This window comes from Sminthopsis crassicaudata, chromosome 4, assembly GCF_048593235.1.
Source record: "Sminthopsis crassicaudata isolate SCR6 chromosome 4, ASM4859323v1, whole genome shotgun sequence".
Taxonomy (NCBI): Eukaryota; Metazoa; Chordata; class Mammalia; order Dasyuromorphia; family Dasyuridae; genus Sminthopsis; species Sminthopsis crassicaudata.
Window position 1 is genome coordinate 267,702,642 of NC_133620.1, and position 144,179 is coordinate 267,846,820.

The following is a 144,179-nucleotide window of genomic DNA, read 5'->3' on the forward strand; positions in this document are numbered from 1 at the left end:
TATGGCATCTTATAACCAAAAAAACTTGTCTAGTAGGCACACCAGATATCTAACAGGTAGCAGAAATCTGGAGCCAAGGAATTGAGTCAAGGAAGAATTCAGCTGAGCAGTGTTGTAAGGGCCCTTTAAATGGGTGGACACGGTGCATCGGGAAATTGAGGCCCAGAAGTAATTTCTGTGGATATTAGGACTGCCTTGTAGGTGGGATCCTGTCCATTTTGAGATAGCATTGTAATGGGTGACTCTCTCGCTGATTGGCTGTGTGTGTGACCTCACAGGCCCTTTATAAGCCCACTGCAGGCAGCAGTCGTTCTCTTTAACCTGGCGCTCTTCACCCTGGCTCCCTAGCCTGGGTGGCCAAGGCGAGATGGGTAGTCAAAAGAGGTAAGGGTTTTGGTAGTGAACATGTGGGTCTTCTGACCAGGTGTTCACTCAGGAACCAACAAGTCAGGGCATTATGTGAGTAGGTACAATAAAGGCTTTTAAGATTACACGTGGCTGTTCTTGAGTGCGCTACCGGTTATTAAACTATAGATTCAAGAGATTGTGGCCAGAGACCTTTGAAGGCCTCAGAGGAGGCGAGCTGGGTAGAGTTGACACTGAAAAGGTCAGTGGTCAAAGGTATTCTGTTGGGTCTAGGACAGACTAGTAATTGTAACTGCCAGGAGAGCACGTTACACAGTGTGACCTATAAAAGGTATAGTGAGTTTTTCTATCAAAGTGGAGCTTCAGAAAACAACAGGACCAAGGATCTGATATGTCCAGTAAATATGTCCAGTAAAGTCAGGAAAGACACAGCTGCACACATACAAATTACAGATATGAGTTGCCTTGTGTATTTCCCATTTTTATTTATAGAAAGTTTCCCTTAATTTTTAAAAATTAAATATCTAAAGGAGTATTTAGTGTTAAGAGATTATAAGGGCCTCAACTAGGGTTGAGACTGTATGAGTGAACAAAAGGTTGCACAATGGAAGTATGTTGGTAAAATGGAGGCATATTTTGGATATGGATTAGCAGTGTTGAGTGAGCATGAGGATTATATTGACATTGGAATCCTGAGTTGATTAGAAAGATGGTGTTACCCTAATAAGGAATTTTATAAAAGAAGAGTTTTTTGGGAGGGAAGATAATAAATTTTAATTTACTTATTACTCTCTGACAGTCTGTCTATTAAAATTACTATGTAACAGACTGCATTCTTCATGAAACTTCATGAATTGATGGTGGTACTCTTGATATCCTGAGATTTCAAAACACAAACTAACAAGTAAATGTGAATGTGGTTTTTGCCCAAATACCAGCAAGTATAAATTGAAGGTTTAGAGATCATTCCATGTAGCATTCTGTCTATGCACTAGAAATACTAACTATTGATTCGCAATGAGTTCCTCCTCAGGAAAACAAGAAATAAGCAGAAAAATGTGGATATTACCCAAACACCAGTGAATGTGAAGTAAACTCTTTAATATCAACACTAGTAACATTCTATTCATACTCTAGATATATTGCCAATGATTATAATGCCCAACATTTTCACTGAATGTATTGTTAATGATTCATGCAAAAGTTAGTACCATCTTAAGCAGCTTTCTTTGAGAATGTCAGCTTTCATCAAAATAAATGCTACTTGGAGAAAACAGAGAGAAGTATTTTATCACATGACTACTTAGAAAATGTACCTGATGTCTGGTTGAATATGCTTGTACATGCCAAATGAAATGTCATGTTTATCATGATATTGCTACTCTTATTCTCCTCTATTTCATACATACTTACCCACACAGATAAATGTACATATATACATTGACACATATATGCATGAACATATGTATATAGTACATATATAAATTTATAAATATAGATTTATATAGCATTATGATATAGTAAGAGAACACAGCATATATATTAGTTTTATATATATATATAGTTAATTTTATAAACACATAATATGTTTATATTGTATAAATATGCATATGTATAATTTTATTGATATATATATATATATATATATATATATATACACACCAGCACAAAAAGTGTGTTTATATACTGTATGTATACATGTTCATCTATCTGTTTAATATATGTGTATGTATATAGACATATATACTCTAGTATAAAAATTGGGGGTATTTTACTGATTCATTATAGTTAAGCAGAATTAAGAGTTAGCATTTGATTCTTTACTCACCAAAGATTTCTGTAGAGGACAGACTAGAGAAGATACAGACTTGAGGACTAGGGAACAATTAGACTTTTCCACTTGCTTAGGCAAAATGAGACAAAGATGAAACTAGGGTGGTTATGATATAGAGATAATGTTGTTTTCTCATTTCAGTTGTGCCCAGCTCTTTGTGACCTTATCTGGGATTTTCTTGATAAAGACACTGGAATAGTTTACCATTTCTTTCTCTAGCTCATTTTACAGATAAGGAACTGAGGCAAATAGGATTAAATGACTTGTTCAAGATCAAATAGCTAATAAGTATCTGAAGCTAGATTTGAACTCAGGAGGATATCTTTCAGACATTGGGGTCAGCAATCTAGCCAGTGTACCACTTGTCCTAAAAAGCTATTGGCTGCCTTAGAGATAATGGTATTAATAAAAATAAAAGATGTTGGTAAGATGGAATTGATAAGACTTTCCATCTTATCCAATGATGGAGAATAAAGAAATATAGGTAACTTCAAAGTAGGGTTTTCCTCTCTCCTTAATCATAAGCTAATGATTACGTATGTATATATATATATATATATATATATATATATATATATATATATGTGTGTGTGTGTGTATATATGGATATGTGTGTATATACATATATGTATATACATACATATATATATGTGTATATATATATATATACATATATATATGTATATCTTACTTTACCTAATAAATCTAGAATCTAATAGATTTCAGTTTTATTAATGTCTTCTGATTTTCCTAAGTTGCTTTCTGATTTCTTGATTTGACTTGGTTTTTTGTGTCATTTTAAATTAAAGTATTAAGAATTATACTAGTGTTTGATAAACCCAAAGATCCAAGGTATTAGCATAAGAACACACTATTTAAAAAATGTTGCAAAAGTTAGAAAACAGTCTGACAGAAACTAGGCATCCATCAACATCTCATTATATGCCAAGATAAACTCAAAATGGGTGCAAGATTTAGCCATAAAAGTGATTATCAAAAGCAAATTATAGAGCATGGAAAAATAACTGTAAGGTAAGGGAAGAATATATACCTAAACAAGAGATAGAGATTTTCTTGTAGGTGAAATAAATAAGTTTGATGACATTAAATTTAAAAGGGTTTTGTACAAACAAAACTAATGTAGCCAAAACTAGAAGGATACTGGGGAAAACATTTTTATGATGAATTTTTCTGATAAAGGTTTCAAATCTCAAATATATAGGAAACTGAACTAAATAATATGTTAAAAAAAAACTATTTGTATCAATTTTACTTGCTATTAAAAATTGAAAATTTATGTGATTCCCATCAATTGTGGAATGGCTAAAATAGTTGTGTACTTGACATTTCATAGGTTTTGGTATTCTGCCTCTTGATAATAATTTGGGTGGTATAACATATTGATATTTTTATTAAAATTTTGATGGCATTATCAGGACCAATATTTGTCTTCATCCTATTTTTGGTAGTTCTTTGATAGATACTTCAATTTGTTTTTGAAATTTGAATTATGTTATGTTGAATTATGTTGATTTATTAGTATTTTATATTTTGGGGGCATTCTTTTTGTAATTCAATTTTATCAACACATACATGTCTAATAAATCATGCTCATTCTTTACCTTTCTCTCTTTTTGTGATTTCAACTTGCTTATTTGTTATTTTATTGATTTGATTTTATACATTCTACTTTTTTATAAATTTATTAATATCTTCATAAAACTAACTTGTATTTGTTTGTTTGCTATTTCCATAAATTTTTCCCACCCAGAGGAAGATTACTTATTTTCAACATTGTCCCTTATATTCATTTTTCCAAATTATCCCCCTCCCTCTACTACCTCCCCTTGATGACAAGCAATCCCATACATTTTACATGTGTTACAATATAAACTAGATATAATATATATGTGTAAATACCATTTTCTTATTGCACATTAAGTATTAGATTCCAAAGGTATAAGTAACCTGGGTAGATAGACAGTAGTGCTAACAGTTTACATTCACTTCCCAGTGTTCCTTCTCTGGTGTAATTGTTTCTGTCCATCATTGATCAACTAGAAGTGAGTTGGATCTTCTTTATGTTGAAGATATCCACCTCCATCAGAATACATCTTCATACAACACTAAAGTGTACAGCGATACTCTGGTTCTATTTATTTCACACAGCATCAATTGATGTAAGTCTCTCCAAGCCTCTCTGTATTCCTCCTGCTGGTCATTTCTTACAGAGCAATAATATTCCATAACATTCATATACCATAATTTACCCAACCATTCTCCTATTGATTGACATCCATTCATCTTCCAGTTTCTAGCCACTATGAAAAGAGCTGCCACAAACATTTGGACACATACAGGTCCCTTTCCCCTCCTCAGTATTTCTTTGAGATATAAGCCCAATAGAAGCAATGCTGGATCAAAGGGTATGCACAGTTTGATAACTTTTGGGGCATAGTTCCAAATTGCTCTCCGGAATGGCTGGATTCTTTCGCAACTCCACCAACAATGTATCAGTGTCCCAGTTTTCCCACATCCCCTCCAACATTCATCATTATTTGTTCCTGTCATCTTAGCCAATCTGACAGGTGTGTAGTGGTATCTCAGAGTTGTCTTAATTTGCATTTTTCTGATCAGTAGTGATTTGGAACACTTTCATATGAGTGGATATAATTTCAATATCATCATCTGAGAATTGTCTGATCATATCCTTTGACCATTTATCAATTGGAGAATGGTTTGATTTCTTATAAATTAGGGTCAGTTCTCTATATATTTTGGAAATGAGACCTTTATCGGAACCTTTAACTGTAAAGATATTTTCCCAATTTGTTACTTCCCTTCTAATCTTGTTTGCATTAGTATTGTTTGTACAGAAACTTTTTAGTTTGATGTAATCAAAATCTTCTATTTTGTGATCAATGATGATCTCTAGTTCTCCTCTGGTCATAAATTCCTTCCTCCTCCACAGGTCTGAGAGGTTGACTATTCTCTGTTCCTCTAACCTATTTATGATCTCATTCTTTATGCCTAAATCATGGACCCATTTTGATCTTATCTTGGTATATGGTGTTAAGTGTGGATCCATCTCTAATTTCTTTTCTATTTGTTCCATCCTGAATTTTAAGGTGTTATTTTCTTCATTCACAGTTTTTAGTTCTTTTTGTATATGCCCAATTTCATTTTTAAATGAATTATTTTGTTCTATTGAATTTTTTTCCATTTCCCTAATTTTTTTTAGAGAATTATTTTCTTTTTCCAATACAGAAATCCTATTTTCTTGAGACATTTTTATCTTTTCCAATTCAGAAATCCTACTTTCCTGTGATTTTTTTAACCTTTTCTAATTCACAAATTTTGTTTCCCTGAATCTCCTGTGAATTCTTTATTTTTTTGAACTCCAATTTCATAGCTTCTATTTCCTTTCCCCATTTTTCTTCAAACTTCAAACTTAATTTTTTAATAGTCTCTTCTAGGAGAGAGTTATGTGATGGGGGGCAGATATCGTTCCCCTTTAGGCTGTTATCTGCTGACTCTCTGCTGTTAACTTCCGCGTGGTTGGATACCCGCTCTTTCTCTGTGTAGAAAGAATCAATGGTTTTTCTTGGCTTTTTACTCATGGTTAAAAATCTTTTGGGGTCTGTGCTTGGGGTAGGAAATTATTTATTTCTTTACCACCAGACCGGATGGATGCAGCAGCCCCTGCGCCTGAGCTAAGAGAGAGCTCTGGGAGAGAGTTCCCCATCCCCTCCCTGGAAGTGCCTCAGAGGTGATTAGCACAGCTGTGCTTTTAGGGCGCTGTGTGTCCTGGCAACTTCCCTGAGGTTTAAGAATGAACAGTAAAGGCGACACAAAGCCCAGCCAATGCGTTCTGTGGAGCGTGGATGTCAGCAGCTGATGTGAAAAGCCCCTGCACTCAAACTGGAAGTGTCTGCCCAGAAACCTCAGTCCCTATTTCAAAGGTTCTGCTTCCCTGGGACTTCCGCACCTGAATTCCACAGCCTCCAAACGAGCAAGGCACTATGTGTTGCCTTGGTCCATGTCCGCCTGCTTTTCAATCTCTTAACTACCCCTAGGTGAAAGCCCGGACAGCCTAAGTCGGCCACATCCACAGTGCCGAGATCTGTTGAGTCACTTCCAGATTGGGGTGGTTCTAGTATCTGGCTTTATATTTTAAAGTGGCTTGATTTCTCTTCTGAACAGCTGTTTTATAAGCAGAGAAGAGCTAATAGCCTGTGCCAGATTCTTCTATCTCAGTAGCTTCTCTGATCCCAGAGCCTTCCCCAGTGCGATCCACGCAGTGTGCTACCACCCAACCGTCTGTGCTGGCCTCTTATTTTTCCTCCCCTGGGAACTGACCTTTTCTGTTGATACTCCAGTTACTCTTCAGCTGGTAAGTCGTGCTTCCAGTCCTTGTGGTTTCTATCAGTCCAGCGTTATTTTTGAAGCTGATTTAACTAATTGGTAATGAGGGAAGAAGGGAGCTGACAAAATCATATGTATCTTCTCTGCCATCTTGGCTCCGTCCCCCTCCATATCTAATTTCTACCATACTAATTTCCAATTTTCCCAACAGTTTTTTCCAAATAATGAATTTTTATCCCTAATGTTGGTATCTTTGGGTTTGTCAAAGACTAGATTGCTATAGATGCACCCTTTTTTGTCCTTTGTATCTAATCTGTTCCACTGATCGACTGCACTATTTCTTAGCCAATACCAAATGGTTTTGGTGACTGCTGCTATATAATATAGCTTTAGATCAGGTACACCTAGACCACCTTCATCTGACTTTTTTTTCATTAGTTCCCTTGCAATTCTCAACCTTTTATTCTTCCATATGAATTTTGTTGTTATTTTTTCTAGGTCATTAAAATAGTTTCTTGGGAGTCTGATTGGTATAGCACTGAATAAATAGATTAATTTGGGGAGTATTGTCATCTTTATTATATTCGCCCAGCCTATCCAAGAGCACTGAATGTCTTTCCCATTATTTAAATCTGACTTTATTTTTGTGGCAAGTATTTTGTAATTTTTCTCATATAATTCCTGACTATTCTTTTGTAGGTGGATTCCCAAATACTTTATACTCTCAACATTTGTTTGGAATGGAATTTCTCTTTGTATCTCTTGCTGTTGCATTTTGTTGGTGGTATATAAAAATGCTGAGGAATTATGTGGATTTATTTTGTATCCTGCAACTTTGCTAAATTTCTGAATTATTTCTGATAGTTTTTTAGCAGAGTTTTTAGGATTCTCTAAGTATACCATCATGTCATCTGCAAAGAGTGATAGTTTGATTTCCTCATTTCCTACTCTAATTCCTTGAATCTCTTTCTCGGCTCTTATTGCCGAGGCTAGCGTTTCTAGTACTATATTGAATAGTAATGGTGATAGTGGGCAACCTTGTTTCACTCCTGATCTTACTGGGAAAGGTTCCAGTTTATTTCTATTGCATATTATGTTAAGCTCATTTTTCTATCATTTCCTTACTTTAATTTTATTTGATGAAATGATTTTGTTCTTTAGCCAAAAAGTTCTTTATAATTAGACTATTTATTCTCAAATTATCTTAACATATATTTTTATTTTTTTCTTCATTATGTTATGGCTCTTTATTGAATCCAATTCTATTACATTATATTGAGTGAATAATATTGGGTATTAAATTAAATTGGGTAAATAAAAATATCTATTTTTTCTACATTTTTGGAAGTGTGTGTGTGTGTTTGTTTGTGTGTGTGTTTTCTTAAGATGTCATCTGAAAAGTTATTCTTTATTTACTAATACATTATTCACCAGTGATCTGTTATTTTTGTGTCTTTGTTGTTTTAATATTTTAGAGTTTCTAATAACTTATTCTGCTTAAAATTTATTAGACCTAAATTTTTTTTGTTTGTTTTTTTAGTCTCTTTCACACACACACACACACACACACAGACACACACACACACACACAGACACACACACACACACACACACACACACACACACACACACACACACACTATTATAGAAGATATTTCTCTCCGAAATTCATTTAGCTTTTCATTTCAATATTTATATGGTATCATATAGGTGTATATATATATTAAGTGCTGATATCAACTCATTTATGAATGGTACTTTTAAACATAATACAGTTTTCCCTTTTTTCTCTTTCTATTAGGTATATATTTAGCCTTCTCTTAATCATATTTATTATCCTTTGTTTTTAATTCAGTTGAGGTTTAATAGAAAATACTGTAGTCCCTCATTTAAACTCTGGGAATATTTTATTTCAAATATGTTCTTTTTTAGTATTGTTTTGTTGGGGATACTATTTTTAATTCATTCTGCTTTTTCATTTTCTTCTTGTAGGATTGCACTTAGTTTTGCTGAAAAAAATTATCTATTATTGTTGTCTTTATTTTTTGTATTTTGGAATACCTTATTCTGAATTCTTATGGTATTTATAGTGGAAGTTGATGAATTTTTCTTTGAAATTAAATGTCATTTTTATTTCTCTGACCTGGAAGTTCTGGATTTTGGCTATCATGTTCTCTCAATTTTCTTTTGGGGATTTCTTTCAAGAGGTGACAACTATATTCTTATTTTCATTTTGTCTTTTGTTTCTAAGAGTTCAGGAAAGTTACAGTTTATAATTTATTATAATATATAATCCAAAATTTGAGGGTAAATAAATATATATATATATATATGTGTATGTCCCTATATCACTTGTTTGATCTTTTGATTTTGCTTTAGTACGTCTAGTTATCTTGAGACACTTTTTCAGTTTGACTCATTTTAATTTTCAGGAAATTTTGTTTTTAAGTAAAGCTGGTCATGATAAATTCTAAAATGTTACTTTTTCTGATTTTTTTTTTACTTCTTAGCTTTATCAATTATCTTTTGTTTCATTTCTTCTAGCTGATTCTATTGTCCCTAAGGTTAAGCTATTTTAATGGTTTTTAGGGCTGTTATCCTCCTTGGATATGGCATTAAACATCTCTCAAATTAAAGCATTGCCTCAAAATATCCAGAATTTTCCTTCTTTTTTTTTTTTTTTTCATTTCAATTACCTCAATATATGTGTTTGGGGTTGGCAATCTGTGTTTGGAACAACCTTTGAAAAACTGAATGTAATAGGTTGGGTCTATTTTGTTTAGAGTTTGATGCTCAAAATTATCTTCTTGAAGGGACTCTAGAATTTTTTTAATTCTGTTCTCTAAGAAATCTTTCTTACCATAACTTTTCTGAGATCCACCTGTGCCCCTCCCCCAACTTTATTCATTTCCTTCCTAAGGATTTTTTTTTTTCTTTTTGTGCAGATATAGGAGTTACTCTTGATTTTGGTATTCTTCCAAAGTTCTTATTGATTTTTCAATGTGGTATTTGCCTAGAAGATTTCTCTTTCCTGTGTGCTCTAGTCACTAATGCCAGAAGAAATACTAAAGTAATTCTTCTGGAGCTCCTCAGATATTTCCTGGACATCCTCAGGAGCTGCTCCTGACAGAATTTGAGAATGCCTAGGTTGTTATTTGCCTAGGAACTTTATTGTTCCACTGAGCTCAAGGTAATATTGCCAAGTAGATCCAGTTCAGGTCATTTGGAGTTGCCTTATAATCTACTTCTCATAAATACCACTTTATCTTTCTCATAATCTCTGTAGATTGCTGGGGGTTATTCTGTGGATTACAGTGTTAGGTATTGGAGTCTGCAGGTGATTTTTCTTATTCTCTTTTACTGATTCATTTCCAATGGGTCCATTTGCCTCAGCCCCTATAATCTTTCCTGACAATTTACATTTAGGAAAAAGTCTATGTAACTCCCCAAAAGACACAAATGTAATAAATAGTAAATAACCTCAGTTTTGAACTGAATTCCAGGAAATAGACCCAAAAAAGGTCTATACTCATTTGTTTGCATCTTTTTAGGAAGATGTGTACATATACATACATATTAGAGATGGTATGGTCACCACCAGAGGTGAAAGAACTCCTAATGACAAAATCATGTATATGCTAAAATATGACTATAGATTGTTATAAAGAAGATAATTTAAAATTATTTTGTATTGATAAAGGAATTAATTTTAAAAAGAAAACTAAAACTTGAGCTAAGCAGAAACATTAAATCTTTTTAAAAATACTTCACAAATACACTTACAGCTGTATTTTTGTAAAACTTTTTAAAAATAATTTTATTTTCCCCAGTAATATTTAAAAATAATTAACCTTCATGTTTTCCTTTTGAGTTTCAAATTTTATCTTTCCTTTCCTTCTTTACAGGCTCCTTAAGTCAGCAAGCAATTTGATATAGGCTATATATGTACAAACCTGTAAAATATATTTCTATGTTAGTTATTTTGTGGGAAAAAAACTGAAGAAAAAAAGAAAGTAAAAAATATATTGTGCTTTAGTCTGTATTAAGACTCCATTAGTTCTTTCTCTGGAAGTGGATAGCATTTTCATCATGAGTCTTCTGCGATTATCTTGAATAATTGTATTGCTAAAAATAGCTAAAGTTATTTACAATTCTTCATCACACATTACTGCTATTATGTACAATGTTCTCTTCGTCCTTCTTATGTCACTCTGTATCATCCTGTTTGTTATTTCTTATAGCACAATAATATTATTTTATAATTATATGACACAATTTGTTCATCCATAACACATCCAAAGGCTATCCCTTCAATTTCCAATTCTTGAACACCACAAAAAAGAACTGCAAATGTTTATGCAAGAAGTTATTTTTCTTTTTTTAAATATTTTTGAAGATTCAGAGTAATAGTGGTACTGCTAGATCAAAAAGTATTCACAGTTTTATAGCTCTCCAAACATAGTTTCAAATTGATCATCAAAATGGTTGGATCAGCTCAGAATTCCAACAGTGCCTTAATATTTCAGATTTCTCACATCCCCCCCGACATTTAGAATTTCCCTTTTCTGTCATATTAACCAGTTTCACAGGGGTGCAATGGTACCTCAAGATTGTTTTAATCTCCATTTCTCTAATCACTAGTAATTGAGCATATTTCATATTCATATGACTATTGATATCTTTGATTTCATTGGAAAACTGCCTGTTCATTGCCTTTGACTATCAATTAAGAATGACTCATATTCTTATAAATTTGAGAGTTTTTTTCATGGAAACTTACTGCAATTTTCGCCAGTTTTATGATTTCTTAATAATGTTTGATGCATGAGTTTTGTTAGTATAAAAGTTTTGTGATTTAATGTAATTAAAATTATTCATTTTACATCTTATAATACCCTGTATTTCTTGCTTGGTCATAATTTCTTTCCTTCTCCATAGATCTGACAGGTAAACTATTCCATGCTCCCCTAATTTGCATATAGTATCATCTGTTATGTCCAAATCCTTTAACCATTTTGGCTTTATCTTGAAATACAGTGTGGCATGTTTCTGCCATACCATTTTCTGGTTTTCCCAATAGTTTTTGTCAAATAGTGAGTTTTGATCCCAATAACTTGTATCTTTGGGGGAAAAATTTCAATTGGATTCCAAGTTATCAAATTATAAAGAAAAATTTTAAAAAATATAAATGATTAATTGACCTGTAGGACATTTTTGAAGTCAAAAACCTTTTGAACACTATTTGTAGTAAAGAACATGAAATAATTCTGATTTACATAAAGTAATAGCTTAAATTTATAGCAAGGGAGGAGAGAAAGACAGAGAGAGACAGACAGACAGAGGGAGAAAAGAGACAGAGACAGAAGAAGAAAAATACCCTACCAAACACAAGTCAGCCAATCTTCAAAGAGAATCATAGATTTACTAAGCTATCTACTGGAATTCCCAGAGAAGATATGAACCTAGGCAAGTTTTGTTCCTATTGCTATCTTATTATACTATAAATGAAATGAGGACTCTAGAGAAAGATTTGAAAGATATGAGAGCTCAAGAGCTAAGAACTATGGTAGAAATAAACAGCTGAGTGCCAGAGATGCAAAATTTTACGCAAATAATAACTACTATTCCACAATTCCATCATTTGCAATATTAGGTAATCTTTATATCATACTTATAATGGTAAGCATACTATTTTATGTTACTAGAAATAAATCACTAATAAAAGTTAACTCAGGAGTAAATAACAAGTCTTTGTAGACCTCACCAGGGTCATATTTTGGACCAGTTAATTATAACCTTGTTCCTATGGCCATTAAGCCAATACTTAACATATATTACTACACTATAATTCAGTCCATATCTTTCCATCTTTTCCAAATTGATATCATTACTATGCAAAATGTCTTTCTGGAGGTTATTTGTACCCAGTTTGATTTACCTAGCAAGCTCATAAGCTAGTCAATAAAAGAAATGAGATCAATCTAGTTTAACTAGTTCCTGTTGAACCCAAACTGCCTCAGAGTGATCATCTTTTCCATAACATATAGTAACATTTTTCTAGAAATGAATGTTAAGGTCTTTGCTTGTAATTTAAAATAGCTATATTTTTAAATATCAGAAAAGTTACCCAACTATAGCCTCATAACTTCTGATCTCTTAACTATCAATTTCTTTTAAAAAAAATAGTTCAAGAAATAGATCCAAAAATGTGTTCAAGTTACCTGGAATGTATTTCCTATGGCTAGTCACCCTAAATTCACCAAAGTTTAATATTCTCTTAATAGCTCTTCAATTATTTTAAACTTCAATTTTATATTGATCATTTTTTATCATAGCCCTTAATTATTAGAATCATCACCTTGATTTTTAAAAAAGAATTGGAAAGAAAATAAATGTTGAGATAATTTAAGAATCTGGTACAATGTACATTTTAGAAATAAAAAAAGCTGAAACTTTGTGAGGCTACATTTGGAATGAGATCTCATTCCTAGTAAATGAAACAAGAATAGAAACCACTTGACTATAAATCAGTTATTCTTTACACTCAACTTTGAAATTATTACTTCTCTCAGAACTCTGAGAACAGTTATAAAACAGAAGTGAAAGGGAAGAGGGTAAGGCAGAAAATATAATTTACATTCTTAAGCCTTCCTGGATTTAATAACAGTGAGTTTTAATCATTTTAATGTAGAAAACAATTCCTGAGGTAATTAGAAACCTGTTCCATACTTTCAGTCATTCCTTCTTTCCAAGTCCAACATAGCCAAAAATTAAGTATTAGTCTTTACAACATTATGTCAATCAACTTGATATCAGGAAAAAAGGCATTATAGAAATAAAGTAGTTGTGATTTACGATATTTTCATTGCAGTTCCTGTCCATGAAAATAGGATTAAATACCTTACTCAAGTCAAAATTGAAGCAATGAAAGAAAACATCATGTTCCTTCCTGATTTAACCACATTGTTTTTCCCTTTTGCACAATACCACCTACTCTAGTCCATTATTGCCTAAATGAGAAAATACATTGTTACATCAATGAAACTCAACTTTATTTTTCTTTTCTTGGTTTTAAAGTTGTTTTGCCTTTGCACAATGAATTTAGAATTAATGTAACCAAAAACTCAAAGCTTAAACAAACTTTCCTGCCTTCAGACTAGCTATATTAAAGTTTAGGACTGGACCTGTTATTGTGTTTTTTTTTTACAGAAGCAATATGGTTTACAGAAATGTTTCTTAGATATATTGGTAGGGATAAAGTTTACATGTAAGGAAATGATAAAGGATATCATGATAAATTAAATCAGGAAATATTGATGATATAAATTTTAAAATTTTGCATAAATAAACCTAAATATAGTTAAAATTAGAGGGTAAAAGATTAAAAAATGTATCAATCTTCTCTGATTAATCTCTTCTATAAAAAGTATATAAAGAATGGAACCAGAATAATTTCTCAATAAACAAGTGGTAAAGATTTCAATAGGAAGTCTTTTTTCCCTCTTTTTTTTTCAATTTTATTTTATTTTCATTTCTGAAGTCTCTCCCTCCCTCTCACCTCCCTTTCCTCTATTTATATGTACAGTCATGTGAATAAAATTTCTTGAATTAGTCACCTAAAAGAAAAAGACAGAAATATAAAAACAAGAGAGGGACAAAGACATAAAAAGAAGCAAAAAACAAATCCTGAATCTGTATTCTATTTGAAAATAGAGATCATGTTTCATTATGAGTTTTCTGGAATCATGGTTGATCTTTGTGTTGATCAGGGATCATAAATCTTACAGAGTAAATTATATCAAATCATTGTTATTATATAATTTTTCTTGTTCTCTCTTTGCCTTATTTCATATGACTCTTTTTAATAATAGTTTTTAATCATCAAAATATATGCAAATAGTTTTTAACATTCACCCTCGCAAAACCTTGTTCCAAATTTTTCTCCCTCCCTTCTCCCCACTCCTCCCTTAGTAAGCAATCATATATATGTTAAAAATGTACAATTCTTCTATATATATTTCCATATTTATCATGCTGCACAAGAAAAATCACATCAAAAAGGGAAAAAATTAGAAAGAAAAGAAAAAACAAGCAAACAACAACAACAAATTAAAACACTATGTTTTGATGCACAATCAGTCCTGACAGCACTCTTTCTGGTTGCAGATGGCTTTCTCCATCACAAGTCTATTGGAATTGGCCTGAATCACCTCACTATTTAAAAGAGCCATATCCATCAGAACTGATCGTTTTATAATCTTGTTATGGCTGTGTATAATGTTCTTCTGGTTCTACTCACTTCACTTAGCATCATTCCAAGTTTCTCCAGCCCTTTCTGAAATCATCCTGCTGATCATTTCTTATGCAACAATATTATTCTATAACTTTCATATACCATTGTAGAGGGCCAGAATTCTGAAGAGGTATACTTGAATCAAGCACAGCATGGTTCTTGTGGTTAAGCACCTACTCAGTATGAGATAATGGTCTCTATGGTGTTGTAATGGTTGCATGTGCTCAGTGTGCTATAGTGATGTAATCATTTTAGGGGGTATTTAAGGGAGTCTCAGACACAGAAAACTTGTTCAGCCACAGCTCTCAGCCAAAGACACAGAGAAGATTTCAGGCTCCAGACTCCAGATTCTAGATTCCATATTTGACCAGCCATGTGGTAGTTCTCCTGCCTCTTTCACTTCTCTACCTAAAGACCAAGGACTTGGGCTGATCCCAAAGTTCTCCAGAGAGCTAGCCCAAACACTATATACCATAACTTATTCAGCCATTTTCCAACCAATAGGCATCCACTCAGTTTTTAATTACTTGATACTACAAAAAAAAAAAACTGCTATAAATATTTTTGAACATATGAGTCCTTTTCCCTTTTTTTTTATCTCTTTGGGATGCAGACCCAGTAGAGATATTGCTGGACCAAAAGGTATGAACATTTTGATAGCCTATTGGTCATAGTTCCAATTGCTCTCCAGAATGGTTGGATCAATTCACAACTGTTCAAACCATGTACTATTTAAATTATTATTATCAATATTACTGTATAATATATAATAAAGTACTTTACAATTATTATCTCATTTTGTTCTTTTAATTACCCTAGGAGGGAGATACTATCATCACTTCATTTTGCAGATAAGGAAACTGAGAGTCAGCAAGATTAAGTGATTTTCCCAGAATCATACAAATATTATATATCTGAAGCTGGATTTGAACACAGATTTTTTTGAGTGTTTTTATTCCTGGCCCAGCAGCCAGCATTCCATCCACTGTACCACTTTTTGCCAATATTGCCAAATTGGAATACTACGAGTAGGTCCTAATGGGTGATGTGAAAGGCACCAGGAGTAAAAGCTAAGATAGGAAAAACAAATACAAATAAAAATAAACAAACAAGCAAAAAAATAAATAAATTGCGAAAGAAAACTCTATCCTATGGTTAGAGAAAAAGTGAAACAAAAATCACAAAAAAGATTCTAAGCAAATAAACAAAGTAGCACACTGCATCTTTGGCAAGCCTTTTTCCCTTTCTTTTCACATATGGTGACTAGATATCAAAAGCCCATTTAAAATCTAGCAAAATGCCTGGAACATAGTGCTGCATAAAAAATGTTTATTGACTTTGACAGCCTATAATTCTTTGTGAAGTCAAGGCTTGAAAAAAAATTTTATTGTGATTTTTTTTTTCATAGTTTGATTAATAGGTTACATCCCACAACATGCCCTCCTCCCATACATAAATCTAGCTTTATATAAAACTTGAGTAAAAATTGTAATTGGTGAATTTTTCATCAATTACCAAGCTTGATAATAGAAGTACATATAAATTAGAGATAGTTTAGAGATAAATTAGAGAAATTAGGCAAATATATACATACATAGTTAAATGCATTGATAGAAGCCTTTTCAATGATATCTCATTTAAGGAATTTGGTATTTATTTCCTGGCCACAAATATATGGACCAAGATGTTGTTAATTGTATTCAGTCTTCATATAATCATAGCTTGTTAATCTCAAAGTTCATTTAGGCCAACCTGTATCTGAAGAATATTCCCATCCATACTGTATCTATTTAGTAGAAATTTTGTCTTCCTTGAAAATATCTAATGATGAAAAGTTCAATACTTCCCAAGATAACCAATGTACCTTCTGCATAGCTTTTAAAAAATTAGTACAGGGGATTCTGGGAAGATGACAGAATAGATCAGAAATTTCCAAATTTCCCCACAAACAAGACTATACTGCACCTCAGGGTGAACATAAAACAGTTTAAAATAAGAGTTTGGGCTAAACAGTGGTCGTCCTTAGACAATTGGAGAAGATCTGAAGAAAGCTACCAGGATGAAGGTTTGGTCCATGTGAAGTATAAACATATCCAGGTTAGTTCTGTTTAAACAAGTGACTTGAGCCCAGAGATTAATTGGGTTTGGAGGTAGCATTGGCTCCAGATACAGAAATTTAAACTTTCCAGACATTATGGGAAGTTGAGCATCTGTGTTGGGGAAGATTGGGGGAACCTCAGCTAATAAGGAATTTAAGCCCATCTGTGCTGCAGAGACACAACCTTGTACAATATGGAACTTGCATATCCTTTTGAATGCAGAAGCATGAATGCTGCTGACTGCCATCATTTACAAGAGGTAGAATTTTGGGTTCTCGGTTCTGAGGCGGAGTTGGATGAGGTCCTCCCCCAAGGATTAGAGATGATTACACTAACAAGGTATTTTTTTTTAATGAGCAAGTGAAGGAGAAAAAGCTAGGAAGTTGCTGTGGGAATAAGGAAGATTGAAGTTAATCTTCAGAGAATGATACTGAGTTAAAAATTTTAAAAAAGCATCTCTGAGCATTATGAAACTATACCCAAAGGGCTATCAAATTGTACACACTCTTTGATCCAGCAGTGTCTCTACTGGACCTGTTTCCCAAAGAGATCATAAAATGGAAAAAGGATCTACATGCACAAAATTGTTCATAGTAGCCTTTTTTATAGTGCAAGAAATTGGAAATGAGGTGAATGTCCATAAGCTAGAGAATGGCTGAATAAGTTATGGTATATGGATGTTATGGAATATTTTTGTTCTATAAATTGAACATGTCTAATATTTTCTTTTTTGAGCCAATTCTGATGAGAGTAAGATTTATACTATGTTTACCTCCCTCCCTTCTTTCCCTCAGATATAATAGGTTTCCTTTGCCTCTTCGTGATACGTAGTACCTCCACTTTTCCCTATTTCTGGTACAATTTCCTTTCCACCTCTACTTCTTTTTTACATTATAACAGTAAAACCAAATTATACATGTATTCTTTATGTATACTCATAACATAAATATGGTTCCCAAGATTTCTTTTTTATTTTTTTATGTTTCTCTTGAGTCCTATATTTGAAGGTCAAACTTTTTGTTTAGTTCTGGTTTTCCATCAAAAGTAGATGGAATTCCCCTACTTCATCAAATGTCCATCTTCTTCCTTGGAAGAAAATGCTCATTTTGGCTGGGTAAGTTATTCTTGATTGTATAGCAAATTCCTTAGCCTTTTGGAATATCAGATTCTAGGCTCTTCAATACTTTAATGTGGACACTGCTAGATCCTGAATAACCCTTATTGTGGCTCCTCTGTATTTGATTTTTTTTTCTAGCTGCTTGTAGTATTTTTTCCTTGGTCTCATAGTTCTGGAATTTAGGCACAATATTTCTTGGAGTTTTGATTTGGTGATCTTTTTCAGTAGGTGATTGATGAATTCTTTCAATGTCTATTTTACCTTATCTTTCTATAATATTTGGGAATTTCTCTTTGATAATTTCCTGAAAAATAGTGTCTAGGCTCTTTTTTTTTTTTTTCAATCATGATTTTCAGGAAGTCCAAAAATCCTCAGATTATCTCTTCTAGATATATTTTCCAGGCCTGTTGTTTTCCCAAGTAGTATTTAACATTTTTTCTATTTTTTTTTTCATTTTTTTTGGTTTTGCTTGACATTCCTGGTGTCTCCTCAAGTCTTTCATTTTCATTTGTTCAGTTCTGATTTTTAATAAATTATTTTCTTCATTTACTTTTTTATTTCTTTTTTGTAATTGTCCAATTGAGTTTTTAAATGAGTTGTTTTGTTCTTTGAAATTTTTTTCCCATTTCACCAATTTTATTTTTTAGACAGCTATTTTATTTTTCCAGTTCACTAATTCTGTTTTTCAGGGAGTTGGATTTCTTAATCCACTTCTATCTTCAGGACATCCAGACAATCTTGTAAAGCCTCCCTTTTCTTTTCTGATTTTTCTTCTATCTCTCTTTTATGAGTCTTTTTAATTTCTTCTATGAAAGCCTCGTGTGGTGGGGACCAGATCATATCCCCATTTGGGGTTTCATCTAGAAACAATCTGTTTTTTAGTGTCCTCAGGGTTTGAAATCTCTTTCAGTATAGAAGCTATCTATAGTTAGAGTCTGCTTTGTCTTTTTACTCATTTTGACTAAAAAAACCACAAAACAAAAAACAAAAAACCCAACTGCAGTCTGCTTTTGCGTCAGTATGGTGTTACCAAGCTTCCTCTACAGACAGCAGGAAGTAGCAGTGAAAACAGTAGTGGGACAGCAATAGTTGTGCTGGGATCAGTGTCTGTACTGGGATCAGTGGTTGTGCACTTAGATCGTGCTGAGACCCTCCAGGTGCTGGTGGGTGTGGCCAGGTCCAGAGAGACTCTAGCGTTTTGGGGTTATAGTCTTTTCCCCCTTTAATTTATAGTTCTCTGTTGATCTACTGTGTTGCTGCTGGAGCAAAGACAATGGTAAAATTCTCCCTGCAAATTTTCCACTGGCTGAGACCACATTCTGCCCATTCCAGTCTGCTCAGCATGAGCTCCCTTCTGTGCTCTCACTGCCAACTTGCCTGATGCTGCACCTAGTCTAACCATCCCCACTTGTGAGCATAAACAGACATTTTCTGGCAAATTTTGAGATTATTTTCTATTGGTGATGTGTTGTATTCCCAATATTCATGGGGTTTGACAATCAAGCATTAATTCTAAGGCCATTTCATAAAAAAAGTAATCTGAGGGTAAGGGAGAGCTTAGATAGCCTTGTGTGTCCTCTCTGCCATCTTGTCTCTACCTCTGGAATATTATTGTTCTATAAGAAATGATCAGCAGATGATTTCAGAAAATCCTGAAGAGGCTTATATAAACTGTTGCTAAATGAAGTGAATAGAACCAAGAAAACATTGTACACAACAACAAGAAAATTATATGATGATCAACTCTGATTGACCTGGCTTTTTTTCAGCAATGAAATGATTCAGGCCAACAACAATGGAATTGTGATGGAAAGAGTCATCTGTCCAGAAAGAGGACTATGGAACTGAATATGGATAACAACATAATATTTTTACCATTTTTGTTTCCTTTTGCTTGTGTTTTTTTTTTTCATTTTTTATTTCGATCTGATTTATCTTGTGCAGCATGATCAATGTGGAAATATGTATGGAAGAATTACACAATTTTAACATATATTGCATTACTTGCTCTCTAGAGGAAGGGGAGAGGAGAAGAAAGAGAAAAAAATGGAATACAAGGTTTAGAAAGGGTTAATGTTGAAAATTATCTTTGTGTTTATTTGGAAAATAAAAATCTATTATTGATTTTTAAAAATTGATTGAAAAAAATAAAAATAACTGATTTCCTGACTTATATTCTAATCTGTGAGTGACGACAGATATTCTTTTTCTGTCTTGGAACTGTAACTAGGATGCTGCCTTCCTTTAAGCTGCTTGCTCTAGTGTTCTAGTGCTTTTCCTAACCCTGAGACTGCCACCTAGAATGAGAGGCATGTTTAGGGGAAGGATGGTGAGTTCCATATAGGTTGTAAAGAAACATAAAGAAAAATCAGAAGAAAGGGTGAAAATAATATGTGGTAAGAATGGAATGGTCTACAGAAAGAAATGCCAAACCACTCCAGTATCTTTGGCAAAAAAAAAAAAAAAAAAAAAAAATGAAATCACAAAGAGTTGAACATGACTCAAACAACAACAATAGGAAAATACGAACTGAGATAAGAACATTGGATTTTGCCATCAAGAAGATATTGATAACCTTGAAAACTTGAAAAGCAAAATTTTAATAAATTGGAAGAGTTGGTATCCTAATTCTGAGATGTGAGATAACAATGAAATGAAGGCAGTTAGAACTGAATTTTCTTTTATTTTAGAAATTGTTGGAAAAAGAAAAAATTACCATCCTTACCATGGCCCAACTTTATACTCAGTCATTTTCCCTCTTCCTTATCCCCTACGTGTGTTCATAATTTTTTAAGGATAGGACATACTTGAGAATATGAATTGGCAGTAAAAAGAGAGCTAACAAAAAGGAAGCAATTGAGAATGAAAATGATGGCTAAAACAATCCAGAGCAAGCCCCTGGATGAGAAGAGAGGGCATGAGATCAGGGCCCCAAGTAGAGAAATTAATATTGACAAGAAGGCTAATCTTATTTACCTGCCTAAAGACCATGATATAAAGTAGAGAGAAGCATAATCTTATTCTCAACCACAAATCTGTTATTATAATTCATTCTATTCATGAGGCTGGAAGCTCAAGTTGTAAATGCATTGTCTTTGTCTAGGATTACAATGGATACGGATCACTTTTAATTTTGTGTAACTTGGAAGAGAGTTTAAAAAAAAAAACAAGCAGGGTTTTTATAATTATATTATCTGGAAAAGAATGGCTTGCCATTGCACTAGAATTTAATATTCTGTAAAGTCTAATAAGAAATCTAAGACATAATATGATGAAAACTCAGTCTAAATGAAAGCTCAGTCTAAACTATGACATATCACTCCTAATTGATGCATGGGAAGATTCATTATGCTTCATAATCTGGGGGTCCTAGTCACAGCAATTGGTGATCTTTACATTCTAAAGAGGTTTTCAACAAAGTAAAAAGATTGTATGAGTGGAGGAGGAGAGCTCAGTATCAGTAGAAGCAAAATCTCAGATGATGACAAAAATACTTGAACCTGGAGAGCTGACTAAATTTGGATTTGATATTTGACAAAGATCTTAGAAGAGAACCAAGATGTGATTTATTACCTTTTAAGGGAAGAACAAGATTGATAGGTCACAAATTAAATGGCAAGGAATTAGTGTCTGCAGGAACAAAATGATAAATTATTCCAACTGGGCTACTTTAACCTGGAATGCCAATTATACTTGACTCTGACATTTGGAAACAGGCCAGAGACCTGCCGCAAAAGTTGCCCTTTGAAAGGAATACAAGACAAACAGCTACACATATTAGGGTGTGTTAGTGAGGATTTCTATCTTTCTGGGACACTAACAATGACTTTGTATAAAGTTGAAATAGAGGACAGAAAACATTGGGATAGTTCCAATATTGACAGCACAATCTCTGAATTGTTGCAAATTTAAACATAAAATGAGAGGAGGGTTTTCAAAAGAAGCTCTTACTAAATAGCTACTCTATGCCTAGCTTTGATGATACAAAGGCACACACACACGCACACACACAGAGGGACAGAGAGAAAGAGACACACAGAGAGGGTGTGAGAGAGAGAGAGAGAGAGAGAGAGACAGAGAGAGAGAGAGAGAGACAGAGAGAGACAGAGAGAGACAGAGAGAGAGACAGAGATAGAGACAGAGACAGAGACAGAGACAGAGAGACAGAGAGCTATATAATCTATATAGGTAAGCTATATAGGTATATATAAAAAAATTACAGTAAAGAAATATTTGAGGACAGAAAATGAGTTTTATGTAATAGTCTAGCTGAGAGATAAGGCTCTGAGATAGAGTTAATAAGTCAGCGAAAAGGGGACATATTAGAAAGAATGAAAAGTAGAAATGACAAGTTTTGTCAACTAATTAGACATATGGGATATGGGGAAAAAAGGATATACCAAACTTTCAAAACTGGAAGGATGGGAAAAATGGTGATGCCTTCAACAGAAAAAAAAGAAGTTTCCCCTAAAGCAGGGAAGAATTGAGAGGGAAGTCACTGAAGTCTGTTTTGAACATATTGAATTTGAAAAATCTCTGAAACATCAGGTTTGAAATATCCAACAGATTATTGGTGGGGAGGGGCTGGAGCTAGGGAAAAACATGGGACAAGAAATATAAATGTAAACATTAGTTTAATGTGATAATTAAATCCTTGAAAGCAGATTATTTCACCAAGAAAAAAAAAAAAAAACAGAGGGGAAAAAAAAGTCCAATTCAAAGCCTCTTATGTACACCTATAGTTAGTGGGCATAATAAAGATGATAAATAAATAAATACTTTAGGACAAATGTTGGAGAAACAACATTTAAACCCAAAGTGGGGAAAAGTATCCAGGAGGTCAACAGTATCAAATGCAACAATGTGGTCAACTGAAAAAAAAAATCCTTAGTTTTGACAATTAAGATTTAATTTGTAATTATGGAGAGTATTATTTCAGTAGAATAATGAAGTCAAGATCTAGATTACAGAAAGTTTAGAAGAAAGAGGAGAGGAATTAGAAGTTTCAAAAATTGATTGATATTTCAATGCTCAGTGTTGCCCTTTCTTGTGGGTTTTGTAGAACATAAGCAGAGAGACCTTATCTGGTTCCAATCTACTAAATCTGGTCTCAGTGAATTGAGTGAAAAGGCAAAGTGATGGAGTTTCTAGATAATTAATAATCAGTTTACTAAATAGGTTAGCTGACAATAAATTGATAGTGTTTTCTTTTAATAGTCAAAGATAAAATCATGAATGCTTAGATACCTTTGTCAAAGAAGGTTTCCCTGAGAAATGAAAAACAATCCTGATTGCTGAACATTTGGAAGGAGGGGAGGAGTCTTCAGCTTCTTCTGAGAACATGACTTGATCATAAGACTCAACCATCTCCAGCAATTTGGACAAAAGATTTCAACTCTACTTAGATGGCTTTAGTTGGTTTCCTCCTTCTTGAGTTGAGTGACTTAAATGCTAATGGAGGGTACAATGACATGGGTTTATTTGGTAAAGGCAAGAACTCACTTAGATCAAATACTGTAGATGACTCTAAAAACAACTAAGGTCTTCTAGTTCGTTAGGTTACCATTCAAGATCAGAAACATATTCCTGGAAGGTTTGGGCAATCTCATCTATCACCAATGTCCTTTAGAGAATGAATGGCTTTTGAGTGTTGATTCTTGAATAAAGAAAAAGAGAACAAAAACCTTAATCCTGATAATATAATGGCAGGGGGGGGAGGGAAGGGGAGGAAAGCACTTCTCTTACTAACATGCAGAAAATTATAATACTGTCTTATGATTGTGACTCAGTAGATAATATTATGCAAATATTATGACAGTCATTATAAGTCCTTCAGAATTGTCTTGAATCATTGTATTGTTGAGAATGTTATCTTACAATATTGCTGTTATTTTGTAAACAATATATTTTACTTTACATCAGCTAATAGAAGTCTTTCCAGGTTATTCTGAAAGCATTCTGCTCATCATTTCTCATAGCACTATAGTATTCTAGCATAAGAATATTCCAAAATTTATTTAATCATTTCCCAATTAACAGTCATTCCATTAATTTCCAATTCTTTGCCCCTGGAAAAGAAATTACATAAATATTTTTGTACATATGGATCCTTTTCCTTTTTAAAAAATCTCTTTTGAGATACAGATCCTGTAGTGGTATTGGTAGATCAAAGGGTATGTATGTGAGATTTTATAGTCCTTTGGACAGTTTCAAATTGCTCTACTGAGTGATTGTATCAACTCACAACTCTATCAATAATGCATTAACATCTCTTTTTTTTTTTCATTTTTTCCCACATCCCCTCCAACATTTGTTATTTTGCTTTTCTCTTTATTCCTTGATGACTTCATTGAAGATAGCTATTTTAGCTGCTAGGGTAGGTAGAAAAGGAATAGCTGTATAAATTTCTATACTGAGCTGACTTGTGTCTGTGATCATGTGAAAATTCTGGTTTTCCATGAATTTCACTAATTTATAGTTTATTAGGACTTCTGATAAATAAGCATTAGTCAATCCAATAAGTATGTGTAGTATTTCAGAATTGTTTTAATTTTCATTTCTTTTATCAATACAGTTAGAGCATTTTTCTTTCTTTTTTTTAGATTTATATTTTATTTTTCCAAATATATGTAATGATAAGTTTTCAACATTCATTTTTGTTAAGCTTTGTGTTCCAAATTTTTCTCCCTCCCTTTCTTATTTCTCTATTTTCCAATAGAGCAAGCAATATGATATAGGTTAAATATGTTCAATTTTTTGCACATATTTCCATATTTGCATATTGTGCAAGAAAAATCAGATCAAAAGGGGAAAATTATAATAAAGAAAAAAAAAGCAAAAAATAAACCACAAAAACAATTCTATATTCAGTCTCCATAGTTCTCTCTCTGAATGTGGATGGCATCTTCTATCTCAAGTCTTTTGGAATTGCTTTAATTCACCATATTACTGAAAAGAGCCAAGTCTGATATGGTTGATTATCACATAATATTATTTTTATTATGTACAGTGTTCTCTTGACTTCAGTCAGAATCAGTGCATTTAAGTTTTTTCAAGCTTTTCTGAAGTTAGCCTGTTCACCATTTCATATGAAACAATAATATTCCAATACATTCATTTTCCATTTCTTATTCAGCCATTCACCAGTAATAGGCATCCATCAATTTTCAGTTCCCTGACACCACAAAAAGAGCTGCCACAAACATATTAGCAGATATAGGTCCTTTTCCCTTTTTTTATGATCTCTTTGGGATATAGACCCCATAGGGACACTTCTGGGTCAAAGGGTATGGACAGTTTTACACCCTTTTGGACACTAATTACTTTATCTAAATGGTGTTCATTTATTTGATCATTTATCAATTAGAAAATAGCTCAGTTTTTTAACATAAATTTGATTCAGTTCTCTAAGTTTGAAAAATAAGATATTTAGCAGAAAAACTTGCTTCAATTATTTTTCACAATTACTCTTACTAATTGTATTTCCTCAATTTATTCTACCCTCTCTCTCCTTTCACTAGGTCTCTTCTCAAAAGTGGTTTGCTTCTGACTACCCTCTCCCGAAAGCTGTCCTTCCTTCTATCATCCCCACCCCCATCCTCTTCCCTTCCTATTTTTCCACAGGGTAAGATAAATGTATTTTTCTTTTAATTTTTTAAAACTATTATTTTGCAAATATATACAAAAAGAGCTCTCAACATTCATTCTTGCAAAACTTTGCATTCCAAATTTTTTATCCCTCCTTTTCCCCCATCCCCTCCCTTAGATGGCAAATTATCCAATATATGTTAAACATGTGCAATTCTTCTATAAATATTTCCACAGTTATCACCTTATACAAGAAAAACATCAAAAAGTAAAAAAAAAAGTGAGAGAAAACAAAAAGCAAGCAAACAAAAAAAGTGAAAATACTGTGTTGTGATTCACACTCAGTCCTCACAGTCCTTTCTCTGGGTATATATGATTCTATCACAAGACCATTAGAAATGACCTGAATCACCTTTTCCTTGCTTTTGAAAAGAACCACTTTGGCTCATTTTAACAATGAGATGATTGAAGCCAGTTTCAATGATCTTATAATGAAGAAAGCCATTTACATCCAGAGAGAGGACTGTGGGAACTGAGTGTGGATCACAATGTAGCACTGTCATTCTTTTTTTTTTGTTGTTTGCTTGCATTTTGTTTTCTTTGTCATTTTTTTTATCTGATTTTTCCTGTGTAGCACAGTAATTGTAGAAATATATATATAGAAGAATTGCACATGTTTAACATATATTGTATTACCTCCCATCTAGGACAGAGGGTAGGAAGAGGAGGGGAAATTTGAAACACAAAGTTTTGCAAGGGTCAATGTCAAAAAAAAAATATCTATGCATAGGTTTTGGAAATAAAAAGCATTAATGAAAAAGAAAGAAAAAAATTTTAAAAAGAACCACGTCTATCAGAATTGGTCATCATCATATAGTCTTGTTGCTATATACAATGTTGTTTTGGTTCTACTCATTTCACAGAATCAGTTCATGTAAATCTGTCCAGGCCTTTCTGAAACCATCCTGCTGATTGTTTCTATAGAAAAATAATATTCCATAATATTCATATACTATAACTTATTTAGCCATTCCCCAACTGGTGGGCATCTACTCAGTTTCCAGTTTCTTGCCACTACAAAAAGGCTGCAATAAACATTTTTGCATATGTAGGTCCTTTTCCCTTTTTTATGATCTCTTTGGGATACATGTCCAGTAGAGACACTAAAGGATCAAAGGATATGTACAGTTTGATAACCCTTAGAATATAGTTTCATACTGCTCTCCAGAATTGTTGGATCTGTTCACAACTCCACTAACAATGTATTAGTGTAGCAATTTTTCCAGATCCCTTCCAACATTCATCATTATCTTTTCCTTTTACCTTGCCAATCTGAGAGACATGTAGTGCTACCTTAGAGTTATTGTGATTTGCATTTCCCTGATAAACAGTTATTTAGAGTATTTTTCCATATGACTAGAAATGATTTTAATTTCTTCAGTATGATAGATTTCTATATCCAACTGAGTGTTATCCTTTGAGTCTTCTGAGGAGAATAAGATTCACTCACTGTTCCTTATATATGCATATATACTCTATCTGCCTTAATAATGAGAAAGCTCTTTTGAGTTATAAGTATCATCCTTCCATTTAGAAATTCCAATTTCATCAAGTCACTTATGATTTACCTTTTCTGTTTACCATTTTAATGCTTTTCTATTATCTACTATTTGAAAGTAAAAATTTCTGTCCAGCTCTGGTCTTTTCATAACTTTTTCCCCCTGAAGGCTTATGCTCATTTTTGCTGGGTAGGTGATTCTTATTTGTAATCCTAGATCCTTTGCCCTCTAGAATATCATATCCCATGCCCTCCAATCCTTTAATGTAGAAGCTGCTAAATCTTGTGTTATCCTGACTGTTGCTCCACAATACTTGAATTGTTTCTTTCTGGTTATTTTCAATATTTTCTCCTTATCTAGAAGGTCTGGAATTTTGTTATAATATTCCTGGTAGTTTTCTTTTGGGGATCTCTTTCAGGAGGTGATCAATGAATTCTTTCAATTTATATTTTACCCTCTGGTTCTAGAATATCAGGGCAATTTTCTTGGACAATCTCTTGAAAGATGATGTCTAGTTTTTTTTGTTGTTGTTTGTTGGTTTTTGTTTTTGTTTTTTTGTATTTTTAATAATGGCTTTCAGATAGTTCAATAATTTTAAAAACATCTGTCCTGAATCTATTTTCCAAGTCAGTTGATTTTTCCAGTGAGAACTTTCAGATTATCTTTGATAATTTTTATTATTTTGGTTTTATTTTATTGCTTTGTTTTATTTCTCATAAAGTCATTAGCTTCCATTTGTTAAATTCTAATTGTTTAAAGAATTATTTTCTTCAGTGAGCTTTTGTACCTCCTTTTCCATTTGTCCAATTTTACTTTTAAATTAGTTTTCTTCGGTGAATTTTTGTGCTTCTCTTTCCATTTAGCCAATTCTGCTTTATATGACATTCTTCTCCTCATTGGCTTTTTGTACTTCTTTACTATTATGTTTTTTAAGTATGTTTTGTGTCTCCTGCCAAAATGTTGAGTTATTTTTCACGATTTCCTCACATCACTCTCATTTCTCTTCCCAGTGTTCTCTATTTTTCTTGCCTAATTTTCAAAATTCTTTAGAAGCTCTTCCATAGCCTGAAACCAAATGATATTTTTCTTGGATGCTTTAGATGTAGCTTTGTCTTTATTATTTTCTGAGTGCATTTTTGATCTTCCTTATCACCATAGTAATTTTCTATAGTCAGAATTTTTTCTGTTGTTTGTTCATTTTACCAGCCTTTTACTTGACTTAATTAAAGTAGGGCTCTGCCTCATAGGTGGAAGGTATACTGTCCTGTTTTCAAAGATAATTCTAGGAATATGTAAGTTTTCAATTCTTGCAAGATGATATTATTTTAAGAAGAAGTATGTTTACTACTCTCTTAGCCTATGCTCTGGTCTGTGAGAGTCCACAAGGATCCCTTATCTATTATGACTACAAGTTCTTGTGTGCTAAGGCTGTGAGCCAGCTCTGAATGTGGGTAAAATAACAGATCCCTTTAATTCCTTCTGACCAATTTTTCAACCCCCTTACCATTGATGGGCTAAGAGCACCAAAAGCTGCTACTCCCACTGGTGATTTAGTGGCTGTCAAGGTCTGTTCTTGGTTTGCTGGGGCCAAGGTTATATTGGTACAACCTGTGCTTACCTTGTAAACTATATTTCCAAGTTGTCTTTAGCATATGTGAAATGAGAGATCTGGAAACTGCCACTCATGGCACTGATTTGGTTGCACAAATTCCTTGTTTTCTAGGATCATTGTGCTTATGTTCATCCTGGTGCAGACCCTTCCTGTTGACTTTCTAAGTTGTCTTGGGCTGCAAAATTATTTCACTCCATCTTTTGGGATTATGCTTGTTTAGAGTCATTATTTAAATGTATTTGGAAAATCTTGGAGGAGTGTTCAAAAGAACCCCTTCCTTTACTCTGCCTTCTTGGCTCTGGGATTCTGCATTTCACTTTTTTCAAAATTATTTGCTCCCCTGTCAATGCTTTTCCCCATCACCTACTTGCTCTTTTATTTTCTGCCAATTATATCTAATTCAATTTATTCAACAAGCATTTTTTAAACACCTTGTTTTGCTAGGCACTGTGAAAATTATTAGAGAATTAAAATCATACAGGAATCAATCCCTGGCTTTAAAGAGCTAATATTCTTTTAAGGTAAAATAGCATATCTATGGGGCAATAACTACTATACTTTCCAGCACATAGCAAATGGCTAATAAGTATTCTTTAATTGACATTGATTGATTGAAATAAGTGCAAAGTTTCACAAGGGGAAAGACAACTAGAGGAATCGGGAAGGACAACTTAAAGAAGATTGTTATGGACCAGGACTTGAAACAAGGTACTAAGTCAGTGGAATTGATAGAGACAATGGTTGTTTAGCAGGTGCTTAACAGTTCTCTAGTTCATTACATGTACTTAGTACTTACTATAGTTCCACAAGATTCACACCTTTATTAAGAGAGCATATAAATTCTGACAAACTCAGCCAGAATCAGAAGTAGGGAAGACAGAGAAGTGGTTGCAGGTTCTCCTCTATTTCTCCACTGAAACCAAGATCTGGAAGGCCTCCAGAAAAACTATCTGAGCCCCAAGTGAAGGAGATAAGACTTGGAAAGAGACAATAAAGGATTTGGACTTTAACCCCTGGCTACTCATGTGGTCATTACTCAACTGAAAGGAGGGCTGCCTCCAGAGACCCCCCAAAAACCTCAACAGAGAACATTACATTTTAGAGAGAATATTACAGAAGATAGCATTTGAGTTGAACATTGAGAGGGCTAGAAATTATACTAAGCAGATGTGAAAAGGAAAGAAATCACAGATATGAAGAAATAGCAGGGAACATGAGGAACCTAGTACTTAGCATAGGACCTGACTTACAGTATGTACTTGAGAAATGTTTATTGATTGGTATTGATTGCTTGATATCAGCTTGACTGAAAAATAACAGTGAATGAAGGAAAACCATTTAAAGTCAAAGAATGGCTGAAGCCTGATTAAGATGCTAAAGTAGACTCTGTTTTGTCCAAGAGACAACAGGGATTCACTGTAGGTTTTGAGTAAGGGAATGGCATGATCAACCATAAGCTTTAGAAATATTAATTTGGCATCTGTGTGTAGATGAACTGAAATGAGGAAGTGTTTAGAAGCCAGGAGACTAATACTTTACATTGTGAATATCATCTCAATACTTCCATATTACACAGATTTGCTTATGTTTTGTCTTTCAAAGTTGATTTTTAGTTCTTTGCAAAGTCATTCAGAGCTTTTTGTATTCTTTCATAGTGGTTCTTGCAGAGTTCTGCACACAACTGGTACTTGATAAATGCTTATTTTATCATAAATGTCTATATTTTTATGGATAAGTTAATCCATATTGGGGAAAGTTCCCTGATCTGGCTAATAGTATAATTAAAATACATTGACTGTAAAAAAAAGACAAACTTTGGAATTAATGTCCCCTCTGATTTTACACTAGAGGAATGGAATTAAAGAAGCAGAATAGTCAATGGATAGAATAGGAAGAGAAATGGAAGGCAATAGAGATAAATTAGAAGGAGAAAGTTCTTTTTTGGGTCTAGGCCTTTTGCTTTTTATTTGTGTCACCTTACTATTTCCCCATGTCTGTGATTTCTTTCCTTTTTATTGCATTTCTAGAATCTTGTCCATTGTAAAATCCAAAGTAGCCTTTTGGTAGGAATATCTATTCTAAATAAAATAATCTGTTACAAGTAAGATTTTACTTATGTTATTCCTTTTCAGAGACAATGAACCATATATACCCATTGCAGCTTAACTTTCTAGATAAGTTGTACTAAACATAGTCCCCACACTTTATTTGATATCTTCTGATAGCATGGATAAGTATAATCTCATTTGCATATGATCTGGGTATTTCTTCTGCACCATATGTCAGAAAGTCATCATGGGAGATTTTTTAGTTGAATATCAACAAGCCTTGGGTTATTGTCAACTTCTCCACATATATCATATAGGACTGAATTTAATTCATTATGTTAATCCATGGTGAATTCACCTTCCCTAATAGTAATGTATGATAAGTAATTATCTGACCAGCATAGCTACTATAAAAATATTTCAGCAGTTTAGTATTTATCCACACTTGAAATCAAAGATGTTTGAAATAAGTAAAATGTGACTTTCAATACTTCAAATGTGTATTGACTGTGTGACCATATGTATGTAAATATGTAACCCTATATAAAATTTTTAAGCCTCAATTTGCTTTAAAATAAAAGCCAAAGTAGTCCTTAGTCCTTATTTCATATAGTTATTCTAAAGCTATATAAACTTTGATATATGGAAATGACTGGATATAAAATACAACATTTTATAAAGATCAAAATTAATATTGCTTTGAGAATATATTGATTGATTTCTGTTAAAATGATTCTGCAATGTACCTAATTTTATGCTATATTGATTTTATAATTGAATCTGCATCTGCCTAACATCACATTGCTAGATCCTTGAATTGAGCTCAGGAATCTAGCTTTCCCTCTGATTTAATTTAAGATATAATTAAGAGAAAAGTTATTGTCTCTCATACCAGTAGCCTCCGGGATACTTCTAGGTCACTGGTTTGTGTTATTTTTAATCGCACAAGTTACCATCCCCAAAAGATGTGTAATCTTTTTTTTTTTTTTTTTTTTGACCATTCTTGTGAAATTAGGGGAGTTTTTACCTCTTGTAAGGAGACAAGAAGTCTGGTGGTTTTGATGTCCTAAGAAAGATTACAAGTTGCAGATGTATTGGATAATAAGAATTAACACTGTAAAGTTTCATGACCACCCAAGACCTCTTATTTCTTATGTATCAATAAAGAATGTGTTCCCCTTCTTGTTGCTGACTTTACAGAGGTGGTCAATCTGACCCACTTTGTCAACAGTTTTATACTCATCACTTTTATATACTGTTTTTGCTTAAAGTATGCACTTCATTTTTCTTTATAAAATTTACTAAGAATCCATATATATGAGAATATGTATCACTTCTCTCTCACTTTCTCTTTCTGTCTCTTTCTCTCTCTCTTTTTCTCTCCCACTTGCTTGCTTGCTCTCTCACTTTCTCTCTTTCTCTACAAACACACACATTACTATACAATATGGGTTGTTGCAACCCTTAAAACACCATGAACATATTGCCAGTTTTTAACATGTATACCTAGTCTCCTGATTTTCAATAGTAACCAGTTTTAATGTCACAAATCCAATTTGTAAAGCAGATGACATCTCACTATAAGTGAGTCTTCCACTAGCACTTGTATCAGACATCTGATTGTCTAGTTGCACTTACTTTGCTGATGTAAAGCTTTTCCCAAGAGCTCTAAGAAGGCATGAATGTGAGACACAGAGTTGTTTAGGACTTTTAAAAAGTCAACATGTTGTATGTGTGAACCATCTAACTAAGATATTAAAGGTTTTCTTCTTGTCTGCAAACCATTTCTCTGAATAGATCCAAGACATATCATCCTTAGTGTTGTTCTTTATTTGTTTCTCAGTTTCATGTGATCATGAATTCTGACAGAGATTTCTTTATTCTAGGCAGAAAAAAAAAAGAAAAACCTATCCCCATCCCATCCCATCTCATCCCTTCCTATCCCATCATTTTACCAAGAGGAGGGAAGAGATCATGGCCCTCCCCAAATGTTAGAATGAAAATGTCATTATTACCCCTGCAATGAACCTCTCTGGCAAAAGATATGAGAAAGGTAATTAATCATAGTCTGACTCTGTTCTCCAAGAAATTATTGGTGGCACTGATAAAGTGTAGAACCAAGAACCAAAATAATTATTTATTACAAATATCATTCAAAAATCAAGCCATTCTCCAACTGATACATGGTCAAAGGATATGAACAGACAATTTTCAAGTAAAGAAATTAAAAATGTTTCTAGTCATAAGAAAAGGTGTTTCAAATCATTGTTGATCAGAGAAATGCAAATTAAGACAGCTCTGAGATACCACTATACACCTCTCAAATTGCCTAAGGTGACAGGAAATTATAATGATGAATGCTGGAGGGGATGTGGGAAAACTGGGACACTGATGCATTGTTGGTGGAGCTGTGAATGGATCCAACCATTCTAGAGAGCAATTTGGAAGTATTTTCAAAAAGTTATCAAACTGTGCATACCCTTTGATCTAGCAGTGCTACTACTGGGGTTATATCCCAAAGAGATATTAAAGAAGGGAAAGGGACCTGTATGTGCAAAAATGTTTGTGCCAGCCCTTTTTGTAGTGGCTAGAAACTGGAAAATGAATGGATGCCCATCAACTGGAGAAATTAGTAAATTGTGGTATATGAATGTTATGGAATATTGTTGTTCTGTACAAAATGACCAGCAGGATGAATACAGAGAGGCTTGGAGAGACTTACATGAACTGATCCTAAGTGAAATGAACAGAACCAGGACATCATTATACTCTTCAACAATAATACTATATGTGGAACAATTCTGGAAGTGGTTCTCTTCAACAATGAGAGGATCCAAATCAGTTCCAATTGATCAGTAATGAACAGAACCAGCTACACCCAGAAAAGAATATTGGGAAATGAGTGTGGACCATACTTTCTGTTATTGTTTGCTTGCATTTTTGTTTTTCTTCCCGGGTTATTTTTACTTTCTTTCTAAATCTGATTTTTCTTGTGCAGCAAGATAGCTGTATAAATATGTATTATATATATATGTATATATATATATATATATATATATATATATATATATACATTGTATTTAACATATACTTTAACATATTTAACATGTATGGGACTGTCTTCCATCTAGGGGAGGGGATGGAGGGAAGGAGGGGAAAAGTTAGAACAGATGTTTTTGCCAGGATCAGTGTTGAGAAATTTCCCATGCATATGTTTTGTCAATATAAAGCTATAATAATATATATATAATTCAAAGCTGACTTTGGAGCATTAGAAATTACTTACTAGGTTCAATCATTCCACCAGTGTTAAATCCAGTATTTTTCATTATTATCTATATTTCACATCTCTCCATTTCATCCTCAAGAGCTGTATAAGATAATTTGTCAAACTCTTCATTGAAATCTAGATAAATGATAAGTACAAAATCTCCTTGATTTGCAGGTGTAATGATTCTATTAAAATAAAAAGAAATGAAATTATCTTCGTATGACCTGTTCTTGGGAAGCTAATCTTATTTTTTGGTGATCACTTCTTTGTCTAGATATATTCATTAAAGAACCCCTGAATAATAACATATAACTTTCCCAGGAACTGAAATCATTTGTAACTGTTCTATCATGTACATAATTTCTTCCTCAGGAAAAAAAATAATAACAAAAGAGAAAGAAGTTTTCTTTCTCTTCTCCAATTCTGTCATTTTTCAAAATGTTCTTTATCATAACCAGCCACTTTATCCTGAGGTGATATTTGTTGTATCTATTGACTCAAAATGATTATTAACTGATTACTATTATCATTTCACTAAAGTTTTCAAATGCTAATTAATAATTTCTAACTAGTCCTTTATAATTCAAAGATCATTCTCTTTGGCAAAGAAAACAAAAATAGAGTTAAATTATTCTGCCTTCTACTTTCTGTTAAAGTTTTCTTTGACTCAGTAGTCTTGGCCTTGCTTCTTCCTCCCCACCCCCAAGACTGTGACTCAAAAAGCAAATAGACTTAACTTAGTTTTCCTTGCTAGCCTTCTCATTTTAATTGATAATTCTTCAAGGAATGCTTTTGTCCATTAATGCCCTACACTTTTGTAGTAACTACTCTGAATTAATTGCCCCAGAATGAAGTCAACTATATCTACTCTTTCAACTTCTAAGGATTAGAAAAGATTAGATTTTGAAAAATTGGAAAATTATTTTTGAAAGTCATTGGTTCAAAGTCAAATGCTAGTGCATCCTAGTCCCACTGTTAATCAATATCTGACATTTATATGATAATATCAGTTTATTTTCAAAAGGAATATCTAAGTCACAGATATAGCAAGAATGTAAGGCACAAACAATTACTCACTACATTTATATAAATACTCTTTCCCACTAAATGAAGAGTGGGTTCCAACTTCTCATGACTTCTAAGTGACATCCATCCATTAGGGTTATTTTCAATAGCAACATAACTCTATAATTTATTGTCTCAGATAAAACTGGGATCCTCAGACTCTCAAAAATATCAATGCTAACAGAAGTGTAAAATGTCATCCCTCAGGACCTTTGATGTGGGGTTTCCTGGCAATGAAAATTAGTATTAATTCTAATTCCCAAAACTCTGTTGGCTAACCATTTTTATTTTTCCAAGTTCACAAAATCATACTTGTCTTCAATATGTTTTCAGCTAAACCAAGAAAAAGCAAATCAAAAAGAATTTTGTTGTTATTCAATCATGTTCAACTCTGTATGACATCATTTTGGATGTTTTTTGACAAAGTTATTGGAGTGGTTTGCCAAGTTTTCTCTAGCTCATTTGACAAGTGAGGAAACTGAGGCAAATGGATTAAATGACTTGCCCACAATTACATAGCTGGTCAGTATCTGAAGTTAGAGTTGAATTCAGATCTAACAGCATTTTATCTCTCATTAAAAAACACTCAACCACTAAAGTGTCAGACTTTAAAAGTCTTACTTTTTTCTAATCGTTGCATTTTGAAGGCATCTATGAAGTCAATGAACAGTGAAACTTGTTTTCACATGCTGAGCAGACTGGAATCCATTTCAGAATGTTTGTGACTGCTTGCTCCAAATCAAGAAAGAGGGCAATTTCATTACAAATGATCATATCTTTCCAGAAGCAAGCTTCCCATACCTTCCACATATACAATTGCAACAAAAAAAAAAAACATGATGTATTTGTGCACTGGCTCCCTCTTATGCTTTCATATACACACCTTTTAAAAATATAATTTTCAAAAATATGTGCATTTGGAATTAATTGGGAATACATATATTCCTAATTAGTTCCCTCTACAGATATATACCCATTTATTTCATCTACAGATACATTAAACTCTCAAGACTCTCCCTTTACCTTCTCTTTAAAAATATATTTCATTTTGTCTTTAGAATTAAATGTTTGAGAACTTCTTATTTTCCTACTTCACCTTCCTGTTGGGAATTTTATTCAGAATGATCTATCTATATTTTCTGTAAACTCTGTCAAATCTTATTGAGTTGAATTACATTGCTTCTCCAAAAACCTCAGGCTCATTTAAAATTATTTCTTAGTTTCCAGTCCTCCCAAGATTTTTTCTTAAATTCTAAGTTTGGATAATCATGTGCCCAAAAAGTTCCCATAATTTCTAGTTCAGTAGTCCCTCCTTGTTGGTCTGATTCCGGTAGAGGATAATAGTTAATTTTTTTTTTTCTGAAGAAGAAATAATAACCACTAAGGGAAGCTAAGAAATTATTAACTCTGCTTTTGGCAAGGAGAACTAAAAAGATGTGGAAGTAACTGATCTTTCCAGTCAGTATTGTATAATTCCTCCATACCAAGATTATGATTTGTTTCTTTCTGGCTAGGTAGTCTATACTATGCTCTGATGAAAATTATATTCCTTTTACTACATTCATTAATCTTCACTAAAATGGTCTACATTACATTTCCTTCCAAAGATTCTCAAATTTATGAATATGAATATCTTATTATATAATGTTAAGCAACCTATTCCACCTTTTTCTTTAAATGTTTCATTTTCTTGGAATTAATGTATAATCTTCTAGCAATTGGGCTCGTCCACTAAAACTCAATGATATTTATGAGGTCAAATTAGCCTCCCTATGATAGGATTATTAGTTTATCTCTTTTTATTATGCATAATTTGTACATTTTTTTAAATAGACAAAGTAACCGATGTTTTATTTCCGACTCCTGTCTTAGCTTTTGTCTTCCATAAATTTTCCAAAACTCAATATAAATTATCTTCCTACACAGTAGCTATATATGGCATGTAGCTTACACATGTTAAATGGTCAATATTATTTCATATTTCACCTAATATCTAGTTAGTGAACCAATTTGACTTTCTTCTTTTTTATTTATTTTACTTTATTTTTAATTTAGAGAATAAAATAAGCATTTCCATAAGTTAAATTTTTCAAAGTATAATTGTACATAAAACTGAAAATCATTTTTTCAAATTTTCTCAAAAATATTTTATTTTTCTAATTATATGTGTACATAGTTTTCAACATTAATTTTTATAAGATTGAGTTCCAAATGTTTTCTTCTTCGCCCCTTTATTTGCCCGTGCCCCTGACAGCAAGCAATCTGATATAGGTTAAACATGTGAAATCAAAAAAAAAAAAAAAAAATTCAAAACAAAAGGGGAAAAACACAAAAAAGAAAGCAAACTTTTAAAAAGATAAAAAAAAATAAGCTTTGATCTGCATTCAGACTCCCTAGTTCTCTCTCTGGATATGGATAGCATTTTCCATTCCAAGTGTACTGGAACTATCTTTGATCATTGTATTGCTGAGAAAAACTAAATCTCTCACAATTGATCATTACATCTCTCTTTTACTGTATTCAATGTTTTCCTGGTTCTGCTCACTTCATTCAGTATCAGTTCAAGTCTTCACAGGCTTTTCAGAAATCAACCTGCTCATTACTTCTTATAGAACAACAATATTTCATTACTTTCATATGCTAGAATTTATTCATATCCTCCCCAGTTGATGGGTTCCATTTCCAATTTCTTGTCACCACAAAAAGAGCTGCTAGAAATATGAAAAATCTTTTAAAATACAACGTGCTATTCCTTTTAAATATATCATAATATTAAATATATCATAAAATACACTTTCTTCCCTTCCCTACCTCCGGAAATGGTTACCATTAGATACAAATATATCACCTTTTGCCACCCTTCAATCCCCTGCAACAGACATTGATGTGGACTATGGTCCCTTTAAAACTAGTCCTTTCAGATTGATTTATTCCTTTCTGATTCCCAACCCCTCCTAGCTGAAGAAGCTAGGACTTTTGATGCAGAAAGCCTGGTCAAAAGCACCCTTTTGAATTCCAATAGGAGATATGTGGGTTCTCTCAGCCCCCATAGGATCTGAGCTAACTTGAGCTGTCCCAATCCCCATTCTAACGATCTGCTCAGTTTTCCCAATACCCACCTAGCAAATTCTAGCTCTTGATGAAACCCAGTGAGAAACCAATTTGGGACTACACCCATAGGCCCCTTTAGCTAAATATCTCCTTATAAAGGAGCCAAGCTAGAGTCCTCTCTTTGTAGAGGATCAAAACATGCCAATTCTCTGCCCACTGGAACTACTGGTTCTGGTGTCCTCCTCTCTTTACCTAACACCTTTTATTAACTAGACTTTAACCTTACCTCCTTACTGCATTTGATTTTGAGGTTTTTATGTCTTAGTATATGGTCAATTTTTGTATAGGTTCCATGAACTGCTGAGAAGAAAGTATACTCCTTTCTGTCTCCATTTAGCTTTCGCCAAAGATCTATCATATCAAACTTTTCTAGTATTCTATTTACCTCTTTGACTTCTTCCTTATTTATTTTGTGGTTTGATTTATCTAATTCTGAGAGTGCAAGGTTAAGATCTCCCACTATTATAGTTTTGCTGTCTATTTCTTCTTGCAGCTCTCTTAATTTCTCTTTTAAGAATTTAGATGCTGCACCACTTGGTGCATATATATTTAATATTGATACTGCTTCACTATTGATGCTTCCCTTTAGCAGGATATAATGCCCTTCCTTATCTCTTTTAATTAGATCAATTTTTGTTTTTGCTTGATCTGAGATGAGGATGGTTACTCCTGCTTTTTTGGCTTCACCTGAAGCATAGTAGGTTCTGCTCCACCCTTTTACTTTTAGTTTGAATGTCTCACCCTGTTTCAGGTGTGTTTCCTGTAAACAACATATAGTAGCATTCTGACTATTAATCCAATCTGCTAACTACTTCTTCTTTATGAGGGAGTTTACCCCATTCACATTTATGGTTAGAGTGACTAATTCTATATTGCTTGCCATCCTGTTAACCCCTGCTTATGGTTTTCTCCTTTCCTTCCCTCTTACCCCTCTACCCAGTATTAAACTTGTGAACACCACTTGCTTTTCACAGCCCTCCCTTTTTAGTATCCTTCCCCCACTTTGAAGTTCCTCCCCTTATTTTACCCCTTTTCCTCGCAATTTCTGTATTCCCTTCCCCTTAGCTTACTCCTTCCCTCTCACTTTTCAATGAAGTGGAAAAAGTTTCACCATAAATCAAATATGTCTATTGATACATACTATGTTCATCTCCCTCCTTTCTTTCTCTCAGATATAATAGGTTACCTTTGCCTCTTCATGAGATGTAGTACCATCACTTTACACTTTTTTATGATATAATTTCCTTTCCACCTCTAGTTTCCAGGACAAATTATACATATGTTCTTTATATATTTTTATAACAGAAGTATAGTTCTCAAGATTTCTTTTTACCTTTTTAGAAATCTCTTGAGTTCTGTATTTGAAGAGCAAACATTTTATGTAGGTCTGGTTTTTTCATCAAGAATAGATGGAATTCATTTATTTCGTTAAATGTCCATCTTTTTCCCTGGAAAATGATGCTCATTTTTGCTGGGTAAGTTATTCTTGGCTGCATACCAAGTTCCTTAGCCTTTCGGAATATCATGTTCCAGGCCCTGCGTTCTTTTAATGTGGACGCTGCTAGATCCTGGGTTATCCTTATTGTGGCTCCTCCATATCTGAATTGCTTTTTTCTAGCAGCTTCCTTGAACTTGGCCACTATATTTCTTGGCGTTTTGATTTTAGGGTCCCTTTCAGTAGGTGATTGATGAATTTTTTCAATGTCTATTTTACCCTCTGTTTCCAGAACGTCTGGACAGTTCTCTTTGATAATTTCCTCGAAAATAGTGTCCAAGCTCTTTTTTTTCCTCTCATTTTTTAGGGAGTCTGATTATTCTCAAACTGTCTCTCCTGGATCTGTTTTCCAGGTCTGTTGTCTTTCTAATAAGGTATATGACATTCTTTTCAATTGTTTCATTTCTCTGGTTTTGCTTGACTACCTCTTGGTTTCTCCTTGAGTCATTCATTTCTACTTGTTCGAGTCTAATTTTCAATGATGTATTTTCTTCACTCACTTTTTTTTATATCTTTTTGTAATTGTCCAATTGTGTTTTTAAGTGAGTTTTTTTCTTCTATGGAATTTTTTTCCATTTTATCCATTTTATTTTTTAGAGAGTTGTTTACCTTTTCCAGCTCACTAATCCTGTTTTCCTTGGAGTTGTTTACCTTTTCCAATTCACTAATTCTATATTGCTTGCCATCCTGTTAACCCCTGCTTATGCTTTTCTCCTTTCCTTCCCTCTTACCCCTCTACCCAGTATTAAACTTGTGAACACCACTTGCTTTTCACAGCCCTCCCTTTTTAGTATCCTTCCCCCACTTTGAAGTTCCTCCCCTTATTTTACCCCTTTTCCTCACAATTTCTGTATTCCCTTCCCCTTAGCTTACTCCTTCCCTCTCACTTTTCAATGACTCTCTTGCCAAGCTTTCCCTTTCCTTTTCCCATTACTCTTCTAGCTCTCTTGTGAGAGCCTTTTTGATTTCCTCTATGAGGTTCTTTTGTATTGAGAAGCAGATCATTCCTCTACAGTCTGTTTTTAGTCTCCTCAGCATTTGAAGTCTGCTCTCTCTCCATACAGAAGCTGTCAATGGTTAGAACACTTTTGAATTTTTTGTTCATTTTGTCAGAGGGGGAATTGAAGAAAATAATTGACAAGAGAAATAATTGGTCTGTTTTTTTGGGGGGATGGGGCTGGATGGTGTTAATGGGCTTCCTCTACAGACTGGGGGGGAGGGCAGCATCCAGGCACTAAAGGACAGTGATGGCTGTGCTGAGTCTGTGCTCTGAGGCTCTGAGAACGCACTGAGTCAGTCCAGGTGGGGGTTGGGGGTGGTCAGGTTCTAAGAGATGCTGGCTTTCCGGGGTTTTAATCTTTACCTCCGGTGTTTACACCCTCTCTGCTGCTCCTGGCTTGCTGCCAAGATGGAGTATCCACACTGGGGTAAAAGCCTTTTTGCAGAATCGGCAGAGATCGTACCCCTCCCTCTCCAGTGTGAGCTGTGTGAGCTGTCTGTCTCACTCTGGCTGCCTGCCCTCAGTCTGCACCCAGTCTGATTGACCCTCCCCCGAGCAAACACAGACCGTTTCTGGTGAATTTCAAGGATGTCTTCTCTTGGTGATTATTTGTGGGTTTCTTTTCTGGTCAAGCATTAACTCTGAGGCTTGTCATGACGTAAGTTCTGAGAGAAAACACAGAGCTCAAGCAGCTGTCTGCCTCCACGCCGCCATCTTGGCCGGAAGTCTTTTAACCTTACTTCCAAACCCCATAATAAACCTCTTTTATCAATCTAGGTTCTCGGGCCTGTAAATTCCTTTACAGGGGACTCTTGTGCTGCCACTAGAACTCATTTAACTCTGTATCCTTGTGTCAAATCCAAAGGAGTTGCAGGGGATTTCCATTTGATTCCCTGTACCCTGAATCTGCCACTAGACCTCAATTAAACCCTAATTTCATTTAGTTACTCCATATCTAGATCTCAGCAACATGATTCTCCTGATTCATCAGATTGCTTTTTTTTTTTTTTTTTGTTAAGAACTCTTAGTTCTCCTGAGTAATCAAAAATAGGGAGGTATTCTTTTTATGTTTGCCCCAATAGGAAAACTAATTTACATTTTTAGCATAGATGATAATTATCAAAGGCACAAAAAAATTATATTCTTTCTGTGGTCACCACAAAATTCTTCTTGTTCTTCAGAATTTAAGGAAGCAATTTTCTCTGTCTTTTGTCTGTCTGACTAGTGTCTCTTGTGGGCAATTTCTTTAGAAAATTTATGTGAGGCTCATTCTCCCATTCTTTTTAGCACTCTTGAACTTCAATGTCATTTTACTAGGCACAGCCAGGTTCTTCTCCTCATTTCTCTTTATCTTAAGGCCTCTCTTCCTCCTTCAATTCAGATTTTCTTCTTTAGTTCAAGTATTTTTTGTTCCTGTTAAGCTTATTTGCATTTATCTCCTCCTTTGTTTTTCCTCCTTCTCCTTTCCTTTTTCTCCTCCCTAACCTATTCTTTTCCTATCTCCTTCACCTGCTTTTTCTTCTTTCTTCTCCTTTTACCTTTTCTCCTTTCTCCTTTTTACTACTGCTTCTCAAATCCTTTTCTTTGTATTCTTATTCTCATTCCTCCCATCTTCTCCCATTTTTTTCTTCTCAAATTTTTAGTCACTGACCTTTTAATCTCAAAGACCTACAACAAAACAAGTTTTCACCCAACCTGTTTCCCAACCTGGAAGTGGAATGAATCCATTCAGTTTTTCTATAACCTCTATAGGAGTTCTTCTTCCTGCCTCCCAATTAATCTTCATTTACATATAAATCCAGCTGCATGACAATTCTGCTCATCATTTATAGTGATTCCATGTTGCACACAGGATAGTTAAAATTCTTAAGTCTGACATTTAATACATTCTATAACTCAACACAATCTTATTGATAAAGTCTTCAATGTTGGATGTAATTAGCAGAGGAAATGATAAAAATTAATCCCTGAGGCAAGCAGGGAGAAGGCTCTGATAGAGATCAATTTAGCTCCATGGTCTTACTCTTTGGGGAGATGGCCCAGTCTGAAATCCAAGTTATGTCAAACTCCTGAGACCCACCTTCTGTAGAGATCTCCAGCAGTCTTACTTTGCTATGTCCTGTCAGAAATCACAGTCATGTTCCAGAAGTTAACTTTTCCCTATAAAATCTACTTATGGGCCATTCCATGGCTGATACCTTCCTTTTGGTTAGACTATTATGGCACTGTGCCTTGTAGTGTCTTTGTCCTTATCCCTTAGCCATGCTACTGTGGTATCCTAACTCCACTATAATTCTCAAATCCACTTCTCTTCCTTACAGCTAACCAACTCTTTAGGAATCTAAGTCCCTTTTAGGATTTGGCCTGCCAGCTATTGGCATGCTCCAACCTCATGGGGGGTGGGGGGGCAGGTAGAGTGGTTTCTCCTTCTACTGGGTAATTGTGAGTTTCACTGAAGAACTTATCTTTCATGTGCTCTCTCACTTTATTTCATATTTACCATTCTTGGTGTCTATTGTATTCCTTCATTTTGTCTGTATCCCCTTCTCTAAATAAATTTACCTTTTGCCAAAGAGAATGGCCATTGTGAATTCTTCACATGACCAAACTTAACTTTTGATGCTAAACCCCACACCATCAATCACATCATTATCTTATACATTCCCAAATGCTTTATATTATGTTCTGTTACACTAACCAGTACATCTTTATTTAGACTATTCTAAGTGCCTAAATTGTGTTACTTCCACTACCTTACCTGCTGGATTGCTTTGATGCTCCAAATATACATTATTAGCATCATATACCTTCCCATATCCTGACTATTGGGATTATTAATTATTGGTATGATCATTAAGAACAATAATCATCATAATAATATTTTACCTTTTTGTCATATTTTAAAGTTCAAAAGTTTTTTCCATCATAATATTACCATAAGAAAGGTAAGGTAAATTTTTATTATCACTGTTTTTCAGTTGAAAAAATGGGAAGTTCAGACAGATAGTAATGAATTATGGTGCTCTGTACATTTTTAAAGCATTTCTTTAAGTAATAAGACCTATTCTAATTATTTATAGATAGAAGTTATTTTCACTATTAAAACTAAGTACCATAAAGGTAGGAACCATATTTTATCTAAAATAAGTTTGTTTATAGGTACTTGTCAGAGTTCCCTGCACATAAATGGTACATAATGAGCATAATAAATGTTTTCTGAATTAATTGAATTTGGTTCTGGAATACAAAGGAAATAGATTGGGTCATCTTTTTTTTTCTTCTTTTTCTTTTTTAAATATGCCATGGTAAGCTATTTGTTGACTATTGTCACTACCAGTTCTTATGAATAATTATAATCAAAGTTTAAAATTTTAGCTTCAGGTGGCCTAGCTGTACCAGATCTAAAACTATATTATAAAGCAGTGGTCACCAAAACCATTTGGTACTGGCTAAAAAACAGAGCAGTTAAACAGTGGAATAGATTAGATTCACAGAACAGAATAGTCAATGACTATAGTAATCTAGTAATTGACAAACTCAAAGACCCCAGCTTTTAGGATAAGAATTCATTATTTGACAAAAACTGCTTGGAAAATTGAAACTAGTATGGTAGAAACTAGGCACTGACGCACACCTAACACCATATATCAAGATAAAGTCAAAATAGGATCATGATCTAGACATAAAGAATGAAATTATAAATGAATTAAAACAACATAGAGTAGTTTGCCTCTCAGATCTGTGGAGGAGGAAGGAATTCATGACCAAAGAAGAACTAGAGACCATTATTGATCACAAAATAGATAATTTTGATTATATTAAGTTAAAACATTTTTGTACAAACAAAATTAATGCAAACAAGATTAGAAGGGAAGCAATAAACTGGGAAAACATTTTTACATTCAAAGGTTCTGAGAAAGGCTTCATTTCTAAAATATATAGATAATTGACTCGAAGTTATAATAATTTAAGCCACTCTCCAATTAATAGTCAAAGGAAACAGACAATTTTCAGATGAAAAAATTGAAACTATTTGTAGTCATATGAAAAGGTGCTCCAAATCACTATTGATCAGAAAAATTCAAATTAAGACAACTCTGAGATACCACTATACACCTGTGAGATTGACTAATATGACAGGAAAAAATAATGATGAATGTTGGAGGGGATGTGGGAAAACTGGGACACTGATATATTGTTGGTGGAACTATGAACAGATTCAACCGTTCTGGAGAGTGATTTGAAATTCTGCTGAAAAAGTTATCAGACTATGCATATCCTTTGACCTAGCAGCGTTTCTACTGGGCTTATATCCCAAAGAGATCTAAAGGAGATTAAGGGACCCACATATGCAAAAATGTTCATAGCAACCCTCTATGTGACAAGAAACTAGAAACCAATGTATGCCCATCAATTGAGGAATGACTAAATAAATTATGGCATATAAATGTTATGGAATGTTATTGTTCTGTAAGAAATGACCAACAGGATGATTTCAGAAAGGCCTGGAGAGACTTACATAAACTGATGCTAAGTGAAATGAGCAGAACCAAGAAATCATTATACATGGCAACAAGACTATACATGTCTTCTCAACAATGAGATGATTCAAACCAATTCCAATTGTTCAGTGATGAAGAGAGGACAGTGGACCTGAGCATGGACCACGTTGTAGCACTCACTCTTTCTGTTGTTTGCTTGCATTTTGTTTTCTTTCCCATTTTTTTTCCCCTTCTTGATTGATTTTTCCTGTGCAGCAAGATAATTGTATAAATATGTATAATATATTAGATTTAACATATATTGGACTACTCCTATCTAGGGGAGGGAGTGGGGGGAAGGAGGGCATAATTTGGAACAGAAGGCTTTGCAAGGGTCAATGTTGAAAAATTTCCCATGCATATGTTTTGTAAATAAAAAGCTTTATTAAAAAAAAGAATAAATATATGCACATAGTAAATATTTAACAAATGAAAAAAAAAACATTTTAGCTTCAATTTTTCTCAGAATTGAGGGAAAGGGGGTAGATAATGGATAAGTCAAGTAAGTTATAGAAAATTATTACAGAATAAAAGGAAAAAATGTGGTGAGCCAAAGGAGACAGAAAGACTGTGAGCTTGGCTGAAACTTAGCCTTTCCTCATATTAAAAAAAAAAAAAAAAAAAAAAAAAAAAAAAAAACAATTTAGCCTTTCACAATTGTACTAAACAGGGAAATCAACCATATCAGCTTATGTCATCTAAAATGAAGCTCTAAAATCAATACAGTGTACCTATTCATATCTTACCACACCCTAGTACTAAATGTTTTGTGATACAATCAAATAAACTTGGTAGCAGCACTAGTTTAAAAATAATCTAGCTCAGAAAGGGTTCCAATAAAAATCTGATTTTTTGTCTTTTATTTCAAAAGATTATGCAATTATTCACAATAATTAAGAGTAGTAGAATGCTTTGTACATTGATTACTGATTGTTGTTGTGTTTTTTTCTTTTTTTTTAGAATAATCACCCACTTAAAAGACTAGTTCCCCTTTCCACCTACCTCAAACCAAAATGCATTTTCCACAAATAAATTCAGGACCTGAAAGGGTACAGAAGAGTTAAGCCATAACCATGACACCTTTCTCCTAATATGTGGAAAGCATAATCCAGCTGCTAATATACCTTGACTTTAACTGATTTCTTTCCAGTTGAGTAAGAAAAAAAAAAATCTAACAATATACACTATATAGTAGAATATCATCTTAACAATCCAGTTTGGATATCTTCAAGCTTATATTATTCTCAGGAATTTTTTGTAAACATATTGTCATCTGTCTCTTGGCCAAACCCACAGAAAATACTGCCTGAGAAGAATTTGGGAGAAAATCTGACCAAAGGGTTTATCCAGTATTTCCTAATTTTTTTGCATGAAAAGAGGCTTATGGTAGGAAAAATATATCAGGAAAACTTTAGGGACATGTTGAATAATGTGCTATTTAAGGCAAGCCTACTTCAGTTGACAGGATTTACTGAAAAGTAGGTCAGATATGAAACAAGATTGTGGTCTAACATATCTAGATACAATGAGGAATCTCAGACAAACTAAAAATGCTTTCTTGTTTCTTTTCTATACATTCAACTAGAAGCATTGTCTCCCCTTATTCATAAAGTATTCATTAATTTCCTATTATATCTCTTGCCTTCTTTGGCTGAGGCAATTGGGGTTAAGTGACTTGCCCATGGTTACATAGCTAGAAATGTTAAGTATCTGAGGCCATATTTGAACTCTGCTGTTCTAACTTCAAGGGCTGGCTCTTTATCCACTGTGCCACTTAGCTGCCCCTCTCTTGCCTTTTTTGAAGGTTAAATAAGCAATACAAGTCATAGGGGAAAAGGTTTGCTTTATCTAATTTTTTACCTTCTACTTAATGCTAATTGGCTGATTGATGTTTGTAAAGAGATATTTCCCTTTTTCAATTGTGCAAGATATGCTCATGCTTAACAAAGCTCAACTACAGCCTGAAGTAACATAGTTAGAGAAAGGGCTAATGTTCTTATTATCAAAAGTGTTTGCAAAAGTATATATACAGATCAGATAAAGATATTCCTATATACTATAAGATATTTAATATGTATGGGAATGCCTGCCATCTAGGGAAGGGGGTGGAGGGAAGGAGGGGAAAAATTTGGAACAGAAGGGAGTACAAGGGATAATGTTGTAAAAAAAAAAAAATTACCTATGCATATGTACTGTCAAAGAAAATGTTATAATTATTAAAAAATTAATAAAAAAAATAAACATGAAAAAAACAAAAACAAAAAAATAAAGATATTCTTAGACTTAATGTCTTGAAAAATAAGACAACCAAAAGGAAAGAAAGAAGGAAAGATGTAGGAGAGAGGAGAGAAAAAGAGAGAAAGCAGAAGAAAAAGGAGAAACTGGGGGGAGGAGAAGCTAGTAATCAAGAAATCAATATTCTGTAGGGAAAATGACCAATTCTGAGTGAGAGGTTTTGCCATGCACCTTTCATAAAATAAGACACTAAAGGTAGACAAATGGTCTAGGAAGAACTTGATGTCTCTGCAATAATCTTGCTCTGAGATTTGGATTAGACATATGCAGTAACCATTGTGATTCTATAAATATCTGAACTCAACCACAAACTCTTCTTTTTAGTTATGATGTAATATGAATTTATGGTCTCCTGATCTTGCGGGAGGGGTGAGGCTTCTGTTCTAACAATAAGTCAATAGTCCTAAATCTTGTCCCTTGACTAGGAGATGGGTTCAAGCCTGCAAATTCTTTTGAGAGATCTTGAGAGACCTTGAAACATTCCCAACTTCAACAGTGATGTTCTTTCCTTCCTCAATTTTCTTAGTCTATCTGTGAAAATATCTCTCATTTCTTTCTTCTCTCTCTAGCTTTTACTCTCAGCCCTCAATTATCTCTTTTTTGGATGGCAGAATTTTAATAGCCATCCAATAGATATTCTAATTTCCCCCTTTTTTTCCTTTCCAATTTGTAGTATACCCAGCTATCAAACTATTCTTAAAACACATATTTGATCGTGTCCCAAAATGTTCATTGGTAGTCTTATGATTGGAAAGATTATGGAATAATAGATTTATATGACTTTACCACTTCACAAATTCTAAAGACAGTAAATTATACTGGTGGGGGTGAATAAAGACCCCAGGTTCTTGGTAACTGGATAGGTTATAGGGAAGATCATTAACATGAAAGGGGATGGATTACTGTATAAATTACTGCTGAGGCAAGTAGGAAGGAGCATTGATGGGATTATTTCCTTAAGTGCAACTTCTGTTATTCTATCTGGGTTTTTATTCCAGTAGATTCTTGTTAAATTCCTTCCATTGACAAAATTATCATAACTCCAGTTACTGTATCCAATCAGAAGGCCAAGCTATAAATGTCAACCTCTGATTATTTTTCTCCTCTAAAAGAACCTACTTGTATCCTACTAATCACTAAAAATCACTTTTGGAAATTAGTCATTGTCAGCAACATAATAGAATCTTTCCTACTTAATTTGTAGATAGTCTAAGGCATCTACAAATTCTTTTGAGACATCTCACAATACCAGCTAGAAATTCCAAAACATTTTTAGGGTTCAGCTTTCACACCACAACATTATCAAATCTGCACTGATTAAGACTGAAAAATAAGCTAGAAACATCATACAAGTTGAAAGATTTATGGAATGATATTGGATAAATTTAATACTTAATACTTACACTCGCTAGTTACCCTCCACAACACCCTGTAAGCCTGGTTTGAAATGCTATTATAATCAAATTCACAGGCTTAGTGATTCAGAATATGACTGAGATGGTCAATGCCTGGTTCACCAAAGGCACTGACTCAGTCTGACAAATTCTATGATCTACTACACAAGAGATGAAAAATGTTGATTCTATTGATTGATAGAAAGGAAAAAAAAAATTGCAACAAGGAGCATAAAAACATGTCAGTGCTAGGAAGGAACAAGCAAAAATGCTAGAAGTTAATTTATGTGGGTGATATAGACATCAGATGATGACAGACACCAAAAATTGGGGTTAGTCTGTAATGCCAGAGACACTGAGGCAAGATAGAGATTAGAGAGTTTTTAATATTTTATTTGAAAGGAAGAAATTGTGCTGGATGCATGATGCCCCCCAGGGCTGCTGTCCAGAAGCTAATGTGTGCTTCCCATGAAGTATATATGCACGTGGTTCTAAGCTACCAGGGGGTAGACTGAGGCAGGAGTGAAGTCAGAGCACTGAGAGCAGGAACAGACTATCAATCCGGTTCTGACTGGGTGAGGGGAGGCACTGGACATTCTGATAAGTTGGCATAAAGAAGAACAATGACAAAATGGGGGGAGGCACCAAATATTCTGATAAGTAGGGAAAGGCTGGGATCATGATGTCTTAGATAGAAACCTTATCTGGATCATGATGATTAGGAAGGAGGGGTGGTGTTGCAGGATTGAGCAGAACAATTAGGAACTGAGGCCAAACAATTTAGGGAAACTGAGGCAGGACAATAAAAGGGAACTGTGGCACAACAAGTCATGTGAAGAATTCACAATAGCTATTCTCTTTAGCAAAAGGTAGATTTATTTAGGGGAATAAGTTACAAACAAAATGAAGAGATAAAATAGATACTGGGAATGATAAATATGAAATGGAATGGGAGAGCATACTAAAGACAAGTTCCTCAATGGAACATCTCAAGAGATTGAGGCTTGTCCTTAGTTGGCAGGATAAATCCTGAAAGGGGTTAAAAGAGGAAGTTAACAGTAAGGAGGAGAAGTGGGGTTGGGAAGCATAGTGTAGTTAGGGGAGATACCATATGGCATGGCAAAAGGGAAGGGAAAGAAACCACAAGACAGAGTGCCATGGCTGGCTGACCCAAAAGAAGGTATCTATAACATAAGTAAATGTTATAGAGAAACTTTATCTTCAGAGACATGACTGGGATTTTTACAGAGGGTGGGTCTCAGGAGTTTGACGTAAATTGGATTTCAGATTGGATCACCTCCTCAAAGGATGGGACTGTGGAACTAAGCTGGTCTCTATCAGAACCATATTCCTGCTTGCCTCAGGGATCAATACTTTAGTTTCTCTTGGTCCAAAACAATATTCAGGGTCCCATCAAAAGGTAGATTATTTAAGGGAATAGATTACAGACAAAACGAAGGGATACATAGCCACCAGGAACACTAAACAGAATGGAAGAGCATGTGAAAGACAAGTTCCTCAGGGGAACAATTACCCACTAGAAAGGGAGCCCCTGCCATGAGATTGGGGCATGCCCTTAACTGGCAAGCTAAATCCTGAAAGGGACTTAGTACCCTGTAGCTGTAAGAAGAAATGGGATTGGGAAGCATACTCCATAGTGTAGTTAGGAGAGATACCATGGTGGCATGAGTAAGGAGTAAGGGAAAAGAAGTCACAAGACAGAGTCCCATAGCAGGCTGACCCAAAGGAAGGCAGTAGCCATAAGATGGTCCATAAGTATATTTTATAGAATGAGATCATAAATAGATTAGAGGAACAGAGAATAGTCTACCTCTCAGACCTGTGGAGGAGGAAGGAATTTATGACCAGAGGAGAATTAGAGATCATTATTGATCACAAAATAGAAGATTTTGATTACATCAAATTAAAAAGTTTCTGTACAAACAATACTAATGCAAACAAGATTAGAAGGAAAGTAACAAATTGGGAAAATATTTTTAAAAGGAAAGGTTCTGACAAAGGTCTCATTTCCCAAATATATAGAGAACTGACCCTGATTTATAGGAAACCAAACCATTCTCCAATTGATAAATGGTCAAGGGATATGAACAGACAATTCTCAGATGATGAAATTGAAACTATTTCCACTCACATGAAAGAGTGTTCCAAATCACTACTGATCAGAGAAATGCAAATTAAGACAACTCTGAGATACCACTACACACCTGTCAGATTGGCTAAGATGACAGGAACAAATACTGATGAATGTTGGAGGGGATGTGGGAAAACTGGGACACTGATACATTGTTGGTGGAGTTGTGAAAGAATCCAGCCATTCTGGAGAGCAATTTGGAACTATGCCCAAAAAGTTGTCAAACTGTGCATACCCTTTGACCCAGCATTGCTGTTATTGGGCTTATATCCCAAAGAAATACTAAAGAGCAGAAAGGGACCTGTATGTGCCAAAATGTTTGTGGCAGCTCTTTTTGTTGTAGCTAGAAACTGGAAGTTGAATGGATGTCCATCAGTTGGAGAATGGTTGGGTAAATTGTGGTATATGAAGGTTATGGAATATTATTGCTCTGTAAGAAATGACCAGCAGGAGGAATACAGAGAGGCTTGGAGAGACTTAAATCAGCTGTTGCTGAGTGAAATGAGCAGAACCATAAGATCGCTGTACACTTCAACAACAATACTGTATGAGGATGTATTCTGATGGAAGTGGAAATCTTCAACATAAAGAAGATCCAACTCACTTCCAGTTGATCAATGATGGACAGAAATAACTATACCCAGAGAAGGAACACTGGGAAGCGAATGTAAATTGTTAGCACTAATGTCTATCTACCCAGGTTACTTATACCTTCGGAAGCTAATAATTAATGTGCAACAAGAAAATGGTATTTACACACATATATTGTATTTAGGTTATATTGTAACACATGTAAAATGTATGGGATTACCTGCCATGGGGGGAGGGAGTGGAGGGAGGGAGGGGATAATTTGGAAAAATGAATTTAAAAAAATTAAAAAAAAATAAGTATATTTTATAAGGAAAATTTAATTTCAGGGACATGACTGGGTTTTCTGACAGGCTCTAGCAAAGTGAGACTGCTGGAGAATCCCATAAAGGATAGACCTCAGAACTTTGACATCATTTACATAAAGACCTCACCCGGAGATGGAACCAGGAAGCTCAGCTGATCTCTGTTACAGTCTTCTTCCTGTCTGCCTCAGGGATTGATTTTTATCCATTCCTCTACCAACCACACCCAACATTAAAGACTTTATCATTAATAGTCTCCTATAGCCATAAAAGGGGCACTAGAAACCAATCCTCTTCTGAGAAAGATTATTTTGATTAGAGAACCAGTCATTTTCAATCCTCAAACCACTCCCAATATATTCATTTTAGAAGATTAAGGGCATGTAGCTATGAAGGAAACAATTCCAATAAATAACAAAGTATTACTTTGAAGGCACAATAAAATAATTGTCATAGAATATATTATCAAGACAAAATAGTATTTGTTATATTATTATATTAAATATATAGTTGTATAAATATAATATATAAGTTATATATAATAAAAATAACAAATTTTGAAAAAGTTTAAACTATTCATTGTCTACTCATTGATGTGAATAAAAATATGAATATTAACAATAAAATATATGAATCATTCATGCCAAACAAAACAAAGGTGAACAAGTCATTCAACTTGCAAGAAAGTTAAATAATAACAATTTTTAAGGAGAGGCTAAACAATGACCAAATCATCTTGGATTTCTAGAGTTTTGTTGAAAGTTGAATGAAAGAACAAAAAGAAATCATTAAGGGACAAACAGAACATAAGAATCTGTAGATATAATCTTAAAGGATCAAGAGAAGAGAAGGAGGAAGTTACTTAACATGCAGGCTAAATTTCACACTTCACTAAAAATGAAACAATATATTTTGGAATAGGGATAACACAATGAAGTCATGTGAAGTGGCTAAAAAGCCAGAAGAGACAGAAGGGAACAGAAGCTATATCCCATCCAGTCTGAAGGTGAGTAGACAATTAATTTCTTTTGATTTTCAAAATTATTGGGTACCATAAGCAATCAGAATAAGAGAAATGGGAAAATATAACCAAGATGATAAGATATTAAAAATAGAGCTTTCTCTGGAAAGGGATAGGAATCCTGTTAAAGAATGTATAATATTGAGATGAAGGAAAGAAATACATATATTTAGTAATTGACAGGTGCCAGATGCCATACAATTAAATTCACCTGGGGGACAAAGCATGAGAGAAGGCCACCTTCTGTCATTAAATATAATTCCTAGGACTTCATCTTATCCTAGAAGTTATGTATGGTTGGGATTGTGAGAAAGGCTTAGGCAACAGATTATGTTGCTGCTGTAGTTTGTCCTTTGTTCTCCTAGTGCAATGACACAGGAATGAGTTTGATTTGAGTAAAGGAAGGCTGTATAAAGTCATCAATTTCACTTTCTCCTCTAAAACCATCTGGGTTCAGTTGGAAGATCTATATTAGGATGACTGGAGGTGGCCCTGGGTACAGTAGAAGGCCTTGGCCTTTTTAAGCTAAGGTCTTAAACAGGTCTCAGTTTGACTGAAGCAATCCCCAAGCAGAGATTAAACTTAAGTAAGAAAAGAACCAGAGAATGGGAGACTCTAAGGTTTCTAGCCAAATAGAAACATTTGCTATTTACATTCACTCTATGCCTGTTTGGGCCTACATAATGACCAAATGGTATTTCTCCTGGGATCTATTGTTCTATGAGAATCAGACTATTTTAAATTTTAAGGCAAGCTCCTTAAGAAAGAAATCTAGCCTATAACCCCAATCTGTACTGTAAGATTTCAGCAATCAAAATTTATTTTCCTTTGAATGGAGCACCCACAGGGAAGAGTATAATACTCTATGTGGGTAGAACCACTATTTCCTATGCTGATCTCTCAACTGTAGCTTGGAAAATGCTTTCTGGAATTTTCCTTTTTTCTTGTGGATGACAGAATTCCAATCCTGGGACTCTTAACTTCATATGTACTAGAAAAAGGGGGGAACCTGATACTTATTCCACTTTAACTTTTCCTTATATACTGCCAAGAGAGTGCAGCCTGCAATTGTTCCTTCTCTTTGAACTGTTGAACAGGAAACTAAAGAGACAGGTGAAGATATGCCTGAACTCTCCACCAGGCTTTATGATCAGTGAGAAACCTATAGAACTATATTTCTATATAGGGACAAAGACATCGAGAAAGGTCACATCAGCTGACCAAGTTAGTTGTACAAAACAAATAGTGAGCCAATGAACTGATAAAATGGTTAAAAAAAAAAAAAAAAAAAAAAAAAGAATCACTCCCAAACAAGAAGTGGGCAAGCAGTGAGTATGCATGCTTAATAAGTTAACTAATATTAACTTCTTCTCCTCAAAGGAGGAATTTTCCACCATTTCTGAACACAGGCTAAATAATGAGAGAGGGGGAATATGGCAATGGGAGGACCAAGAATTCTGTCAACCCCAGCCAATTGGGATGATGTAGCAAGGACCTTGTACTTCAAAATAGGAAATGAAAGGTTCTTCTATAATCATAGATCTGCCCTGGGTGGATCACCTATTTCTTGCAAGAACCATAAGTAAAACAACTTATTTCATACATTCTTGAGTTTTTTTTTTATCTTAATAGCATATTTCTAATAATCTGAAGACTACTCTGAGGCTCTAGCAATGATTTCTTATCTTTTTATGGCTGAACCACAAGTACCAAGAATCCTAGTTAGAGCTTGTGAATTGATTAGACCAATTTATGGGATTGTACTGGCCCAGAGTCAGGGAGAATAAAAGAAGTCTTGCCTTTGAGCTCATGATCAAAAGCCCTGAACTTCACCCGACTTATTATTTGTCCTTTATTTCAAAGAGGACAAGTAATATCAAAGGCAATGTCTTGACTTGTTCATGAATTGGATTTAAGTGAGGCAGAGCTGCATAATCACCTGCCTCACTCTCTTCCAGAAAAAAAATGAAGTCAAGTTGCAAGACAAAAGTGAAGATGACTAGTGATGGCTTTGCCATCTTTAGTGTCTAACCAAGCTCTAAGCACTCCACAATGCTTGCTTCATTTACCTTCATGGCTTTTGAAACAAGTTATTCTCATCTTCCTATTATGATAGTCTTTATTTGGTTGGAGTGATTCAATGGCTAGAGTACTGAGCCTGGGATCAGGTAGACCTGAGTTCAAAACCAACCTCAGACACTTCCTAGCTGTGTGACCCTGATCAAGAACTGTTCGCCTTAATCCACTGGAGAAGGAAATGGCAAGTCATTTTAGCATCATTCCCAAGAAAAACCCCATGCATAGTATTAGTGTGCTGTGGTCCACAAAGTCACAAACAGTTGGATAAGTTTGAACAACTATCAATCAATAGGCTTAGAGATTTACTTTAAGGAGAGGTGGGGAATTACTTAATCTTCAGAAAAAGTGGCCTGCTGATAGCTAAGAATATTTTTCATATTTAAATGATTAAACATACACATATACAAGGATATTTTGAGATATGCAAAAACTATATAAAATTCAAATGTCAGGGTCCATAAATAAAGTTTATTTGGAATACTATCATGCTCATTCATTTACAAGTTGTCTATTATTACTTTCATGCTACAAAAGCAGAATGGAGTAGTTGCAACAGAGACCACATGTGGCACTCTCATCATTTCACACTGCCACTCAATAAACTACAAATCACTATGATGAGGCTTTTAACTCAGCAGCATTTCAAGTGAATGCATATTAACTGATACATTTTCTTCTATTTTTAATTTTTATTACTAATACATATCATATCAAAATAAGGAAAGAAGGAGAAAAACTTCTATTGCACTTTTTGAACTACAAGATCGAAATTTTCTGAATGAAATCTACTTCCAGCAAAAATTATGGAACATTGACTAACTTTAAATTTAGGTTTTACTGTAACTGATATTTCTTAAAGAATTAAAACTAAAATTATAAGTTAAAACATTCTTAAATACAAGACTTACATTGTGGTAATATCAATTCAATGTCAACTAACGTTTTTATCACAGGTAATTTAAACACTTCTTGTGATATCAAAGTCAAAATGAGAAAAAGCAATATGTCCATTCCTGCACAAATTTGCAATGAATATATTTTCAGAGCTCAAACTACAGTTACAGAAACTTTTTTCAGAATTTGACCCAAACACATAAGGAACTGACATATTTCAGAATCCACATTATGTTATAATTGAGGAATCCCCATTTAAACTTCAATTGAAAATCATTAAACTTTCATGTAATGACATACAAAAAAATCAAAAATCAAGTAGAGACTCATTCTATAAATACCTTTCATGTAATGAATATATTAAATTGATATGATCAGTTTATAGACTGACACTGCTATTTGGCAGTATCTATGTGAAAAGATTTTCAAAAATGAAATACATAAATTCTTATTACAATCAGCACTGTTTTTCTGTTTTTCAGTCGTTTCTGATTCTTCATGAGCCCATTTGGGGTTTTCTTGGCAGAGATGCTAGAGTAGTTTGCAGTTTCCTTTTTCCAACTCATTTTTACATATAGGAAAACTGAGAAAAGCAGGAATTAGAGACTTACCTAGGATCACACAATTTGTAAGTGTCTAAGAAAAGATTTTAACTCAAGGAGATAAATTTTCCTGATGTCAGGCCCTGCCCTCTGTCATTTGCACCACCTAGTATTTGCAATTAATTTTGATGATAGAGAAAACAAACTTTGAATCCTAGTTAATCAAAATTTTAGCCTACCAAAAAAAAAAGTATTTTACTGTAATTAATAGATTATAATACAAAAATTTTCTACTCAATCATGACCATAATCGTCATCATTATTATTGCATCCCGAGTTTCACCATTAAAAATTTGTGGATTTTTTTTTCTCTTTTGTTATATATGTATCTAGGTGATATTCTTGATTTTGTTTCTTAACTTATATATCCCATATATTTACTATTTGCTCATTTGCAGACAAATAAATTGTTTTCCCCTGGCTTAAAGCAGGGCTTCTTAAACTTTTTCTTCTTGCCATCACTTTTCACCACAGAAATTTTTATGCTACCCTAAGGTATATAGGTATATAAAATAAGTATCCAAATCAAACATTTACTGATAGCAAATTATAAAGAAATTTATTTTAAAACAGTTATTTGGTGTACATTTACCATTTATTAAAGACAAAAGCAAATTTGCATGCTAATGAGATGGATGTGCTTGTTTATTTTCATCTAAAAATTAAATTTTGGAAGAATATTTGATAATTTTATTATTGCCAAATTTTTCATGATTTCTATTTTGTATGGGGACAAGATCTAGAGTTTAAGAAGCTTTGGTCTAAAGAGTTGGGATGGTATGTGACTTGATTACCAAAGAAAGGATGAATCAGAAGTGGGACTTGAAAGTAGGTGTTCCTATATCAGCTTTCTATCTACCTCAGCTTTGTTGCCTGCCATAAATACAAATATACAAAAATAAAATATTAAATTCATGATGATATTAATAATTGGTGGCATTAAGTTGATGTGTTAGATGGAGTGCCTAGCCTGGAATAAGAAAGACTCATCTCCCTAATATTAAATCTGGCCTCAAACACCTACTAGTTATTGACCCTGTATAAATCACTTAGCTGTTTGCTTCAATTCCTCATCTATTAGATAAGCTGAAGAAGAAAATAACAAACCATTCCAGTATTTTTACCAAGAACCAGATGTAGTCCCAAAAAGTTAGATACAACTGAAATGAAAAAAAACCAAAACAACATGAACAATTAAGGTAGATCTATAGATAATAGAAAATACATCTATTGTATCATAAAAATCATAGACTAAGAATCAGAAGAGGTTGTAGAGGTCATCTGACTGAGCTTCCTTTGAATTTGGGAGCTAACATAGAATATTGAACAAAAACTAACAAAGTTTCAATATAGGAAAAAAAAATCAAGTAAATATAGAGAAATTCCAATCCACAGTATATTCATCCTTTTTTTTTTGGTAAAATAAAACCAAAAGGACATATATTTCACTCAACTTCTGACTCAAATATGACAGAAATGCATAATTCAAGAACCAAGGTAGATATAGGATACATTTTCCCAAAATCCAAATGGAGGTTGATCCAAACTATGTTTGTTATATGTGTTTAATTTTTTTTGTCTCTCTGTCTCTATCTCTACTCATCTACCCCCTCCTCTCTCACCCCATCCCTGCCTCCTGCCCCCTTTTTTTTCCCCACTCCCCTCCAGATTTCCTGATTTTGTGGTACTTCTCTATAAAAACAAAGAGATCAAGAGTACATTCCCATAAATTATTCAAACCAGGCAGAATCAGGAAGTTTGTTCTCTCAGGGATGTTAATCTAGTTTTAAAACTAATTCAATTTGTCTTAAGTCCTATAAGCTTTGAATAAACATGCAAACTTTATAGATGCTACGCAATTACCATCTACTTTTCTGCCAAGTTTCATGACTTGTGACTAATCCCAAAAATCTTTGTTTTGAAGTGACCACCTACTTAACTACCCACAAAACATGCTCTGATTTGATGCCAAGTTGGAGACATTGGGGGGGGGGGGAGAGAAGGAAAGAATGACAAAGAGAAAGCCCTTCTTTTTCACTGTATTATCCCCATACCCTCACAACTCTTATGAAAATCATTGAGTATAAATGATATGAATTTTTTCTCACATTTTGCTAGCCCTCTAGATAGATAGATAGATGGATAGTTGGATGTATTAAGATATATTTACATATATCTACATACATATATTTCTATATCTTCCATATCTATCTATAGATATAAATATATATGCATATTTATTGAAAGAGAGACAGAGAATTTTTAAAGGTAGCTAGCAGTGAAGCGAGCACCAGGTCTGGAGTAAAGAAGATTATCTATCTTCATTAGTACAAATCTGACCTCAGACACTTACTAATGTTGGCCTGGTGACCCTAGGTAAATCACTTGAACTTTATTTTATTTCAGTTTCCTTATTTGTAAAATAAGCTGGAATAGGAAATGACAAACTACTCCAAATCCTATTAACAGAGAACTTCAAATAAGGTCATAAAACATTGGAAACACCTAAACCACAATTTTTAAATTTATTTTTGTAAGCTATAGGAAGCTAGTAGTGCAGAAGAGAGTTCCAGGCCTAGAGTCAGAAAGCAATGACTATACACAAGGGTAATTTGGGGCAAAATTGGAGAAGCAATATAGGGTATTAAATAGTGAGTTGAACAAGAGTCAGGAGGACTTGGATTCAAATCATGCCTTTTACCTATACCATGTGATCCTGGAAAACTCATTTAAACTGTGATGGCCATAATCAATGTTTTAAAACTGTAAGTTGTAGTATAGTTGACAATCTGAATTGATAAAGAAGGGTCCTACAAGAGAAAGTTCAGTAAATGAATAGTCATTGTTTGGAGACTGTTCAAGAGCCAATAAAAATCAACATATTTTCCATGTCTGACAACATGTATCTATTTATGAACTTATAGTTTACCATTTCCCTCTCTACTGAGAAGATGGAGACATATTTCATTCTGAGTCTTCTGAAGCTACCATTCTAAAAATTGTCCTCACTCTTCTGATTCCTTTCCTATCTAAGCTTGCCTGAATTCTTCAGTCATCACTTTTCTTAATATTCAAGTGTCACAATTTATTCAGCCATCAACAAATCGATAAACATCTATTTTTTTTAAATAATAGTTTTTATTTACCAGATATTTGCATGGGTAATTTTACAACATTGGCAATAGCCAAACCTTTTGTTCTAATTTTTCCTCTCCTCCCCCCCCCCAGATGGCAGGTTGATCAATACATGTTAAATATGTTAAAGTATAAATTAAATACAATATATGTATACATGTCCAAACAGTTGTTTTGCTGTACAAAAATAATCAGACTTTGAAATAGTGTACAATTATTCTGTGAAGGAAATCCAAAATGCAGGCGGGCAAAATTAGAGGGATTGGGAATTCTATGTAGTGGTTCATATTCATCCCCTAGAGTTCTTTCACTGGGTGTAGCTGGTTCAGTTCCTTACTGCTCTATTGGAACTGATTTGGTTCATCTCATTGTTGAAATTGGCCACATCCATCAGAATTGATCATCATATAGTATTGTTGTTGAAGTATAAACATCTGTTTTAATGAAAAGTATCACTTTTATTTTTATTTTATTATTGTTATAAATTTTTTTTAAATACACAAGCCTTTCCCCTCTATTTTTCCCAGGGTGTTTTCTGTGTTATTTAATGTGCTCATAGAAATAAGGAGAAATGAGAAATATATATTTTTCTCAGAAAGATTGGCCTTGGAGTAAAGGTAGCAACACAAAGAAGGAGAAAGAGGACTGGTGTCATATGCATTAATTCTTATTGAAGAAACAGCAATTAATAAAAGGATACAAATAGAAAAGTCATGATATTAGGAAAAGGTGTGTTATATGTATCCACTACCTTTGAGTAAAGGGAGATAGTAATACCAAGGACAGCGCACCATGTCTAGATTCAGGAAGATATGAGTTTAAATTTCACCTAAGACACTAACAAATCTGTGAGACTTGAGCTTATCACCTAACCTATATCTGCCTCCATTTCTTCTACCTTAAAATGGGGATAATAATTACATCTACCTGTGTGGCTTCTGTGAAGATCAAATGAGATAACATTTGTAAAGTGCTTACTACAGTGCCACACACAGAGGCCACACTTTAGTACAACATCTCAGCAGATGGATTAAATTAAATTGAGAGCAACGAATAAGCCTCAGATCCATTGGTGAGTTAGAACAATGTCTACCCCAAGCAGAATGGATCTTCTACTAGCAGAATGGGTGGATCAGAATAATTTGTTCCAACTGCCATTAAGGTATCTGAACAGGCAATTCAGACATTGAAAATTTCAATGTCATCCAGTACATTCTGGATCATTGCCAACAGTTCTGATTTTTGTCTTGCCACTGGTGTTAGATGATTCCAGAAGAGAGAGACTAATCACATATATAAATAAAGAAATTAGCCCATGATGTCATAGGTCTTCTTCAAAAATGAAGAATATACAAAGTGCATACTAAGCAGTTAATGAGGGCTTGTTTTTTTTCTTCTTGTCCTTCCTTCCTTTCTTCTCCTTTCTTTTTCTTCTCTCCCCATATTCCTTCTCTTCCTTCCTTCATTTCCTTCTTCTTTCCTACTTTTTTAAGACTGTGAAACTTGGGGAGAAGCTTTCCATGAACGCTTCAAAACATAATTCTGAGGAAGAGTGTGGAGAGCAAAAGAACTTCCATGTATATTCAATAACTATAAAAATGGTACCATAGCAACAGAGACTATTGCTATCCATAACCAACAAATTGCTCATGAGCTCCCCTTGGTGGTTAAACTAGATATATTTTTTATGGCGGTGGTATTATAGGAAACTTCATTCCTGTAACTTTGTTGCATACTTATATAATTGCTTATAATGCCTGGCATTATGAACTTTGTGCTTTTAATAAATGTACTTTGATATGTTTGATATGGGTAACACATTTAAAAAAGAAAGAAATAAAAGAAAATATACAATTTTCTCTCAATAAAAAAAAAAAATTTAATTAGAACAAGGTCACAGCTAGAATACAGTAGTTCTCCAAGAGACTTCCTTTTAGTATGTCAACTGTACTCTTTAGATATTTTTCTGCCACCTGGGAAGAAATCTAAATGTGCAAAGTTTTAGAATTCTCCATTGCCAGTTTTCACAGCCCTGTTTCCAATAAGAATAAGTCCATATGTCTTTACTAATGAGATTTGGAATCAAAAAGTGACAGTTTGAATCTTAGCTTTGCCATTTAGTAACTACACTTATCTCTCTAGGCTTGTCCTAAATAATCCCTGAGATTCTTTTCAGCTTGTATTTTCTTCATTCCCAGCCCACAAACAAGCCAGATTATTCTTAAACAAATAAAAAGAGGCTATCACAGAGCAGTAAATAGCAGTATTAGAGGTAAGAAGAGGATGATCAAGGAGCAAGTTCATAAAATGTTCTTGACTGAATAAAGTTGACATGTTTGTACCAAAAGTTGCTTGACACACCTTTAATCTCCCATCTGGTTGGCTAATTCTACAGAAGATTCAACTTTCAAAGTTTATGGGCACAAACAATATCCTTTAATATTTCATTCTATTACAGCAAAGATTAAGTAGCCCTATAGAATTTAAAATGTGGTGGTTTGTGGTGTTTTTTTGGGGAGTGGGAGAGTAAAAAAAATCCAAATAATAGAAAGTAAACTAATAATTGCTAGCATTTATATAGAACTGTAAGGTTTTCAAATAACATATCATCTAATTTTTTCTCAAGACACTCCTGTGAGAGAGGTGCATTTTATAGATGATGAAACTGAGGAACTGAGAATTGAAATGAATTTTCCAGCATCACATAAACTCATAAGCAAGGCATAATTTAAACTCCTGTTTACTTAACTGACTTCAGTTCCAGCACTCTAACAACAGTGCCACCTACCTGCTTAAAAATATGGCCAAGACATGTAGTGCAAAAGAAGTTCTACAAAAGGGCCAGAAAAGTTATTTTTGATTGCTTGGAGAATTTAGAGAAAGTCCCATGAGGATTTTGCATTTAATCTATATTTTTAAAATGAACAGAATTAAAACAGTTGGAAATGAAAAGAGTGGGTAATTCCATAGGAAGGACATTTCAGCTTTAAGGAACTTTTTTAAAAAGAGAGATTAAGAGAAGATGCAAAAAGGAAAAATCTAGATCAGGAAACCAGCGCTCAGGTCAGTAGCTAATGAGTATGAAAAAGATCATCAATTGCTTATTTAAGCAATAAGAAGATAATGTGGGTACACACAGTGACATGCATGGGACAGGGTTGTTCTCCATTACACAAATTCCCACTCATCAATTTCCAAATTTTCTTCCTCCACATTTTCTCTCCATTTGCCTTCCATTCTATCCACATGGTCAAAACCTTAGTACAAGAACATTTTTTCATTACTAGCCATTGTTGATAGAATTGAGTTGGTATTATTGTTGCTTTAATGTTTTGTTTATTTCTCAGCCTCCCTTTCCAACTCATATATATATATATATATATATATATATATATATATATATATATATATATATATATATATATATATATATATATATATATATATATATATAAATACAACCCTGATGATCAGAGCATAGACTCTTGCACTGGTTTAGATGGAGATATCCAGAAGGAACCTGGAGATGTTGGACTTAATTTTCAGAGAGAGATAAGGGCAATATATAATAATCTAGAAGATGATTTTATTGAGGTGTTTTTTCTCCATTTTACAGTAATGAAATGGAGAATTAGAGAATTTAAGAGACATGTCTTAGGCAGGGCCCTCTTATCAAGGAGAAAATCTTAATGCCTAAGTCAACAAAACAAAACAAAACAAAGGCAAACTAAATAAATTATTATGAGATTTATATGATTAAAACTAGAAGGCGATTCTTTCATGTACATAGATATAATTGCACTTTAAAAAAAAAACCTAAAAGGAAAAATAAACTTTTACTATATTTGTACAATTGAAACCATAATAAATTTCTTCTTTCTGCATATGTATATGTATATACATATTTGGTTCCCTATTCTTGTAACACTCCTCTTCCTTCCCTCCTACCACTGAACTCTGGTTTCCTTAAATTGACACTATAGGAAGTCTTTTCTATAAGAAGTCTGCCCCAATTTCTTTTAATTCTAGCGTCTTCCCTCGGTTAATTTTTAAGTATTTTCTATATAGTTTGATTTGGATATATTCATTTGCCTGCCATTACCCTATTAGATTGTAAGCTCATTGAAGGTAGGACTGTCTTAAACCACTTTTCATATCCCCAGCCCTTAGCAAGGTGCCTGGCACATAATAGGCACAATATTTGTTAATTGATTGATTCATTGAAAGGCAGAAACAGAGAGAGGCTATATATATAACTCTATATCTACATATTTTTTCTATTATTATAAACATGTATATGTAATTACATATACATATATATATGTATATACAGAAAGACAGAGAGACAAACAGAGACAGGGAGAATTTAGATGTTGTCTACCTATAAATATCAAAATATGCAACAAAAGGCTAAGAAAACAGAGGTGTCTAGATCCTAAAAGGAGCTGAATCTAGCCAACTTCCTAGATTACAAATTGTTATATGTGACAGGGAGAATTTAAACCCAATTCTTCTGATTTCAAGTACAACCTGTCAATTTGTGTTTTTTCACTACATTATATAGAAGTAGATTCTGCTGAATCTGTCTCTTAGTTTAGGGATCATGTCCCAAAGAAATAAATAAGACAAAAGGGAGATAAGCATATACATCTATATCTAAGTCTAGCCACCTTCATCAAAAAATATTAATTCCAGAAATGTTTTCCCAATTTATATAAGTTGTGTTCCTCACTTTTGTTAACTCTTGTGTCATGTTTATGTTCTCTAATGTCTAATTCTTTATAATCCTATTTTGGGATTTTTCTTGGCAAAGGTAATACAGTGATTTTCCATTTCCTTTTCTATCTGCTTCTATGGTTGAGGAATTGAGGCAAACGGAGTTAAGAGACTTATCCAGGATCACATATCTAATAAATATCTGATGCTAGGTTTGAACTTATGAAGATGAATATTCCTGATTCCACGTCCAATACTCTATCCACTAGCTCTAGCTATTTCCACCTAACTGTCCCCTGCTAATTTTTTAAAGTTTTATTTTGTTAACTTGCTTATTTTTTTAATGGAGACCACAGCCCAAACAAAGAACCCAAAAACTGAGATAACAATTCACTATCAATTAAAATAATTATTAAATACCTGATTTCCCATGTTATGGAATGATATTGAACATTGTAGAAAGGGAAATCCATAACTACTTTCACTGGTCTTTATGAATTTAGTATCTAAATCAAGAAATGGATATGATATCTTTCCAATTAATATTGTCAAACTTCCTAAAATCCAGCCACAGACTACTTAGAATTCTCATAGACATAGATTCCTATGATATATGTTGACCTCAGGTTAAGAATCTTTGATCTAATCCAAACTTAATGCTAGTTGTTCATTGCTCTTCCTGGACATTTCCAGACATCCTGTTTTCAATTTCTCTGTAGCCTATTTTGTTTTAATTTCATGTTATATGCTATCTTCCCACATTAGAATACAGTCTCCTTAAAGGCAGGGACTGATGCTTTGGGTGGAACTTCATGCATTAATAAGGGAGAAAAATAACAAAATAATTAATGCGGAATGTTGTGGCATAATGATGACCAGCTTTGGCTCTAAAAGAGAAATATCCTAAACTATCCATTGAAGAGATGCATGTGAGTATGGAACACTACATAAAATATTAGACTTAGATAGGTTGGTTGGATTTACTGAAGTATAGTCTTAGAAACAAAAAGCTCTAAATTCAACCCCCTCATATTACAGATAAGTAAACTGACTGACCTTTGTTAACATAGCCAGTGTCAGACTTGAATTAAGAGATTGGAATCAGAGACTTCTAACTTCCCTACAATCTCTAAATCTATAATTGCTGATTTTATCATAAATCTATTTTCAGAATTATGTGCTTCTAAGTATTTGTTATATGTTACCATATTTAGAAAGATAATTGTGGAGATCAAAGGAGTCAAAGTAATTTATTGGTTCCTAGAGTGCAATAAGCTATTCAAATGTAAATACAACTATCTGGAAATTCATCTTAATGAAGAGGAAGTCTATTACGATTTTTATGATGCTCTTATATTTCTTCCTTTTTATAGGAATTTCTTCAAAATTCAGATTCATTGATCATCCTTTAAGTTGAATCAGATCATAACATCATGGTTTCTAGAGCTAATAGAGAGAGACCTCAGATATAATTTCATTAAAACAACATATTTTATAAACAAAGCAGTTGAAGCATCAGAGAAGGGACTCTGAGGAAATCAAATGTTAATTAAATTAAATTAAATTAATTTCCTCCATTAAATTCAAACATTATTTATTATAAACTGAGTCCCATATTGTATGTACTATTCTACACTCATAGACCCCTATCTCTCCAAAGAAAGGAGAGATAGATTAATCCATTTCTTCTTTAGAGACAAATCTGATCATTATTATGCCACAACACACAATATCAATTATTTCATTGTTTTTCTTCCTCATTTATGGTTGAAACTTCATATATTTATATATAGTAGCTTTATAGTATCTATATGATATAATAATTTAGCATCAGCAAATTATTAAAGATCTGTTATATAGAAGAAAGCTAGATTTGTAATCAGCAAAACTTGGATTTGATTACTACCTCAGACAAATACCAGTTGCATAACTCTGGGAAATTGTTTAACTTCTTGCAATTCATTTTCATCTGTGAAATATGAGAGGTAGACTAAACAGTCCCATCTAGCTATAAACAAATGGGACTATGAGTGATTTCACTAAGCAAATTTATTCACTTCTATGTGAATGTGTGGAAAAGATAAGGCTAATATGATATTCTCAACAAAGGAATATTGGGATATTTCCCACAAAACTTAGAAAGTATAATTTTTTTTTCAAAAACATTTACTGTTTTTATAGAGGGGACAATATCATTTAGCTGATACTGTGCCAAGCTTAGAATCAAAAATCATGAGTTCAAATCTTAACTTTAACATAAATTGGATATATGATTATGGAGAAGTCACTTATCACTATCTGCTTACCAAAAAACTCTTTAGGACTTAGGTACTAAATTATTTATATTGATAGAGATTGGAAGTGCTCAGGGTTCTCCACAACTAATGAAATAATAGAGCCTCTTAATATGTAATAAGATTTGCTTCTGAAATATTGGGAAAATCATATATTTCATTTTTGCAAGTGTAGAAATGTTCTTACAAATTCTATTCTGATGCAATGGTGAAAAAAGTCATAGGAAGGTTGAGACTTATTTATGACAAAATTAATTTATTAAAAAGAAAGAAAAGCACTTACCATATATAATTTGAAGCACTTAAACAATGGTTGGAACCATGTCAGACAACTTGTACTGTAATTTGATACAGTTTTCAGAAATGGCATGACCAATTCTCTTTCCAGGCCATGTTGACTTAAAATTAATTGCATAACCTTACACAACCAGAATATGCCACAACAGGAAAAGGTGTGCTTTTCACATATAAATATATGTACACAAACTGTTAAGCTAGATCTCTAACTTCACTCACCTGAGGTCTTCCTGAAGATATAACAGGTACCTCATCTTGCTCTGAAAATCATTGGTAAGTGATATCCTTTTTATCTCCATATGAAAACTTCACTAGTCTCATATATTTTCTGATTACACAAGCTGATAAAATGACATTAAATAAACTCTCATAATCACAAATAAAGGGACATGTTCTTGCTCATTTATAATTAACAGAAAGATTTCATTTTTTTCTTTTTAAGATAAGAATAGAAAATTTAATCTTATTTCTGATATAATATTATTTCAATAGTAATAATTTAAGTTTTACTAGGAAGACCAATGTGATTAGATTCTCTGTTTGTAATTCCTAAGAATAAATTTTCTTGAGCTATATAAGACAGAAAATTCAAAGGTAGCTTTTGAATAAGTGATCTTAAAAGGGATTTGATTGAGAATATGTGTGTATAATCATATTTTCTTTTATTGTAATTTCATTGATTGCTCTTTAATGATACTTTTTAAAATGAGATGCTGCTTATCAAACTTACCAACTGAAGTTGATATTTAAATTCTAAGTCCACTTTTTCTACTACTAATAAAAATATAGAATTATTGTATATAAAATGTCTACATTAAACCTGAAGAATATTAAACTAAGCTGTATTATATTCTCAAACATTTGACATTTGTAGATATTTGGAAAACTTAACAGGGATTCCATCCAAAAGCTGACACTGTTCAGATTGAGAGACAGAGATATACAGAGAAAGACAGATAGACAGACAGACATGGGAGGAAGGACAGAGAGGAAGGAAGTGAAGAAGAGAAGGTACAGGGAAGAGAGGGGGAAAAACATACAAAAGGTATTTATTGTGTCTACCTGTTGGAAGGAGGTAATTTTTATACATCAAGAACATATTATCATATTATCATATTATCATTTTTAGAAAGCTAAATATCATGTTTTTCTCTCAGGGAAGTACTTTATTTTCATAGTTTTAAATAATTCATCTTACCTTGCTTGAATACTCCTCATACTTGTGGTTTACCATCTCCCAAAGAAAAGAGGACCTAGCCCCAGGGTGATTATTAAGAGTCATATTTAGAAAATCTTGTTGTGGGATTGAACCCCTGAAGGATAATCATAAAAGAACAAAATTTTAATCCTGTTTCTAGACTATTCAAGATTGAAGTTATCATGAGAGAAATAGAAGCTAAAGAGAAACAGAGGCCAATTTGTGAGGTTGAAACTAAGCTACAAGCAAGGAAAAGTAATAAAAGTTAAAAGCTAGAAAGATTTTTTTAAACAGGATTATGAATTTTGCTAGATTCCCATGTCCTCATTTTTTCCAATAAAAATATTTTCTTCAAAAATGAAAATAAAAACATTAAGGCAATTATCCTTGGTAAAGAATTTTGGGGATATATCACTGTAAGGCTTATCAAACAACTCAGGTAAATTCACCCAAAATTTAATAAGCACCTATGAAATGATAGACTTATGGGTGGGCAAATATATATATATATATATATGTGTGTGTGTGTGTGTGTGTGTGTGTGTGTGTGTATGGAGATATAGATATGTCTCAGTGGGTTATCTCATACCTTTTTAATTCAGATGTTTATATTCTTGGGACTGAAACTTTGAAATCACATAATAGATGACTGGGTTAGGAAATTGTCCTTTTTGTTATTGCTATTGTTTCGCTTTCCATTTATATCATATGGATAAAATGCTTGACCCTTAATACCAAGATAGCTAAATCAAAGAGCCTGAACAGTTTAGTCAGTGGCATATTATACTCCAAGGGAACACAGAATCAGAAGGCTTGGGCTTTATACTTAACTATGGGACCATGAACTTATCAATTCCCCTCTCTGGGATTCATTTCTTCATTTGAAAAAATGAATAGTTTGGACCAGATGATCCATAATATCCTTACTAATTCCGATATTATGTCATTCTGTGTAATGTCTTAGGTATGATTCTCAGTCAGATAGAATAATCACATAAAGACAAAAAAAAAAGGAAAAGGAAAAGAAAAAAATCAAAAACACTAGTGACATTATTCATCATTGTTGTTAATTCATTTCAGTCATGTCTGACATTTTGTGACTTAAGTTGAGGATTTTTGGCAAAAATATTAGAGTAGTTTGCCATTTCCTTCTTTAACAAATTTTGTACATGAGGAAATAATGCAAACAAGGCTAAGTGACTTCCCTAAAGTCACATAGTTAATAAGTATCTGAGGTCACATTTGAATTCAGATTTTCCTGATTACAGGTTCAGCACTGCATCTACTATGCTACCTAGCTGCCCTGAGAAAGCTGCCAGCAAAGAGCTAACTAGTGTGGAAAAATAAGGACTTTATTTTAGGGACCCAAATTTAGAAGATGCTAATAGCATTTGCATTTCTTCAGCACCTAGGGGGGGAAAGAATTTAGCATCTTCATAGCAAAAATAATTGGTTAAAATAGGAAGCTACCAAATGTCACCTAGATTGACTTCTTCCATAGCTTGCCCATCCCTTTACTTTTCAGCTACATGTCAATAACCCAATATTATTGTATAATCATTTTGCTCCAGTATCCACATCTCAGGGGACTTTTTGTACACTTGTCTCTTGTTAAAATTATTGATTATTACTTTGTTATGCACTCCCATATGTGTAAGAGAAAAAAAGAAACTCACCTTTGTAGAAGTGTTAGACAGAAAATTCTGAGATAAGGCTAAACTTTTGGACTTTTTTTTAGAAAGTTGTTCTAGATTGAATCACTATATGAAGCATTTGGTCAAATATATCACTTTTATATATTTTATAATTTTATAAATTATATATATGTAAATTTATAAATTATAAATTATAATTATAAATTATTTATAATTATATTTACATAATTTATATAGTATATATAATAAATATTAATTATGTGTAATTCATTGATTTAATTGTATAAATTGCATACAATTTTATAATTATGTAAAATTTATAAATGTGTTATTATTTTATAGATAAATATATCATCTGCTTTCTCTCTCTAAGACAATATATGAGATCTTAGATAGAATAGAGTTAGGAATTGATTACACTGTTATCAGGAACTCCCAAGTGAAGAAACGTCCTCTATCAATCCACCTTTATAGTATCTCTGTAATTTACACTCTTAGGGCTATTGAGAACATTGAGAAATTAAGTAACTTGCCCTGAGATCATATAACCAGTATATGTCAGAGGTATGTCAGAGAACCTGAATCTAGTTTCTCTTGACTTTGGGATGTATATACTGCCTCATGAGAAATAATGCATTAATTTATTTATTGTTTAAAGGTATATCAAAGACTTGATATCAACCTAGGAAGACAGATGGCATTAGTAAAGATGTGAAAGCTGGGGCTCAGAAGAACAGCATCACTTTCAAAAAATCATATGATTTGACCTTGAGTAACAAGTTTCAAACTCAAAATCTTCTTATATGAAGTCTGGGGATCTCTCACTAAAACATGTTGCCAATCTAAATTATGTAGAGACTTTTAACAATTTGAGAAAAAAATTATATTCTTTAAAAATTTTTATCTTTTAACTGTAATTTTATTATTTATAATTTAAAATTCAGGAGTTTCTTATATTTTAACAACCTTTGAGATTGTCAAAAGTGCTACTGAGGGCTCACTGATTTTTGTGGAGTAAGACTAATCTTCCTGAGTTCAAATCTGGCCTCAGATACTTACTAGCTGGGTATCTCTGGAAAAGTCACTTAATCCTATTTTTCTTACTTCCTCATCTGTAAATTGAGCTGGAGAAGAGAAGGGCAAATTATTTCTGAGTCTTTGCCAAGAAAACTTCAAATGAGTTTAGAAAGTGTCAGAAAATCCTGAATAACAAAATGAGCTGGAGACAATCCAAAGGTGTGGCCATAGGATGAGAATAGATTTAACTGGGGATAATTTAGCTTCTGAATTTGTCACAAATCAGAATTACCAGAAGCAGACTAAAATTACCAGATACTAGGGATCTCATAATAGCCAAAGACTATTCCAGTAAGAAGTGAGATTTTTTTTCAGACTTATATTAGTGGTAAGAATCCCTTTCTGTCCACTCTAAATTTACATTAGACTGGAACAGACTACTCAGGATTGCCCAAAATTTTAGACAAGGAGGGTAGCCAAGACAGATGGTTATTGAAAAAAATGATAATCAGACAGACAAATTTCTTCCTTATCTGCCTTTAAATGGTCAAACACAATTTTCAGATGATGAAATTGAAACTATTTCCACTCATATGAAGGGATGTTCCAAATCACTATTGATCAGAGAAATGCAAATTAAGACAACTCTGAGATACCACTACACACCTGTCAGATTGGCTAAGATGACAGGAACAAATAACGATGAATGTTGGTGGGAAAACTGGGACACTGATGCATTGTTGGTGGAGTTGTGAAAGAATCCAACCATTCTGGAGAGCAATCTGGAATTATGCCCAAAAAGTTATCAAACTGTACATACCCTTTGATCCAGCAGTGCTACTACTGGGCTTCTATTCCAAGGAAATACTAAAGAAGGGAAAGGACCTGTATGTGCCAATATGTTTGTGGCAGCCCTTTTTGTAGTGGCTAGAAACTGGAAAATGAATGGATGCCCATCAATTGGAGAATGGTTGGGTAAATTATGGTATATGAAGGTTATGGAATATTATTGTTCTGTAAGAAATGACCAACAGGATGAATACAGAGAGGCTTGGAGAGACTTACATCAACTGATGCTGAGTGAAATGAGCAGAACTAGGAGATCATTATACACTTCAACAACAATACTAGATGAAGATGTATTCTGATGGAAGTGGATATCTTCAACATAGAGAAGAGCTAATCCAATTCCAATTGATCAATGATGGGCAGAATCAGCTACACCCAGAGAAGGAACACTGGGAAATGAGTGTAAACTGTGAGCATTTTTTTTTGTTTTGTTTTGTTTTTTTTTGGTTTGGTTTGGTTTCTCTTCCCAGATTATTTTTACCTTCCGAATACAATCCTTCCTTTGCAACAACAACAACAACAAAATTCAGCTCTGCACATATATATTGTACCTAGGATATACTATAACATATTTAATATGTATGGGAATGCCTGCTATCTAGGGGAGGAGGTGGAGGGAAGGAGGGGAAAAATTAGAAACAGAAGGGAGTACAAGGGATCATGTTGTAAAAAATTACCTATGCATATGTACTGTCAAAAATGTTATAATTATAAAATTAATAAAACAAATAAAAAAAAGTTTCAAAACTCTCAAAAATCTACAAGTTTTAAGGTTGTATTTAAATTCTGCCCAGGAAAACAATGAGCTAACAGGGAAACATATTATCCTCTGCATAAATTTATAGCACTGGCAACTAATTAAAAACTAAATTTGTGAATTGCAAAAAAATCTGTTTATCATACTTGTCTTGAAATTATGATGAAAATTTGTTATTCAGTATATATAGTTGTTAATTCTTTCCCCAACTTTATTGTACAGTCTTCATTTCTTTCTTCAACTTATCTTCAATAAATTAGGGGGGTTTATGTCTAATCTGTATATATTATTTTTCTTTAAGACTTTGCTTGTAAAAGTTTTCAAGTCATTGTCTTATTATATGTTTGATTTTTTTTAGTTTCACTATCTCCATAGTAGCTTTTTATGGTCTGACTATAGTCAGATGTTTTTTTATTATTTTTTCTCATTTTTGCAGTCTACTCATTGACTCTGAGCTTTATGTTGTGTTGGAACCTGCTCTCATAGAGAGAGGAGTGGAGGAGAAGATGGCTAGTCTGAGCTTTTTCCTTTTAAATTCCTCTGTTGTTTTCACATCTCATTCTTGGGACCTATTAATTTTCAGTGCTTCCCAAGTTGCATTTTTGAGGATATGCCTGCTCATTGCTCATCTTGTCTACACTGCAAATGCTTGACCTGCTTAAGTTTTTGGCTTGAGTGATGTTGAATTTACTATAGATTGTTGCTAGACCTAGCACAGAACTCTAAGAGATTTTGCAAATTCAGATCAAATGAATTTCTGGCTCTACCCTTGATTTTACCCTCCAACTTAGGTTTATATTCAGGATCAATGGTTAGAAATGTGTTCAAACTCTATTTTGGAGCTAAGAACCACATAGTTAAGCTTTAGGTTCCTTATTCCTTTCTGCTTTTTTGTTACCCATAACTATTTTGCCATCCCCTAAAATTGTGATCAGGAGCCAGAAAGTGGGTGACAAAGATAATAGATATGCATGTTATTGCTCCCAGTGAGAGTAGAGATGCACCTATGATCGTTTTTTGCCCAGGTGTTCAGTCCCTTTACCATCATTAAGTACCAGGTTGCTTTTGCCATAGCCTAGTTGCAGCCTGGTGATACTTCTGTCCTTAAGTTGAGCTACAGGCCAGGCCTAACCCCAGTGTTTGTAGACCTCTCTTTGTGTCCTAAGCTGTCCTTCAAAAATCTCACTATGACTTTTTTTTAATTTTAATCAGAATTTGGCTTGATACATTTTTAAACGTTCATATATAGAGGACATATTGGGAATTCTACATTTCATTTCTCTATCTTGATTCGGCCTCAGAATTGCTGCCAATTTAAGACATAATAAAGTGTAATGGATTTGTCGAACATTAGCTCCTCTGTTTATGTAAATGTTTTGATTTTGTAATTTTGAACTTTTTTTAATTGGTTAAAGATTGTTCTTAATATTTATTGAGGTATGTCCAGTTCATTACAGTTAACTTATTTAATTGGGAAAGGTTCATTGTGTATTAGAAGCTTTGTTAGACCTACTAAATTTTCAAAGTTCATAAATACTTATAAACTCTATATGAAAGAAGTGCCTTGTGAAAGAATTAGTTAAATAATATTTTTTTCCATTCTACCCTGAGACCATAAGTGATTTTGGACATAATATTATAGAAGTACAAAGTTCTTCCAAATCTCAAAGCAAGCATATACCAAACACATTCCTTAAGGTTTATTACAGGATATAATTTTTTTCATTGCAATAATAGTTGGTTAACAATAAATAACAATTGATATAACAATAAAAACAATCAATATCATAATTTATTTGACATTTATTTATAATATTTATTGAGTACTATAAATTCTTTTAAAATATATTTCTTTTGTATCTGAAATATTTCTTTTTATATTTAAGAATTTAACAAATGTAGAGGGCACTAATTTCATGGAAGTAATTTACATGATGAATTATATGACTGATTGATGACAAAAATTATGAAATTACACAAGGAGCAGTATGTTTTACTATTATATCTTTGAAACAACATGCAATCAATAGGCCCCCAAGTTAATAGGATTTTTCTTTTAACCTTAAGGGTTACCTGATGCAATCACTTAGTATACTATAGCACCTATGGCCAGTATTTTTTTTTCATTTTTCTTCCAGATTATGATTGAGCAATCATGAACAATTATTTTATGTATAAATCTGAATATTTTCTTAATTTCTCCTTAATTGTTTATATACATATATATTCATACATATCTATACACATATACATATATATCAGATTGTATTTATAATAGATAAATAAAATAATGAAGAAATATTTGTGGAAAGAACTTAATACGGGTTATAAATAAATGTCTTATTAATTGTTATTTACTATTAATCAACTATTAATGCAACAAGGAAACATATATCCTGAATAAATCTTAAGAAATAAAACTTGTAATGTAAGAAGGAATGTAATTTGTTTGCTCTGAGTTTTGAATTCAGGTATAACTTTACATTCCTCTTCCCTCTCTTCCAATCCCTCATCCCTGACTGTCCTTTGCACTGTGTTAGGAGAGCAGGGCCCAACATAATAATAAGTAGGCTAGAAAAGTGAACAACAAAAAATATCAAAAATAATCTTACTATTAAGACCATAAAAAGCTATGAAACAGGGAAGTTTAAGAAACAAACATGGAATAAGACAGTACTCTACCTTCCAAGAAAATTGTCAAGAACTTGCCAGAAGGGTGCTTACTTACTTAAAAATACTGTTGGTGAGTGTGAATGACTGAAAATGTTGAGAAAATGACATTATAAAGACAATGACAGGATGTTCTTGACTTAATATTTCCCCTGTACTAATTCTTTTCTGAAGAGAAATATTTTCCACCTTGTTAATTTTGTCTGCTTATGATACTTAATGAATAATTTGAAAACTCTGTTGCATGGTTCAATATTCCAAAAGTTTTTTTTATGATTTTCCCCCAAAATAAATAATAATTAAAGGAAAATTTTATGACTTTAGATTTAGGCATGAGAGAAGAGTACTGATTTTGTTATGCAATATATAAACTTCTGAGAGGTAGAGTTCCAAGTATGAAAAATAAATTTATCATTTAGGCCAGTAAATAATCAATAAATTGGGGTCAATGATTTCTTTTGTCAATCAACTATAAAACGATAACATCTCCAGCCACCTTAAATCTCTGTATCTCCCTTCTGAAAATGAACTCCTTTGAGAAGTGAAAAGCAACACTGATTGGCGGACATTTAATGATGAATTGGGTTAAGAGTTCTCAACTTCTCCTGCTGGTGTTGAGGGTAAAGGTTGGAAGGGCACATGAAAGCTAAAAATGTGGCCTGGTCCTGAGATTATTAAATAACTTTCATCATTCTGGACAATGTGAGACACCCTCATCAGAATCTAAATTCTGGCTAAATTTCTCCTTTGTAGACCAGGTCAGGCCCAGTTGTAATGAAGGAAGCAATGGCAAATGAGTCACTTTTTAATATTGTGGAATGAGTTAAGGATAGTTTCTGGCTCATGGATAAAGAAATTAAGTCCAGACCTTGGGAGGGACTAGAATGTGATCACATTCTTTTTCTAAAACAGGAGAGTTCTCTCTAAAAGACAGAGTGAAAAATAGACATTTAGAAAAGAGAATATTACATTTAAATATTGATAATCAAATGACAGGGTATTAAAATAATTTTCCTAGTTTTCAACAATATCCTAATTTTTCATAACAAATCTCTCTCATTATACCAAAAAGATTGCAAAATGTTTAACTTTTTATTTTTTTTTTTATTCATTTCATTAAATAATTATCAATTGCATGTAAAATATTTTAGCATTACTATTTTTTTTTCAAATTTTGAGTTCCAAATTCTCTTCCTCCCTTTAATTCTTTCCCTATTTCATAAGAAGGGAAGAAATGTTGTGTGAAATGAATATGTGATGTTATGAAAAGCATATTTCCATTATTAGACATTTTGCAAGAGAAAATGCAATTTTTTAAAAGTGTGCTTCAATTTTCATTCATATAGTAGCAGTTGTCTCTCTAGAGACAGCATTTTAATTATGGATACTTTGGAACTGTCTTGAATCATTATCTTGCTAACTAAGTCTTTTACAGTTGACCAATGTAGGGTCCAGAATTCCTAAAACAAAGAAATTCTGAGCCTCCTTTCCACCACCCTCAACCAAGCTAATTGTATCAAAGAAAGAGGGAGGGAGCTTCCTTATGATACATCAATGGTTTAATAATCATAACTGATTACTTACATAGGGGCTCTTTAAGGGTGGCTGCTAGAGAATTCATTGGATTTCAGATTCTCAAGAATCTGACCACAAAAAGTTAATACAGTGACAGGGAAGATCAAAATACACACTTAGAAAAAGACAATAAGATCAAAGACATTACAAAACTGAAAGAAAATGTAAATTGGTTGCAGTCCATGAAAGAGTCTAAAAAGGATTTTGAAAATCAAATACAGTGAGAGGAAAATTGGGAAAAGAAATGAAACAAGAATCAAAAACTTGGTAAAAGAGGCACAAAAACTACTGAAGAAAATAATACCTTAAAAAATTACCAAATGGTAAAAGAGACACAAAAATCCAGTACAGAAAATTCCTTAAACAGTAGAACAGGGCAAATGGAAAAGGAGGTACAAAATCTCATTGAAGAAAATAATTCTTTAAAAATAAGAATTATGCAATTAGAAGTTAATGACTCTATGAGACATCCAAAAATAATAAAACAAAATCAAAGAATGGAAAAAATAGAAGAAAATGTGAAATATCTCATTGGAAAAACAACTGATTCAGAAATAGATTGAAAAGAAATAATTTAAGAATTACTGGGTTATGCAAAAGAGCCTGATAAATTTCAATAAATTATCAAGAAAAATTGCTCTGATATCCTAGTACTAAAAGGTAAAATAGAAACTGAATAAATCCACAATTCACCTTTTGGAAGAGATCCCAAAATGAAAACTCCCAGCTATTTCAAAGCTCCCAGGTCAAAGAAAGACTATTAAAAGTAGCCACAAAGAAACAATCTCAATTTTGTGTAGACACAATATGAATAACATAAGTTTTGAAAGTTTTCACATTAAAGGATTGGAAAGCTTGGAGAGAGCAAAGGAACTAGGATCACAATCAAGAATCATCTACCCAGCAATATTAAGTATAATCTTTCAAAGGGGAAATGGAAATTTAATGAAATTGGGGACTTTCAAGTGTTTCTGTAGAAAAGACCAAAACTGAATAAAGGAAAGAAATAGACAGAGACAGAGACACAGAGAAAAAGAAGGCAGGCAGGCAAGAAGGAAGGAAGGAAGGAAGGAAGGAAGGAAGGAAGGAAGGAAGGAAGGAAGGAAGGAAGGAAGGAAGGAAGGAAGGAAGGAAGGAAGGAAGGAAGGAAGGAAGGAAAGAAGGAAGGAAGGAAGGAAGGAAGGAAGGAAGGAAGGAAGGAAGGAAGGAAGGAAGGAAGGAAGGAAGGAAGGAAGGGAGGGAAGGAGGGAGGGAGGGAGGGAGGAAGGGAGGAAGAAAGGAAGGAAGGAAGGGAGGAAGAAAGGAAGGAAGGAAGGGAGGAAGAAAGGAAGGAAGGAAGGGAGGAAGGAAGGAAGGAAGAAAGGAAGGAAGGAAGGGAGGAAGAAAGGAAGGAAGGAAGGGAGGAAGGAAGGAAGGAAGGAAGGAAGGAAGGAAGGAAGGAAGGAAGGAAGGAAGGAAGGAAGGAAGGAAGGAAGGAAGGAAGGAAGGAAGGAAGGAAAGAAGGAAGGAAGGAAGGAAAGAAGGGAGGAAGGAAGGGAGGAAGGAAGGAAGGGAGGATGGAAGGGAGGATGGAAGGGAGGATGGAAGGGAGGAAGGAAGGAAGGAAGGAAGGAAGGAAGGAAGGAAGGAAGGAAGGAAGGAAGGAAGGGAGGGAGGAAGGATGGAAGGGAGGGAGGAAGGAAGGGAGGGAGGAAGGAAGGATGGGAGGAAGAGAGGGAGGGAGGGAGGGAGGAAGGAAGGAAGGAAGGAAGGAAGGAAGGAAGGAAGGAAGGAAGGAAGGAAGGAAGGAAGGAAGGAAGGAAGGGAGGAAGGAAGGAAGGGAGGAAGGGAGGAAGGGAGGAAGGGAGGAAGGGAGGAAGGGAGGAAGGGAGGGAGGAAGGGAGGAAGGGAGGAAGGGAGGAAGGGAGGAAGGGAGGAAGGGAGGAAGGGAGGAAGGGAGGAAGGGAGGAAGGGAGGGAGGAAGGGAGGAAGGGAGGAAGGGAGGAAGGGAGGAAGGGAGGAAGGGAGGAAGGGAGGAAGGGAGGAAGGGATGCTTTTTCTGTGTGTCTATCTCTGTCTCCCTCTGCCTCTGTGTGTATCTCTGTCTATCTCTGCCTGCCTCTCTTTTGTCTGTCTCTCTAGATGTGTGTTATAGTTGTTGTTTTGTATGTGTGTGAGTTTCTATTTGTCTCTGTGTGTCCATGTGTCTACGGCAGGGAAAATGGGAATAGAATTCTCCAGTCCTGATTTTTTCAAAAGTAGAAGGAGCATATATCATAAAGAAAGAATACCAAGCTTGGGTTGTCCATGAGTTTAGCTCAGTGTAGTAGCAGTTTGATGCTATCGATTATTAATACCTATGACAATTAAACTTAATTTGAACCTTTGCATCAGCTGTCCACCTTGCTTAGAATATAATCCTGACTTATCTCCACTTCTTAAAATGTTGTTTCTTTCAAAATTCTATTGAAGTGATATTTCCCATAAATGCTATTATCCTCGTTATTACCTTAACTACCTTCCATTTATTTAGGATAGTATATCCTACATGCTGCCATTTAAATGATAACAAAAGTGGAAAGATTGTATATATATATATATATATATATATATATATAAAGAGAGAGAGAGAGAGAGAGAGAGAGAGAGAGATTATAAAAAAGGGAAAGACTAAGGTCACCAATCATTGAAATACATATGTACATAGACATATATTTACATAGAGTACATATGTGTGTGTGTTTTATATATGATGTGTTTTAGGATAAATAAATTAGAATATCTGGACTTTCAGAGATGAGGATTCATTTTTTTTCTTTCCCCAGAAGTAGGTCTCTACAATGTAGGCAGTGTTGTACCAAATGGTTTTTTAGGTCTCCATTTCTATTATTATTCTCTACTAAAATGTTAGCTCCCTAAGTAACTGTGTTTTTTGCTTGATGTTTTATGCCCAAAAAATTATCACAGGGCCTGATATGCATTAAATGCTTAATAATTTTTTTAATTCTCATATGTATGTGTATTTTCTTTAATTACATGTCATTCCAATAGAATATAAGCTCCCCAGTTAGGGTTTGGACTTCATTTTGTTTTTATTTTTTGTTTTGTTTTGTTTGTGTGTAATTTTGTATTTTCTCCCTAGAAACTCATACAATATCTGTCATATTATAGGTATTCAATAAATATTCATTGATTATGTGACTGCCAAGCTTCAGAAACATATTTGCATTTACTATAATATATGCAAGTCATCACCCTGTGTACAAGGCTTCTTAGTAAAGAGTTGCTGAGTGATCTAGTCAGAAGAATGGAATTCTGCCCTTTCTCTTATTGGGTCATACTACTTAGGACCTTAGTTTCTGTATCTATAAAAAGAGAATACATATTCCTGCCATTATTGCCCTTAAAGGATTGTCATGATGATTGAAATGAGAAGATGGATACGAAATTGCCTTCTAACAATAACAATAGAAAGCATGTATTGTGGAGGGCTGCAAATAGTGGGGGAACTATGGGTAAGGTATAAGACCCTTCAGCCCAGAGGGAACCTGCTGACAATGTCTGGTTTGGCTCCCCATTTCCCTTTGGTGATTCTCACCCTTCCTGAGAAGTCAAGGAGGTTGTGACTACCTGTGTTCTACTTGAACCAAGGGATATTTACAGTAAGAGGCATTTACATATCTATAGCATGGTGCTTATAGTTAACACATACATAGTGTGCTGTGGTTATGTAATGGTTCTATAGTTGGCACATGCTCAATGTGCTGTAGTGATGTAATTATACTAAAGTATTTAAGGGATGAGAGGACTTGAAATAAATGGAATCCATCTTTGATCATTCTCATGAGTATACTGCTTTCACCACTCCTCCACTAAGACCAAGGACTCAGGCTAGCCCCAAGATCCTCCACAGAGATAGTCCAGATGGTGTAATATACATAACATTGTTTGTTTTTTAAAATGCTTTAAAATATTCTATTTTACTCTCATTACAACTTTAGGAAATAGAGATATTATTATCTTTAATTTATAGATGAGAAAACTGAAATAGACAGAAGTTAAATGACTTGTCCAAAGTCACACTACCAGAAAGTATCTGAGTCTGGATTTGAATTCAGGTTTTATTCACTCCAAGCCTAGCACTCCATCAACTTTACCACCTAACTGCCTCATAGATTTTAAAGTAAAACATACTTTCTACTATGCTTGTTATTTAGCTGAATAATTACAAAATTCTGTGGAGGTGGTGGTAATGATAATGATGATGATGATGATGATGGTTGTTACTGAGATTAAAAGAATTGTCCAGGATTACACTACTACTAAGTGTCTGAACCTGATTTTAATTCAGTTCTTCATGAATTCAGGTCAAACATTTTTTTTCCACAATTTGCTTGCCAATCTGCTTAAATACTAAATTTTGTGATGTTGATGATAAGGATGAGAATGAGGATGAGGATAAGGATGAGGATGAGGGTGATGGCAAGGACAAAATTTTACATGTTTTCTGTTTTGTTTTGTTTTTTCAGCAATGACTTTACTACCTGGGCTGTTTTCCTTAGCTTCCCTACTGCTCCTATTTTGTGGTGATGCAAAGGTATGATGATTATGGTTCAAAAACTTCTTTCAAGTATACTATAAAATTTTCCATGCCTGGTTAAATGAATCATTTCTACATAATACACCCTAAGCTTTCATATCTAGGTTCACTCTCAGTGTAAGACATTAATCCATAGAACAGGAGGCCAATGATTCCTTTCATTATCCTGCCATATATCTTCTTAGTTCCTCATAATTTTACATTTATCCCCTTTTCTAATGCTTTAAGCCTCTTCCTTACAAGCTATTGTTTGAATATCTGCAGATAAAGATTATTGATTGGAATCAGTGACAATAGTATATTATTTTATCTTCCATATAAATGTCTACAAACTCAAAAGTGGATTTACATCTCTATGATTACCGCTCAGCTAATGTTTTCATATAATAAATACTATATCATTCATTCACTTGTCATAGTATTTTTATCTCCTTCCACTTGCTCAATTCTAGGTCTAATGGACCCAAATTAGTCTAGGGAGTAAAGTAATTGCTTATAATTAACATTTATAGAACACTTTAAGGTTTTCAAAATGCTTTACATATACCTGGCAACTAGGTTACACAATAGATAAAGCTCTGGGCTTGAAATCCGGAAGGGTAATCTCCATGAGTTCATAACAGCCTCAGATGCTAGTTATGAGATCCTAGGCAAGTCATTTATTTCTATTTGCCTCAGTTTTCTCATCTGTAAAATGAGCTGGAGAATGAAATGGCAAATCACTTCAGTACCTTTGCCAAGAAAATTCCAAATGGGGTCACATGTAATCAAATGATTCAATAACACATTAATTGTGTATGTATCATTTTATTTTCAGAACAATCCTAGAAGACATATGTAGGCATTATTCTTATTCTGTAGATGAGGAAACCAAGGCAGACAGAGGTTCTTATTTTTCTAGATTTACACAGTTAGTAAGTATATGAGAACATTCATATTGTATAATTCAATTTTGTATTCAATATATTATATCATTTTCATTATCCTATATTTAATGATTCCATGTGAATTCATTTGAGATACAGATGGTCTTGTTTAGTTTGAGTAACAAGAGACCTGAAATAGTTGGGTGTATTGTAATAATTACTTGAAGTTTTATTTATATAAAAATAGGATTGTTAGTTATAGAACAAAGAAAATATAGTTAATATACTTATTAATTAAATAACTTCACAGAATGCATTATTTGTCCTAATAGGGACTTAGTTGTACATAGTAAGTTATCATTGCCTTGGGAACAATGATAAGACTAAGAGAGCCAAGCAAATAAGGTCACTAAAAACAAGGTATATGATTCTAAATATTAACACCTCTGTTATCATTTCAAATATTAGAATTAGAATTAGAAAAGTTAGAATAATATTAGTATATTAGATGAAAAAAAGACAGTCCCAATCCCAGAATCACTTTTGTTGCTCTGTAAATAAAAAATTTCCCTATAAAATCCAATCTTCCTATATCTCTTTTATTATTCCTAGATTTTCTCCAATATTCAGAAGCCTGCCATCCTCACTTTTTTTCCTGTCTCTCTTGACCTGTTGTTGATCTTTTATGAAATTAATTTACCTTACCTGAGACACAGATTTGGTCACTAGCCATCTATTTCATCAGTGGAGTTAGGTTAGGACAGGCTGTACAGAGAAAAGGCCATACTCTATCCTAGGATAATTTCCCATCAATGACAGAAAGAAATGTCATTTATATTCACTCTTCCATGATTAATGTTAATGGTCTTAAACCACTATATTAACCTAATATCATAGTGATAGAGATCAGACCTATGAATCCATTTGAATTGGAAACAGCTGTTAGAAAACTCCATCTATCAATTCAGGTGAAAACCTGATTTCACCTTAGTCTTTAGAGTATAAATAACTAAATTAGAGTACAGATAAATTGGCCAACATCATGAAGCAAGTAAATGTTAGAAGCAAGGTTTGAATCCTCATAATCCTTTCCCGTGAGGGAAGTTCTCCATCCATTAGCACATATTGCTTCTTTCAATAAATTCATAGTAGGTATTTTGTACTTGCTACTTAACCTCTGCCTTTGACCTTGATAGAACCATATATTGAAAATAATTTGCAGTACAGGCTAAACATGCATACTATTAAGCATAAATAGTGGAATCGCTTATCTAAAGCATTCCAATGAAGAACTCATGTGGTGAAAAATGTTAAGAATTTAGTTAAGAATTTAGAATTTATTTTAGCTAGGACTATCTGTGGCTTAGGAGTTGTTTACATGAATTAAGGGTATTTTTTTCTAGGTCTAGGATGGTATGATTCTATTTTTAATCTTTTTATCCTATCTTGTCTTAGAGTTAATAACATCTTGGAGTTTTAAATAGTATTTTCCTATTTCACAAGTATTCTATGGTGGAAAATAAAAGAAATATCCTATGAGTTAATGATAATAAATTAATAATTTCTTAAAATATTTCAGTGAATTGGATTGGAAAGGTATTCAAGTTTGGGAGGTAATCTTGATAAAATACCTCTCATTGTTTTCCCCATACATAGGCTGTAGACTTTGAATCTTTATCAACTGAAGATGAAAAAAACCAACATGAAATAGTGAACAAGCACAATGCCCTTCGAGCACAAGCCTCCCCCTCTGCCTCCAACATGCTAAAGATGGTAAGTTTCAATTCAGAGTGACAGCAATAGAATATGGATCAGGATATAATGATGGTGTCTTAGTTAAAATTTGATTTAAAAATATGAAAGAAAATACAATCCTTTCTCTTGTGAAGCTTAAGGTCTAGGAGGAGGATAACATAAACACAAGAAGTCTAAGAGAGACTAGGAATTAATATTAAACAATGAGCAAGGGATGGAGATAGAACTAGAAGTTAGTCCTTCTCAGGACTTGACACAGTGTTTTTTGCTTTATAGTGCTTCATATACATATTTTCTCCTCCAAGAAACAATATTACTCCTTAGTCATAAGTCCTAAAAGCTAAGTATTTTCCGAACACAGGTCATTGGGATGAGTAAGACAATGGGCATGACTTGGTATAACCTATTACGATGAAAGAAAAACAAAGTCAGTGAATTCCTAACTTTTGATAGGTCAATGACATATGTTTTTAATCTCAAAATGTCTAGGGCTTATAATTTCAGTGATGCTTAGATATTCACTGAGGCTAATAGCAATGAGCATATCATTTAATAGAAAATGTTAGATGCACTATATTGTAGAGTGGTTGAAAATCTAAAACTAGAATCAATTAGACCTTAGTTCAAAGTAAGTCTCATACACTTACCAGCTATGAGACTATAGGCTAGCCATTTATAAATCACAAGCACTTTCTTTCTCAATTTCTTCAAGTATAAAATGGGGAGAATAATAAATCTTACTTCTCTATTTTGTTATCTCAAATGAAATAATACTCATTAATACCTTAGCTCAGTGTTAATGCCTTTTTTTTTCTTTCCCTCTTAGAAAATAGCCTGCAAATCAAAGAAATTATGTGATTTCCCCATAGTAACATATATAAATGTTGGAGACAAGAGTTTTCTTGTGCCACATTGTCTTTTCATTCTATAATTATTACTTATCTGTGTTTTGTTAGATAGGTGAACTTGAATCTTCTAACATTTTCTAGCTGTGTAAATTTTTAAAATTCTATTAAGCTCTCAGAAATATTTTTAAGAAAAAATAGTTTATTTTTGACTCATGAGATTACTATGAAGGTTTCTTGTAAATAGCAAAATGTTACAAATTATGTCATTGTTATTGAATATTTGATCACTACTAGAATAATTATTGAGCAAATAATATATTATTATTATGCCTTTTTTTGGATCTTTTCCCTTCAGTAAACTATAATCTCCACAATGACAGATATAGTGCCTAATTTAGTTTTTTGTGTACTTGCATCATTGTTGAACTAAAACAATTTTTCTCTTAACAGATAATTGATAAATGTTTGAAGTGCTTTAATAAAAAATTTGGATTAAATTTTCAATCAAGATAGATATATATAGATATAGATATAGATATAGATATAGATATAGATATTTTTTTTTCTTTTTATTTAAGAAATGGATGAACGAGGCACAAAAAACAGCTCAGGCCTGGGCAAATACATGTTCTTTTGAACACAGTGTGAAAAATCAAAGAACCATTGGTAAGTAAAAATAATAATAATGGGGCAATTTATGAATTAGTGACTAAATTTATTATGATGTGACACTTTGAAACATTTGTGACCTTACTGCTGTAGAAGCCTCCTCCCTGAAGATCATATCTATTTATCCTCACATATTGGATTATTCTGTCTTTTTCATCAGAGGATACAATTTTAAACCCAGTTTAAACAGTTACCTTCCTTGTGCTCTTAATCAAGTTAATTACCAAGTTAATTTATTTGGTTTCATTGTCTTTATTTCTAAAAATAGGCAGATTTAGATTTCTCTAAGGTTTTTTGCAGCTTTAAATCTAATATGTGTGTATGTGTGTGTACTATATATTACATATTGTATATTATATATATATATATACACATTTGTATATTATATACACACATATATGCATGCATATACAGATGGATTGTATATAGATGGATACATGTGGGTGCACATGTAAATAGTAAAATTCTACTTCCTCCCCCACTGAAAAGAAAAAAAAATAAAGACTTTGTAAAAATGGGTATAGTTAAGCAAAACAAATTTTATATGTGTGTGTTTGTATGTATGTATATATGGATGGATACTTACATTACATCATTCTCTGCTCTAAGTCCTTCAACTCTCTAAAAGAAAGTTGGTAGCACATTTCATTATTATTCTTCTAAAATTGCTGTTGGTCATTACACTGTCAAAATTTTTATTTCTTTCAAATTTTTTGTTTTTACTATATTATTATATTTGTATAAATTCACCTTCTGCTACTGTTCACTCCCTTCTGCATCATCTTCCTAAGCTTCTTTACAAATATCTTCTTCATCTTTCTTATACTACAATCATATTTCAATATTTTATGTACCATAATTTTTTCAGTCTTTCTCCAGCTGAAAGCCATCCCCTCACCTTCCCACAATCTACCATCTCAAAAAGAGTTATAAATATTTTCATACATCTTTAGGAATTGTCTTCCTTAGGATTATTTTATGCCTTAAATTAGCTTCCCCCAATTTCCTTTCCTCTTTTTTTCTTTCCCTCCTATATTTCTGTTGAGTAATATGTATTTTACCAAATATTTGTGTTTACTTCTCTCTTTTGATCAGTTCAGATGATGGTAAGGTTCAAGTGTCAATCACTTTCCTTGTTGTGATATAGGAGCCACCTGCCAGTGGCTGCTGGAGGTCTAACTCAGAATTGGAGAATGGATCTCCTCCCGTGAGATGACATAAGGAGACTGAAAGGCAGTTGCTGTTCTCTGACTTCTCCACTGAGAGGCAGTTACCTTGTCTGACCTCTCTCCTCTTCCTTCTGCCTCTAATTATTTCAATCCCAGTCCATAAGCAATGCCAGTGTCAGTAAAGGCTGCATTGCAACTCTTTCACATCTTATGATCCACAGCTGTAGAAGCTCTCAGAGAATTAACCTGCCCCTTCACTTGGGGATGGTCCTTACCATTTCCTCATCCCCCTTTTGTTTTTATATGTATCTACCTGCAGGTCCTGATTATGTAAGACACTCTTCTTTAACTTTCTTGGTCCTTTTTGCCTTAACTTATTTTTCTCCTTTCCCTTTTCATTCTAGTTATATTCTAGGCCTAGAGTGCTCTGCACCTATCCCTTTTCCCATTGTCTACAGAATTCTCTACACTGAAATTAAAAAAAGGTGGTTCAGTGGACATTGTTTCTTAGATTTCCTTAATGATTTGGTCCTCAGTTCTTCATCATGATCTATATTTTCTAGGCCTCTTATCACACAAGTTTCTACAACTTGGCCATCTTGACCTTGTCTCTATGTGTCTCTGTATATACTCAATCGATGACACATTCAATGTATTGGAAAACTTTATTTGGTTCTTTTCATAGCTAAATACCACAATGCATTTGGGCTTTTTGCCTAGTCTATTTCGTTGCTACTATAAAATCTGTTTCTAGTCATATATGCCATCAATGGCATTTTAATATCATTTCTTGAACCCAATTCATCACTGAAAGTATCATGAATGTAAATGTATTTCTTTAGAGTTAGTCATTCTTTTTTATTATTATTATGTAGTAATTAGTATATTTCCCCATTTAATAAAAAAAGATCATATCAAAGCTATGAAATAGCCTGAATACCCTCAAGCGTTTTCACAGACATCTATTTTCCTCTTTGGAAAATATATTTAAGTGGATGTAAATAATCTAGTAATGAATAAACTCTAAAATTTAAGAAAATAAGTACATATATACTGAAAACATTGTGTGCAATGCATAGTTCTAGATCTGGAAAGGTATATTTTTATGTTTATGATTTTTAAAATGACTATTTTGTCTTAGAGACAGTATGGCATAGTGAAGAGAGGCAGAGAGACTTCCCCAGAGTCAGGATTCATGTTTTGCTTCTGATATATACTGATTGGATTATTTGTCCCTAATACATTTCTATCCCTTACTACTCTAAACAAATAGCAAAGAAAATACAATTTTCAATTAAGTCCTCAAGAATTTTAATATAGGTATACATACACACATATATATATATATATATATATATATCAATAAATAAATATTTATTAAATGTCTATGTGTCAGGTACTATGTTAAGTGCTGGGGTTACCAAAAAAGAAGGAAAAGACAACCCTACCCTCAATGAGCTTACAATCTGTACAAATACATACAAAGCAAGCTATATACAAGACAGATAAGAAATAATTAACAGAGAAAAGGCACTGGAAGTAATGAGTTGAGAAGATGTAGATGATGATATTTTATTTGGGAATGAAGTAAATTGTCTCATAAAATTACAATATAACACAAATGCAGTTCATACAATATATGCATATATCATATATTCAGCATATATATATAAAATTATGTATGTTCATATGTGTGCTTGTTAGAGACATAGAGACAGAGACAGATTATAACAAAGTCAAGCTAGCATCCAATCACTTAGGTTTGAATAAACATCAATGATATTGACTATACTTTTAGCAGTGTATTTAAAAAAAACATATTTACAAAGTCTTCATTGTGAGAAAAATCACTTCTATTCGTCATTATTAGTATTTTTTTCTGACAACATAATCCTACTTTTCAGTTTTCTGAAAATATTGATCACAAACTTTTCCCCCAGAATCCTTTCATATTTCTCATCATTATAAAAGCAAAATATTTCTCTCAAAATATCAATCTCATCATCCAATTACTGTCTATTCTTTTTAAGCCTACAACTTAAAATAAATTGTTTCTCTAGAATAACAATTACAATTTCAATTTCTCAAGATCATATTGACTCATAGATACAGGAAAAGAATCTAGATTTCTGAAAAGTTATTCAAACTGTGGTCACAAATATTAGTCATTTTCTTCATAGGGTCTGTATGTGGTGAAAATCTCTACATGTCAACTGCTCCCTCGACATGGTCAGATGCTATCCAATCATGGCATGATGAGGTTTTACATTTTAAGTTTGGAAAAGGATCCACTTCAGGTGAAGCAGTCGGACATTATACTCAGGTGAGGAACAGAAATAATTCTAAAGATTGATTATTTCCAGTAGGCTACAATGGTACAGTGAAAAAAATCCCAACTTGGAGTTAATGAGATTTAAAGTTTGAATCTCAATTCTAGTTGAGCTAATTAATCTCTCTAGGTATTTCCTCACTTGTAAAAATTAGTGGATTGAACTAGATTTGTTTTAAGATCGCTTCCAGATATAGATTTGTTAATCTAATTAAATGTTAAATATTTTGTGGTTTTTGCATCATTTAAAAATTATTATATTCTTCATAAAAAATAGCATATGTCCTATATATTTTGAAAGCTTATTAATGTTAGTTTTTTGGCCTCATTTTAATAGATCTGATGATCTCCCTCCTAGTTATTGTTGTTTATTTGCTGAGATTATACAACTTAGTCCTTTTTTAACACTTGAAATTGTTGTATTCATAAGAATATGGGGCATCCCTTTGGAGATATTGCAGACTATGGATATGGAAAAGTTACATATAGTACCAATATCAGTTGATCTGTTAGGTTTTGTCAAATATTATATACATATATATATATATATATATATATATATATATGTAATGCATATATATAACATTTCAAATGACATATACAAATATAAATTACTACTGTGTAGGCAAAGAAGGAAGGATGTTTGGGGAATTAAAGGTTATGGAGAACAAAAACAAAGTTGTTTTTTTTTAATAATTCTCTTTTAATTGTGGAGAGAGTAATTTTGACTGTTTTTATTGGATATCTGATTTCAAAGGATGCCACATTGAGTGGAAGATGAGTAGATGACAGCAAAGATATTGGTTTCTTTCTCTTTTTCTTTCTTTCTCTATTTTTTTGCTTTGGTTATGAAAGAAATAAGATATTTGGAATAATGACTTGAGAGCAATGAATTTATCAAAGGAATATTCTTTAAGGATGGAAAGAATACTAAACTTTTTTGTGAATAAAGTCAAGATGTAGTTGAAGGATATATAAAGTGATAAAATGACTAAAATGACAAAATATCTGAAGATATGGGAAAAGATGAAATTATATATATATGTATATACATATATATATTTGAATATGAGATGGAGTAAACAATGAGAAAATTAATGATGTGTCTTGAGTTATGGTGTGAGTCTGTGGTAGGGGTGGAGAGATTAGTAATGAATGTCCTGTGCTTTTTTTTTTTTTTAACATAAGAGTCAAGATCTGAATAAAGGCAAGGAGTGATATCGACAACTTGAGTACAGAAAAGTAGATTTAGAGTACTTTGTGGAATGTAAGAGTCAATCATTAAAAACTTGGAGGAGCACTTAGAAGCAATGGAGAGCTAGCTGGATTTGAATCACAGTTTTATTATTGTTGCTGTATTTATTACTTCAATCAGTATAGCTTTGTGAATCTTTAATGACATTTAACAGACTTCAAGTATACACAGAAAAGCTTTTTGGGGAGTTCTATGGAAGAGGGGATAATATAGCAAAGCAGAATTACAGTTTGATAAAATAAGAGCAATAGTAGGTCAAGGGGGCAAAGGATTTTTTTACAAGATATAAAGAAATTCTCAGATAAAAATTAATGGAATCAGAATTGACCAAATTCAGAACAAGAAAAAGAAAAAGAAATGAACAATGAACACCACCAATAAATCCCCAGAACATTTTCCTAACGGCCCTTTAAAAATGAGGCATAAGAGATAGAATTAAGATGGCAGATTGAAATCAGCATTTTGCCAATTATCTCAATACACCCTTTCCATAAGAAAAAAAATGCATCAAACTAAATTCTTTGTAGAAAATCAATTTAAAGTCACAGTGAGTCATTATTCCAGTTGAGAGAAGTGAAGGAAAACAAAGAGAACAGTCTGCAGTCCTGAAGTGTAAGGTTGCCTAGGAGTACACTGAAAGGCAGAAGTACTAATGGTGATGACAACACAGTTGTGGATGCAGTATCTGCATCAGAGAGCAAACCTATACCAGAGGACAGTAAGGTGACTTTATACTTGGTCAGATCAATATCCTTGGGAAAACTTATACTTGCACTTACAGCAGAAACAGGTACAATCTGGCAGCTCTATTATCCATTATTTATTTCCAGTTGGCAGTTCCAGGACAAGCAGGGGAATGGATATGGTTGTGAGTGAATTGCCCCTACATGGCAAGCGAATGTAGTTCAAGAGTTTATAAGGAGACCTTTCCCTATATAATAGCACTTTAGAAGCACTGAAAGTTTACAGCCTCTCAATGAATTGTAAAAGCAGCAAAAGGATACAAAAGTCAGAATCTCAGGCCAAATATCCCCCCACCCTGAGAAGAGTAGAACCCAACTAAGGTCCTAAAGTCAAGTCCAAATAAAAATAATATTCAAATAAAGTCTACCGTCAAAAATAGGCTAGAAAAATTGTAACCAAAAATAGTATTTGACCATAAAAAGATTCTATGGTGACATAATAGGAACAGCTAAGTAGAGCAGTCAATAAAGCTCCTGGCTGGGAGTGAGGAAGATACTCTTCTTGAGTTCAAATCTGACCTACAACAACAACTAGTTATGTGATCTTTGACAAGTCACTTAACCCCAGTTGCTTCAGTTCCTCATCTGTTAAATAAGCTGAATAAGGAAATGGTAAAACAATTCAGTATCTCTGCCAAGAAAACCCTAAATGGAATCAGAGTCAGAGATAGCTGAAAATGACTAAATAACAAGAAATAACGGGGACCTCAAAGCACAGACTTAGAATAGGAAAGTAACTTGAAAATATCTATAACCCAACCTCCCCCCCAAAAATGCAGCTTGGACAATTGCACAAAAATTCCTAGAAGAGATCAAAAATTTAAAAAAAGATTTAAACTAGAACAAGAATAGTAGAAGGAAAAGTGGGAAAAGAATTGGGAATGTTTTTTTTATTAAAAAAAGAAAATTAACAAATTAATTTTAAAAGATACAGAAAAATAATGAAGAAAATAATTTCTTAAAAATAAGAATTAGACAAATGGTTAAAATGATACAAATCCCCACTGAAAAAATGTTCTTTAAAAAGTAAAATTGTCCAATGGAAATTGAAAATTTTATGAGAAATCAAGAAAAAATAAAAGAAAATAATTTTGGGGGGAAAAATGAAAATATATTAATGAAAAATAATTTAAGAATTGTTGGACAATACAAAACCCATCATTTAAAAATGCCTAAATATAAAATTCCAGAAATTATAAAAAGTTTTCCAGATACCTTAGAATCAGAGGGCAAACTAGAAATTGAAAGACTCCATCAGTCATTTTCTTAAAAAACATAAAAAGAAAACTCCTTGAAATATTATAGTCAAAACTCAGATTCCCAAGGTCCAGAACAAAATAGTTTGAGTAGGTTATAAAGAAATAATTGAAATGTTTTGGATTCATAGTCAGGATTGCACAAAATTTAGTAGTGACCTTGATAAAGGATGAAAGACTTGGAATATGGTGTTCTAGAAAGCAAAGAAGCAAAGATTACAACCAAAACTAATCTATCCAGGAAACATTAGAATAATCCTCCCAGAGGAGCGGAGGACAAGGGTACTTAGTGAAAGAGGGTCTTCAAACATCTTTGATGAAAAGACCAAAAGTGACATTCAAATCCAAAATTCAAGAGAAGCATAAAAAAGAAAAAAGAAATTTCCTGAATGAGAAATCATAAGGGACTTCACAAGATTAAATATCTGAAATTCCTACATAGGAAGAGAATACATATAACCTCTAAGAACTTTATCGTCATTGGGGCAGATGATAGAAGGAGTCTACTTGGACAGAGAGCACATGTAAATCAATTATTTTGGGCTGATCTCAAAATAATAAGAAAAAAATACAAAAGAGGGATGCCCTGGACAAAGACCCACCAGAAAGATGATCTCCAGTTGATGGGCTTTTTTGTTTTGTTTTGCTTCATTTTGTTTTTATCCCCTGACAGAAGTGAAGGAATCTATGAAGTAAAGAAGTAGTTATTTTTGTCAGAAGAAGTCATTGCCCCCACTCCAATTCACCTATCACTCCTAAAAAGGGGAGGGGGAAGAAATTATGGATTCTTGAAACACTGGAAGTATTGTTTGGCATAGGAGAGTTCATACTTTTAGAAATATTCTCATATAATTTTCTTTTTATGTTCTAGCTGATGTGGTACAAGTCTTTTAAAATTGGATGTGCAGTTGCTAAGTGTCCTAACAGTTTTTACAAGTACTTTTATGTTTGCCATTACTGCCCTGGGTAAGTAAAAACAGTGGATGTAGAAAAGAATTACTTTAATAACAGTGTGTGAAATTCTTGAATCTGTTCAGAAAACTCTACTAGACTGTAATAAATGAGAGGAAAATACATATAAGCAAAGGAGTCAATCAACCAATCAATCAATAAACATTTATTAAGCACCAAATAAATCCCAGGTTTTGTGATCTATGGTGTGGGTTTTGTCGCCAAATGATGGCAGGCACCAAAAGTTGGCATTCAGTCATGTGAAGAATTCATAATGATCATTCTCTTTGGCAGAAAGTAGATTTATTTAGGGAAGAGGTCACAGACAAAATGAAGGGATGCAATAGATACCAGCAGTGGTAAGTGGGAGAGCACATGAAAGACAAGTTCCTCAGTGGAACACGCAATTACTCCTAAGCTGACAGGCTAAATCTTGAGTTAGTTAACTATAACGAGGAGAAGTGGAGTTGGGAAACATAGTGGAGTTAAGGGGAGACAACACGTGGCATGGGGGAAATGGAAAGGGAAGGGGGAAGACACCACAAGGCAGAGTATCCTGGTGGACTGACCCAAAAAAAGATAGCAGCAAAGCCATGGGCCATAAATTGTTTTATAGGGGAATTTTAGTCTTCTTAACATAACATGTATTTCTAACTAAATTGCTTTTTAGAGAGTGGAAACAAGGAACGAAATTGGTGTCCATTATCAGAGCCTCCCTTTCTGCCAGACTCAGGAAATAATTTTTATTCATTCATTTGCTAACCACACCTAACATTGAAGACCTAGTCACCAGGCACTATGCTACAGTGCTGTGGACATACAAAAAAAGAGGCAAAACATAGTCACTAGAATTAAGAGGGATATCCTGTAACAGTTATGATTTTAGGTGTGACAAAGAAAGTCAGAGAAGTCAGTAATTGGAGCCAAGGAAGAATCATATTGTGGTATGGAGGATAGCCAGGGAAAAAACTGCCCAGAGCCAAGAGAGTGTCTTTGTCATGAAGTAACCAAGAGGCCAGTATCACTGGATAAAAGATTATGTTTTGGAGAGTAAGGTGTAAGACAATTAGAGATATTAGATATACTAGTTTATGAAGAGCTTTGAACACCAAACTGAAAACTTTGTATTTATTCCTAGATGCAATAGTAACAATTATTCTGGGGAATAGAAATCTGGGGAAAGGAATAATTATCACCTGTATTTTAGAAAAATCACTGGTTTAATGGAATATTCAGTTATCCTCCCTCCTAATTTCTCTAATCATCTTTTTACAATCCGTCAGGTTTGCAAACTAGGGTTATCATGAATTCCTCACTATTTTTCACATACTTTCATACACAAGTTGTTGCCAAGGCTTGTAGATTTAACCTTTGCAACATCTCTCAAACAGTAACTTCACATCTCTTCTTCCAACACAGCCACCATTCTTGTACAGATCTTCATTACCTCATGGACTGATTATTGTAATTTCCTATAGTGAGTCTGCCTGCCTCAAATCTCTCCTTATTCCATTCTATTTTCCTTTTAGCCAATAGAGTGATTTTCCTAAAATGCAAGTCCCCTGATGTTACTTCTCTATTCAATAATTTCCAGCAGTTCCTTATTGCCTCCAGAAGCAAAAACAAAATTCTCTATTTGTCATTCAAAGTTTTTTACAACTTAGCCACAACTTACCTTTTCAGTTTTCTAATACCTTAATCCTAAAACATACAAACACCTTATTCCCAACAAATAAGTACTAAATATTTATTGAATGCATAAAATGACTGATAGGGGATACATATGTATTTTTGTAAGCAGTAGGAAATGGAATCAGCAGAGATGGAGAGACAAAAAGTGAAAGAATGGAGATGACAACCACCATACTCTGTTGGAAAAGATAAGAAGGAATGGGATCATTTCATTAAATAAAGAGGTTAGCCTTGGTAAGGAATAAGACCTCCATATCATGTGAGACAAAGGCAAAAGAGGAGACAGTAGCAGAAGTCACCTAAGTGATAAGAGATAAGGAAGAGGAAAAAAGAAGTTCATTATGAATGATCTCATTTTTTCCTATAAAATATGAAATCAAATCCTCAACAGAAAGATCAAAAGAAGAGGTAGACTTGGACATGGTCTTGAGATGGTGTGAAAATGTTTAGAAGAGCCATTATGGAGAATGGGATAATGAGTTGTTAAGGTAGTTACTACAGTAGGATTGTCTAGCAGCCTAGTCTTACTATTGACCTACCTAGTTTTCTTTGAATTCCACCAAAAATCATACCTGCTACAAATAATCTTCCTTAGTCCCTCTTAATTTTAATAATTTCCTCTTAATTATTTCCTATTTGTCCTGTTTATGTTGCTTGGTTTGAATAAATTTGTTTGTACATTGTTTCTTCCATTAGATTGTAGGTTCCTTATTGGTAGAGAATGTCACAATGCACTAATAAATATTTATTGAATGACTGGTTGACTTCATAACTGATAAACACACAGATGAACCATCATGATTCCATAGGACATATAATGAAAAGTTTACTGGTTTCAATTAGTGAACTGATAAACTCAGTATACAAACTGAATCATATTTTTCTTCTTTTTCTTGCTTTTTCCCCAGAACTTAAACTAATGCTAAATTTTATTTTGCATGATTTCATATATACATATAATGATTTTTTTATTTCTTGCACTCATAATTCTGAGAAAAGGAGAGAATTCAAAATTGAAGATAAAATTAAATTAAATTAATTAAAAAGAATATATGGAAGCTAAGAATAGTGAAAAAATTGGAGAGAAAGATAATGAGTTTAGTTTGGTCCATGCTAATTTTAACATGTCTAAGGGAACATACAGTTTGATATGTCTATTAGACATAATATAATAATGTCATATATATGTATATGTATATATATATGTATATATATATATATATATGGATATATATATATATAATTACACTTAGAGGCAGCTAAGTAGTGCATTAGGTAGAGTGCCAGACCTGCAATCAAGAAGACATCTTCCTGAGTTAAAAGCTGGGCACAGATACTTTCTTGCTAACTGACTCAGGCCAAGTCACTTAACCCTATTTGCTTCAGTTCCTCTTCTATAAAATGAGCTGGAGAAGGAAATGGCAAAACACTGATCTCTCTGCTGAGAAAACCCCAAATAAGGTCAGGAAGAATCAGATATAACTGAAATGACTGGGCACTAATATACACTTGGAGATGTGAGACTGAACATTGGAAGAGATATTAGGGCTGCACAAGTAAATCTTATATAGCTATGATCATTGGAACTATGGAAATTGATAATATCATAAAGTTATTTTGTGGAAAATAAGGGAGTAGTCAATAGATGGGAAGAGACTGCAGATTATTTATAGAATATGAAGAATGTCTTAAAAAGAAGTGGCCAAATAGAGAAAAAATAAAAAGCATAACAATTCACTAAAGAAAAAAACTCCTCCTTCAAAAGTAAAATTAGTCAAATGGAAAAGTTGGTTCAAAAGCTCACTGAATACTTAAGAATTATAATTGAACATATGGAAAGTAATGATTTTATGAGAAATCAAGAAACTAAAACAAAGAAAAAATAAAGAAGATGTGAAATATCTCATTGGAAAACAATGTCCTTAAAAATATATCCAGAAGAGATAATTTTAAAAGCTATTGGACTTCCTGAGAACTATGATGAAAAAAAAAAGAACCTAGATATCATGCACCACATCCCTCACTATGTGGGAGATTTTAGATAGAATGGAACAATGTTTTAAGATGCCAATACTATAAACCTATCAATGAGTGCAATACTCATTGTTCAATGGTTTGGGGACCTACAAATTTTAGAACAGATAAGGTCTCTGTCTTCACAGATTTTAGAAGGATAACTTAGATAACTATAATACAAAAATAAATCTACAATTACATCAATTTGAATGGTGTCTCCATTGATTTAGATGTCAACTCAAACCATCTGATACAAACCCATAAATACATGTACCTCAGTAGTCAGGAAAGAGATTTATCCTGTGCTTAATTTCAGAATTAGGGACTTTAACTGCGAGAGGGAAAAAGTCAATAATTTATTTATAACACCAATCCTTACACTCTTCAATATCTAAAACAACAAATTGCCAACAACCCCAAGATGGAGGGAGTCACTGCAAGGCTCACTTCCATGTGGCAAATCTATCTGACTCCCCCAAAACTGATCCAATTGAAAAGATGGAGTCTCTGGTATCTTATTCTTTTGGCAGCTTTTTATTTTCTCATTTCCAGAATCCCTGCAAGGATGAAAGTCAATCTCTTTTCTTAAGTCTCTCTATCCTGTTAGTCATTGCCAAAATCAGGTTGCTTTAAAAATAACTTTTTAGGAAAGTTAATTAAAGAGCTAAAATATTGATAGTCAATGTTATTGTGGCAGCATATTGTAAAAGTAAGTATTTTAGAATATGATCAAAAAATCACTTAACAGTCTTATTTTTTTTATTCTAGTGGAAATGTTGTTCCTAACCAACATTCCCCTTATGAAATAGGAACACCATGTGCCAAGTGCCCAAATTCCTGTAGCAACAATTTGTGCAGTAAGTATAAGGGAATTAATTTATCATATGAATTAAAAAATAATTCCAACTTTTATTTTGGAAGGGTTGTTTGTTGTCCTTCATTCTTGAAGAGGACCAAAATGCTATAACTTTGTGAGAGTCAAATAACAATGTGTCTGACTATGGCTGATTAGACCAATGCAAGCTCTGAATGTTGAAATCAATTATAGATAATTAATTTGAACGGATGACTCACACAACTCTAAGTGATATTTCAGTTCAGTGTATCTACATCTTGATCAGACTACGATGAAAAATAATAGTCTTATATCAATGAATTGATTTATAGTGACAATCAGTTTCCAAACATTTTCAAAATCCGATTATTAGCTAATATGTGTGTATATGATCATGGCCCACAAGAAAATGTTAAATTATATATTTCTAGTCCACATATTACATGAAAGAAAATCAAAATCCTTCAAATTCTGCAAGGATTAATATATTACCTTTAATAGTAGATCAGTACCTTTTATAAAGGCATTTCTCTACTACATATTTGATTCAAAGGCTCCATATGGAACTGAAGAGAGATGCATGTGGCCTTCTAGTCATTATTAGAATATTCTTATACTTTACAACACCAAATTTTCTGTTAACTTTTTTTCTTGGTGAAGTGATTATCTTATAGGATGGGGTAGGCATAGCCTGTATTGAGGAGAATGAAACTGAAAAAAAAATTCAATGTTTTATTTTTTTTTAATTTCAGCCAATCCATGTGAATACTTAGATCATTATGGGAACTGTCCTGACTTGAAAAAACAGGTTACCTGTCAACATCCAATGGTCCAACAATATTGTAAGGCTTCCTGTCAGTGCGAAAATGAAATCTATTAAACTTCTCATTAGAAACATGTTTCCATCAATAGGGATAATTGGAACACAGTATCACCATTAATTATTTTTTTTTAATTAAAAAATGTTTGCTGTAAATCCAAAATATACTTTTTAACTAGTTTCAGAAATTAATATATCATTTGATCCTGTACATTAGTTTCTTTTTAGCAAACCCTCTAGGGTTTGCATATGTCCAATAAAATGTTTTGAATTGCCTCATAAAAATATTAAAGAACAATTTTTGTTGCCCAGCTTTAAAAACTATGAAAATTATTTTAATTTTTTTGTAATGATGTTCTTTGTAAAAAAACCAATGGATTGTAAATATATGTGCAATTCAGCAATATGCATCACTCTAAGTTCCTGAGATCACAACCACTCTGGTCCTTACTAATTATGAAAGCTCTATTTTCAAAGAAGAAAATCAAAAAAGAGTATTAGTTTCTAATGCAAGTTGCTCCTCTCCAGATGAAGAATTAATTCTAATGCATATTCCCTATTTTGTCATTATAACCTTTTCTGTAACTATAGTAATATCAATCAACTTTTAGAATAAAGAATTTGCAATTACTCCATCTGAGTTTTCCTTGGTAACCAAATGATTCTCTAATGGTATGTAAAATGCTGTAACCACTTTCTGCTTTGTTTATGATTTGGCCTCCCAGAAAAGTGCCCATATCTGAGAAAGTTTTCCCAGTGATGGAAATTGAATTCAAACAAGAAGGATCCCTAACATTAATCTAAGGCAGTTTATAGAAAACAGAATCATTGTTCAAATTTATCTATTAATATGCTCTTTTTTATATCATGATTCCAAACCAGTGTAGGACTTTAACAGTAGATCACAAAAGATCCCCAGAAAAGCAAATATGCATGACATAAAACCTTGATAAATTGCTGTCTTTGGAGTCGCATACAATCCCACCAAAAAAGCAAATGGGAAGAAGAAACTCTTGATCATAAAACCTGAGTCATATATCCATGGAGCTTTATTGTCATCCACTTGCCTGCTACACTGCACTGAAATTTGCAGAAAAGTTGTGCTGGTCTGACAAGGATGAATCTAGGCCACAAGCAGCTGGGCTAAATATTACTTTAGATATGGGTAGAGCTAGTTTATCTCTAATGATTCTCTCTAGTGTACAATCTTTTAGGCGTGCTTTAGCTTATTTTATTTAGGGGTATATATGTCAGTGTATATTTTTATAACTGCCATGAAGAATATAACTAGGGAATCTGAAATTTAAATCTTGAAATTTTAAAAAAAGAAGCAAAAAAGAGACATAATCAAGATTCCCACTGATTTGCCATTTTATAATTTTCAAAGCAAAGCTGATTCTACGTCATTATTATCCACAGCCCAGGCAAATTCAAATTCTGAGAATACAAAACCTAGATAAGACAAGTGGTTAGTGTAATAGGTTAATATTTCTTAATCCAGTAGTGAAAATATTTGTGAAGAAAACTTAATGCAGTATATGTATATACATATATTGCAATATTTCATTAAATTGTCATATCTGTATTTGTGAATCTATAATCCAAAGCTGGAAGTCAGAAATACCCCAAGAGCCTTTATAACTAAGGAGGCCTAAAAAATATTTGAAATTTGAAGAGAACTGAGGAAGGCTAGAGCCCATCATACAGGGCAAGATATTTATCACCACAAATACAGAGAAAGTCCCATAATAATAGGTTCTGGAACAAATGTTACCGATTCTAGTACATATGTGTGTGCATATACATATATATATATATATATATATATATATATATATATATATATATATACACACAAATATATGTACATAGAGATGTTCATTTTCCACATATGTATTATACACATATTTGTTTATATGATATATCTAATATTTAGGCATGGGGGATATATGTCACTATTTCCTGCCAGGGCTAATAATGAGACAAAATTCTATTTTGTGATTATGATTGTAAATTGGAAAAATGGGAGTACTGTTTGTAGGTATGACATATGGCACCTAAATATAAGGGATATAAGGAAAACACAAAATATTTCCCTCTAGTTACCATCCTTTGGATTAGCATACTGAGGGATCTATTGAGTTCTATTACCCTGTCAGAGTCATGAAACTTCCTAATACACAAGGTGAACATACATATATTCAATTAATTTCACAAGCATTTTATCCTGTAGCAAATTTAGATTAGGAATTATTTACCTTGATTTTTGATTTTTTAATATTTAATAACTATATTTCAACTTAGCTTTCTTTGCATAATTATATTTTATTTTATACTTTTAAAAACATTGCTTTGGGAAGGGACCTTTGGGTTATCCCAGACTTGCCAAAGGAGATTTATGACAAAGGATAAGCACACTTTCCCTAGAAGCTTAACCTCCAAAGGCAATCAGAAAGGTGTTATGAAAATAACTGTATGGATATGTATACATATATTGTATTTAACATATACTTTAACATATTTAGCATGTATTGGTCTACCTGCCATCTGGGGAATGGGATGGGAGGAAAGAGGGGAAAAATTGGAACAAAAAGTTTTGCAATTGTCAATGCTGAAAAATTAATCATGCATATATCTTTTAAATAAAAACCTATAATGAAATAAAGAAAGAAACTGGAAACTGAGTGGATGCCCATCAATTGGAAAATGGCTGAGTAAGTTATGATATATGAATCTTCTAGAATATTATTGTTCTATAAGAAACAATAAGCAAGGATAATTTCAGAAAGACCTGGAAAGACTTACAAGAATTTCTATTTAGTGAAGTGGGTAGAACCAAGAGAACATTGCAACAACAATTTGTTGTTATATTATCTGTGTGATCCTGGACAAGTCAAATAATCTTTGCCTCAGTTTCCTCATGTGAAAAAGTGAGGATAATAATAGTACCTACCTCGCAGAGTTCAATTATATGATCAATTCTGATCAATATGACATTTTTCAACAGCAAGGTAATTTAGGTCAGTTCCAATGGTCTTGTGATGGAGAGAGCTCTCTGCACACAGAGAGAGGACTGTGGGGACTGAGTATGGATTGCAACATTGTTTTTTCACTTTTTTGTTGTTTGCTTATATTTTGTTTTTTCCTCATTTTTTCTCTTTTTGATCTGATTTTTCTTTTGCAGTTTGATAAATGTGGAAATATGTTCAAAAGAATTGCATGTTTAACCTGTGTTGGATTATTTGCTGTCTAGGGGAGGAGCTAGAGGGAAGGAAAGGAGAAAAAAATTTTGGAATACAAAGTTTTGCAAGGGTGAACATTAAAAACCATCTATGTAAATATTTTGAAAATAAAAAGCTTTAAATTTTTTTAAAAGGTGGCATGATAATATATTTGATCTTTCTGGATTTCTCAAATGCTTGCAAGAAATCATTTTACTTTTCAAGCAGTGAAATGATATCATTGTTTCCATTATTGTCATTAATCAAGGTTGTTAGAAGTAAATATTACTTTCTCAACACTAACTATAGGACTTCAGAGTAATATAGCATCTTGAGACTTAAAAAAAGAAACCCTGAATAAATTTTCCAAGTCTGTACTAATCGTGACACAAGTGCCACTGAGCTGAATCACCAGGAGATATAAACAGTGCCCATGAAGATCTATATACCAGAAACTGAATATGGTCAAGTCAGATTTTATTTCCATTTTCACAAATTGAGGATTTGTCCTTGCATCCATCTCTCCGTGGTTTCCTGTGGTTCTGAATTAAATCTGTCTTTTATCAGTTTTGAGTCAGTATTGAAATAAAATGAAATGAAGCATTTTTATGACATCCAGGAGTTAATAAAAGAAGATTTGCCTAGTCATAGCAAAGAAAAGGCATCCAAAAAGGATATTATAGTGCTTAACTTGGATCAAGTTGATCCTCTTTCTCCCTGTGTGGAATAGGGCTGACCATGAATGCCTGTTGCAGTATCGCATAGAACTTCCAAAATGTGTCTTTTGTTTGCTCCTATGTTTCTCAGGAGACACAAACTAAACTTCCTCCAAAACAAGATAGCATCATCCTCTGAATACTTAAGTAGTTGTTAAACTCTGTGTGTTATTGCTCCCTATCCCCAGAACTCTGTGCATCGTCTCTATTACCTACCGCCAATCCCAGAGATTGTATTGACTATTAGAAATATTTGTCCAAGCAACAATTTTCAATATCTACTGCTCAAATTTTACCTGTTTGTCAGCTCACTCCTACATAGCTTTCTTCTGGACGATACTCATAGCTGAACCTTGAAACCATTTGGTTGAGAGTCTGACCAGAAAACAGGATCTAAATTGTCACAGGTTTGGCAAGCCATTGGATTGGGGGTGGTGAATAGAATAATGATGCTAAGATTCCTAGATTCTCCCATGAAATTATTTTTGTGCAGTCCTATAAAACTGGCATCATTGGTTGGTATATCTGTCAGGCTCATAGGTAGGGAAATTCCATAGGCTCCTTGAAAAGATAAACTCATAAGGATGGAGTATGTCTCTTTTCTTAGAAATTCTCGTCATAAGTTGGTACTCAATTATGTATCCTAATATACAATAATACCAAGAAGCCTACCTTTTGATATAACCTGAATAGCCTGAGTTCCATTTCACTCTAAGGTTACATTTCATAGACCATGAGATCCCAAATATGTGTGTTCATGTGTCTGTGTACTTATGTAACGATGCATGGTTTACAAAATTTCTTTGAAAATTTGCTTTTTAAGATTTTGTACAAACAAAACTAATGCAAACAAGATTAGAAGGGAAGTAACAAATTGGGAAAACATTTTTACAGTTAAAGTTTCTGATAAAGGCCTCATCTCCAAAATATAAGAGAATTGACTCTCATTAATAAGAAATCAAATCATTCTCCAATTGATAGTCAAAGGATATGAACAGACAATTTTCAGATGATGAAATTAAAACTATTTCCATTCATATGAAAGAGTGTTCCAAATCACTATTGATCAGAGAAATGCAAATTAAGACAACTCTGAGATACCACTAGCTTGTTCAAGGGAATGAAGGAACACTCTCAATTTGAACACTTTCTCTAAACAAATCACTGTATGTTTAAAATGCAGAATACATAATTTTCTTCCACATTTATCACAACTCTAGGAGATAGGTGATCATAGCATAATTTTACTAAAGGAATAATTGGAGGTTGAAACAGAATATATTACTGTCCATGTCTTCCCATAACTTTAACACAGAAGTTTCACTCAAAATACTAGTGTCCTTCATCTCTTTCTTGTGACATCTTGATCATACTAATAGAGCAAATAAGTTACTCAGGAAATATATTTTTCTCTCACCAAAGAGCATCCCATTTTCTTTTTGGGTCACTAATTTACTCATGTGTTCCATCATAATCTCCCCACTTGTATTGCATCTTATTTACAGCTACCAAGAGCTTTAGCATTACCATCTGAGACTCATTATGAATTCTTCAGAGGTTGGACTATTTCATGTCACATCCAAATAATAAGCCATTTCAATTCAATAATTTAAAAATTAGGCCTTTGTTTATGAAATAAATTAAAGGTCATTAAGAGCACCTTGGAATTTCCCAAAGGCAATTCAACCCAACTATTTATGTGCCAAACTCACTGTCTAGTTTTGTATATATGAAAAATGTGTATGCTAATTAAGAAGTTTCATTTTCCAACTAAATTAATAGATGATGGATGAAATAATTTGTTAATTACTTGCTCTATATCAGGCACTCTGGGAATACAAAATAAGCAAGCAAGACAGTTTCAGTCTTCAAGGAGCTTACCTTCTAATAGGAAAAAAAACAACTTGTAAGACAATATAAATATCCATAAATAGGAGCACCTAGAAGAGTCCAGCATCTGTAGACAAGGAGGAAAAGCACAACAAGAAGATTCTACTTCCCACACTATTACAGAAGAGATTTGGGAGATCCAGCAGAGAACCAAATAGGAATTCCTTATAGAGTGGTAGGCATTTTGAATGTTATTGTTTGTATTTTATAGATGAATAAATATACAGAGGCTAAGTAAATCCCAATAAACCTCAGAAATAGGATCTGAACTTGACTCTTAAGGTTTTCAAACCCAATACTTTATCCACTCTACTCTATTACTACTATGAATGAAATGGAATAGTGTACCAGTAGTTGGAATAGGATTAGAACTGAAGCAGTGTACTAATCACCTGCCTAAGATTTAGATTCAGCATATTTAGTCAATTGTACTTTTTCTATGCTTTTCTGTTGCAAGTAGGGTTTAATTGTGTGACTTTTCCGCATTAGTCAATTGCATACACAAATGTAACCTAATTGAGAAATTGAGAAATATTATTTATTCACTGTTACCTAGATATTGCATAAGTGAACTCATGAGTAATTTCTTTAGAAGTCGTTATTCTTACATAGATAGTATTTCATCATCTTTAACTGTACTTCTCAATTGCTCTATAAATCAAGGGTTTTTTTTAGTTTTTATATCTTACTTCAGGAAGGAAGAAACAATTTTTTGTAGCCACAAGAAATCTCAAATGAAATATGTACAGATATTTTAAAAAGAAGGTACTAATGAGCACAAATAAATTTGATTTTGGCATAGAGATTGTTAAATTTATGTCCCTGGAAAAACAAGGTTTTGAAAAATAGAGATTCCTTTGAAGAGTTCATTTTAGATAAGACTTTTGGGAAACAAGCATTATTTCCATTTGCATTAGATCTTTTCCTTGCTGAAACTGAGTGGGAAATTACTTTAGAAATAGTTATGAGAATTGTGGAATACTTCTTCTGCATTGCTTGTCAATAGATTGCAAGGAATTCAAAATAATAATAACAAACTATACAGGATTTTATAAGAAGATTGTGGACTTGAATCTCAGTTCTAGAATTTATTTGAGTAGGTCACTTCACTCATCTCCCTACCTCTTAGTTTTCTTCTTTGTAAAATAAGGTACTTGTATCAGATGACCTATAAAAGTGCTTTCCATTCCTTACTTATATGAGCATTAAAAACAAACAAAACCCTTTATATCTTTTTTTTTCTTCATGACAGCAAGATAACTAGTTAATCATTTAACAAACCAACAAAAGAACTGATATAATTAATTCCCTTCCTGCCTCCTTTCTCAGTCCACTGACTTTGACAGTTGTCTTGACCCTAAGCATAATCATTCTGTCCTTTCAGGCAACCAATAATCTCTTTCCTTGTTCATACCAGAGACCATATCCTGGAGAAAATTACTTAGGGCCTTGTTCTTTGATTTTTGATTCCCTCTCCTGGAACACAATTTCATAAAAGCCCTGGTCATGTTGCAATTCACTCCATCCTCCCTGACCACCTCTTCTACAACATCTTCATTAACATACTTTCTACAATATCCATGTTATTTTCCCCTTGCCCTTCACTGACCTCTATTCTTCAATTGGAGAGTAATTGGAACCAGTATTCATGATCAAATAAGTGTTATTATTCCCAATAGACGGTTTTGATCTCATCCCTTATGTGGAGCTACTTATCATACCTATAATTTTCAAAGTGCAGTGCAACTTGGATTTTATTCTTTTACATTAGCTGTTTCTCCCATTAGGCTACAAATTCCTTAAAAGTATTGATAATCTTTGCTTATGTTTTTGTATCTCCAGGACTTAGATTATTTCTTATATTTTCTTAACACAAATAATGAGGCATCATTTAAGACATAAGACACAACAGATAAGGTGGTGGGTATGAAGTAAGGAGTACCTAAATTCAAATCTGATATCAGATATTTAGTAACTTAACCTCTGTTTTATTCACTTTCCTCAAATATAAAATGAGGAGAATAATAATATTTTTCCAAGGACAATTCCTTCTCTTAAGCTTTATTCTAAGTCTTATGCCCCCACTTCCAGTTCACTCCTATTTTCAGGTTCAATGAAATATATATTTTATACACAATTGTATGTGTATATTCTTCCTTCCTGCTGAGGTTACAGTGAGTACCAAGCTGTTGTCATTTTACAATCACAACAATACTGTGTTTTTTTCTCTTTTAAAGATGCTTGAGCCAAAATAATTTTTCCCCTTACTTTTACTAATATTTTTATTTCTTGTAGCTTTTCCTAAGATTCTTCTAACAAAACAAAAAAACACGGCATTATACTCTGTCTAAAAGTATTTTTCTCTATTACAGTGAGGAACATTACCTTGTTACACAAATGAATTATGTAACTAACTTTTGTGTTTTTAGGATTGCATTAGACTGAGAAGGGGTATTGATGTACCTAAAGTGGCAAATCAAAAGGAATTTTGCCTCTGAGTCTTTATGTTAGTCTTCTTTTCTGAATTGAGGACTATAATATTCAGAGATTCTCTGGTTCTACTCTTCATAGCAGTCATGAAAATAAACATTGTTCTTTATACTCAGTAAATCAAGTCAAGGAATAGTTAAATATTATCTTCAAAGGAAACCCTATTTTTCAAAACCTTGTTTGAGGAGTACAGGGACAGAGAAACACAGCTATGGTTGTGTCCTAGGGAATATACCTGGGATGACACCTATATATAGTGATCATAATAAATATTTTACAGGTTTTACATGGTCTTCACTGTTTTACCCTTGTCAAACTAGTCCAACATTTCTGTGAATTACATTGTGATACAGCAAAGGATGTGGAAGAGGATGACATATAAGGCTCTAAGGATTTACAGCAATTCTAGTTTAGTAATCCAGAATTTCCTACCACTCTTTTCCTCCAGAGTATTGTTGTATGTGGCTCTTGTTATATCTCCATGAAGGGAAATTAATCAAGATTTTATGGGAAGCATCTGTACTTTGTATAGGGTCTTTTGTTATCTATGGAAAGGGCTAGCACTATTTGGGACCCAGTAGCCAGAGCAAGAATACTTTGAAGAGGAGAGTTCAGCTGTGATGTGCTTTTTATAGATTTTCTCCTAGAGTGATATCAGGGGTATTTATGACTGAATTCAACTGTATATAGGAAATACTTTCTTCAAAACTGTTATACTAAAATTTTCATTTCACTTTGATGAGAGCCTCTTTTCCTTTGTCTCCTAGGATCTTTTCCTCTTGATTTTATCCCATCCCTCATTTGGAGAAAACAAGGTGGCATACCTTTCACAAGCACACTTTCTCCAGAGATATGGAAAGGCAAAATTTGGTATTAAATGTTTCTTTTGTAATTACTTTTAAAATTCCCTTGTATCTTGATTTGTCAGGAGAGTACCCATTTCTGGAAAAGCTTTCTCTACTATTGGAGTTAATCTTCATATAGATACAGTTAAAGTTTGTCAGCATTGTAGATACTATACAAGAATCAGTTGGCTACTAAATAAACCTTGAATAGAGTAATTTCATAAATAAATCTTTTATTCTTTTGTGAATATCTTTTTTTTTTCTTTTGTGAGGTAATTAGGGTTAAGTAACTTGCCTAGGATCACAGAGGTAGGAAAATATTAAGTGTCTGAGACTAGATTTGATTTTTCTGACTCCAAGGCTGGTGCTCTATTAAATCCTTTATTCTACAATTGCCTTGTTTAGTAAAGTTATAGAGGAGTCCATAATGACAAATAGGAAGTAAACACTGAAAATGATTCTTCATCTTGGAGAGAAGCAACTTGCATTATGACTGATATATTATTTCTATATTTTATTCTTAAAACAGAGTTCTCATAACCTAACACTTGAATGTTCTTGATTATAGTAATGATTTAAGTGATATCCTCTTAACACACATGAAGTAGCATGATCATTTTTTTCATTATAAACTAATACCCAAGGTATGGATTCATTGAATAGAAACACTGAAATGACTTAGAGCAGTTTCAATTTCCTGTCTGAATACACCTACTTTAACTGTTCAATTGTTAAATAAGTTGTTCTTCAAAAAATGGAAATAAAAATTGACTGCTTGTGAATGCTTATGGTATATTATCAAATATATTGCACAGGTTGTTGCCCTAGGAAACTAGACACAAATATTTTATTTTAAAATATGCTGGATATCTATTAACATTAGATTTTAGAAGTTTTTAATGGACTTCTCAGGATATAATTTGGCTTTGGTCATACTCAGAAGTAGCAGAGTAAAGTGGGAGAGGAGACTAATTTTTTTTAGTTGATCAGTGCACATTATTAAATGTATTTAATATTCTCCCCAGATATATTCAAAACAAAATTTTTATATTTGTTTATAAGATTTTTGAGTTCTAGGTTTTCTCTTCCTTATCCCCACCCACAATTAAGAAACTATATATGAAATTATGCAAAATATTTCCATAAAAGTCAAATTGTGAAAGAAAATATAGATCTTCTATCCTAATGAAAATAAAAACCTTCAAGAAAAATTAAGTTAAAAATAAAGAGAGATGTAGAGAGAGTAATAGAAAATGCTTTGATTTATATTCAGGTTTGATCAGTTCTTTCTCTGGGTATGGATAGGACTTTTCATCATATGCTTTTAGAGTAATATCATAATTCCTTCAGAGTAGAGATGGGAAGGAAAATTGTGATAATTCTTCTCCTGAGCAATCTTAGTATATCTTTTTTTGTGGCAGTGTGGATTTTTCTATTCAAACATAATCCTGCTAGTCCTCATGTAAATCAAAATCACGGCAACCAATTCCTCTGGTAGAAAGAAACTTGATTCAATTGAATTTGTGAAATCTATTTTAAAGAACCTCCCAAACTGTGGTGCGTGTGGATCAGCACTGGGTTCAAAAGAAGAAAGAGTAGTGTATACTTGACACATTGTTCTTTCTGGATTTTTAATATTTAGTGTACCTATAGACATGCAATCTTGTGAAATGGTCAGAAAGAACTTGTGGTTCCATTGACAGAAAATTCTAAGATGTTAAAACTCTTCTAAGACATGTTGAAAGCATCTCTGAAACTTATAGCCCAAAAGAGTTGTCAAAATCAATCAACAAAATAGTTATCAAGATCCTACTATGTACCCAACATTGTGCTAAGATCTGGGGCCACACAAAAAAGAAGTAAAAGATAGTTCCTATTCTTAAATAATTTATAATTTAATGGAGGACACAATATGTAAACAAATAGATAAAAAGCAAGCTATATACAGGAAGGAAATAATTGTAAGAAGGAAAGCACTGGAATTAAGAGTGATTAGGTAAGGCTTCCTGTAGAAGGTGAAATTTTGAGAGGGGCTTAAAGGAAACCAGGGAGGTCAGTAGTCATAGTAGAGGAGAGAAAACATTTTTAAGCATAAGGGACAGTCAGAGAAATGCCAGAAGCTGAGAAATGGAGTGGATTATTCAAGACTAGCCAGAAGGCCAGTGTCACTGGATCAAAGAGTATGTTGAATACTTAAGTGTAAGAAGACTGGAAAGATAAAAGTGGGCTATATTATAAAAAGCTTTGAATGCCAAACAAAATATTTTATATTTGCTTCTAGAGGCAACAGGAAGCCACTAGAGTTTATTGAGCAGGGAGGTGATGATATGATTGAACCTGCTTTTAAATTTTAACCAAGTATTAAATTTCAAACTAGCAGCAATAAAATAAGAATGGTGATAATGCAATATTTCAAAGAGTATAGCAACAATCTCAGATTACTAAAGGTTTTCATATATTTCAGAGAATAATTATGGCTTGATGTAAAGATCACTAAATTTCAAATCAGAAGGCATAAATTTGATCCCCATCTCCCATAAGGGCAAGTTATTTAATGCTGAAGAAGTCCTATCTTTCCAAAACTCAGTTTCATATTTTTAAAATTTGGGTATATTCGCTCTATATATCTTATAGACATGAAGAAAGCCCTTGATAAAACCTGAAAACAATTTTAAAATGTGAGATAATCTTTCTAAAAAGACAGTGTCTTAGATCTGAAGGATTTGGTACAAGTCTTACCTTTGACATACACTGGCTATGTGACTCTAGGCAAGCCATTTAACCTCTCAATACTCTGACATTAGAGGCAGTTTCTTCACCTTATAACAATGGAATCAGAAGTATATTACCTATTAATGTCCAATCATCTCATAACTTATCTGAGACTGATAGAAAAGAGATAGCATCCATTTACCAAATGATTTACACACAGCTTCAACCTAGAGCATCCTCCTAAGACAGTCCAAATGATTAGCCTCATCTTGAGAGTTTCCCATTCAGTATGCTTTCACAAAGGTGACCTGCTACATCACAGGTATAGGAGCACATATCAGAGAAATAATTGATAATCTTTATATGAAACAAGAGGTATAAAAAGTACTCTAAGTTTGGGGAGCAGTAAAAAATATGGGGGACACAATGATATTGGAGTACTAGCTTGAGACTGAACTAGAAGAGGAGTAAGCAAACTCTGGGGGAGGAACTCAATCTTGGTGACATTTGGTAGTTTCCTATTTTAACTAATTATTCTTGCAAAATAGATGCTAAAGTCTGTTATTTCTAGCTGCTGAAGAAATGCAAGTGCTGTTAGTACTCTCTAAATTTGGCTTTCTGGGATAAAAGCCCTAATTTTTCCACCCTAGTTAACGTTATGGTGACTATGATGTCACTGGTCAATTTTTCAGGGGAGGTATATGTGTTTGTCAGTGAAAAAAAAAGAAAAAGAGAGGAATAAAGGAAGGGAAAGGAGAGAGATGGGCAGAGGAAGTGAACAAAAGGAAGGAGAAGAAAGAGAGTGGAATGCGTATCTTATTGGGGATCATGACTAAGATGTTACATGAAATTACAAAATATCAGAACTGAGAAATATTATGGGTCATCCAATCCCATTCCTTCATTTTATAGAGACATGGAGAGGAGAAATAATATTTGTTTGCTTACACAGTTAAGGAATTAGAGACAAGACCAGAACTTAGGTCTCCTCATTCTATCATATTGCTTCAGAGTCTAATTCTGTCTGTCTAGGCCTTTTAAATCACCTACTTGGGCTTAGTACCAATGAACAAAAGTTTGTTCATTTCTTCTAAATCAATTCTAGCTCATTGAAAAATCGAAAAAGGACAACAAATAAAGAATAATAAAAAACTTAGTAGGCTACAAATATATGCCAAAATTAGATTTTGTAGTTTCAATTCCAAATTAATATGCATAAAAATCAAACTAAAATGTAAAATGTATAAGGGAAAACCCAATAAAAGGAAGTTTTTTTGTGCTTCTCTATTGACCTATTACCCAATATATTCTTACCAAGAAGTTAACTGATATACTTTAAGTCATTTCAGATTATATCACCCATCAAAAACTCTTTGCCAAATTTAATTTTTTAAATGTTTTTATTTTCATTTTTCATAGCTTATTTTTTTATTTGAGGGGGGGAGAATCTTGGAAAAGTTTAAGCAGGATGCCTCTAACTATATACTTATAATTTTAAAAGTAAACTAAAAATTGATGTCTTTACTTCTACTACTTCTCCTTGTTCTTCTTTAGTTTTAACTCCCACAAATATGCCTGTTTCTCTCAAATCCCCTTTTCACTCAAGAACATTTCATTGGAGAGGACTCAAATTGTCTAAAAGTGTGACTACAACTTCTTTTCTTTCTAATTATCCTTCAGAACTTTCTGTCTGACTCTGAATGGATGCCCTGGGGCTTGGTCTTCTTTTCTGTAGGAGTGAGAAAAATACAGCTGTCCATAGAACTAAAGTGATGCTAGATGAATTTTTTTCTAATTGAAGTAAAATGCTTCCCTGCAAGAGAGAGATGATATTTGGTATTCTAGACACACTTAAGGATGCTCCTGATATAAAAAATACCTTTTTTTATTAAATATACTCAATTATTCCATGAATTTATTTCTTTCTCTCTGTCTCTGTCACTCTCTGACTCTCTTTTTTTGAATGTTGCTGTGTTGACTTTGACTAAGATAGTTTTTAGATGGAATTCCTTTTATACCTTCTGTTTATAAATATTAAAAACTGTTAATTTTATTCAGATTTAATTGAGATTTTATATATAACAATTCTGTACAAGTTTAATATTTTTTTGGAAAAATGAACTTATCTTTAAATTTCAATTTTAATTGTGCTAATTAGAATTGGCAAATTTAAAAGAAAAAATGATACTTATAATTTTGAAAATTTTATATCAAAGCAGAATAATTAATGAAATTATAATAAAAGAAAATAATGCATATGAAAAGGTGATTACATATATATACAAATTCCTTACTAAAATCATATGCCTTTCTTTTAATTTTCTCATATATATATATATATATATATATATATATATATATATCAAGATAAAATATTCATAACTATCTTAGACAAAGAGAATCTAATTGGCCTCCCAAGTAATAGTTTTGTAAATATCATCAACATTTCCATTGAAATCAATTGCATTGGGAATAATAGGATGATTACATCTTCCTATTTTTTGTCTTTGGATGAATATATGGAATGATTTGGTTCAGGGATAATTAGCAATGAAATGCCAATAATCGTGGCAATCTTTTCAATATATTGTGTTATTCACTTATATAGTCATAAAAGTGTTTTGGGATAGTGAAGTTTTGATATGGAAATAAAAACATCATCACTTACTAGTGATTTTCAAGAAAAATGGAATATTTAGTTTATTTTTTTTCATGCAATTGTTAGATTATATGGTGTGTGTGTAGATATCTAGGTACCTGGATGGAATAGTATTTGTTGTTTTGTTTTTTAAAGCATACCTATTTAGGGAAACTTATCATATAAGTTTGTGCAATTGGTTTTAAGTCAACATGGACCTGAACAGGATTTCCCATATCATTTCTTAAATCTATTAAATGATAATGAATTGTCTGACATGATAGCAAAGGTAGAATGATTTATGGTGGAGAGTAAATAAAACTTGTCTTGAGGCTGGATTCAAGTTCTACTTCTCACATATACTGACTTTGTGATTCTGGGAAAATCATTTAACCTCTCTGTCACTCAATTTCCTCATCTGGAAAATGAAGGATTTGAATCTGATAGTTCTTTTCAGCTCAAAAACTAGACTTCATCAGCTGAATGAGTGGGTCAAACAACAAATCACTGAAACGATCCATATCTTATCCAAGAGAATGACAATAATAAACATACCAAAACCTATGAGATGCAGCCCAAGCAGTTTTTAGGGGAAATTTTTTTTTTGGGTATTCTAGACACACTTAAGGATGCTCCTGATATAAAAGATACCTTTTTTTATTAAATATACTCAATTATTCCATGAATTTATTTCTTTCTCTCTGTCTCTGTCACTCTCTGACTCTCTTTTTTTGAATGTTGCTATGTTGACTTTGACTAAGATAGTTTTTAGATGGAATTCCTTTTATACCTTCTGTTTATAAATATTAAAAACTGTTAATTTTATTCAGATTTAATTGAGATTTTATATATAACAATTTTGTACAATTTTAATATTTTGGGGAAATTAATTAAAATAGAGAAAGATAAGATCAATGAATTAGGGATGCAGTTAAAAAAGCTAGAAAAAGGACAAATTAAAAATCCCCAATTAAATACCAAATCAGAAATTTTGAAACTCAAAGGAGATATTTAAAAAATAGAGAATAAGAAAACTATTGAACTAATAAACAAAACTAAGACTTGGTTTTATGAAAAAACTAACAAGATAAATAAACCTTTGGTTAATTTGATCAGAAAAAGGAAAGAAAAAAAAAATACCAGCATCAAAAATTAAAGGGATAAACTCATCACCAAAGAAAAATAAATTAAAGCAATGATTAAGAGCTGTTTTGTACAACTTTATGGAAACAAGTTTGACAATCTAACCAAAATTGATCATATGATATAAATTGTCCCATTTTAGAAAAAGAAATTGAACAAGTCATTAATGAACTAACTCCCTAAGAAAAAATCTCCAGAGCCAGATGAATTCACAAGTGAATTTACCAAACATTTAAAGAATAATTAATTCCTGTACCATATAAACTATTTCAAAAATAGGTAAAGAAAGAATACTGCCAAATTCCTTCTATAATACAAACATGGCAATATCTAAAGCATGAAAGGCCAAAATAGAAAAAGAAAATTACAGACCAATATCCCTAATGAATATTGAGTCAAAATTTTAAATAAAAATATTCACAAAGAGATTATAGCAACTTATCAGCAGGATAATATATTGTAACCAAGTAGGATTTATACCAGGAATGCAGGGCTAGTTCAATATGAAGAAAACTATTACCAAAATCAACCGTTTCAATAAGAAAACCAACAGAACTCATATGATAATTTCAATAGATGCAAAAAAAAGCTTTTGACAAAATATAGCACACATTCCTATTAAAAATATTATAGAGCATAGGGATAAAGGGAGTTTTTCTTAAAATAATAAGTAGTATCTATCGAAAACTTACAGCAAGCATTGTTTGTAATGGAGAAAAGGTGGACACATTCCCAATATGATCAAGGGTAAAACAAATTATGCCTTTATCACTACTAATATTCAAAATTGTACTAGAAATGTTGGATTTGGCAATAAGAAAAGAAAAAGAAATTAAAGAAATTAGAAAAGGCAATGAGAAAACAAACTATCACTTTTTGCTATACTTATATAATCCTAGAAAATCATCCCCAAACCTACTGGAAACACTTCACAATTTTAGCAAAGTTGCAGTATAGAAATTAAATCCACACAAATCATCAGCATTCCTATATATTACTGAAAAAGCCCATCAGCAAGAGATAGAAAAAGAAATGTCATTTAAAATTACTGGAGACAAAATAAAATACTTGGGGGTCTACCTGCCAAGATAAACCCAAGAACCATATGAACACAATTACAAAATAATTCTCACATGAAAAAAATCATATCTAAATAATTGGGAAAGTTATTCATTCAATTATTCATGGGTAGGCTGAGCTAATGCTAATATAACAAATACGACAATTCTGCCTAAATTGGTTTACCTCTTCAGTGCTATCACAATGAAACTATCAAAATATTATTTTATAGAACTAGAAAAAATAATAACAAAATTCATCTGGAAAAACAAAAGGGCAAGAATACCAAATGAATTAATGAAAAAAAAATACAAAGGATGGTAGCTTAGCAGTACCAAACCTAAAACTATATTATAAAGCAGCAGTAATCAAATCATCCAGTACTGCCAAAGAAATAGTGTGGTGGATAAGTGGAATAGACACAACACAATAATCAAGGCCTTATGGCAATTTAGTGTTTGACAAATCCCCAAATTTCACCTTCTGGAATAAAAACTCACTTTTTGACAAAAATTGCTGGGAAAACTGGAAAAAAATATGTCAAAAAATCAGCATAGATCTATAACTCACACCCCAAATCAAAATAAGGTCAAAATGGATACATGATTTGGGCACAAAAGATGATATAAACAAAGTAGGAGAACAAGGGATAATTTGCCTATCAGATCTTTGGAGAAGGCAGGAATTCATGACCTAAGAACTAGAGAACATTATGAAAGGCAAAATGGGCAACTTTGATTACATTAAATGGAAAAGTTTTTGCACAAACAAAACCAACAGAAACAAGATGAAAAGGGAAATACAAAGCTGGAGGGAAAACCTTTATATACAGTATTTATGATGAAGGTCTCATTTCTAAAATATATAAAGAATTGTGTCAAATTTATAGAATACAAGTCATTTCCCAATTTCTAAACAGTCAAATGATATGAACAAACAATTTCAGATTATGAAATTAAAGCTATTTAGAATTATATGAAAAATGCTCTAGATCACTATTGATTAGAGAAATACAAATTAAAACAAGTCTGAAATACCACCTCAAACCTCACAGATTGGCTAAGATGATAGGGGAAGTTAATTTTAAATGTTGGAGGGGATGTGGGAAAACTAGGACACTAATACACTGTTGGTGGAGTTGTGAAATAATTCAACCATTCTGGAAAGCAATCTTGAACTATGCCCAAATGTTAGGATATTAGGATTACTAGGTGAGAACTCAGGTTGTCTGGACAGTGACAAGGTGAGAATTCAGGTTGTCTGGACAATTACAAGGTGAGAACTCAGGTTGACTTGACAGTTCTCTGGCTCAGACCTTTGGTTTGGGCCTTTAAAGGGAGTTTACACCTTAGGAATTCTAAGAGGAGCAAGCTCATTGGTTGGAGTACTTCTTCCCAGAAGTCCTTGCATTATCCCATGCCCATTCTCTGGGAGGATAAAAGAGGACAGCACTCCAGAGATAGAAGAAATCTCTGTGCAACATCAGGCTTGACGCGGCTCTCTGCAGGAAAGGAAGTCACTTCTCTGGACAAGAGTTAACGGCAACTGTCTGGAAACAACGGTTCTCTACAGGAAGAAGAATCTGTCCAAGAGATTTGAGTTGACACAGCATATCTCTTCCCAGAGAGCGATTGGCAGCTTCTGGAAACAACAGCACGCTACACCCAAAGGGCTATAAAATTGTGCAAACTTTTTGACCCAGCAGTGTCATTACTGGGTTTACATCCCAAAGAAATCATAAAAAAGGGAAAAGGACTTATATGTGCAAAAATATTTGCAGCAGCTCTTTTTGTTGGTAACAAAGAATTGGAAAAGGGGTGGTTTTGGGGAATTGGGGAATGGCTGAACAAGCTGTGGTCCATAAAGGTAATAGAATATTATTGTTTTATAAAAATGATGAGCAAGTTCATTATAAACAAGCCTGGAAAGATTTACATGAACTGATGCTGAGTGAAATAAGCAAAACAAGGAAGACATTGTATACAATAGCAGCAAGAATGTGTGATGATCAGCTATGAAAGACTTGGTTCTCAGCAGTTTAGTGGTCCAAAGCAATCCCAATATACTGGACAGAAACTGCATTAAAAAAAAATCTAAGGAAACAATGTAAATCAACAAATGCTATGTTTTGTTTTTTATTTCTCCTATGATTTTTTCCTTTTGCTCTAATTTTTCTCTCCTAATGATTCAAAAAGCAATGTGTAAATAAACTTACTATAAAAATAAAAAGAAGTTATGAGAATCTGAACTAGGACTGTGCCTGTGTGAGTAACTAGAAGAGAACACATAGAAAATATACTATGAAGATAGATAGGGTATAACTTGGCAACTGAGTGGATATGTGGAGTTAAGACATGAATGCTGATTAGGGAATCAAATGAGAACATTAGATCATTGCATCATTAGCTGACTGGATTATCAGGTGGAATCTAAGGACTGTGAACTTTAAAAATAATATATTTTGTTGTGGTTATTTTCTTTTGTAATGCTTCATATTTTATTTAATATCTTTTAAAACATTGTGCTGAGAAGGTGCCGATAGTCTCCAGCACACAGCCAAAAGGGTCTGTTATACAAAAATTAAGTTTGATTTCCTTTGGTATATATCAAAAAGCTAAAAGGACCCAGGCAGATTAGAGCTTTGACAAAACTCTTGGTTAATGGGAATGACATGAATAAATTCAAGTTAAGTAATATTTATTAAGTATTTAATATATGTTCAGTACTGTGGTAAGCGCTGGATGATGAACCAGTAATGGAGGTTGCCAATGACAGTGATGGTACTGGGAAGAGTGTTTGTAATAAGGAATTTTTCTAAGTTCTATTTTTGCTATATATTTAGATTAAATGGAGGTTAAATAAATGGAACTGGATACTAATCATTATGGGTTAATGGTATAAGGTAGTGATTGCAATTAAGAAATGACTAGTATGGGTCTTTGAGCCAAAAATATAAAGAGCAAGTCTTTCTTTTAGGGATAACATCTAATGCTGAGGGGTAAAGGTAGTTTTCACCATTCTAAGACTGTGAGTCCAAAGCATTGTTACAAGAGTAAAAAAAGATAATGGACAAAAGCATGGCATGAAAAAATATCAGTAACACTAAAGATCAAAATGAACTCAGGCTGGCAGGGAAAACTAGGGATAATTATATTTTAAGCCATAGTGGAGAAAAGAATGAATAGGACTGTCTAATAAATGGGACAAGTATAACCAAAAAAAAAAAAAAAAAAGGAAAGATGGCCAATCTATTTAACTCTTTCTTTTTCTTGTCTTCTCTATGAAGGGGAATGATTGTTGAATTGAAAATGACCATATCAAAATGGTTAATAGGGAGGTGAAATTATCAGAAGTAAAAAAAAAAAACTTTAAGAAGAAACTATTAGACCAAACATTTGATGATCATTCCAGGTAATTAGGCACAAATATCATCCTAGCTTTTAAAAATGGAACTGGAACTTATAATTCTGAGCCACTATTAATGCTTTTTGGAAAACAGTAAAGAAAGTCCACTGGACTGAAAGGCAAATACTACATATATATATATATATATATATATATATATATATATATATATATATATTTTTTTTTTAAGAAAAAGTATATAAATGAAAGTTCAATGACCTTGAATTAAATTTCTGAAAAGATTGCATGATGTTTTATTCAGGACATGGTTAATGAATATTCAAACAAAAAAGTAATCCCTAAGTACAAGTATAGCTTCAAAAGAACAGATTATGTTAGACTAATCTCATGTGCTTTTAATGGTAGGATTATTAGACTGTTAAATCAAGGAAATTCTATACCTTTTATTTATTTCTATACCTAAAATTTCAATGAAACATTTTTAAAATTTTTCATGCACCTTTTATGAACAAGATAAAGATATTTGAACTAGATAAAAGCATTGCATTTATAATTGGTACAATGATTGGATTTTAAAAGTTGGGAGAGGAGGTCTTGCTAACTGCTTTACAGATAGCTCATTTGATTTTCACAATTTTCTGATGAGGAAGATAATGTAATATAGACAAGGAAACTGAAGTTAACCAAATTTAAATTACTTGCCTAGGGTTATAAGCTAAACAAAAATCTGAGATAGAATTTGAATTCAAAATTATCTGACTGTTTAGAACTCTCTCCTCCAGTATCTAGCACACCTATTCCTTTTGTAGAATCATTCAACTTCCCTAACCCCTCATCTTCCTCATTTGTTAAATAAAGGAACTGGACTCAATGGACTTATGATCTATTCTAGTTCTAAATCTTTGATCCTGTCAACTCTGTAATCAGACTTAAAAAATCATACTAGAAGATTGTTTTGGCTTGACACTGTTTCCCAAATATATAAATTAAATATGGTGTCTTTGGTTAATCCTAGAGCAATTAATGCTGCTAAGATAAGTGTCATACTATCACTGATGATAGGTCCAGGACTAAGCAGAAAATGATTCTGCTATCCTCTGATGGTATTCTTTAGATACATTTTGTAATTCATATTGCTTACCAGTTAAGGCCTTTGAAACTCTTCCTAGCAACATCCTCATATTAACAAGTCTAACCCCATAGTTGGGGAAGGAATCATCATAGTTGTTGCCAAGGAGAAAATGAGGGGAGAATAGTAATAATAAAGTAGTTCTTGTCATGTACCTCAGTTCCAGTTATCAATCAGATCTTACCCTAATTTTGGTTATTAATACCAAGTTCAATTTAATCTAAAAAATTACTCTAATTTGCCTTTTTATATTCTTCCCTCAGAACACAATAATAGATTGTATTCATCTAACAATATAAGCTTTAAACAGTATTCTACTTGTATTATCTTGATACCACCGTCTACCCAAAAATTGAACCTTCCTTTGCTATGGAAATAAGTGAATACTAGCAATATAATAGCTATGTGCAACAATAAATGTGACTTTCTATTGTTCTCCCACTTCTGTGAAAAAGAGGAAGAAGTCTGGATCATTATTTATTATCTAGAGTCATTATTACTTTTTTAGATACTCAAAATTTAGCTTCCTTTTAATGATTTTTTTACATATAATAGCACTGAACTGTTCAGTAGGGGATAATCCTTTAGAGGTTTACAAATATACTGTTCCTAATTCTGGTCTACATGCTCCAGTGATATGCAAAAGCAAGCTACTTGGCTCTTCATGTTTTATGCTTCTCATATTTGAAACACAAAAACTGTCAAGAACTTTATCCTTTGAGTCAGGTGACAGGAGAAGATTAAAAAGTAATCCTTCTGGTGGAGTTTTAATGTATAAAAATGTAAATCTTTATTGTCCTTATAGACAAAGCCTCCCTTAATACTGCATATGGTCAAGGGGGAGCAGATACCCTAACTATACTCTTTGAAAAAAACTTCCTCTAGAGGGGCAGCTAGATGACACAGTGAATAGAGCACAGGAAGTTAGGAGGACCTGAGTTCAAAAATGGCCGCAGACATTTACTAGCTGTGCGATTCTGAACAAGTCACAACATCAATTGCCTCACAAAAGAAAAAAAGACAGAAAAAAAAAGGAGAAAAAAGAAAAAAAACTTCTTCTAGTCTACATTATGAATACAATTGAATAAATTCCCAGTTTCACCAGCAATATTTTATTATACCTGTACTCCATTGGGCTCTTTAACAACAAAGATTTCTCTTTCAGTAATTTCTTTAAATTATATAAGGTAAAATTTCAGAGGTTCTTTATCTTCACTGATTTTTACAAATTTTTATTAGTTTGGAACATGTTTTTATATGATCAATGACATTTTCAAAACTCAAAACTTTGAAAACTCAATGAATCATATAATTTGGGTTGAGGGTTGAGAGGGTACTCATTAGTAATCTAATTCAACACATATCCAAAATGAATCCTCATTATAACACGCCTGAGATATGGTCACTCCATTTCTGCTTAAAGAGCACAGAGGATCCATAGGAACTGATCTGAAAATGATGGCATGATAGGGAGACAGCTGCTCCTCTCAATCCCATGCCAATGATTATTCCATATCTGGTCAATGGAGGAATAAGGTTGCTACAGACAACTTTTCTGGTTGCAGATAGTTTTTGTTATTACATGTAATAATATTGGAAGGAGGTATAAATTGGACTCTAGTAGTTGATGGGTATTAAAATCTTATCAGCAAGAATATCTTTTTCATGTTATTGATCATCTATAATATGTGATAAGCTTTATAAGCAAGAAGTAGTATGTCCTGAATAAATGTACCAAAAGAATTTGTGAATGATTTAACATGTATCACATCCATCCTAATGCTTCTATTGTTGTTGTTCAATCATTGTTGTATCCAACTCTTCATAACCCTGTTTGTATTTTTTTTGGACAAAGATACCAAAGTGTTGTGCCATTTCCTTCTCCAGCTCATTTTACAGATGAGGAGACAAACATGTTAAATAACTTGTCCAATGTCACAAATGCAGACCTAAAATGCAATGACTGGAATCCTAAAAGGCTTTATAGGAATATCAGTTGAGGAGCATACCAGAACATGTATTAAAAATACTGATTTTATGATGATTTTATGATATCATAGCAACATGATCTTTTAAATTCCATGTGAATGTGTGAAAGTAATATGGCTTTTTAAAATTAAATGGGCAATATCTTGTAATATTATTACAAAACTCTCTTCACTGTATATATATATATATATATATATATATATATATATATATATATGTATATATTTAAATAGATAAATCAATATGAACACATATGAGTAAATGTATGTGTAGAGTGAACATTTAATCACTTCTTTATTTTTTACATTCTTTTAAAAAAATTTTGAATTCAAGATTTTCTTCATCCCATTAGCCCATCGCCTACTCATTAACAAGGCAAGCGATATCATACCTATTATATCTGTGAAATCATGCAAAATACATTTTGAGGGCAATACCTGCTAATTTCACCTTTGAAACTTCTTCTGAATATGTTCCCTTCTCTCCTCTGATACTGCCACATTCTAGTATAGGCCATCATTACCCCATGCATTGATTATTGTAATAGCCTGCTAAATATCTGTCCATGCTAACCCATTTTCTCCCTTTTTTATTTTCAAAACATATACATAGTTTTCAGTATTCACACTTGCAAAACTTTGTGTTCCCAATTTTTTCTCCTACCCCCTTCCTTACCCCTTCCTTTAGACAGCAAGTAATCCAATATATATTAAACTTGTGCAATTCTCATATCTGTATATATATATATATATATATATATATATATACATATATATATATATCCACAATTGTCAGAAAAATCAGATCAAAAAGGGAAAAAAGTGACCAAAAAAAATGCAATCAAACAACAAAATAAGTGAAAATACTAAGTTATGATCCTCACTCAGTCCCCACAGTTCTTTCACTGGGTGCAGATGGCTCTCTCCATCACAAGACTATTGGAACTGGCCTGAATCACCTCATTGTTGAAAAGAGCCATTATCTATTAGAATTTATTATCGCATATTCTTGTGCTTGCTGTGTACAATGTTCTCTTGGTTCTATTCACTTCATTTAGCATCAGTTCAAGTAAGTCTCTTCAGGACTCTCTGAAATCATCCTGCTAATCGGTTCTTATAGAACAATAATATTCCATTACATTCATATACCATAACTTATTTAGCCATTCTTCAACTGATGGGCATTCACTCAGTTTCCAGTTTCTTGCCACTACAAAAAGGGCTGCCACAAAGTTATGCACATGTGGGTCCCTTCCCCACCTTTATTTTTTGGGGATACAGGCCCAGTAGAGACAAAAGCTGGATCAAAAGTTATGTAGGCATAGTTTTATAGCCCTATGGGTATAGATCCATATTGCTCTCCAGAATGGCTGGATCAGTTCATAACTCTACAAACAATGTATTTGTGTCCCAGTTTCCCCACACCCCTTCCAACATTAATCATTATCTTTTCCTGTTATCTCAGCCAATTTAAGAGGTGTATAGTGATACTTCCTAGTTGTCTTAATTTGCATTTCTTTGATCTAGGATGATGCTATTCCATGCTCCACATAGCCACTAAAGTGATTTTCCTAAAATGTATGTTTGATCATGTGACTTCCTAGTGGCTTCCTATTACCTCTAAGAGTAAAGTAAAAATGTTCTTATTGGCATTCAAAGACTTTTTCAACTTAGCCCTCTCCTTCCCTTCCAGCTACCCAATACATATTCTTAAATCTAATGGCACTGTTATTCCTGGCTATTCCAGTAGCAACACTTCACTTCTGGGCTCTGGAGGTCCTATCTGGCTGTCCCCACTCCCATTCCTGGAATTCCATTCTTCCTTCATTGCAAATACTGACCTCCCTGACTTCCTTTAAGTCTCAAATAAGATTTCATTTCCACAGGAATCCTCTCCCAACCCATTTTAATTCTAGTGTCTTCCCTCCATTAATTATTTTATATTTATACTCTATATAGCCTGTTTTGTATATATTTGTTTGGATGCTGTCCCCTCCCATTAGATTGTAAAGTCCTTGAGGGCCAGGAAATGTCTTATCTTTTTGTATACTCAGCACTTAACACAATACCACACACATTGTAGGTGCTTAATAAATGTTTATTAAATGAAATTGAATATTAGACATATTACAAAAAATGAGAAAAGTAAAGAGGAAAAAATCTGAATTCAGAGTATTGGTCAATTCTCTTTCTGGATGTAGATAACATTTTTCATCATGATTCCTTTGGAATTGTCATGGATCATTATGCTGATCGAAGTAGTTAAGACTGTCACAATTGATCACAATTACAATATTGATATTATGATGAATAATGTTCTCAAGGTTTTACTCATTTCCCTTTATATCTCTTCATATAAGTTTTCTAGTGTTTTTTCTCAATTCATTTCATTTTTTATGGCAAAATAGTATTCACTCACAATCATATATACAATTTGTTCAGCCATTTCCCAATTGATGGGCATTCCTTTAATTTCCAACTTTTGATATCATAAAAATCGCAGCTATGAATATTTGTAAACCTACATGTGCTTTCCCTTCGTCTTTTGCTCTTTCAGATATAGATCTAACAGCAGTATTGCTGACTTAAAGGTGTACATAGTATATAAATATAATGGAATACCATTATTCTATAAAAAATGATCTTATCATAGATTAGTTTCAGAAAAGCTGGACTTACATGAATTGATGCTGAGTGAAGTGAGCAGAGCCAGGAAAACATTTTACATAGTAATAGTGAGATTATGTGATGATAACTATAATAGACTTAGTTCTCAGCAATATAGTGATCCAAGACAGTTCCATCCACTTTGAATAAAAAATGCCATCCACATCCAGAGAAAGAACTATGGGGACTGAATGTGCATCAAGGAAAAATATTTTCACCTTTTGTTTATTTTGGGTTTTTTTGTTTTTTCTCATGCTTTTCCTATTTTGTCCTGATTTTTCTTTCCCAACATGACTCATATGAAAAGAATGATTGTATGTGTATAAACATTTTTTAAGTGTACATAGTTTTATCTTCCTTTGGGCATAGTTCCAAATTACTCTCCAGAATTATTGGCCCCCTTTACAACTCCACTAATAGTGTATCGGTATACCTATTGTTCCCACATCTCCCCTAGCATTTGTAATTTTCTTCTCATTTCAGCCAGTCTGATTAAGTGTGAGGTAGCACCTGAAAATTACTTTGAATTGCACTTTTTTCATTATTAGTGGCTTAGAGTATTTTTCTATAACTATGGTAGCTTTGAATCTTTTGTTAATTTTTTCCTATTTAGGTCCTTTGATCATTTATAAATTGGAAAATGGCTTTAGTTTTTTTTAAATTTGGCTCAGTTTTTTATGTAATTAAGAAATAATTCTTTTATCAGAGAAGGTTATTATATTTTTCCCTAATTTCCTTCTGTTCTAATTTTGTCTAAATTGGTTTTCTTTGTGCAAAATCTTTTTTAATTTATATGATCAAAATTATTGATTTTAGGGGGCGGAGCCAAGATGGCGGAGAAGAAACACACGACTCAGTGAACGTCCTCACTCCCTCACAACCAATTAGATAAATTAAGTCTCAAAATTAGCTCAGGACTGATAGATACCACAAGGACTGGAAGCACGACTTACCAGCTGAAGAGAATCTGGAGTTTCAACAGGAAAGGTCAGTTCTCAGGGGAGGAATAAGAGAGACCAGCACAGACGGTGGGGTAGGGGCACGCTGCGCCCATTGCGCTGGGAAGGGCTCTGGGATCAGAGAAGCCACTGAGGTAAAGGAATCTGGCACAGGCTGTTAGCTCTTCTCTGCTAATTATTTAGCAGTTCAGAAGAGAAAGCCAAAATATTTTAAAACTCAGATTAGATTTTCCCCGGACCCTGGAGGTGACTCAGCAGAACTCTTGGCACCAGGGGGTGTGGCCTCAGCTACCTCCTGAGAATAGTTAAGAGATTGACAAGTGGGTGGATACGGCCCAAGGCAACACACACTGCCTAGTTTAGCTGGAGGGAGTGGAACTCAGCTCCAGGAAGTCCCAGAGAAGCGGAACCTTTGAACTAGGGACCGCGGTTTCTGGCAGACACTTCCAGTTGGAGCGCAGGGGCTTCTCACGTCACCTGCTGCAGACATCCACTCCCCACCCGGACACATAGGCTGGGCTTCGTGCTGTCTTCACTATTCTATGCCCTCAAAGCACAGCAGTGCTAATCACCTCTGAGGCACTTCCAGGGAGGGGGTGGGGAACTCTCTCCCAGAGCTCTCTCTTAGCTCAGGCTCAGGAGCCGCTGCATCCATCCCGTCTGGGAGGAAGCTGGTAAAGAAGTAAATAATTTCCTACCCCAGAGACAGACCCCAAAAGATTTTTTTAAGTATGAGCAAAAAAGCTAGAAAAACCATAGATTCCTTCTATACAGAGAAAGAGCGGGTATCCAACCCCAAGGAAGTTGACAACAGAGAATCAGCAGACAACAATCTAAAGGGGAACGATTCCTGCCCCCCATCACATAACTCTCTCCTAGAAGAAGCTCTTAAAAAATTGAGGGAGATCGAAGAAAAATGGGGAAAGGAAAGGGAAGTTATGATAGAGAATAACAACGTCCTGAAATTGGAGTTGGAAAAAGTAAAGAATTCACAGGAGATGCAGGGAAACAAAATTAGTGAATTAGAAAAGGTTAAAAAAACACAGGAAAGTAGGATTTCTGCATTGGAAAAGATAAAAAAGTCTCAAGAAAATAGAATTTCTGAATTGGAAGAAGAAAATAATTCTCAAAAAAAAAAATTAGGGAAATGGAAAAAAATTCAATAGAGCAAAATAATTCATTTAAAAACGAAATTGGGCATTTACAAAAAGAACTAAAAACTGTGAAAGAAGAAAATAACTCCTTAAAAGTCAGGATGGAACAAATAGAAATGAATGATTCACAGAGAACCCAAGAATCAGTCAAACAAAACAAAAAAAATGAGAAGCTAGAGAACAACGTCAAATACTTACTGGGAAAATCTATAGACCTGGAAAATAGATCTAGGAGAGATAATCTGCGGATTATTGGACTTCCAGAAAACTATGACCAAAAAAAGAGCCTAGATTCTATTTTACAGGAAATTATCAAAGAGAACTGTCCAGAGATAATAGAAACAGAAGGGAAAGTAGATGTGGAAAGAATTCATCGAACTCCTTCTGAAATAGACCCTAAAAAAAGAACACCACGGAATATTGTGGCTAAGCTGCAGAATTACCACACAAAGGAGAAAATCCTGCAAGCAGCTAGAAAAAAACAATTTAAATACCAAGGTGCCACAATAAGGGTCACCCAAGATCTGGCTGCCTCCACATTAAAAGATAGAAGGGCCTGGAACCTGATATTCCGAAAGGCAAAAGATCAAGGACTGCAACCAAGAATGAACTACCCAGCTAAGTTTAGCATCTTTTTCCATGGAAGAAGATGGCCATTCAATGAAACAGAGGAATTCTATATGTTTCTAAGAAAAAAACCAGACTTAAACAAAAAATTTGATCTACATCCACAAGACTGAAGAGAAACAGAAAAAGGTACACAGAACCCTTGAGAACTGTAACTCTGTTGTGGGTATATAAAAAATACTCAAGGATAATTTGATTTTACTGATATAAAAGAAAAAAAAAGGGGGGTGTAGTAAAGGGAAGGAGGTCGGTTCAGAAAAAGGGGAAGGAGTGATTAAAAGAGGGAAACTACATCCCAGGAAGAGACATAGAAAATACACCATATCTGAGGGAACTTAGTGAGGGGGAGAATCATTGTGTGAATCTTACTCTCATCAGAAGAGGCTCAAAGAGTAAATAATTAACATATTTGTTTTTCAGAGAATTTTCTCTCACCTCATTAAAAGGGAGGAGAGGAAAAGGGAAAAGGAAAAGGAGAATAAGTGAAGGGACTTGGAGGGAGGGGGGAGGGATCCTAAAAAAAAAAAAAAAAGAGGGAGGGTTGCGCGTCACAAGGGGGGTCTGTAAATTAAATATCGGGGAGGGGGCTCAGGGGGGTCAAGGGAAAAAAGTATAATATGGGGATAATACGATGGCAGGAAATACAGAATTAGTAATTTTAACTGTAAATGTAAATGGGATGAACGATCCCATCAAACGGAGACGGATAGCAGATTGGATCAAAAAGCAGAACCCTACAATATGTTGCCTACAGGAAACACACTTAAAGCAGGGAGATACATACAGAGTAAAGGTAAAAGGTTGGAACAGAGCCTATTATGCTTCAGGTAAAGCCAAAAAAGCAGGGGTAGCTATCCTTATCTCAGATCAAGCAAAAGCAGAAGTAGATCTCGTTAAAAAAGATAAGGAAGGAAACTATATCCTGCTGAAAGGTAGCATAAATAATGAAGCCATATCAATACTAAACATATATGCACCAAGTGGTATAGCATCTAACTTTCTAAAGGAAAAGTTAAGAGAACTGCAAGAAGAAATAGACAGTAAAACTATAATAGTGGGAGATCTCAACCTTGCACTCTCAGATTTAGACAAATCAAACCACAAAACAAATAAGAAAGAAATTAAAAAAGTAAATAGAACATTAGAAAAACTAGGTATGATAGACCTTTGGAGAAAACTGAATGGCAATAGGAAGGAATATACTTTCTTCTCAGCAGTTCATGGATCCTATACAAAAATAGACCATATATTAGGACATAAAGATCTCAAAATTAAATGTAGGAAGGCAGAAATAATAAATGCCTTCTTCTCAGATCACAATGCAATAAAAGCTACATTCAGTAAAAAGTTAGGGGTAAATAGACCAAAAAGTAATTGGAAACTGAATAATCTCATCTTAAAGAATGACTGGGTGAAAGAGCAAATTATAGAAACAATTAACAATTTCACCCAAGATAATGATAATGATGAGACATCATATCAAAATCTTTGGGATGCAGCTAAAGCAGTAATAAGGGGAAAGTTTATATCTTTAGAGGCTTATTTGAAGAAAATTGAGAAAGAGAAGATTAACGAATTGGGCTTACAACTTAAAAGGCTAGAAAAAGACCAAATTATAAACCCCCAACCAAAAATTAAACTCGAAATACAAAAATTAAAAGGAGAAATCAATAAAATTGAAAGTAAAAAAACTATTGAATTAATAAATAAAACCAAGAGTTGGTTTTATGAAAAAGCCAATAAAATAGATAAACCTTTGGTAAATTTGATCAAAAAAAAGAAAGAGGAAAATCAAATTGATAGTCTTACAAATGAAAAGGGGGATCTTTCCACCAATGAAGAGGAAATTAGAGAAATAATAAGGAGTTACTTTGCCCAACTTTATGCCAATAAATTTGATAACTTAAGTGAAATGGATGACTTCCTCCAAAAATATAGGCTCCCTACATTAACAGAGGAGGAGATAAATTGCTTAAATAGTCCCATTTCCGAAAAAGAAATAGAACAAGCTATTAATCAACTCCCCAGGAAAAAATCCCCAGGGCCAGATGGATTCACATGTGAATTCTACCAAACATTTAAAGAACAATTAGCCCCAATGTTATATAAATTATTTGAAAAAATAGGGGATGAAGGAGTCCTACCAAACTCCTTTTATGACACAGACATGGTACTGATACCTAAACCTGGTAGATCGAAAACTGAGAAAGAAAATTATAGACCAATCTCCTTAATGAATATTGATGCTAAAATCTTAAATAAGATATTAGCAAAAAGACTTCAGAAAATCATCTCCAAGATAATACACTATGATCAAGTAGGATTTATTCCAGGAATGCAGGGCTGGTTTAATATTAGGAAAACTATTAATATAATTGACCATATTAATAATCAAATTAATAAGAACCATATGATCATCTCAATAGATGCAGAAAAAGCATTTGACAAAATCCAACATCCATTCCTACTAAAAACTCTTGAGAGTATAGGAATAAATGGATTATTCCTTAGAATAATCAGGAGTATATATTTAAGACCGTCAGTAAGCATAATATGCAATAGAAATAAACTGCAACCTTTCCCAGTAAGATCAGGAGTGAAACAAGGTTGCCCACTATCACCATTACTATTCAATATAGTACTAGAAACGCTAGCCTCGGCAATAAGAGCCGAGAAAGAGATTCAAGGAATTAGAGTAGGAAATGAGGAAATTAAACTATCACTTTTTGCAGATGACATGATGGTATACTTAGAGAACCCCAAAGACTCTGCTAAAAAGCTACTAGAAATAATTCAAAATTTCAGCAAAGTGGCAGGATACAAAATAAATCCACATAAATCCTCGGCATTTTTATATATCACTAACAAAATGCAACAGCAAGAGATACAAAGAGAAATTCCATTCCAAACAAATGTTGAGAGTATAAAATATTTGGGAATCCATCTACCAAAGAAAAGTCAGGAATTATATGAGAAAAATTACAAAACACTTGCCACAAAAATAAAATCAGATTTAAATAATTGGAAAGACATTCAGTGCTCTTGGATAGGCCGAGCGAATATAATAAAGATGACAATACTCCCCAAACTAATCTATTTATTTAGTGCTATACCAATCAGACTCCCAAGAAACTATTTTAATGACCTAGAAAAAATAACAACAAAATTCATATGGAAGAATAAAAGGTCAAGAATTGCAAGGGAACTAATGAAAAAAAACTCAGAGGAAGGTGGTCTAAGTGTACCTGATCTAATGCTATATTATATAGCAGCAGTCACCAAAACCATTTAGTATTGGCTACGAAATAGACCGGTAGATCAGTGGAACAGATTAGATACAAAGGACAAAAAAGGGTACATCTATAGCAATCTAATCTTTGACAAACTCAAAGATTCCAACATTAGGGATAAAAATTCATTATTCGGAAAAAACTGTTGGGAAAACTGGAAATTAGTATGGCAGAAATTAGATATGGATCCACACTTAACACCATATACCAAGATAAGATCAAAATGGGTCCATGATTTAGGCATAAAGAGGGAGATAATAAATAGATTAGAGGGACAGAGGATAATCTACCTCTCAGACTTGTGGAGGAGGAAGGAATTTATGACCAGAGGAGAACTAGAGATCATTATTGATCACAAAATAGAAGATTTTGATTACATCAAACTAAAAAGTTTCTGTACAAACAATACTAATGCAAACAAGATTAGAAGGGAAGTAACAAATTGGGAAAATATTTTTAAAAACAAAGGTTCTGACAAAGGTCTCATTTCCAAAATATATAGAGAACTGACCATAATTTATAAGAAACCGAACCATTCTCCAATTGATAAATGGTCAAAGGATATGAACAGACAATTCTCAGAGGAAGAAATTAAAACTATATCCACTCACATGAAAGAGTGTTCCAAATCACTACTGATCAGAGAAATGCAAATTAAGACCACTCTGAGATACCACTACACACCTGTCAGATTGGCTAAGATGACAGGAACAAATAATGACAAATGTTGGAGGGGATGTGGGGAAATTGGGACACTAATACATTGCTGGTGGAGTTGTGAAAGAATCCAGCCATTCTGGAAAGCAATCTGGAATTATGCCCAAAAAGTTATCAAACTGTGCATACCCTTTGACCCAGCAGCGCTACTACTGGGATTATATCCCAAAGAAATACTAAAGAGCGGAAAGAGACATATATATGTGCCAAAATGTTTGTGGCAGCCCTTTTCATAGTGGCTAGAAACTGGAAGATGAATGGATGTCCATCAGTTGGAGAATGGTTGGGTAAATTGTGGTATATGAAGGTTATGGAATATTATTGCTCGGTAAGAAATGACCAGCAGGAGGAATATAGAGAGGCCTGGAGAGACTTAAATCAACTGATGCTGAGTGAAATGAGCAGAACCAGAAGATCACTGTACACTTCAACAACAATACTGTATGAGGATGTATTCTGATGGAAGTGGAAATCTTCAACATAAAGAAGATCCAACTCACTTCCAGTTGATCAATGATGGACAGAGGTAGCTACACCCAGAGAAGAAACACTGGGAGGGGAATGAAAATTGTTAGCACTAATATCTGTCTGCCCAGGTTGCATGTACCTTCGGATTCTAATGTTTATTGTGCAACAAGAAAATGATATTCGCACACATGTATTGTACCTAGACTATATTGTAACACATGTAAAATGTATGGTATTGCCTGTCGTCGGGGGGAGGGAATAGAGGGAGGGGGGGTAATTTGGAAAAATGAATACAAGGGATAATATTATAAAATATATATATATATATATAAAATGTTAAAAAAAAAAAAAAGAATATTATGTTTTGATAAGGAAACTGTTTAAGGTAAAGCAATTCTCTAATGTTTCCTGCAGTTCCAGACTTCATTCAAACCAAAAACTACAAATAAAATTTATTGATGAGATCCAAAAAAAAAAAAAAAAAAAAAAAAAATTATTGATTTTATCTCCCATGATTCCCTTTATATTGTGTTTAATCAATAACTCTTTTGTTATCTATAGATCTGGGAGTAAATGTTTCCATATTTCTCTAATTTTCTTATATTATCCTTTTTAATAAATCATGTATCCATTTTTAATTTATCTTGGTATATGTTATGTGATATTAATGTTGGCCTCAATTCTGCCAGATGATTTTCTAGTCCTCTCCAGGAATTTTTTATGAATATTGAATTCTTGCCCCCTCCCAAGATCTCAGTCTTAACTTTTTGAATTTTTGGGTTTATCAAACACCAGATTACCATGATAACTTATTTCTGAATTGTATACACCTAACTTATTACACTAATCAACTACTCTATTTCTTTAGCTAATATTAGATTGTTTGGATGATTATCATTTTATAGAATACTTTGAATTCTTATATTGTCAGGATAAGCTTATTCAAATTTTTATTGATTCCTTATTTTTTAAAAAATTGTTTGTTCTTCCAGATGAATTTTGTTATTTTATCCAGCTCCATAAAATAATTCTTTGGTAGTATGTTTAGTATGACACTAAATAATAAATTAATTTAGGTAGAATTGTCATTTTATTATGTTGCCTAACCTACCTATGAATAATTAATATTTTCCAATTATTCAGGTCTTTTTACAAAATTTATATAGAAAGTTGTTTTGTATTTTGCACATATAATCAATAGAGGATAGACTACAAAGAATTTTAGACTCTGTACAGTTACATTTTAAAGAATTTTTCTATCTTTTATTGCTGGACTTAGTTTGTGGGGGCTTATTTTGCATTTTACTTTGTTGGTTTCTGGGAGTTTATTTTGCATTCTTCAACTTTTCTAAAGTTGTTAATTGCTTCAACTAGTTTTTTAGTTGTTCTCTACGGCTAAGTATACAATCATAATTTGCAAAGAGTGAAAGTTTGTTTCTTTATTACTATTCTCATTCCTTTAATTTCTTTATTGTGCCCTTTTGCGATAGCTAGTATTTCTAATACAATATTGAATAATTGTGGTGATATTGGACATCCCTATTCTAACTAAAAGGCTTCCAGCTTATCTCCATTATAAATAATGTTTGGTCTTAGGCTTAGATAGGTACTACTAATTATTTTAATAATAATTTTTAAAATGCTATCTGTTCTAATTAGGTTCTAGTGTTTCAATTGAAATGAACATTGTATTTTCTCAGGAAAAATCTGTTCTGCATTTATTGATATAATGATATAATTTTAAAATATTGATGTGGTCATTTATGCTAGTAATTTTTCTAATTTTAACTAGTCCTGAATTTCTGATATAACCCTGCTTGGACATAGACTGTGGTTATTCTATTTTTTATTTGCATACTCAATTAGTTGATCTATTTTTTCTTTTTTTCATTGCTGTGTGTTTGTGTGTGAGAGGAAGAGAGAGAAAGTAAAAGAGAGTCCAATGACCATGCAATTCTGCCTCACTCAAATCCAATTTACAATAAATTCAAAAGACATTACCCATACCATTTCACCATTTCTACCTATTTCAAAGGTCTGTGGTGATGAATGAGTGATCAAGCAGCAAGTGTGGATACACTGGGAGTTATAGTCACAACTCTGCCCACAGGGTAGCCTAGGCCATAGCATTGTCTTCTCACTGGAAGCATCAGTGGGATTTGGCACTCTCACTTTCTTTTTTTTTTTTTTTTTTTTTTTTGCGTTTCTTTGGTTTAACTTTATTTTTTTTTATTTTTTTTTATTCATTTTTCCAAATTATCCCCTCCCTCCCTCCACTCCCTCCCCCCGATGGCAGGTAATCCCATACATTTTACATGTGTTACAATATAACCTAGATACAATATATGTGTGTAAATACCATTTTCTTGTTGCACATTAATTATTAGCTTCCGAAGGTATAAGTAACCTGGGTAGATAGACAGTAGTGCTAACAATTTACATTCACTTCCCAGTGTTCCTTCTCTGGGTATAGTTATTTCTGTCCATCATTGATCAACTGGAAGTGAGTTGGATCTTCTTTATGTTGAAGATATCCACTTACATCAGAATACATCCTCATACAGTATTGTTGTTGAAGTGTATAGTGATCTTCTGGTTCTGCTCATTTCACTCAGCAACAGTTGATTTAAGTCTCTCCAGGCCTCTCTGTATTCCTCCTGCTGGTCATTTCTTACAGAGCAATAATATTCCATAACCTTCATATACCACAATTTACCCAACCATTCTCCAATTGATGGACATCCATTCAACTTCCAGTTTTTAGCTACAACAAAAAGAGCTGCCACAAACATTTTGGCACATACAGGTCCCTTTCCACTCTTTAGTATTTCTTTGGGATATAATCCCAATAACAGCAATGCTGGGTCAAAGGGTATGCACATTTTGACAACTTTTTGGGCATAGTTCCAAATTGCTCTCCAGAATGGCTGGATTCTTTCACACCTCCACCAACAATGTATCAGTGTCCCAGTTTTCCCACATCCCCTCCAACATTCATCATTATTTGTTCCTGTCATTTTAGCCAATCTGACAAGTGTATAGTGGTATCTCAGAGATGTCTTAATTTGCATTTCTCTGATCAGTAGTGATTTGGAACACTCTTTCATATGAGTGGAAATAGTTTCAATATCATCATCTGAGAATTGTCTGTTCATATCCCTTGACCATTTATCAATTGGAGAATGGTTTGGTTTCCTATAAATCAGGGTCAGTTCTCTATATATTTTGGAAATGAGACCTTTGTCAGAACCTTTCCTTTTAAAAATATTTTCCCAATTTGTTACTTCCCTTCTAATCTTGTTTGCATTAGTATTGTTTGTACAGAAACTTTTTAGTTTGATGTAATCAAAATCTTCTATTTTGTGATCAATAATGATCTCTAGTTCTCCTCTGGTCATAAATTCCTTCCTCCTCCACAGGTATGAGAGGTAAACTATCCTCTGTTCCTCTAATCTATTTATTATCTCACTCTTTATGCCGAAATCATGGACCCATTTTGATCTTATCTTGGTATATGGTGTTAAGTGTGGATCCATATCCAATTTCTGCCACACTAATTTCCAGTTTTCCCAACAGTTTTTTCCAAATGATGAATTTTTATGCCTAATGTTGATATCTTTGGGTTTGTCAAAGATTAGATTGCTATAGATGTACCCTTTTTTGTCCTTTGTATCTAATCTGTTCCACTGATCTACCATTCTATTTCTTAGCCAATACCAAATGGTTTTGGTGACTGCTGCTATATAATATAGCTTTAGATTAGGTACACTTAGACCACCTTCCTCTGACTTTTTTTTCATTAGTTCCCTTGCAATTCTCGACCTTTTGTTCTTCCATATGAATTTTGTTGTTATTTTTTCTAGGTCATTAAAATAGTTTCTTGGGAGTCTGGTTGGTATAGCACTAAATAAATAGATTAGTTTGGGGAGTATTGTCATCTTTATTATCTCGGCCTATCCAAGAGCACTGAATGTCTTTCCAATTATTTAAATCTGACTTTATTTTTGTGGCAAGTGTTTTGTAATTTTTCTCATATAATCCCTGACTTTTCTTTGGTAGATGGATTCCCAAATACTTTATACTCTCAACATTTGTTTGGAATGGAATTTCTCTTTGTATCTCTTGCTGTTGCATTTTGTTGGTGATATATAAAAATGCTGAGGATTTATGTGGATTTATTTTGTATCCTGCCACTTTGCTAAAATTCTGAATTATTTCTAATAGCTTTTTAGCAGAGTCTTTGGGGTTCTCTAAGTATACCATTATGTCATCTGCAAAGAGTGATAGTTTGATTTCCTCATTTCCTACTCTAATTCCTTGAATCTCTTTTTTGGCTCTTATTGCCGAGGCTAGCATTTCTAGTACTATATTGAATAGTAATGGTGATATTGGGCAACCTTGTTTCACTCCTGGTGAAGTCAATGATTAATGACTCTACCTTTTTTATTTCTAATAAATTCTACTTCTGAACTTTGTTGAGAGCTAATACTAGCTCTAACTCTTCTATTTTAATTCAACTTCTTAACTCGCCATGCTATTATTTAATTTTCTCTTTCCCATGGATCCCTTCCTTGTTATACTTTTCATGATATATATATATATATATATATATATATATATATATATATATATATATATATATATATATATATATATATAGTTGCCTATTTAACCCATTCCCGATGTGAGTAGGTTTTCAAAACTAGGAATATCCTCTAATACCTTTGTGTCTATTCTTCCTCTGCACCTCATTTGTAAAACAATTTCTATTTTTACCATTTCCTAGAGTTTTGCTTTTGAGAATCATTTTGTACTCAGTTCTGCCCCAATCTTTCTTTTGAGCTATTCAATTACTGATGCTAGTCTTAAACATATGGTATACATTTCCGTGCAAAAACAACAACAAACAATTTATCCATGTTGAGTCCTTTGAAATTAATCTTTGATGTTGATTTTTATATGCTGGAGTTTTTCTATTTCCACATTCCCCTCATGTTCTATCACTCCAGGACAATTTTCTTTTGATTATTTCTTGCTATTATTGTGTCAAGGTTCTTATTTTAGCCACAATCTTCAGATAGTCTAGTTATTCTTATGTTTTCTCTTCTTAATCTGTTTTCCAGATCTATTGTTTTTTTTATGTTTCACATTCTCTTATATTTTTTTTCATTCTTTATATTTTGTTTTATTATTACTTGGTTTCATAATCTTAACTGGCTTCCCCTTGCCAAATTCTAATTTTTTAAGAATTATTTTCAGGGGCAGCTAGGTGGCGCAGTGGATAGAGCACCAGCCTTGAATTCTGGAGGACCCAAGTTCAAATATGATCTCAGACACTTAACACTTCCTAGCGTGTGACGCTGGGCAAGTCACTTAACCCCAGCCTAATTAAAAAAAAAAAAATTATTTTCTTGAAGCACCTAGATGGCAAAGTGGATACAGCACCAGCTCTGAAGTCAGGAGGGCCTGAATTCAAATATGGCCTCAGACACTTTGTTGTGTGACCCTGGGCACTTAACCCCAATTGCCTCAACAAAAATATACCAAAAAAATACAGTTAGTCATTTAGCACTGTTCTTTGGGATAGAAAGTTTTTCTTTTTTATTTCACTGTCATCCTCTGAAGATGAATACTGGTCTTTTCTATCCCCAAAGTAAGTTTCCATGGTCAGGTTCTTTCTTCTTTTCCTGTTTCATTTTTTAAAATGAAAACTATTAGTGTAAGTACCTCTATTCCCGATGGGGAAAGGTAGTATTTCTAGTTATACTGAAGCTCTCCCCCTTTAACCTGGAACCCCAAATCAAAAATTCTATCCTCCTGCAAGTTTTAATTTGATTTTCATTAATGATGTATTCATTTTTGATACTAATCATTTGCATTTCTTCCTTTTTTAATCAAATTAACAAATGATTTTTATATTTTTTTTGCATTTTTTTCATAAAAGATGCTCCTACTTTCATCCGTTCAACTTTTTAAATTTCAATGTTATCAATCTTTCAGTTTATTTTTCAGGATTTCTATTTTTGGTTTTTAATTTGTTGTATATTTTGGTTTTTCTATTTTTCTACTTTTAATTGCATGTTCAATTAATTGATTTGATTTTCCCCTAAATATTACTTTGGCTGTATCTCACAAATATTTATATGTTGCCTCATTCTTGCCATAATCTTTAATAAAATTTATTGTTTCTATGATCTGTCCTTTGACCCATTTTAAAAATTAGATTAGTTTCTAATTAATGTTTAATCTATGCTTCTAAGGTTCTTAATTGTAAAATTTATTTCATTGTGATTTGAAAGGGGTTTAGTTAAGTATTTATGCTTTTCTGCCTTTGTAAGGTTTTTATGCCCTAATATGTAGTCAATTTTATGCTCAAATACATAAATAAATTGAATAGAAAGAAAAAAAGTATGTGCCTTTTTTCTCTTCAGAGAGTTATCAAATTAGGATCTATATAAAATAGTCACAGATTCACAAGTCTCAAAAGGCTCACAGCATTAACATATTCAACCTCTATGTGAAGGATGAATCCTCTCTATAATATAACGTAATATAACGTAATATAACGTAATATAATAAATATAATATAATAAATATAATATAATATAATATAATATAATATAATATAATATAATATAATATAATATAATATAATATAATATAATATAATATAATATAATATAATATAATATAATAATACAGCATAGCATAATATAACATTATAATATAATATAATATAATAATACAACATAACATAACATAATATAATATAATCCTCCTCTCCATTTTCTACTTTTCCCATTACTGTAGAGGGCAGCTTTATCCTTCTAGCCCCTGAGGCCTAGAATCTAGGAATCATCTTAAATTCCTTGTTATATTTTCCTTTTTTCCCCTATCCCATATCCAGATAGTTGTCAAGATCTGTAAATTTCACCTTTGCAACATAAGTATGAATGTATTCATGAATATGTAGATATAGATATAGAGATATGTAGATATAGACACACACACACACACACACACACACACATATATATATATATATATATATATATATATATATAGTCAATCCTAAATATTCTTTTAATTTTTTTTGAAACTTCATTTCGCTTAATAATGAACATAATTGGCAACCATGCACATTTGTGGCTATGTGTAGTAGAGAAAAAAATGAAAAGTACAATCTGTACAAATTTGTGGACAGGCTGCTATCCTATTACATGCTTCACTGGTCTTTTTTACCCTACTCTTATAAAGAACTCCTTGTGCATTATTTGTATATTTTCATTGTTTGACTTCATAATTTAACTCAAGTTTTGTGTTGTAATTACATACTCCCAAGTGAAATGTAAGTCCTTTGGGGCTCTAGACCCAAGCTTGCAAAGTCAATGATGTGGCTGAGTGAAAAAATAAAGGTGGAAAGGGGGTTCAAGGGAGAGGAAATCTGCAGCCTGTCAGCCTAATTAACCTGGTGGCTAACGACATAGACATACAATTCCACCATTAATTGAAACCTTGTTTGATTGGTTGTTGTCCATCATTCTCAAAGAGGACCAGAATGGCATCACTACAGTAGAGTTGAGTTACAACATGTCTGATTGTGGCTGATTGGATCCATATGAGCTTGGATCATTTTGCCACAGGTTAGACTCACATAGTCCCTATGAACATTTGGGGAGGCTTCTCTAGCTTTGCAAATTTTTCATTTTTTCTGAGCTAATTCTGCTTTAGTTATACAGCACAGCACCTTCTCTGATGTGAGCACACCATGCTGAGCAGTCCTGTGCAATCAAATCTTATAAGAAACATTAAGAATGTCCTTATATGGCTTTTTCTGACCACCTTGTGAGCATCTGACCTTTGTGAATTCTACACAAAGTAATATTTTTAGACAAGCATACATTTGGCAATCGAACAATGTGGCCAGCCCAGCAGAGTTGTGCTCTTTGCAGTAGGGTTGGAATACTTGGCAGGTTAGTTTAAGAAAAGACCACAATGCCTGATATCTTATCCTGCCAAATGATCCTCAGAATCTGCCTAAAACAATTCATATAGAAGTGATTTCATTTCCTGGTATGGCACTGGTATAATGTCCAGTTTTCACAAGCATATAACAATGAAATCAGCACAATGGCTCTGTAGATCTTGTTTGGTAGTCAATTTAATATCTCTCCTCTCCCACACTCTCCTTCAGAGCCTCCCAAACACTGAGCTAGCTCTGGCAATGTATGTGGTCAATCTCATTATCAATGTGAACATCCCTGAAAAGTAAGAGAACTTATCCACAACATTTAAAAATCATTTATTGCAGCCTTAAGATTAAATGTCAACTTGTTTGATGCTCCCAAACTTTAAGGCCTTTAAGGATCTCAAAAAGAATAGAAAGCAGGTATCAAGGTATCACTGATACATTATTTCAAGCTGATGCATCCTTAGAGACCCCAGTATCATCTACCAGCCATGAAGGACAGAGCGTTGGAAGAGATGCTCAGACCCACCAGTTTCTGCCAAAAACAGGTTCCCTAAGCCCCAGCAACCTACCTGTCCCTTGGTTTTCAGAAGGCAGCCAAGTCTGAGAAGCTTACAGCAGCATACTATACAGTGTCCTCATAGTCATCTGATAGTTAAAAATAAGATTTGGGTTAAAAGGGTTTTATTTTTAAGAATGTTATTTGCCAAACTGTATTTATGGTACCGTAGATTTGTATGTTATGAAAAGTGAATATATAATATGAATCCATTGCTTTTGAAGGTTTTTTGTTTTGTTTTGTTTTTTAATTGAAATGTTAGCACAAGACTATAAAATCCTAGGGAATTACTAGTTTTAAAAAATGCATGTTAGCAATTGTATTTTATGTACTGAACTTTATGGGTTTTTATGGTTACTGTGTTAAGAAAAGTGTATTTTATCAGAAATAATGTTTTGATATAAAGTATAGTATGCAGAAAAATCTATTTTCAGCAAACTCTAAGAAAGGATCAATTTTTGGAGTCATAGGAATCTAATCCCCTATTTCCTATAGATTCAATATGTCAACATTTAATTTTTTTACTTTTAAATCATTTTCTACAAAAGTGCCTCCACAAAAAAAAAAAAGAATACTGACTGATGTACAAACATGCACATATGCATACATATATATGCACATATATCTTTATATGCATGTATTCATTGTACATGTATCTATATTTAGAGAGAGGCAGCTAGATGGTATAATAGAACAGTGGACTTAAAGTCAGGAAGTCAAATGTTGTCTCAGAAACTTGTTAGCTGTACAATCCTGGGCAAGTCACTTAAGGCTCTGTTTACCACTGAAGAAGAAAATGGTGAATCACTACAGTATCTTCACTAATAAAATCTCATGAACAGAGGTCCATGGGGTCACAAAAGGTCAGACATGACTGAAATGAAACATATGCATACTTCTGTATATATTACAGGATTATGTGTATTTTCATACAAACATATATGTATATACATATATCCATATATAATGTGTCTTAATTACATGTATTTATACTTTATAAAAATATATAGTCTTTTTTCTGGATATTTATTTATTAATGTAACCCCACTGCTACTCCAGTATAGAAGTTTTTTTTAAGAGGAGAGCATTGTGATATCATGCTTCATACTTAGAGGGAGAAATACTCCTGAATAACTGAAGGATCTCTGAGTAAATATCTGCATTCCTTTTGGAGGATGAAGGAAACAAGAAGAAACTTCCCAGGAATCTCAGAGAGACTGGTTGAGAAAGATAGGAAGGCACAATTAGACATATGGGGGTGCAATTTATCCTTTCATTCGCAGCATCTGCAACTCTAGAAACTCATAAATGGAATCCCTCTACTTTAAGATTTCTGTCCCCTGATACCCTAAGACTATTGTAAGAATAAAGCATTTTATAAATCTAACAGTTCTATATATAATAGTTGTAATATTATTTAACATATTTGTTATATATAAAATTATATTTATATTATATTATTATTTTATGTTTAATTCTTACTTTGATAAACACGTTTACTAATTATTTAAGGTTTGTTTGGGGGGGATGTTATAACTAGACTATTTGTCAGGAAAAAGCTAACTGGCGATAACACTCAGGGTTATATAGTTCCATGAGAACAAATAGAGAAAATGTGTTTTTTGAACACATCCTACCCCTAGACTACTGATATGTAATATATGGAAGATAGATAGGATTCTTGACCCATATTTTTCGTGGAAGAAGAGGAGGTATTGCCCAACCTGATAGCACAGAATCCTGCTTGACCCTCCCTCATAAAGTCTCTCAACTTTAAAGCTGATTTATGACTTGGGGAAACATTAACACAGGACCATCCAGCATGGCATGCTCTTTTCAGAGAATGTACTGTGACCAAAGTAGAATTGAATTAGTTCAGAAGAAACATGAGATATGCAAAATTAGAGAAGCACCCCAAATGTTTGTAGTGACTATTTATGTTCAACTTGTATTGGTATGATCAGCCACAATCTGACACACTGGAACTTGACTACCATAGTAATGTCATTTTCATCTCTAATAGAACTAAGAGCAATCAACAAGCAGGATGATGATAAGTAGTCAGATTGCAAAGAATCTCTGAAATTTCTAATGAAAGTGATATCAAGGAATTTCTGAATTCTTGCTTCCCCTCTCCTATTTAATAACCATTGAACAACAGGGGAACTTTGGAACTTCCAGTATAGGAAGAGTGGATCAGGAATCCTCAAATGACTCAGAATGGCTTTAAATCTGGGCTAATGATATAATTATGTGTGTATGTTAGGGAGAGTGGAAGATTGAGAAGGATGTAATCTCCAAATTAAATTGTAGGAGTGTCATATTAGCATAAAGTTTTTAGATAGAAATCTGAATGATATAGTAATATTGCTTTTCATAATCAGAACTAATTACAAAGGTGATAGTGGGCAAACAACTAGAAAAATTAGCAATGGTATTCCAGTTTCAGCATTAAGTTCAGTTCAACAATTGCTTGTGTTTAGCTTAGTCTCAGATTAAAATTGCAAAAAGGCAGATTTCAGTTCCATGTAGGAAAGCATATGCTAACAATTCCCAATAAGAATGGGCTCCCTTAAGTAGTGATTCCCTTTCCATTACTAGAGGCCATCAAGCAGAGTCAAGGTTATTGTAGTAGGGATTTTGGTGCATGTCAAGTATTAAGTTAGATCACCACTGGGAAATCCTGGTTCCTGTGTTCTTGGATAAACTATTTCTCACTTCTGCTAGCCTCAACTCTCTTTTCTGTACAATGAGGTGGTGAGACTAGATGTCCTCTAAAGTCCTTTCCAATCTAAATATCAATCCCATAAACTTCAAAATGTAGTTCTTAGTAGGGGAAAAAAAGATTGAGATAGAAGTTAAATATAGTTTTGGATTTTTAAAATTAGTTTATTGTAAAATGTATGCCAGAAATTGAGAAGGAAGTTATCAAAAACCTCAGTTTTCAGTCTTTTAGGGAATCTCTTCAAAGTGAAGAATTTATGTCTTCTATTGTGTTTTGTAATTCACAAAAACAGAAAATGCCACAAAGTCACTGAATCAGCAATTATATTGAAAGCTCAATAATTCTAAGTATCAAGGCCAAGTAAAGATACGGAAGATCAGTGCACTTCCATGCATTCATGAATAATCAAAATAAAGCAAAATTTTTGAATACTATAAGACAAAAAAATCTCTCTAGAAAACCCACATTTTAATAGTGATGACAAGAGAAGAATGAAGTATCCTAGTGTTTATGAAGCATTACTAATCATAAAATTGATACTAAAGTATTTAAATGATACTAAAGTATTTAAATACTTTATTTTATGTCATTTCTAGAGCAGCTAATTCTGTCTCTACTCATTCAAAAATGTTTATATAGGTTCATCTTTTAATTCTAAGTTTTCAATAAAAAAAGCTTTTTATTCCCAGGACTCTTTTCTAAACCCAGCTACTGTTATATTTATAATAAATGTTCCCTGTATAAAGAAAGGTAAGAGATCTTGATGTTTCCTATGATGTTTTTGAGAACTGGAAAGAAAATCCAATTTTGATTTAAGTATTTAATAAGAAAACAAAATCTATCTATAAACATTACTCCCTTTAATAATAAATCTAAATGACAAATCTATGTCTTAAGACTTGCTACTTATTATTCATAATTACTTCATCTTCAATTTGGTCTTATGAACTAGACTAATAAATCCTAGAACAGATACCAAGTTTAGGGATGTAGCAGGAATAAAATGTTACATTGCACTTTATTTCAACAAGAAATTAGATTGATGATCTTTCAACAAAATTATTTATTGTGTATAGACCCTCAAAAAATAGTATTTCAATATTGAAAACAAGACAAAAGCCAAAATTAGACTGTTTCTTCCAAGGTATATAGGATAATCATAATTTTGTGGTTCAACAAACTTTTTTAGCCTATCAGAGGGCTATAA

At 33.2% G+C, this 144,179-nt stretch overlaps 1 protein-coding gene across 2 annotated transcripts; it reads left to right on the forward strand.

Moving 5' to 3' along the window:
* Positions 1–52,993: 52,993 nt before the first annotated feature.
* On the forward strand, positions 52,994–99,270 carry LOC141566318 (serotriflin-like). 2 transcript variants are annotated; one of them, XM_074310674.1, is made up of 8 exons: positions 52,994–53,104; positions 81,366–81,433; positions 83,959–84,075; positions 85,484–85,571; positions 88,924–89,066; positions 93,198–93,292; positions 97,754–97,842; positions 98,573–99,270. In XM_074310674.1, the coding sequence occupies exons 2-8, from the start codon at positions 81,368–81,370 to the stop codon at positions 98,698–98,700; spliced, it is 726 nt and encodes a 241-aa protein (XP_074166775.1). In that variant the 5' UTR covers positions 52,994–53,104; positions 81,366–81,367; the 3' UTR covers positions 98,701–99,270. The 2 variants fall into 2 exon arrangements, with proteins under 2 accessions (XP_074166775.1, XP_074166777.1); XM_074310676.1 differs by lacking the exon at positions 52,994–53,104 and adding an exon at positions 67,232–67,409.
* Positions 99,271–144,179: the final 44,909 nt, after the last annotated feature.

What these genes read in the sequence shown, in the direction of transcription:
- LOC141566318 (XM_074310674.1), top strand. Translation starts at nt 81,368, where the DNA reads ATGACTTTACTACCTGGGCTGTTTTCCTTAGCTTCCCTACTGCTCCTA. An exon ending in CCTCCAACATGCTAAAGATG is followed by an intron (nt 84,076 to 85,483) that starts GTAAGTTTCAAT and finishes TTTTTATTTAAG; the next exon opens with AAATGGATGAACGAGGCACA. An exon ending in GTTTGCCATTACTGCCCTGG is followed by an intron (nt 93,293 to 97,753) that starts GTAAGTAAAAAC and finishes TTTTTATTCTAG; the next exon opens with TGGAAATGTTGTTCCTAACC.